General features: G+C 38.5%; 5 protein-coding genes across 9 annotated transcripts in view; 3 read left to right on the forward strand and 2 right to left on the reverse strand.

Annotated features, from left to right (window-relative positions):
- Window positions 1–6,656: 6,656 nt before the first annotated feature.
- btg4 (B-cell translocation gene 4) lies at window positions 6,657–8,152 on the reverse strand. Its single transcript, XM_067439955.1, has 4 exons — window positions 7,789–8,152; window positions 7,552–7,689; window positions 7,181–7,442; window positions 6,657–7,068 (listed from the first exon to the last, which is right to left on the reverse strand). The coding sequence occupies exons 1-4, from the start codon at window positions 7,959–7,961 to the stop codon at window positions 6,862–6,864; spliced, it is 780 nt and encodes a 259-aa protein (XP_067296056.1). The 5' UTR covers window positions 7,962–8,152; the 3' UTR covers window positions 6,657–6,861.
- A 4,837-nt stretch (window positions 8,153–12,989) lies between these two features.
- hoatz (HOATZ cilia and flagella associated protein) lies at window positions 12,990–37,924 on the forward strand. Of its 4 annotated transcripts, none has more exons than XR_010904487.1 (6): window positions 12,990–13,243; window positions 22,590–22,625; window positions 22,713–22,786; window positions 32,513–32,572; window positions 36,597–36,683; window positions 37,617–37,654. XR_010904487.1 is itself a non-coding variant. In XM_067439959.1 (6 exons), exons 1-6 carry the CDS (start codon window positions 13,012–13,014, stop codon window positions 37,684–37,686), a joined length of 528 nt encoding a protein of 175 aa, XP_067296060.1. In that variant the 5' UTR covers window positions 12,990–13,011; the 3' UTR covers window positions 37,687–37,924. The 4 variants fall into 4 exon arrangements, 3 of the variants coding, with proteins under 3 accessions (XP_067296060.1, XP_067296061.1, XP_067296059.1); XM_067439959.1 differs by having other exon boundaries at window positions 36,628–36,683; window positions 37,617–37,924; XM_067439960.1 differs by lacking the exon at window positions 36,597–36,683 and having other exon boundaries at window positions 37,617–37,924.
- A 12-nt stretch (window positions 37,925–37,936) lies between these two features.
- Window positions 37,937–57,556, forward strand: layna (layilin a). Its single transcript, XM_067439956.1, has 8 exons — window positions 37,937–38,242; window positions 38,592–38,609; window positions 46,711–47,008; window positions 47,094–47,251; window positions 47,511–47,555; window positions 54,447–54,533; window positions 56,331–56,433; window positions 56,500–57,556. The coding sequence occupies exons 1-8, from the start codon at window positions 38,167–38,169 to the stop codon at window positions 56,849–56,851; spliced, it is 1,137 nt and encodes a 378-aa protein (XP_067296057.1). The 5' UTR covers window positions 37,937–38,166; the 3' UTR covers window positions 56,852–57,556.
- A 5,217-nt stretch (window positions 57,557–62,773) lies between these two features.
- On the forward strand, window positions 62,774–120,441 carry sik2a (salt-inducible kinase 2a). Of its 2 annotated transcripts, XR_010904281.1 has the most exons (16): window positions 62,774–63,166; window positions 65,175–65,291; window positions 67,224–67,287; window positions 75,149–75,310; window positions 91,987–92,111; window positions 93,904–94,027; window positions 94,434–94,660; window positions 97,573–97,725; window positions 98,055–98,213; window positions 102,932–103,148; window positions 106,098–106,361; window positions 108,540–108,691; window positions 108,844–108,963; window positions 111,430–111,496; window positions 116,931–117,025; window positions 117,116–117,156. XR_010904281.1 is itself a non-coding variant. In XM_067437823.1 (15 exons), exons 1-15 carry the CDS (start codon window positions 63,029–63,031, stop codon window positions 117,549–117,551), a joined length of 2,553 nt encoding a protein of 850 aa, XP_067293924.1. In that variant the 5' UTR covers window positions 62,774–63,028; the 3' UTR covers window positions 117,552–120,441. The 2 variants fall into 2 exon arrangements, 1 of the variants encoding a protein (XP_067293924.1); XM_067437823.1 differs by lacking the exon at window positions 111,430–111,496 and having other exon boundaries at window positions 117,116–120,441.
- A 4,392-nt stretch (window positions 120,442–124,833) lies between these two features.
- ppp2r1ba (protein phosphatase 2, regulatory subunit A, beta a) overlaps window positions 124,834–144,179 on the reverse strand; it is a 24,359-nt gene continuing 5,013 nt past the window's right edge. Inside the window, exons 5-15 of the mRNA XM_067437824.1 lie at window positions 142,304–142,451; window positions 141,943–142,098; window positions 140,381–140,495; window positions 137,790–137,860; window positions 133,512–133,646; window positions 128,996–129,169; window positions 128,735–128,795; window positions 128,383–128,537; window positions 126,931–127,073; window positions 126,744–126,835; window positions 124,834–125,917 (exon numbers count right to left, since the gene is read on the reverse strand). Of these exons, the coding sequence (XP_067293925.1) occupies window positions 125,901–125,917; window positions 126,744–126,835; window positions 126,931–127,073; window positions 128,383–128,537; window positions 128,735–128,795; window positions 128,996–129,169; window positions 133,512–133,646; window positions 137,790–137,860; window positions 140,381–140,495; window positions 141,943–142,098; window positions 142,304–142,451 (1,267 nt within the window). The 3' untranslated portion in view covers window positions 124,834–125,900. The remainder of the gene's footprint in view (window positions 125,918–126,743; window positions 126,836–126,930; window positions 127,074–128,382; window positions 128,538–128,734; window positions 128,796–128,995; window positions 129,170–133,511; window positions 133,647–137,789; window positions 137,861–140,380; window positions 140,496–141,942; window positions 142,099–142,303; window positions 142,452–144,179) is intronic.

The following is a 144,179-nucleotide window of genomic DNA, read 5'->3' on the forward strand; positions in this document are numbered from 1 at the left end:
AGTTCTCTCTCCACCCAGAGATAGGCCATGATGATACGGTACCTCCGTTCTCTTAACTGGGCTGAATACTAGTTATACTAGTTACATGTAAATTTTATAGTAAGTTTATTATAAATCATGAGCTGAATTTGATAAGTAGTTAATTGTGAATTAATCATGAAGTCATGACACAATTATGCATTAACAAGCCATGAGTTGATGTTAATGTATGGTTAGTTAACCATGAGTTTAGACACTATGATGCACTAACAATTCATTTATTACAAAATTAATTAACATATACACAAAGAATCCTTATTCCTTTTCACCCCTGGTACAAAAACAAAAATATACAAAGTATTTGTAGGCTAGTTATTTAATTTATATCATTAAACTTATATGGACTTCAAATAAAGCCCAAACATACCTGTAAAGACACACACAAGGCACGTTTACATGTAAAGCAGAGCACATCCACAGGCTAACGCTAATCCAAACATACATTTAAACAATAACAATTTCTCAAAGAAATTACATTTCTTAAATTATTATTTCGGTTAACCAAAGCAGTCGACATTATTTTTTGATAAAATGCCAGCATTACCAAAGGAACACAACTAACACGCTAGGAGCACCAAGAGCGCCACTAATGAATGTCCCACCAGAAACAAACCAAACATACTGTAGTTCTGGGAAGAAAACTATATGACTAAATGTAATTAAACTATAAAAATCTGAAAACGGTTTATATCAAATGAAAATTATTAGTGGTAGTTATTAGTCTATTTTCCACATTTGATTAGACAAATCTGTTAAATTGATGGCTAAATAATCATGTTATTTGTAACAAAGCTGCAGATGGCAGATTTTAATACAGTTTAAATTATGACAGTATTAAATCACATGTTTAATTAAAAGTAGGAGTACTTCTTGTTCATTAATGCATTAATTACCAAACATGTACTAACATGTATTAATGCTGCTGTATTCATGCATGAATCATTGACTCATGTCTTAATTAAGGATAGCTCCTCATTTTTCATGATTAGTTCATATCTTAACTGATCATGAGTTCATGTTGAATTAACTATTAATTCATGCATTAATACATGATTATTCATGTCCTGTTATTGTAAAGTGTTACCCACATTAGCGATTGTTTTAAAAGCTGCAACCGGAATAACTCTCTGAAAGGGCTCTCAAAACGTATTTATCAAACAAACACAATGATTTATCTATCTCTCATCCACCCACGATTGATTGATTGATTTTTATTAGTACTTGGCCCGTTCGTTCGATTGATCAGTCAAGAGTGGACAACGCAGTTCACTCAGATCAAGAAATTATTATTTCACTGTTTAAGATTTACCAACCTGCCAACATGTTAACGTTTTTTAGCCCATCTGGAAAACACAGAGCCCTGGGGCGTTGGGCTTTGCGAGCCCAGCCCTTGTCCCATACATGTCCATATTTGATCCTGAATCGCAATGAAGCAACAAATAAAGGATTCTCCAGCCCTTGACAGCTTGCTAAGGTATGTTCTGTTAGACACGTACACAGAATCAATACGATCTGTAACAATGCAATACTATCACATATAAAAACACGTTTTACTCACATAAGTGTGTTGCACCAATCCTGTCGGATCCAAAATAGAAGGCACAGCACCATCAGCATTAATCTCAATATGTCTGCAAATCCAGTGTTGACCTGTGTCTTGTTTACAAACGATTATCTTGCTATCTTCGGCATGTTTATTGCTCAGTAACGTGATCAGTTTAGCTCCATGAGTCGGTGGGCGGGGCTACAGAAGCTGGCATAAACTTTTATTTGTTGACCCGGCACTATCCCCTTATTACGTCATTGATTTGAGAGCTCTTGTTTTCTGGGCCTGGCATCTAAAAGCTTTTCTTTTACTAGCAACAAAGTTTTTAGTTCTAAAACGTACAGGATATTCTTATATTACCATGACCTTTTATATATCAAAGGCTCAAGGGAAAACTTATTTTTCAAATTCATCACCCCTTTAAAGGTCCCGTTCTTCGCGTGTTTTTGAAGCTTTGATTATATTTACAGTGTGCAATATAACATGAGTTTATGTTTCGCATGTAAAAAAAACAGTATTTTTCACACAATTTACTTATCTGTACAACAACTGTTTCCTCTGTCCTAAAAACGGCCTGATGATTTGCTTGTTCTATGAAGTCCCTCCTTCAGAAACACGTAACGAGTTCTGATTGGGCCAGCGCTTCCCGTGTTGTGATTGGACTGCAGCTTAGCGCACTTCGCCCGGAAAGGTCCCGCCTCTTACCATAACGGGGAGATGCAAGCGCTGAATGTGCGCTCTTGTCCACGTGAGAGAGCAACAAGACCACACTCCATATTTTGCGTGTTCTTGTGGGCGGAGAGTTAGTCAACAAACGGTTCTAGTGACGTCATTCATGCAAGGAAGTGCAGAGGTGTAGTCCAAACCGGCCGTTTGCTGTAGGCTTTGAAAGGGAACTTCTGTTAAATAAAATATCTCGCTTGGCATTGAACTTTGAGCTTTATAATTTTACAGGTATTATCTATGCCCCAACAGCAACATTTCACTCTAACTAAAGTTTGAAAGATTGAATCGCGAAGAACGGGACCTTTAATGGGACAATAAAAGTCCTCCCTACACCTACCCAATACATAGCCTACTTTAATTATTATTATTATTAAACATTTCATTAGGCAATTCTTTTTTCACTTTTAAAACATTTAAATGTTTTATTGAAAGTAAATGCCTTTTCAATGTTATAGGAAAAGGGAGAAGAGCGAGCTCTGCAAATTTCAGATTTGAACCAGGTTTGATTCCTTCAAAACCTTATTACAAAAGCCTTACTCTATACTGACTACACCACTGAAGATGTTTAAATGTGCACATATGTTTTATTTTTATTTTTTTCAATTTTGTTAGGTGAAGTTAGTGCAAATAGCACTTGCCAACAGCAACAAGGCACACTATTTGCACTTGGTGAAAATAATCTGTAAAAGGCAAATTTGCTATTGTCAATTCAACCTTCGCAAAGTCCTGCCCCCTTAGTTACTGTTGCTATATGTCCGACAAGCGTGCAATAACCGCAATGGAGCTCCCACCATCAATTCGTGCACTCCCTGGGGAAATGGTGAACAATTTCTGCGAAAATGATGTTGATTTCAGACAGAAATGTCTGCTATATGCATTTGAGGGATTTTTTCAGGATGTGAACGTGATTTGAAATGAAATAAACAAAAAGATTGCAGCCATAGCCTACAAGTCACAGAGTAAAACTGAACAACCGCATCACTTGGCGATTGAGACAGAGGATAACAACATTAAGGAGCAACACTGTTCCCATAAAGCAAGCTGGGTATATAACTGTCTGCTCCCTATTATAATCATTTAAAGATATAACATCATATTCAGTTATCCTAGCTAGCGTTAGCTAACAACCGTAACATTATTAAGTGTGCTGTATGGTAAATACATAATGTGTGGTTAGCTCCACAGGTTTCTGTGCTCATGCAGTTGGTCTTATCTATACCCTGGACCTCTATAAAGCCCAAATATTACCAGTATGACAGGCCAGTTCTCCACAAGCCTGCCACAATAGTAACAGAAAAATGACACCGCAGCCCGAAACAGCTGTTATAACATTAGTGGCGAAGGCGAACCGAAAACAGAAACCCATCTTCTGTCACTACAGCAATGGCAGGTGTGTTGTTTTTCATGGTTTTTCAATAAGGATATATACCAAATATGATGAACCATGTAAATAACTGTGGTATAAATTACTGTACCAGTAAGCTAGACTTGTATGACACAAGTCAGACATGAAGTTTGTGTAGAGAATTGTCTGAAATGACAGATGAGGATTTCGGGCAGGTTTCGGGAACGGATGAAACTGTACATCGCCAAGCCTTTCTGGATATCTGCTGTCTGCGTTGCAAGTCCCATACGAGCACATTTTTACAATTTTTCATGTTAAAAACGACATCAGTCTACTAAGCGTGGTGGTTTGTTTGTCGGACAAATGGCGGATAGCAACGGGGGGGCGTTGTGATTGGTCAGAGCGCCTGTCAATTTGAATAATAGTGACACTGACATGTCAGCTCCAAATTTGCTTTGACATATAAATATTGAGCTATTAATTTGTGCATGGCTGTACTAACAAGAAAAACGAATAAACAGTTAAAACTATGCATGCAAGACAACTGAAAACTGACAGATTTTTAAACTTTATCTAAACCTGTGGCATTGATGCCAAACAGCTCATCATATAACTTGATTTCCTATTTTTGACAATGGTTTGTGAAAGATGGCACTGCGGTAAATTAACATTTGACATTAGACTCAGTGCATTTCCTGTTTCTACCAGCCCAAACAAACTTATGCATAAACACCCTTTGCATCACACACGTGAAAAAAAAATATGAATTTGAAACGTAATTAAATAAATTGAGGAAAAAAAATGACACCTCTGGCCATTTTGTTGGGTGTTTTGTCCAGTCACATATACTGTATGGTCAATCCAACCCAATATAGCTCGTTTTTCAGGTGTATCGAGCGACAGAAGATATTCTAGGTAATACAGGGTTAACAACAGCTTTTTCTACGCTGTTTTTCGTGTGCATATGAGATGCACTTTATGGCGTATTACACATATGAACCCCCCACCCCACCACCCTAATCCTACCCAAGAGCATGTCATATACACGCCATAAAGTGCGTATCATATGCACGCGAAAAACAACGTATCTTTGCACGCCAAAATGAGTTTTGGCGTATACATTCCACGACATTGCACACTCGTACTATTTATACGCATTTACATGGGAGCGGGTTGGACATGAATGAGGCATTTATAAAGCACTTTCATTTGTACTACTGTACACCCAAAGCGCTTTACACTCATGACAAGGGGCCTCTCCTCAACCACCACCATGACAGCGAACAAGTGACAGCAAGTGTCACAGGGTGAGCAAAGAACTAAAAAACTGAGAATAAGAGGATGTAAAAATGTTCTCTCCGAGTTGCATTTCTAGAAGGTGCCGCCATATTGGGAGGATACACTGTTTCCATGGTTATTTCAAAAGTGAGACAGAGAACACTAAGTTTTTTTTTTGAGTTCTTGGGGACAAATGAAGAAGCTGGAAGCATCTATTATCTGATTTATGGTATCAGTGCCTACACACTGCAAGTGTTCGTAAGCGTTACAACATTAGAAGCTTACAAACTATTTTGCTGCAGCTTGGTGCAAGACTTACAAACCTGTAAACTGTAGGAGTGTGGGAGTTAGACATGCCAAAGTAAGGTTGCACTCCACTTTTATGAATGTTTTACAACTATTGCTTATTGTAAAATAAATATAGACACTATATATAAAATACGTTTTTAGACATGTAGATTAAGCGTGATTAGGCTAAATGGCAAGCAGATGGGCAATATCTGCAGACAAAAGGGAAATTAGAAAATGTAGCATGGAATGAAACGTATGTACTTTTGTTGTGTAACGGGTCATGTTATGACTTCAAATGACTTAAAGCTTCGGAATGCTTAGTGTAAACCAGGTGCCGTAGTCGCAAAACATCTCATCTTACAACTAAGAGTTCTCCTAAATGTCAGTAAAAGTTTAGTTAGCCAACAAGTTCTCTTAATCTATTCAAAGCTGCTGAGAGCAACTTTTACTAAGGAATAGAGGGAAAGCTTAAGCGAAGAGTAAGGGCAAGGTTGACCTCATTGCTATGAATGTCAACACACTTGCTAACTATGACAGTGCCTGGCTTATAGGGGAGGGATCTCTCAGTCAGTGATTTAATTAGAGAACTATTTTGTTGAACGAGGTTTCATGTTGCTATATAGACACAAATAAAATGTTTAAAATAAGAATGTTACCATAGTCAAAGGATTTCTTCCAGTTGTACCATATACAGGAAGAAAAGCAACATGTGATCGTTGTGACATGTCTTTATTTACTGCTACAAACTGATAACGGTCAAATAAGTACAATTTAAACCATGCCAATACAATTCCACTATGCCAACATAAGTCGAGCAGTCAAACAACACTAGAGATACAACCACAAATAATAAAAAAATAATTTGCAGTCTCAGTACTATATGTTCTAAATCCTGACTGGAAATCCTCACAGATACCATTTCTTTCTATTAAAAAAAAAAAAAAAAAAGCAACCGTGTCCCATTACCACACCCCCTTTTCCTTTTCCACAGGAAGACTGCTAGTGACAGGCAAGTTCAGAAACATGCACCCAGGAAAGAGATTAGTACACACTTCCCAGATCAAGTCTGACTAAATTCACTTCTATCATTTAAAATTGCAATACATAAAATCTCATTGTAAGTGAGAACCTGTTCTCAGTGGCTTTCCTTGTTAAAGGAAATAAAATCAGTACACAAGTTAGACCTGAAGTGAAACTCAAATCATGAACTGCTGGTTTACACAACCGTTTAGTGTTTAACCAAGTGTTACAAAATAGCATTTAGCAGTCAGCAGCAATCAATAAACAGTTATGAACATAAGGTGAATTGAAACGAGTGAGAAGTTGACAGGCAGACAACAAAGAAAAAGGAAAAAAAAAAGGGGGGGAAAAAAGTATTTGCTGCCACCTAGTGGTATCAGCATAAACAGCAAAAATGTCCACACAAGCAAGTTCTATTAAAATAGATTTTTATTTAGTCTTTTCCACAAAAACCATGTAATAAAATTAACTTTAAAATTGCATTCCTGGCATTGCCACATGACCCCATAAATAATTTGTTACATTACATTTAAATGAAATTACATTCAATAACTCACATATGCCTGCATAGCTGCTCAGCAAAACAATGACACGCTGTGATTTTTAAAATGAAAGTCTAAGAGCGGTTCTTGCTGACCCAGTGATACCGGTCAACCCTTGGCCCAGAGAAGGCATAGGAGGCCCTGTAGCCCTTGAAACCCTTATGAGGTGGATACGGTCCACCTGAAGAATGCTGCTGCTGGTAGCCCTCGGGAGCATATGGTTTTCTTTTAGGGTATGTCCCCCAGTTTGGCATGGGAGGGGGCTGCCCAAACTCACTGAACTATAGATGGAATACAGCAGCAATTAAACCCATGGGTTTTTTTTAGCAACAGTGTTGCTTTGTCTAGTTTTAAAGACATTCTAAGGGACTGAAAAGTTATCTGGACTGTTACCTGGTATACACTGTTTGGGTTGGAGACCGTCGGGATGCATTTGGGCTCTGGAACAGAAAGACTGCTGCTATTGCTGCTGCTCACAGTGCTGCTCACGGTGCTGCTCATGCTGGTGTTCCCTCCCTCCTCATCAGAGGAGGTCCCAGAGTGATAGTCCGATGATGCCCTTTCCACCGCATTATTTATCCTACGAGAGAACTCCCCATCTCTCTTCTGACCCTCCAACTGGGTAACACAAAATGGGGTTGACTTCTCGCCATACCTTTAAGAGAGTGAACATGTAACATTTTCAGTCTTGGAAGGTCTACGGTGGTCCAATAAACTAGTCTAGATTATGCACTTCATTGTTAGGGCAGCAAATTTAGGACTACCGGCAGGACACCTCTCCCGGATCAACCCAAATGGTCATTTCCTTTGGTAATCCAAGATTTTCATAAGCAATGTCACTCTGACGACAAGCACATTCAATAACAGGGTCTCTCATTTGAGCTTTGTTCATCCTTAAACATCTAAGAGAGAGCGAGAGAAAAAAAGAAGTCCTTGTTTACTTGGTTCACTTGATTTGGTCTTAATTTTCAGAAGTTACGCTACAGCATTAGGCTACTCACCTAAAAGCTTGTCCTTTGGTTGGTTTTTCTGGGTACCAATGACTTTTGTAAGTTTCAAAGAGGACTGAAGTTAGTTCCACGGCAAATTTTTCCCTCCGAACACGATCCAGCTTTCCATGTTTCTTTGCTAGCCTCGCAATAAAAAACACTGTTGCTGCAATCTCTTCCTTCATTTTCAAGTCTTGAGAGGAGTCAATAAGAATTTTTTTTTTTTTTGTTGTTTTTTAAAAAAAAACTTAAAAGTAGGCTACAATAAAAGAAACACAACTACAAACAAACTTGCTTTATATTAGAGCTACTTTAAAAGTAGGCCTATCACTCTGGTGTTTCGTTTCAGCTATGCAAAGTCATATTAGACTCCACAACTAAGAGTTTCAATTGCTTTCAACATCAGTCAGCTTTTTAATGTCTCAGCTGATCTGTAATTAGATTGAACAGGTGTTTCAAATTGTTGGAGGAACTAATAATGTTCAAAGTAAAGTCTTAACTAATCACTACTCTCTAGTTTAACACAGAGGGATTTGTTTTCTTCATTGTTGTGTGAGCTACCAAAGAAATGTAACTTATGTTACCCCAATTAAACGCCAAGTTTAACCAATATACAAACAGGTAGCCCTGTCAATGAGAGTGGGTCTATTTTTATCTGGACTCCCATTTAGGCTATTACCATGATAGTGGGATGTTTTTAGAAAGACCCATCCTTAATTTAGTAGGCTAGGATGCTAACACAAAATAAATTACATACAGAGATTTGATTAACTTCACAGAACAGTTAAGCAAACATGTTCCTCAAAAACAGGGCCTCCAAAAAAGGTGTTAGTAGCTTTTTTTTATTTTTTACACCTAGACCCTGTGGGCAAGCCTAGACCTGTTTTCGCGTGGACTAAATGGTCTCTCTGGTAACATAGTCCAATAGAGCCATTGTCAACTAAACACTGTGCATTGCCTCCCAACCGTTGACAACATAGCTAGTTTTCAGTGTTGACATAGATATGGGCCATTGAGGCAGTTTGTTGTCTCCAAGCCTCGTTACGCTTGACTTTTGTTTCTTTCAACCTAAGGAATGATAACAGGTAACGGCTGAACAATGTATACTTTAATCTTTAGATATTACTGTGGATTATAAACTGATTATTCTGACTCTACAATATGATTGGATGAGTTTTAAAAGTTGTTGATAAATAGCCTAGATGAACGCACATTCAAAGTTGCTTTTATGCTTCATGGAAACAAGCAAACAGGCTAAATATATTGAACAATATTAGGCTACTATATTCGAACTATAATAGGCTACTTGGCGGGAGAATGTATTATTATTATTATTATTAAATTATTAGAACAATCCTGTGAGGAAAAGTTTGAAAATATGGATCAATGAAAATACATCTTATAAAAAACATTCTTAAGGAAATATTGGACCTTAATATTGTACAGCCTAATGAATTGTAGGCTACGTCTATATGTCAAGCTTTTTTTTCTTTCATTCACGAACAATTACAACGGCTGGCTTATGTTGTTGTGCACACATTATGTCAAAGCCGTTTTTTCAAGTGACACATTTCAAATAGGCCTAATAGTAAAATTCCATCAAATTAAATGGAATAATCCCTACATAGGCTATTTATTCATATTATTAATTAATAATTTTAAATGAGTACAAAAAAAACGAGAGCTTAATAAAAACTTGGGCGGGATTTGTACAATTTAGTTTATGTGCATCGTATTCATAAATACAAAGAAAACAGAATATATAGGCATATATATATATTTAAATGTAAGTGCTGCTAAGCCTGATACAGTTTATTTTTATATTTTTTTTATTAAGCTCTAGTTTTTTTACTCGTTTAAAATTCTTATTCATAATATGATTAATAGCCTGTGTAAGGACTGGAATTCAATTTGATGGATTTTTACTATTAGGATGCGTATAGGCTAGCCTAAATCTTTATGGGAGAAGGCATTTTTTGGAGTGCACGTAAAGCCCAGCCTTTGTGTTTGGGGGAGTGCAGTGCACAACTGTAAAAAATAATATTAATAATGTTTTATTGTTTATATTTAGTGCAAATCGTTTAATTAAGATCTCATTACTTTCTTTACGTTGGCCTACATTCCAGTGATTTTACGCTTGAATAGTTTGGCTCCTTGTACGGCGCGCGTTTCAGTATTGTACTGGGAGAAATAGCGCCAGTGTCTGCAGCGGCGAGCGCCGTGGTTCGCGGTCAAGCCGCTCCCGCCTCGGAGGGCGCTGAATTTGAACATACAATATCAGCTCTGGCTATAAATATAGACTGCGTGTGCTGGAATCCAAAGCAGAGGGACCTTGAAAGATGATGGGACAGAGAGCCCCAGACGAGCTTCTTCGGGTAAGACTGACTCACTTTAGATGTTCGTTATGAAGACCTCCGTTTCCAGTTATGAATTGACAGGTAAAGTTACCTATAATTAAAAAAGAGGGAAGCTGGTAGCCTATTCACATTCAACCCCCCCTGGAGATGTGACATCAGCAGCAGCAGTCGCAACAACAACAGATGAACACAAACCTGAGAGTGCAGAAGAATTCCATCAGGTGACTAAAGACTAAAATTGTTCATATTTCTTATGTTTTAGTAATCAGTGGGACATTAAGTCTTTCTTCGATTTTAGGTATGTAGCCATATTATAGCCTATAGACCTATATTCCAAATTATTGTTTGTTTTATTGCTGACTTTAGTGTTTGTGGTGAAAACAGATGAATGTGCTGATATATTCAAATGTTGGGGTTGGTTTGTAGGCAGTGTTGTTAGATGATTGTTTTATATGATCTACAATCACTAACCATACTGCCAACACAACGACCTACAAGGAAACACAGAGCTGATACAATTATTGGACCGTGTTTAGATCATTTATTTGTAATTTAAAGTTGCCTACAGCTTTTGTGTGATGCAGGTCTGACATGACTCTGGTGGGTTTGTGAACTCCACGAGCATAAAACAGTGATGGAAATGGACCCTGCCAGAGGCTTTGCTGTGGTCATCAGGCAGTGTCGTTAGTTGATTACAATACTTCTAGTAATCACTAACCTCACTACCAGGTGAACCCAAGTTAAAAACAACTATTTGTTTTCACTGTGTTTTTATATGTGATCTTTGTAATGGAATACATCTGAAAATAAAGTGAAGCAGCACACTTTGATCTGATTTTCTATTTATTTTTAGATTTGACAGTATTGCCCTCTTTTTTTATAAATATTTTTTCAATAACATTTGAATTTGTCCGCAAAATAAAATATAAAAAGTAATTACATGTTATTATTTTAATTTATGTTATTATTTTAATTTATATATTATTAGAAAAATGGCAGTGGTGGCCAGAAAAAGTAAAAATGTGTGTGTGTGTGTGTGTGTGTGTGTGTGTGTGTGTGTGTGTGTGTGTGTGTGTGTGTGTGTGTGTGTGTGTGTGTGTGTGTGTGTGTGTGTGTGTGTGTGTGTGTGTGTGTGTGTGTGTGTGTGTGTGTGTGTGTTGTCTGTCTGTCTGTCTGTATTTACACATAACTTGTAGGCCGATATGATAATGATTTAATATAACAACCGATTTGTACTGCTTAAAAAATATAGGCTATCTGAATCTATAATAGCCTTTAGCCTTGATAGCACTGGCCACATAGGCTGTGATGTTTCAAAATTGTGCTTTTCTAGTTATAAACAATATATGGCTATAGACAGTGCACAATGTTGCACTATCAAGATAATAAATATTACTGATTACAATAATAAAAGTAAAATAATTACTTGATTTAATTTCTGATTTATATTTATTAAATTATAAGCTTATTTTGCTCTAAAATTACGATTATTGTCTTGCTGGGTATTATACAGATTTTCATTGCAAATTATTAGAGTATTCTTAGGGTGAAATGTGCTATCAGTTAAAATAGGTCAAATAAGCTTGTCATATCTCTTTCTCTCTTTTTTTTTTTTACAGCCAATCACAATAACTGATCTTGCATTTTTGTTTCAATGCTTGTTGAGATATAGTTTATAGTTGTAGGCATATACTAACAAAAGTTTTGATTGGTCTCATTTTTTAAGGGCAGGGAAGTGTTATATGAAGCTTGTCAGAGAAAAAAAAAAGCCTGACAGTAAATAATTCAATAAGGGTGGACATTATGAACAATGTTTTGACATGCTCTTTCAAATTTAATGTAATGTTTAATGTAAAAAAGAAAATTAAAGAAAAGAAACTTTCACTTTTTTGTGTATGTGAAAAAGGTAATTTTAGGTAGAAATTGCTGGTTAAGCTAAAATGGGCTGCATACATACACACACACACACACACACACACACACACACACACACACACACACACACACACACACACACACACACACACACACACACACACACACACACACACAGTCAAGCCAAAATGTATGCAGACACCTTCAACATTTTTTCTCATTATCACAATTTATTCGTTATAGTTTAGAAAATGGTAATAAAATATGACAAGATTTTTGTTAAATTTTCTCAGAACCAATTCATCTTGATAATGTCAGATAACTGATGGAAATGTATTTAATAAATCAACCAATCAACTGTTAAATTTAAGTAGGCTACACAAAGATAATACCAATTTTGGCCAACCAATCACCAAATGCTTAATTTTGTTCAGTCTGTGGTGTAAAAGGTCTCATTAGCAAGTAAAAAAAAAAAATCCTTTGGGAAACATAGTCAGGTCAAAGTGTCTGAATAATTTTTGTCCCAATTTTTGTATAAATTGTACTGTTAGTTCACTGTATGAATAATTGTTGTATTAGGCTACGTGTCACTTTATTTTGCTATCCTCACTTACATAAATTAATATCAGTAAATTAATATTAGTATCCTGACCTGGACCATAGTATCTGTTGTCTGAATAATTTTTGGTTTTACTGTATATATGTTAGACCCATGCTAATTTATTTTTTAAAAAAAATATCATGAGATCTTATACTAGATAGTTACTTGATGGTAGCCTATTAACCATATGGTCCATTTTAGCTGACTTCACCCTACATTTTACTCACAAAACATTCTACATACGTTCTACATTCTACAGTTAAATAATTTACATGGAAATATTACTGTTAAATTTTGTATTCCTTTTATATGCGTATTTTGTTGCTGTTATGAAATTCCCGCACTTCCGTTTACTAGTGAGTGTTTAGTCACCATAGCAACCGCAACACATCCTCACTACTAATGGCTAGAACGGCAAGCTCGCTAACTATTATGACTGAAGAACTAGATGAAGAGGTTTTAGACAGTCTTGCAGGAATCGAACAACTTTATACGGTTTTTGATGGAGCGTCACAAGAAGATGTGGCATATGCAAAGGTTTTCTGGAACTCCATTTCTCTTCAGCCTCCAATAGAGTCTCGTCTTGTTTCTGCTGACATCAGGCAGCGGCTAAAAGTTGCGAAGACCCCGCACAGTAAGTGTGACGTTCATTCAACTTATTTTAGGCAAGCCGTTTTGACTTTTATTCATTCCGGATATAATTCTTTATATCAACAATTTAATTTTTACTAGTTAAAATGCTAATTCTTGATATCAACAATTCAATTTTTACTAGTTGATGACAATTCTTGATATCAATTTCAACTAGCCTAAAAACTAATTCTTGATTGCATTTTTACTAGTGATGTCACCGTAGGCTGGCATCATATTCAGGTCATTGCTGTTATACAGTGACTTTTCTGTCTATGATTTACTTACTCATATTTTCTATAAAACGAGTCACATATTTATAAGAAATAGCAATATATTTAGACCTTCTTCATCACTTAAACAGATATAATATACATTAAAAATACTTGTATTTTACAAAAAAATGTATTGATCTATATTTAATTTTATCATGTCCTCAGTACAACGTAATCAACTTCCATAAGAACTATAAACCATCAAATGATAAATATCTTAAAATATTTTTATATATAGAATAGGCTTAACTGTCTCTAATCGTACTAATCATGTGAAACTATAGTTCATTATTATTATTATTATTATTATTATTATTATTATTATTATTATTATTATTATTATTATTATTCATTTACTGTGTCCCTGAAGTTATCTTCCACCCTGTTAGATAAATACCACAATTACATTGATACCATTTTCAGGAAATTAAATAATTTATTTTTCCTGCTGGAATTCAACTGTACAAAATGAAGTAAGCTTCAACTCTCACTCCTACATTTATTTATTTTATTTTATTTTCTTGTCCCACTCTTTAAGTTCCACCCTTTTAGGCTATAATATGAAGAATGTTTGTCCGGTCAAAAAAAAAAAAAAACATTTCTGACAGTTATAAAAGTTCTGTTTATCTGTAGAAGGTTAGCTAGCTAAATGTTGGATCACTCAAAGAGCAACGGCTAAGATTCTATAAACCTTCTAAAAAATTGTATTTAGTGTAAATTGCACATTCTATACACATGTATAGAAAACAATATTATAGGTGCATTTCCACACATTACTGATGGCAAACCATGCAGGACATGAAAGGAAAACTCATCCACTGTTATGGTGTTCCACCCTGTTATGCTCCGTTCCACCCTGTTGGGCAATAATAATTTGACAGCAACGTTAAATGTTTTGCATATTTATGTATTATTTTTGGAGGTGAGGAGCATTTACAGCATTTACAGTAACAGCTTACAGTATATGTTTTTTAACACTTTTTTTTTATTAATTACCATCCTGTTGGCAAAAATTGGTACAAAAAGTACACTTTCTTAATCCTTGTGTGGTGTTCATATTTTTGTTACTCAGCCAGTGTTCGTGGGTCTGGTGGACCCACTGCATGTTTGGGTTTTAATTCAACAAAATCAAAAATGTTATGTTAAAATACTCAACAGATGTTTGCTTCATCCCAATTACAAGCAATATAAATAGCATATATGGTTAATATTTTCTCTTTACCTTTGTTAGATCACATTTAAGAATTGCAACCTTGTGTGGGAACGGCAGGGGTAGAAACAAAACTCACTATTGTAGCTACTCTCTCACACTTACACACAATCTCTCTCGCACACACACACACACACACACACACACACACACACACACACACACACACACACACACACACTCATGCACACACACACACCCATAACATAGCACGCAAACCCCCCACCCCCACCTCACCCCACACATTCACATAGGCACACTTGGATATGTGGTGTATGGTTCCTCTCCATAGGCATACTGGTTTTTCTAATGTACAGACTGTATAATCTATCCCCCTACACTAACCCTCCCCATCACAGAAAACTTTTGGCATTTTTTAAATTTCAAAAAACACCAATTAGTATGTTTTAGTATGAGGACACAGATGTCGTCATAAACCATGTTTACGTTGTAATATCCATGTCATTATACACATTTGTGTCCTCATAAACCATATACATGAACACACACACACACTAACAGCAGGCCCTGACAGGAGGAGGACAGAGTTAAGGTACACTGGACCTACAATTCCCACACTTTTATGAGCCCCGGGTCCAGTGGACCCGAACATCCTGTGTGTAATATAAATGTGTGTGTGTGGGGGGGGGGGACACTTAGTTTGGGACACTTGTCAAGGTCTTTTACCTTAGCTGTATGAGGACACTCCAAACAGGAGGCTGCCCAGTCATTTAGAATGAATGTAAAGGGGGAAGAGTCAGATTTATCTGAAAGATTGGTGAGATTTCTAACTTGTAGAGCCTCTTCTGTATTATCAGCACAAGGAAGACAATTAACAAAAGATAAACAGAACGTTTAACACAACTACTAAATGAATACAATGGATGATAAAGGAATAAAGTGCATAAAATGCATAAAATACATGTGAGTAATTTGAGTGTGGCTATGGAAGAGTTACGTTATCTTATGGAAAGATAAACTGTTGTTTCTCTGAAACTAAGGTGAAGAACCTTATTATGTATCAAACACATAAACAAAAGATTATTTGTTATTAACTAGCATTAGTTTTATTGATGCTAGTTAATAATCCTCTTTGCTAGTTTATATCCTCTTTGTAAGACCAAAGAGGAGGTTTATGGATGTAATGTAGGAGGACATGAAGGTAGTCGGTCTGAGAGAAGAGGATAGGAATAGATGGAGGCAGATGATTCACTGTGGTGACCCCTAAAGGGAACAGCCGAAAGAAAAAAAAATAAGAAAAACTATAGCATCAGTTATATTACCTCCAATGTAAAATCATATTCTGATAATCACCACCAATGCCAAGGTCTCAAGAAAAAGAAGTTTGGTTAAGTGATATTTACGTTGGTTGAGTAAGCAGTCCGATGGTGATGACTTCTTCCGCTGGTTTTGCTGGGAAACAATGCATTGGGGAAAGTAGCTTGAATCCATTTTAACCGACTTGAACACAAAGATATGTGTGATGCTGATTTCCTGTGGCACCAAAGAGTCCTAAAATCTGGAACACGCAGATGAGGCCCTGAAGTAGGTGCAGAAGGTCCTTAATCTGGAACACGCAGATGAGGCCCTGAAGTAGGTGCAGAAGGTCCTTAATCTGGAACACGCAGACGAATGAACCTTTAAGTGAAGGTTTGCTCTCCTGAGCTTAACCTTGTTGCAAATGTCTCTTTGTCTTCTGCCTCTTTGAACCAGACACTCAGAAGTTGGTCAATCCGCTCTGACCTCTCTAGCATGGAGACTCGGGACGTGCTGTAGTCATCTCGCTGGACTAAAACTCTACGTAGTGTTGGTTAATGTCTCTTTCCTTACAGGTTGGAGGCTCAGAACGTCGTAAATATCACCTAACCAAACCTCTTTTTAGAGACCTTGGCATTGGTGTATATTATCAGTATATGATTTTCTAATTTACATTAAATAACTGATGCTAGTTAATAACAAACAATCTTTTGTTTATTTGTTTGATGCATAATAAGGTTCTTCACCTTAGTTTCAGAGAAACAACCGTTTATCTTTCCATAAGATAACGTAACTCTTCTATATCCACACAACTTACTCACATGTATTTTATGCACCTTATGCACCTTTTCGGAGTGTTCTCATAAAGCCAAGGTAAAAGACCTTAGTGTCCCAAACTAAGAGGGGGGAAAGTAGGCCTGTCGCGATAGTCAATTAATCAATTAATCGGACGATTTTAAAAAAATGAGCTCTATAATTTTTCCGCCCGCGATAATTGTCATTTAAATGCTTTTTTTGTTTTCCTTGTCTCTCTCACTGACTGCGCGCGCCTCGTCCGTTTGGGGAGGTGTTTGTACTCGAAGCGCAGACCGGGTGCGGCATGATGAGACGTCATTTTCGGCCAGCAGATTCGTCTGGAACTCGTGGCTCTTCGGTTGCGGAGCCACACGCAAAGTTACGAAATTTGACGTGCACATGCACAAAGCCAAAGCCAAAGCACTCCGCGTCAACGCCATTTTTGCCACGGGCACCCTCGCGCTCAAGCGAATACGTCGTGAATAAATTAGGCTTAAAGCTACACTGAAGTTTGATAAACGCAAGATAATTCTTCAGTTCAAAATTGTGTGCTAAAAAGGCACATAAGTTCCTGTAGAGATAGCAATGCACATTCTCCTTTTTTTGCCAAATAAATGAAAAGCATGTCATGTCAATGTCTTCTCTCTTGCTGTATCAAAATATCACTTTCCTCAGAGATGGTCAAGTTCAGTTTGTGCATGATTAGGCTATGATATAACTTTTTTTTTAAATACTGTATCCTAAATTGTGGATAATTAATATATCATATGCTGAACTACATTTCTGGATATAAAGAAAAAAAACAACAAGAACCGTACAGAACGGAAAACCGTGACCCTAAAACCGTGATACGAACCGAACCCTGGGTTTTGTTAGCCCCTAATATGCACCTGACACACAATCATCCATTGCAGTTTTTATCTATTTTATTTATTGTTTTTGGTACTTATTTAAATGCATTTTTAAACATACTGAGAGTCCATGCTTTAATTGTTTTTGGTTGTTTTGTTCATTTATTGTGGTTATTTAAAATGTTTTCCATTTTTAGTGTTAAATAGTCTTTAGAAATTAAAGTTTATTGAATTTTGAAAAGGTGTACCTGCATTTTTATGTCATTATCATTATTTTAGATGAAAAAGGTCTTAGAACAACAATATTATCGCTTATCGCAATAATTTCTTGGCCAATTTATCATCTAGCAAAATTTGTTATCGTGACAGGCCAAGTGGTCATCTGATGTACTCATAAGCACACCTTAAGAGACATGTGATCCAAAAATCACAACGTCAGTGGTTACGTGTGCACCAATCACCAGGTGCGTTTACATGGAGCACTGTAATCGGTTTAAAAGTCAAATCCAAAAGAAAATGCTCCATATAAACACCTCAATCGGAATAAAAATGCCCAAACCGAATGAAATTGTAATCGGTTTGAGAGAGGTGGGATAAACCTTTTCATGAACCGATCAAACGAAAATGTTCACCATGTAAACGAGCTGACCCGATTACTTTTAAGTGTGCGTCCTTATATGACGTGATACACAGCGCATTCACCACTGGAGAGTGCGCGCCGCGCTCATACATACCAGGCTATGTGTTGACAAGAGAGGAAAGAGAGGCACATTATATACGCGCAAGCTCAATTCTGAATGACTTCTGACGAAAGAGCTGCACGGTGGGTGTATCTTATAGCACAGGGTCAAATCAGATTTGAGGGCAATAGAATACATTTAATATAAAATCTTGAAATGGTGCTCGTGGCGTGGCAGGATTTTGAACAGCTTCCTGAGTCGCCGCGGACAGGCACCGAATGCTGCCGCCGGTGTGCTTACACTCCGCTTCGCGTGCGACCCCCTTGATGCGGGAGACAAACTGCATATCACAAAATGTTTGCAATTGAAAGTCAGCACATGTAAATGCCAGATCGGTTTAGATAACGTCTCATGTAAACAGTCCACTAAATCTTTCAATCCGAATGATTTTAATCGGAATGACAAAAAAGTGTGCATGGCTACTATCTTACTTAATGTCCTTGGGTGGACAAAAGTAAAAATCACTACACCATATATATGTCTCTAACAGGCGACAAACGGCGGCACATGGTGGTGGAGGAGGTGCGCCACCAGGAGGAAGCAGCCAGGTGTGCCAAGGCTGTCTCCCGAGCCCAGCAAGGCCGCTGGATGAAGTGAGATGGCGTGGAGAGGAGGAAAATCACATGGAGTGAGATGTGGGGAATGGAGGCTAATAGGCTAAGGTTCATTAACAGGGCCACATACGTCGTCCTGCCCTCCCCAACCAACCTACATCTCTGGTATGGAGAGGACCCAGCCTGTCCCCTGTGTGCAGGTGCATCCCCAGCAACCCCCAAACACATCCTGGTGGGTTGTAAGACAAGCCTAACTCAAGGAAGGTTCACCTGGCGCCACAACCAAGTGCTGAGGTGTTTGGCTGCCGAACTTGAGAACAAGAGGATAATCATGAACGCCGCGCCTCTAAATGCCCAAACTACCATCCCGCGGAGAACAACCTTCATGCGGGAAGGGGAGAAACAGTGGACTAAGCCATCACTCCCAGAGTCTGGCTCACTGAACGCAGCCCAGGATTGGGAAATGCGGGTAGACCTTTACCAGAGGCTCACCTTCCCACCCGAAATTGCAGCAACCAACCTGCACCCAGACCTTGTCCTTTGGTCCAAGTCCTGCCGGCATGTCTTCATCATTGAAATGACTGTCCCATGGGAGGATGCCATCGACGAGGCATTTGAGCGGAAGAGACTGCGATATGCCAACCTAGCAGCTGAAGCAGAGGGGCGGGGCAGGACCGTGAAGGTGTGGCCAGTGGAGGTGGGATGTAGAGGTTTTGTAGCCAGCTCTACCACAGGGCTTTTGAAGGAAGTAGGGATTAGAGGGCAGTCCCAACGGAGGGCAATCAAAGAACTTACCACTGCAGTGGAACGGAGCAGTCACTGACTGTGGCTGAAACGTATCGGACGCAACATGGGCTGCCAAATGATCGCATGGTGCCACCACCGTGCGACACACACCCAGGTCTGATCAACCCGTGGTGGGCCAACCCCGGCAGAGGGTGTCTTGTGATAAGTGGCCGAAACACCCAATGAGGTCGGGCACACAACTGAAGATGTGTCGCACTGGTGGCACCATGAGTTCTGTGCCAAATTTAACCCCACACAAGATGACATTCCCATTCAATTGTTGTGCTGAAAGTTAGGGATCTTTAACAACCAGTCCTACTAAAAATCCAAATTTATATCAAGAATGCATATCCTCTAAATGAATAAAAGTAAAAACAGCAAGCCATAATTTTAGATCCGCAAATTGTCTTAAAGTGCATTGCAAACGTGTATGAATAAGCTGGGAAACGCAAACACCTTTAATGTTGTGCAAACAGCACTTTTTCTAATTGCACCATTGTTGACCAGACAATGCTGTTTATGTGTCAGGGTTCTGTCACTTTGGTCTATCTTTCTCTTGGTTTTGTGACAGAGCCCTGATGCTCCTGTATTGTTTGTCTTGTGTCCTGTCTTCAGAGTTGTTTTGTGTTCGGTGTGGGGTGTTTAAAGGTGCCCTAGAATGAAAAATTGAATTAATTATGGCATAGTTGAATAACAAGGGTTCAGTACATGGACAAAACATACAGTTCTAGAGTCTAGAACACCATTATTTCCTCCTTCATGTAAATCTTGTTTGTGAAAAACACCACGGAAAAGCAAGCAATTCTCGACCTAATGCCAACTGTGACGCAATCACTGGGGATCATTAATATGTACGCCCCCAACATTTGTATACGGCAGCGCATGCGTCACGTGAGGATAGTGAAAATGGCAGATCATGGAAACAGATGTTATGTTCAGGGCTGTGCAGGGGACAATTTAATTAAAAGTAGTTTGTTTGCTCGGCCCATTTCACCACGGACAGATTTTCTAACCTGGACAATAGCAGGCTTCACTCAGCATCTGATACCGGAGAAGCGGCAATTCAAACTATATCCCCGCGAGCAGTAAGTAGTGATTTTATCCACTTATTGACTGTCTTAAACAATTTCTGATTAAACTGGAAGTTTCTTAGTGAGACAACATAAACGATAATATCCCTTGTGTTGTCTAGATCCAATGCAAGATGCTAGTACAGTAACAATTGGAAACTCCAAGTAGTATACATCAGTATGACAAATGTCAAAGTTAATATTATTTCCTGCCAGTGTTGTCATACAAATCTACAAAATACAACCATAGATGATGGCAACCCCTTTTTTCGGATAGAATTATAATTTTGCCTACAGGCTATTTTCATCATTAACACATAACTCAGGAGCTAACTAATAGTTTAGTTGCTTACAGGTTGCTCACTCGATCCTTCTAGCTAACATCATCTCCACCACTTAAGTTGAAACTGTTGTAATTTGACAAGGTATCGTCAATTTGTTTTTAAAAAAACTGTAGACTACTGTACAAACATATTTGTGCGCTTACGTTATCCAGTTCGCTGTTTAGAGTTTGTGATTCAAAGTGAAGACGCTATCATTGTAAAATCAAACGGTGACGGATTACAGTGATTAAAATGTTTTTAAAATGCTAAAAACAAAGTTGTGACTGCGCTGACAATATGAGTTAATGTGTAAAGTTAATGTTGTATGCTAGTTTACATGTAGGCTGAAGTTATAGTACTGACCTTACGTTTTGCAGGTCTTACTGAAAATAAAGACTAAACTTACCACTCAGAAGCGTCCATTTCCAATCTCAAAACAATTGGTTGTTCCTCAAAATCTATCTTCGTCAGAAACAGGATCAAACATAAGGTAAGATGCATAATCTCTCCATGATTGACAGTATATGGTAGATGTGTTTCTGTCACTGAAATCAGCTGCACAGTGAAACAGCCAATCAGAGCCGAACTCGACATTGATATTCATGAGCCTTACAAATAAGGTTAAAAAACCATTACATCCTAGGGACAGTTTCTGGGGTTGTAAATGGACCTGTGAAACCATATCTGGACTTATTTAACCCTTAAATAAGTCACATACCCTATATGTAGATATCAGAGAACAATTTAAATATTGTTTCTTATTTAGTAGGGCACCTTTAAATCACAGCACCAGTCTAGTCTGGTTTGGGTTTTGTGTCGGATTTAGACATTCATGCTCTGAGTCTTTGTCTTTTATTGTGAGCGCATGGGATGAGCATTTGCTTGTTCCTGTGTGCTCTGTCTTGTCATGTGAGCAGCGCTCTTCTGTCTGTGCTTTCATGTTGTCATGTTTTGTGTGAACATGCAGCTTATGAGTTTTCATTAGCTGCATGTTCATGTCACATTTGGTGTGAGCACATGTTCATGTGTTTCTTTGTTCCATGTACTCTCAAGTCGATTGTCTAACCTCGCCCCACATGTTTCCTGATTATGGTTCATTTGCCCAACCTGTCTTCCCTCGTTAGCCTCGTTTGTTTGCTCCCTATTTAATCTTCTTGTGTTTGCATTCCTGTGCTGGGTTGTCGTCGAACATACCTCATGTTTCCCTGCTCATTGTCATTGTCATTGTCATTGTCATTGTCATTGTCTTTGTCATGTCATTGTCATTGTCATTGTCATTGTCAAGTCAAGAGTTTAATAAAGCCTATTCCTCCTGAAAATTGAGTCCTCACTCCTTTACCTTCAACAAACCCTGACATTATGGGCTTAATGTAGCCTATATGTTGTGTTAACTAATTGCAGTCTCTACATTTTGTTCCAAGTTTATGGTGGCACCTAAAAAGATTTTAAATAAAATAAGATAAAGACTGATTTTCTTTTCTTTTTTTAGCCACAAATGCTGCCGCAAAGCAAGCGTCATGGTCAAGTAAGTATAGTAGGCTATATTGATTGTATGAGTGTATTGTGTTATTGTTAAATGTAATCAGTTTGGCCTGTTTGTGTTTTTTGGTAGAGAGGCATGATGAAATCCAGCAGGATGTTTATTTGAAGCAAAAGCAAGAGGAGAGACAGAAATACATAGAGATGGTGAGATCTCACAGGCACTCCATGTTAACAAACTGTTTTAAGTAGCCTAGCATTTCTTGAGAAAAAAAAAAAGTTTTATTCTGCTGAATTCAAACCTCAGAAAAATGTCCATAAAAGTATTCAGTATTTTCAGCATGTAGGCCTACATAGACACAACATGTTAGGAACTGTGTTTGACCCCCTTTCACCTTCAGAACTGCCTTAATTCTATCAACAAGGTGCTGAAAGCATTCTTTAGAGATGTTGGTCCATATTGATAGGATAGCATCTTGCAGTTGATGGAGATTTGTGGGATGCGCATCCCGGGCACAAAGCTCCTGTTCCACCACATCCCAAAGATGCTCTATTGGGTTGAGATCTGGTGACTGTGGGGGCCATTTTAGTACAGTGAACTCATTGTCGTGTTCAAGAAACCAATTTGAAATGATTTGAGCTTTGTGACATGGTACATTATCCTGCTGGAAGTAGCCATCAGAGGATGGGTACATGGTGATCATAAAGGGATGGACATGGTCAGAAACAATGCTCAGGTAGGCCGTGGCATTTAATTGGGCCAATGCCCAATTGGCACTAAGGGGCAATAAAGTGTGTCAAGAAAACATCCCCCACACCATTACACCAGGTTTAGATTTTTTTATCTGTTGATATTTGCTTAGCTCCATGATGCCATGTCTCTAAACAAGATGCACAGGACCTCAAGCAAAACAAAACAAAAATAGAAAGACACGTCATGGACATATTCCAGGATGACAATGTAAAGATTCATCAGACTCAAATTGTGTGACTGAAACAATGGTTGGGAGGGGGCATGAAGAATCATTTGCACACATGATTTGGCAGCTCTGAGTCCAGACCTTAAATTCATTCAGTCTTTGGGATGTGCTAGAGGAGTCTTTACAGAGTGCTGGACACTTGTATTGTCAAGATTTTGACCAAAATTGGTTTGCAATTTTTGATGGAAATGAAATCTTGTATTCTTCTACAAGATCTTGTATTTACAATGCAAGAGTCAAACACTTTGTAAAGTCTACTCCAGGTTTCTATATGGTTGTTTAAGAAAATGAAAATCTACACACCTCATCAGTTATGGTTAGAAGAACTCTTGCCAAACATATAACATGCTAGAAACATAATATTCACTGTAATAATGATGATCCAGTTTATTAAATCCAAGACTCTTAAGCATTTGCAAATCTAAATGCAAACAGAAAAGATTTTGGCCTGTGATATATCTCAGTGGTGAGCTGTGACTTCTTTAACCGGGTATGCTGGGTGGTGTGTTGTGTCAAAAATGCACCCGGTGCAGATCCGTTGGAAGGGTTTTGAGTTCGTTTTACAAAGAGTGTTAGATACTCAGTTGCTTACACTCATAACACACAGCAATACAGCTAAAAGTATTCCTAATATGTTGGATCTTTTATTTAAAGTTTTCTAAATTGACCTGTTTAGATATGCCTTCTCAAGCACCGGCCGGTAAGAGCTGTGATTTATGGTCTTTGATATAATTTGTTTTTGTCAAATTTTTTACATTATAAAAACTGTTTTAACAGGGGTGTGTAGGCTTTTTATATCCACTGTATGTGGCATACTTTAGTTTGTTGCTATATACACATGTAATAGTGTGTGGACTAGATTGCTCCATTTGCTGTGATCTTTAATTCTAGACAACTACAGAACTAGCCTGTGGAGGGCAGTTATAGAAGAAAGATGAAAGATGATTTGGGATCAGCAGGGTTTCTAAGTGTGGATCTGGCAGGCTGGATATGTCATTGCTCAGCACACCACATTAGCAACATTAGTAACCTATATCTGAGGAACATCACAGATAATTTAAGATAATAAAAAAAAAACATAAAACAGAACTTTGGTATAAAAAGAAGAGATTGTAATGGTGCTACAGCATGTATCACTATTATTATTGCTGATACTTTGATGCTAGGCATTTGAACACACCCCTAACCCTACATTTTGATGTGTACAGTAATGAATCCTTGCAGCCATCTACGCTGTTGAAGCACCTGATATGTTGTGCTTCATATTACCAGGCAGTTATTATGCTGATTAATTGTGCACTTTCAGCATGCTTTCAAACAGAGGTCTCCGATAAATGTACAGATTTAATTTAAAGGTTTCCATCGCTGTCTGACTCGTGTAAATTTTCTCACAGAGGAGTCAGTTGTAATGCTATCCAGCTGGCAGAATCTTTAAGAGCCTTCTTAGATGCTCTTAAGCCCTACATTTGTGCAGTGATGAATCTCTCTACATAGCTACTTTCTCTCCCAACACTGCACTAACCACATTTACTAATCTGATTAGCAGGAAATCATTGGTCTTGCAGATCAATTCATCTGAGTAAGAATAAAGAAGTATTGATTTGTCCCTTTTGTGGGGCACTGCTGGGACAAGAAACTTGTCGTTTTGCTTTAAAGACTAAGTAACTTTTTTAAACTGTGGTCATATTATGTGGTTATGCAAAATGTCCAAATATGATTCTTGCCATTTATTCATAGGCATGGATCATTAAAATGATACAAATCTGAAATTAGAGAAAAAACATATAATGTTGACATATAATGCATGTATTGTCTGTGAATTTTGTTTTATCACAATTTTAGGGTCAAAAAGTGGTCCACATAATTTCGTAATATTATTTTAAATATTTTTTCATTGCAAATTATTTTATCAGTATTAAAAAGCGTAATTGAAAAAAAAAGCATTTTGACTTTGAATAAATCCCCCTTTAATGAAAGCATCATTCAAACTGCGTGGAATAACTCAATCTCATGGCAAAAACTTATGTTTTAGCGAATTGGTGGCTAATTCATACAATCTGTCTTATACATTTTTGTATGATCTGCTTACGTGTCAGAGGAGAATAGATCTTCACGCTTACTTTTTGTCTAAATTTTTAAGTTTAAAGTTTTCCAGTCATTCACGTTGTACAAATTCATTCAAAACTTCCAACATGTAAAGTAGTTATGTTCAACAAGATCAAGTTGGCATTAACTCCACAAGTGTGCTTAAAGTCCCCCTATAGTCAATAATTGTATCCCTTAAAACTAATTTTGATATATTTAAAAGTTGTTTGTCCTGTGAAAAAAGTTATTCATGCCTTAAAAAAGCTTGAATGTACCTATGCATCATTTAGTATATGCAGAATCATGAATATGCAAATTATTCCTGCCTCGACTCACTCACACCAGCTCAGAGATCCACACGGTCAATTTGAATGCAGTAAATGTTGCTGTTACGTCCACCTGGCTGAAGCAACATAAGAAAAGTGGAGGCCACACATGGAATTCAATTTAACAAATAAACATTTAATAGAAAATAAGTCAAAATAATAATACAAGAACTGAAGAAAATAATAAAGAAAAGAAAAACTGGTTTAATTCAACCATAAATGTTTGAACCAGAAACGTTGATTTTTCTTTTTTTCTTTTTTCTTTTTGCTGGTTTAAGGGGAGAAAAATGGTGTTGACTTATGAATTTACACATTTTGTCTTAAAGCAAATTAAAAACACCACTTAGACATATAAATAGCATTAAAACCTTCCAATTGGTCTACTTACACTACTTCCTAAAAGTATGTACTCTTTTTGTGAATACAAAGTACATACTTTTGAGTGTGTAGCAGAAAAGTATGCAAGCTTCGGGACATACTACTTCATCATCTTTAACAGACTCTGTCGCTTAGTTACGTGCATCCCATCACCATTTAACTGCCCTGTCAATCATTGTCAGATTCATCACAGCTAAAATCCTCCACATTCAGTTCAATTTCCTACCGTATCGGAGAGAAATGTAGTAGCACGTTGATTTGCCATGTGTTGGTCTTTAATGCAGAGACTCTCCTCATGTGTTTGCAGTTTAAATAAAATGACGCATTTAAAAGTTAATGGCAAAACGTGTCAGTGCAAAAGTTCACAATGCTGCTGCAGGTGAAATATAATGTGGATAGCACTGAATAAATATCTTTTAGTCAGGTTAAATACTGATAATTGATAATTTAAAACTTTATCTAAACCTCTCTACTTAACCGTCATCCATCATGTTTATTGTTTTTTAACACTTTTTATCCGCAATTGTAGTTCTAATCGAATCCTCGTCCAACTCGCAATGGGTTGTGGGCAATATCAGCCTTAAGAGTGTACATCGATCCGCAGTTCGAATTCTGACCGGAAATAGTAGACGATCCGGGTATCTTTGGAATACTCTTTTCAGCATACTACGATATGGGACATACTAATTCTATTTTAGAATACTATTTGGTATGGATGATATGCGAATTGGGACGCAGGGCCAGTTTTGACGTTGGGAATTGCCATCAGGTGCGGCGGTTGGAGAAGCAGACCGGTGATTGGGGCGTGTTTGACCCTTAGGGAAATAAAAAGGGCATTGTGTGGAAGAGAAAGGGAAGTCAAGTCGGGGAGTTGAGTCTGCCTGGGAGATCATTGCCTGGGAACACACCGGGCACTCCTCAGTATAAATGTCATTACATTGATTTTTGGGGGGAATTTTTCAAGGACAGGCCGGTTCGGGTGCCGACAGAAAAACGAGAGTGGGAACGTGTCCTGGCCGACTGCCGTAGGATCCATGCGGCTGGTAGTAGGGAGGACCACGAGGATGTTGGCTGGGTGGTCTGCCGTTATGCTCTGTCAATCCCAGCACTGAGTGAGGCTGTTGTCCGGGCCAGGTTGCCTTGCGGGGACTTATGGGCCGGAGAACTGGGTCCTTGTAGAACCCCATTGGGACTGCCAGTCCCTGAAGGTGGAACGAGGGCTGACCATAGTCCATAGGGGTCGGGTTGCTGTAAGAGTGCGGAATGCAAACCCTTATCCTGTCCATCTCTGTTGTCACCTTCTGTTGGCCCAAGTTACCTCCGTGAGCCCTCAACAAGTGTGGGAAAACAAGGATGTTTGCTTTAGTCAGGTGAGCCCTGCGGTGGTAGAGGTGGCGTTAGGCAGATACAACCAAGGACAGAGTTCTCGAAGGATGGGATGCTGGACCATCTTAAGGGAGATTCCTTGGAGGGAGAGGATTTGGAGAAGGACCAACAACATCAGCTCCGGCACTTCTTGATCAAATGGCGGCACGTGTTCTCCACTCATGAAGGGGATTACGGTTGCACCGGGGTTATCAAGCATCCAATACTCGCGGGTGACACAGGACCCAGCCAGGAACAGTATCGCCCTATACCACCGACCCTCTACACAGAGATTTGCACACTGTTGAAAGGTATGTTGGAAGGAGGCATCATCCGAGAGAGCAGCAGCCCGTGGGTGGCCCGAATTGTCCTGGTGCGAAAGAAGACGGGTGTTTGGAGGTTCTGCATCGATTATCGGAGATTGAATTACGTGACAAAAAAAGATGCGTACCCACTGCCAGAGATTGAGGACTCCCTGACTAGTTTAACGCAGGCCGCGTGGTACTCCACCTTGGATCGTGGGTACTGTCAGGTCCAGAAGAAAGTGGGAAGAAAGGGATCAGGAGAAGACTTTCACCACTCCCTTTGGGCTCTTCGAATGGGATAGGATGCCTTTCGGCTTGTTTAATGCCCCTGCAACCTTTTATCAGTTGATGCAGCGGTGCCTGGGAGATCAGTTGGTTGACAATACCTTGGTCTATCTAGATGATGTTATCGTATTTTCCCCAGACTTTGCCTCCCATTTGCTCCACCTAGAACAAGTGTTCCAGGCCATGGAAAAATATGGATTGAAGTTACACCCGGACAAGTGCCAGCTGCTCAGGAAAGAGGTGAAGTTCTTGGGGCATCGTGTGAGTGCTGCGGGGGTCTCCCCTGACCCTGAGAAGGTGTCGGCAGTCCAGGAGTGGAAGTGGCCTAAGAACGTTAGTAAAGCCGGGTTGGGAGCCGTGTTGGTACAGCAACAACAGAGCTCGAGGAGGGATTGATGGTGGGGAGTTGAGGCTCCCAAACTCTGTTGGGATGGCGTGCCCACTAGCTGGGGGTGGGACCCCAGACGATGGAGAGAACTTTAAGGGAAGGAGGAAGGTCTGGCAAGAGTACGATCTTACCTGGATAAGGGCTTTTTGCCTGGGGCTGAAGAAAAACAGGCCCAGACTTTGACGGAGAGATGACTTTTGGGACAGTGGAGAAGACTTTGGTTAAAGGATGGGGTGGTTTGTTGGTCCATCCAGGACCCAGCGACTCGAGAGATGGTGCACCAAGTGGTAGTGCCAATGGACCAGCTTTGCTGCAGGCTTACCATATGTATATGGGACACCAAGGACAGGAAAGGACGTTGTCCTTTTTGTGAAGGTATTTTCATTAGTCCAGGATGGAGGTGACAGTTAAGGCTTTTGTTCAGAGTTGTTCACGGTGCCAGCTTTTTAAAGCTAAAAAAATATGTAAGAGCCCCTTTGGTTCCCATTTGGCCCAGAGCACCATTGCACATTGTGGAGAAGGATTTCTTGATGCTGTTGCGTCCCATGGATCGAGTCCAGAATGTTCTGGTAGTGACAGAACTGTTTACTAAGTATGCTTGGGCCAGACAGCTACAACTATGGCTGATGCACTCTGGAGGACGGTGATCCAGCCTTTTGGGTGCCCCGAGACCCTTCACTCAGACCAGGGCCCAAACTTTGTTTCTAAAGTGATACAGGAACTGAGCCATCTTTATGGGTGCCAAAAGATTCATACCACCCCGTACCACCCTCAGGGTAACGGAGGATGTGAGAGGTTTAATCAGACCTAGTTGGGCCTTCTGGGTACCTTGGAAGTGGACCAGCAGAACAAGTGGGTTGAATGTCTCCCCTCGTTAGTACAGGCTTATAACAATAGTGGACACAATGTTACAGGGTCCTACTTGATGTTTGGGAGACACTTGCATTTAGATTTACATGTTGATTTACTTCTGGGAATAGGACCTACAGAAGGCGTTCAGAGTACAACTGAGTGGGTGAACCAGCACCATCAGCAGCTCCATGATGCATATGGACGGGTCGCGGACCATTTGAGTGCAGCCGAAGTTAAGAACAAGCGGTAGTACGACCTGACAGCTCGAGAAGCTCCCTTATTGCCAGGAGAGAGAGTCCTGGTGAGGGACAGCCAGCATCAAGGGAAGGGTAAGCTCAGTGACTGGTGGGAGACAACGGCTTACATAGTGGAATGCCAACAAGGGCCTGGTCTGCCTGTGTACATTGTCCACCCTGAAGGAAGGCTGGGTCCGGAACAGGTACTCCATCGGAATTTGCATCAACCTTGTACTCATTACTCAGTGTCAACTGGGGAAGCCCCAGCAGTTTCCGGTGATGGGGTGGGCAGTGGTTCCAGAGATCCCAGAGGTGGAGAATGAGAGAGTAGCACCTGTAGCACCACCCAGATGCTCCCAGCGGGACACTCAGGGATGACCCCCAGAAAGGTATGGAGAATGGGCTGAAATGCAAAGGTTCTAGGGGCGAGAACCCAATAGTGTGGAGGGATGTCATGGGTGACAAGTCTTTAACCAAAACGGAACTCAAAATGAGAGTTAGAGTTTCCAGGGGAGCACTTCCGGAAATGAATGACTTTTGCTGTACAGCTATTTTCCCATCTAATCCAACATCAGTGAGTTATGGAAGAGACCCCATGTCCACGCCTCTTCTGTAAGTTGTGGGATTTGCAGTGTCATTTGTATACATATTCACGTATGATTAATTGTGTGGGTTGCAGTGGAACACGAGTGTGGGATTGAATTATGAAGGACATTGGGATCTTTATCTGGAATATACCTATCTCTCTGCTGTGTCCAGCTGCATAAGTCGCTACAAGCTGTGAAAGCCCAGTAATGTGAGTGAAGTTGTTCATTGTTCTGTCTGTTTGAACCAAGTGCCCGAAGACGCTAAAAGCTGTGAATGCCTGTTGCTGTGGCCGAATATACTCACCTATCTCTCTGCTTTGTCCAGCTGCACAAGTCGCTACAAGCTGTGAATGCCTGGTAATGTGAGTAGGGTTATTCAATGTTCTGTCTGTTTGAACCAAGTGCCTGAAGACACTAAAAGCTGTGAATGCCTGTTGCTGTGGTCGAATATACTCACCTCTCTCTCTGCTGTGTCCAGCTACATGAGTCGCTACAAGCTGTGAATGCCCGGTAATGTGTTTGAAGTTATCCATTGTCCTCTCTGTTGAACCAAGTGTCCGAAAATGCTAAAAGCAGTGGACACCTGTTGCTGTGGCCAAATAAACTCACCTCTCTCTCTCCTGTGTCCAGCTCTACGAGCCACTACAAGCTGTGAATGTCCGGTAATGTGTTTGAAGTTATTCATCATTCTCTCTGTTGAACCAAGTGCCCAAAGACGCTAAAAGCTGTGAATGCCTGTTACTGTGGCCGAACCTATTCACCGTTCTTTATGTGGTATCCAGCTTCAAGAGCCGCTATAAGCTGTGAATGGCCTGTAATGTGGCTGAAGTTATTCATTGCTCTTTCTGTTTAAACTTAGTTGCGGACAACGTTAAGTGGCTGTCAATGGCTATTCTGTTACGAGAAAGATAGTGGCTATCCTGTCACAAGAAAGATACGTACCTTCCTCTGACTCCATCGCAAAAAGCTGCAAACAAGTCTGACGAGGGAACCAACCAGGCATTCCAAAGTATCCCTTTTCCCCGCCCCATAAAGTCTGGCGTGAGGAGATGAGCTGGGCCTGACTGTTTTTATGTTGACCTTTTAGAAAATAAATTTGTTTTTATATTTACCTGTTGTTGTCCGCCTGTTGTGTTCCTGTGGTGCAGCTCCTCTGGGTGGTACCGTGAGTCAGGGGCGAAGGCTGGTTGTAATTGAGTGCCCGCCCGACCTGTGACAATTACTTGTGACCGTCTATAATAATTTTGATCGTCTTTACCATGTGCCTTCCATATTCTACATATTCTACAGTCTATAAATTGGCGATTACTGTGTTCTTCACAATTTGATCTGTCATTCATCTTCTAACATCTGAAGATAGCATGTAGAGCAGTTCAGTGGGCAGTGCCCTCTCTGTAATGTCTGGATATACGCTGTGAGTAATCAACCTGAAAACTCCAAGATGGATGGCCCTCTGGAGGACAGATCCATTTTATGAGATTACTCTTAGCTAATTAACCTCATTCCCATCCCTCATCAGAGTGTTATACATTGGAGGTTTTTCATAAAATCTAGCTTTGCACTTTCAAAGAAGCATTTGAGGCTGAATTCAAAAATGCTTTAAAGTAATTTATGTAGATATATACATTAACACTTCAATCATCATGTTGATTGTAGTGTTTACTTTTAACATGAACATTTTTCCATGAAAGTTTTAGCAGATTGCAATTTGACAGATGTTTACAGTGGTTGATAATAATCAACAAAGACATTGCATTACATTACTATAACTGATTAACCTGACATAACGTGACATTGGCTTGACAAATAGTTACAGAGTACAAGCATATAATGGATTTAATGAAATGACATTAAGTGCAGCCAGAAACTATGGCCGTTAAATCAAAATTATGAGGCTTGTTTAGTAAGTGCAGCTGTCGGCTTGAATATACTTCAGCAGTGCTGTTATACTCAACAAAATCATATGTATCACAGGGAACCATCTTTTACGGATGGGCATCAATGTAGGTGTCGATAAATAACTTCAGTAACTGTTATGCAATGTACACCTGAAGCTTTGTCTGCCATCAAGACAAATTCCCTGTGTCTTTAAACATGCTTGCCAATAAATCTCTTTTTATTCTGATTCATATTTTGTATGTGTTAGGCCAAGAAAAGAGAACAGATTATTGCTCTTCTGAAAAACCAGAGGGATGAACGAATTAAGGTAAGAATATTAAAGTACTTGGCCCCATTAGGTTAAAACATCCGCTCAGGTCTCTCAGTTCATTTTGGATCAGCCTTAACCTCATCTCGGGTCTTCTGCTAACACAGCCATTGCATATTTGGATGCTGCAGGACAGGGTTCCTCAGACAGCCAAGTGTTTTATTTCTCTCCCATTCATTAGAGTGCTCTCTCTCCCTTTCTCAGCACTTTTTCCCTAGAGCCTCAGCATTTCTTAGAGCATCCTCCCCTATAGAGGAGGAGAGTAAAGGAGGGGGTGGGCTTCCTCAAGACTTTGATGTCTCTCTGGGGAGTAGCCTGATGATTGCGGGGTAGTGGTGCTTTATCCAGTCCCTGCTGAGTACCTTATACACCCAGTTTGCTAAGTTGGACAAGTCAGTTGTTTTTAGAAAGTCCAAAGTGTATGTATGTATGTATGTATGTATGTATGTATGTATGTATGTATGTATGTATGAATGTATGTACAGAGGTTGAACAAAATGAAACTGAAAAACTGTATCATATTCCACATAACATAATGGGAGACATATCAGAGTTAAAAAGAGTTCAAATTGTTGGTGCACATCTCACTGGCTCATCTGTGGCCAGGACAGCAAGCATCTGTGGTGTATCAAGAGCTATGGTATCCAGGGTAATGTTGGCATACCACCGCATATAGGACAAACCACATTCAACAGGAGTAACTGTCGACGCAAGAAGAGGCTGTCTGAAAGGGATGTCTGAAAACGAACCTGGATTGTATAAAAAAACATAAAACCGCAACTGCCCAACTCATTGCAGAATTAAAGGGGTAGTTCCGTGTTTTTTTTTCTAGGCATGGTTGTGTTTTAGGGCACAGTATAGCATGTCTTAATACTTCATTTTTTTAAACGCTATTTTTCTTATATTTTACCTTTATTCCACACCGTCTCCACTGTCCTTTGAATGGATAATTTGCTGCCTGCTTCTATGAAGCCAATTCCTCCGAAATATGCAATAGTCTTAGATTGGTTAGATGGCCAAATGTAGTTTCATGTATTTTTATTGGCTGAAGTGCCAAGGATAGGTTGTCCGGAAACGCCACACCCCTTACCATTATGGGCAGAAGTCACATCTGCAGTGACTAGCAAGGGTTTATAATGTCACCAACCCGGAAAGAAGCTTGTTGTAGTCCAAACTGGCTGTTTTTAAACTTCCATAACTTAAAAAGACAATATCTCCGTTTGCATTGTACTTTCAGTGCTGTAACTTTGCAGATACTGTTTCTGCTCAGACAGCAACATTACACACTTACGCTTGCAACCACCCCTTTAAATGTGCACCTGGACTTTCCTGTTTCCACCAAAACGGTTTGTTGGGAGCTCCACATAGTCAATATTCATGGTCAGGCTGCTATAGACAAACTTTTGGTCACTCGTGCCAAAGCCAAATGTCGGTTTCAGTGGTGCCTAGTGAAAATCTTGGGCTGTGGACAGTGTGAAACATGTATTGTTCTCTGATGTGTCCATCTTCAGTGTCTTTCCCACCTCCGTGGGAGTTGTGGAGAAGCCCCAAAGAGGCTTAACACTGTTACGTGCCCAGAGTGAAGCACGGGGGTGGATCAGTGATGCTTTGGGACGCAATATCATATGGCATTCCCTACTGTGCTTGATGGTCACTGCCAAGGATTATCAAACCATTCTGGAGGACCATGTGCACCTAATGGTTCAAACAAAGTACCCTGAAGAGGGTGCCGTGTATCAGCAAAATAATGCACCAATACAAATTGCAAGACGTGACAGAATAACTTGATGAACATGACTGTGAAGTTGAACATCTCCCATGGCCTGCATGGCATTAAAAAAAACTATTTTCAGGATTTACTAAATGCACGCTGTGAAAAAATAGCCCTAAGAGGCATGGATTGAGTTATTTTTCAGCTGACATTATTGCATATGCATTTGTTGGAGTTTCCCTTTCAGACACAACATTTTTGGAAGGAGAGTATTTAAATAAATCATGAAAAGTGATTTACTCAGGTTTTCAATCATCAATTTACTGGTATTTGCACCATTATTTACTGGCCAAAAAAAGAAGACTAATTTGTGCTGCTCTTGGTAGATTGCATTGGTCATTATGGAAATGATCCGGCTTCGTCCATTTTCTTTAATTTGCGTGTCGTCAGAAGACCATGCGCTGAACCTTCCACTCCCGTCTGCACTTTTTTACTAATTTGCTCTCATGCTAATTAGCCATGTTTTGTAAATCTGGGGTATTTTAGAGGAGCAAGTCAGAAAACGTTTTCCTCCACCAGCATGTTCATGTTCTGAAAAAAGAATGGCTCAAAATTCCTCTGCTCACTGTGAATGACACGTATCTGTCATTCCCAAGACTAATTGATACTGTATTGAATGAAAAAGGAGGCATTATGCCATACTAGTAAATTATTGTGATCTAAAGCTAGGTGTTTTTCAGTTTCATTGTCCAACCCCTGTATGAATTAACTTTTAAACTTGAAAACTGTACATTAAACAGTTAAAGCTGAGATGGATAAGAAATTCAAGGGAAATTAATAAACATTAACACTTTAGTATGGGGAACACAAATTCACTATTAACTACAACGTTTGCCTTAATAAACTCATGTTACATGTAGGTATTGGATGTAGAATAAGATCATGCAGAATAAGGCATTAATAAGTGCTTTATAAGTACTAATAAACAGCCACTTGTACATATGTACTTATTATTTACAATAACTGTGTAATAACTAGGTACTAACCCCTAAACCTAACCATAACCCTATAATTACTAGTACTTTCTTGGTAACTACATTGTAAGTACACATACTGTAAAATAAAGAGCAACCTTAAATTTTCATAATTTTTGATCAAACAGACGTTGATGTCATGGGGACAAAATTAAGGAAAATACGTATTTTAACACCCTGCTATTTTGCAAGTTCTCCCACTTGGAAATCATGGAGGGGTCTGAAATTGTCATCATACGTGCATGTCCACTGTGAGAGATAATCTATTTTTAAAAAATCCAAAAATCACAATGTTGGATTATTTAACTATTTATTTGTATGATACAGCTGCAAATAAGTATTTGAACACCTGAGAAAATCACTGTTAATATTTGGTACAGTAGATTTTGTTTGCAATTACAGAGGTCAAATGTTTTGGGGGTTTTTTGACATCCGTTTGACATTCACAAACTAATGTCTGTAGTTTTTCACCAGGTTTGCACACACTGCAGGAGGGATTTTGGCCCACTCCTCCCCACAGGCCAACTCCTCAACACAGATCTTCTCTAGATCAGTCAGGTTTCTGGCCTGTCTTTGAGAAAGACGGAGTTTGAGCTCACTCCAAAGATTCTCTATTGGGATTAGGTCTGTAGACTGGCTAGGCCATGCCAGAACCTTGAAATGCTTCTTACAGAGGCACTCCTTGGTTATCCTGGCTGTGTGCTTCGGTTCATTGTCATGTTGGAAGACCCAGCCTCGACCCATCTTCAATGCTCTTACTGAGGAAAGGAATTTGTTCCCCAAAATCTCGCAATATATGGCCCCAATCATCCTCTCATTAAGACAGTGCAGTCGCCCTGTCCCATGTGCAGAAAAACACCCCCAAAGATGATGCTACCACCCCCATGCTTCACAGTAGGGATGGTGTTCTTTAGATGGTACTCATCATTCTTCTTCCTCCAAATATATATATTGTGATTTCTGGATTTCTTTTTTAGATTATGTCTCTCATAGTGGACATGCACCTACGATGACAATTTCAGACCCCTCCACTCCCCTCCCCTACTTACTTATTTTCCTCACTATACATATAGGTGCAATTTTTTTCACATGACATTGTTTGTTTATATATATATATATATATATATATATATATATATATATATATATATATATATATATATATATATATATATATATATATATATATAAACAAATGCTTTCTGTAAGGGTCTATGGAGATCATAAAACACAGAGAAACATTTTTTCTAATAGGTCTCTTGTTTTTAATGGCATGCAGGATTAATACAGGTTTGCTGTATATTCAACAGAAGGAGATTATATCCTACCAGCACAAACCAAGAAAAGGTGGCCCAGTAGAAGAAAGGTACCTCTAAAAAAATGTATTTCTTTTCTTTCTCAGAGATAATTATGATTTCATCTAGCAAATTATTTTTCACTGTATCTTTCACTACGGATACAATCACAATAAACTTTTTTTATAATTAAAGGTGTTGTGCAGTGCAATGCAATACTGCATTTAATAAAGTAATATTTATTGTGTGCTTTATAGTAATTTACAGCTGTGGACGGTATACAAGGAGCTGTTTTGCTGCTAAGGCTGTTACTGTAAATCACATCCAGTTATAAAAGGGAAAATCACATAGGCCCTCACCCCCAAGTATTATTTAAACATGTAAACTGGTGAGGGGGGAAATGATGTGCCTTGCTTAAGAGAGAGGAACATTACTGACAGTTTCTAATGTTTTCATTATTATATGGCTTCCTAGCCTACTAAAATTGATCTCCAGACCGAGTGATGAAGGGTTATTGGAAAACCAACTTAAGCTTATATTGAGGCTTAGTTATTGATCTGAAATCTGTCTGATCTTTTCTGCTCTGCTCTGTACCGACATCTCAAAGCGCCATTGATTACCTGTCCTATTATCCAAAACAATTTCCTTTCTGATAAATGCATCATTGCAAAATCCTTTCCTTATTGTCATGTAGGAAGACTTTCATTAGCCTGTGTGGCAGATTGGTTTCGAGCAACATTAAATTAAATGTGTAAGCATGACACATATTATGATAATGCTGACTGCATCTAAATATAACGAAAAACAGAAAATGCATGATTTTGTATTAAATAATATCAAATTATGGTTTTTATAAGATTTTGTATTGACTATGGTTACATTTTATTTTGTTATCCTTATTACATTGTAATTATACATTTAACCACTGAGTAAAATGTTACCTAAACTAATTTTAGTTTAAAAAACCTTGAAATCCTGTGTGTGTGTGTGTTTATGTTTATTAGATTGGCTCCAAAGACACTTTCATCATCATCTGTGGAAGAGGACCAGAAAGAAGTTCTGAAGCTCCAGTAAAAATATTGATGAAATTATAGTCCATGCATGAAAAACGTGTATTTTACCATAATAGACAAATGTTCAATAAGGTTACTTAAAATGCACCAAGATCATTGGCTATGTCGTGTATCATATAAACTGTTTTTAACACTTTATATAGTAGACCAATCTGAAGATCAGTAAGCACTCTCAAGGCTGCTTGTAAACTGTAATGTAATTTGTTCATATCAAATAAAAGCCCATGGTGTGTTGGTTACTGTCATTTGGTGACGTGTTGGGGTCGTCTGCGTCTTCGTTCAGTCACGCGCCCTCGTCTCACTCTTATCTGCCTGTCTGGATGTTCACACACACATTTCAGCGGATAACGGGACAGGTGATTCGTTTTCAACTGGATGAAGCCCTCCTGGTGTTGGATGTTCCCTTTTCATTTTCTTGGAATTCCATTGTGTTCGTGAAATTACTTTAAAGACCCAAGGAAGTTTGACCAAAGGTGATAAAATGGATCTGTTGAGAAAATGTGGCTGCGTGATGGTTTTATTCAGCGTCTCCGCGTGCGCGTCAAAGATTCTGGGCGGTGAGTCGCACATTTAAGAAACATTCGACTATTTTATTTCTGTATGTAATATCTGGAAGAAAAGCTTGTTAAATTGAACTTGATTTGAGAAATTACTTGATACTGCAGTTGGCTATGTGCCCTTTTGACAACCTAAGGTTACAATGGGCGTTATCTATTTTAAAAGGTTTTTCATGAACTTTGTTGTTGTTGTTTTCGCTCACTTAACTCTTGGACTCGTTCGTTTCCTGTTTAATTCATTGTAATTAGAAGCTTGAATACAGGGAGTGAGACGATGCTTTAACAGTGGCTGTTTTCTCTCTTTACCACTTGTAAACGCGCTGTGCTGTCCACCCTCCCTGCGGCGCAGACATTTACGAGCCCAGAGGTATGTTCTGCCGCAGACACTAATGGCTTTCTCTAAATTAAATGATTGCTCCATCTCATCTAATTTTTATAACAATATGGTATCCATAAAGCAAAACGATATCATAACAAGTTTATTTTATATATATATAAGTTTATTTTAAAATATGTACACTCTCGCGAAAAAGGTAGCTTTCTTGTACTTTATCTGAAAAAAAAAAAAAAACTTGCACTTTTTTAATTGATCTGCTACACGATGTTGTTAATGTTCTTGATACAATGTTTTTTGTTTGTTTTACATTGGGAGTCCCTGGAAGAGCTGCTAGACCATTGCTTTTTAGAAAAAAAATATGTTCTATAGATAAAAGATAGGCTGACATACACTTGAGTATACATTTTACTGCTTCAAAATGTGGTTTGTTTGTTTTTATTGTTATTATAAATTCATCAAACATTTTCTATTTTAACATTTCCATTAAAAAAAACATATTTTTTAAAAAGGTTCTAAAAATATGGCTTTTTTAATTAAAAAAAAAAAAAAAGTGTTTCTGTGGCTCAAATGGGTACATTTAGCCTTGAAATCTAGACGCACCCTAGCGGAAGTAAATCTAATCTGCCTCGAGTGTCTAGCAGCTCTCAATACACTTCCGAGGTGTAAAAACCAAACTCTGGTCAGGCCAATCACATCGTGTATAGAGTCAGTGGGCGGGGTTTAACCGCGACTCTGGAAGACTTGGAGTTAAGCTTTTCTCTGAGAAAAGAACAAAGAACGGCACTGAAGTCATTCTTAAGAGTTTTGCCGACCAGATACGACGAAAGTTTAATCTATCAGCTCCGCTTCACCTTCGTTGCTCTGGTTGGTTGTAGCTCTATCCAATTGTGTGCAGAGGGAGTTTGAAAGACAACCGTTTATCCCGGCCCTCAGATTGAGCCCTGTCAATTCTTAGATTTCATGTGACGTCACACAGTGGCGCGGCCGCCATTATAGGACTTAATTGCAACATGCCGTCTCTCTGCTGTGCTGTGGGCTGTGACAACCGCATATAAAATAAAACACGGATTAACATTTTACAATATCTACAAAAACCCTGAGTGTCATCAGAAATACTTTGCTCTTTTTCTGCTAACTTTAACAATCATTTATAATAACAAAGTAATAAAATACTGAGACAGCAAAGACATCGTCAGCAGTATTCACGGGCAAAGAATTTTGTTCTGTAGGCTATTGACAGGTGCAATAGTTCAAAATCGACAACTATGTTTTATGTACAATACAATTAGTAATAATTTGCATTTATGTTAACCTAGAGACTTTCAAACATCAATATGTAATTGATTATTCATTTTATTATGTATTTGTGTCAAAATTACATATAAACATCTTTTTTTGAGGTTCTATTTCTAGCATGCATGCGCTTTCGATTGATATAACATGAATAAAATGCAACACAACTAAAATTGTAGAAATTTCCCAATTCTTGATTCCAACGATTATTATTATTTCATAGCAAAAAATACAATACAAAAGTAATAGTGAGTTTCCAGACCAAACATCTTGTTGTGGCTTGTCAGGAGAGGGTAAGTTGCACCATCTGGGTGGAAACAGATCATCTAATTGAATCTGAATAAAACCATGTGAAATTGTAAAGATAATTTACCTCTCTTAAAAACACCTTTAATAATCAAAATTCCTTTTACAAATTGTCATATTTCTTTTCTTAAAGCTAATTTAAACGTAAAACCAACCAGATGAATTTTAATATCTGTATGCTGAACACCAAAGTTGTAACCTCCCTAACAACAGCCGAAACAGTTTGTTGAGTAAAATTAAATACAATAAAAACTTAATTCGAATGAATAAATAAATGTCACTTAAGATAATGCACATTTTAGTCAAAAGGTTCTTGGTATAGTATTGTCATGATGTGTAGTGCAGCAGAGATGAGGAGATCCAGAACTTCCAAACAGATAGGCTTTTATTTTAAGAAACGCTGAACAGAACACCAAACACCACTACTAAGACGTTAGACTAGAACAAGGAGTGACTACACAAGAGGAACTTAATAATAACTAGATAATTAACAATACACAGCTGAACTAGACTAACGAGGGAAACCATGGTGACAAACAAGTGGCGGGAAACAGAGACAAAAGAACATGTGGCAAGTGCAAAATACACAACGGAAACAGACTATAGACCATTTCAGAATGTTTGTAAACAATCGGTACCAGGATACTTCCGGGTGGCAGAACGCGAGCGGCTTCTATTGACAAACTGAAGAGATCCAGCCGATCCAGCAGGCTACTGTAAACAGTTACATAGTTAAGAACATTGTTGTTGATTAAAGTTGAAACTATGACAAAAACGTGTTGTGTTTGGGGTTACGCCGTCAGATCTACAGCAAAAGGTGTAGGACTGTATCGATTTCCTTCAGAAAAAAGTAAATATATCCAGCAAAACCTGTGGGTGAGGAGGCTAAAGCGAGTGGACGTCGTCAAAAGAGGCGCTACAGAGAAGTATTCTCAAAACGGCCCATCTACAAAATCATAGCAGAGCATAATTATCTTTAGCTGGGGAACTTTGAGACTAATATTAGTAAACTTTAGATCTCTTTTAAAGATCAAACTCATTGCCAGTCACTGCCTGAAGTAAAAATAGGAAGAGACAGAACTTCTAGTGTCATGTAGGCTACTGATCGAATGTCAATGGAAGAAATAGGAAAAGCAAAACATAGTTGTAGGCTGATGGATGATTGATGCGTGTACCACATTGGCTTCATCATCACCACGAGTTTAGTTTGAGTGAATGCCGAATGTTAGCGGAGTAGCGCTAGTCTACAGCACGCTATCCTTTTGACCGTCAGAAGCTCACGTCTGTGCCATCTGATCGGACCCCGACCGAGCAACAGAAAACCATCATAGCCTTTTTTAGTTAGATAACAGGGAAATAGACCATCTACAATAGCCTAACATATTGTAAGTCAAACAGCAACAGTCACTAAAATAACTACTCAATGTAGGCTGAGACTCATTTAAAAATTATGGTATTAGACTAGCGCTACATCTACTGGAGCAAGGTTAGACATTTCATGTATTGCTGTCTCCTGAATTAGTTAATCAGTCCCTCAATAATCATGTAAACTTTGTCTGAATACCAAGCAATTTACTAGCATTGCCATTGGAACGCTTCGGCTTTTGCCACCTGGAAGAGCGTTTATTACTGTTGTGACGTCATGGTGAATTGTCGTATACATGTCACAGGTGTATTTTCTGCAGTGTTGAACATTCATTAGTTCATTAGGGACTACAGTTGGAAAGATATATGCGATTAAGCATCTTCTGGGTCTTATCAGAGAAGGATTTAGTGTACTTGTACATCGTTCCTATCAAATAAACTCAAACTAAAAGAAAAAGGAAATTATAAACTAAACAGCTGTGTAACATTACACTGAAATTTTACCAGTTTATACTTCAGAGATTTAACCTAACTGCAGTGCCTTGTGGAGGGGTAAGTTAAAACACTGGCTCAATTTACCCCACCGCATTTGGCTCACTTTGCCTTATAGCTTCCACGTTGGATTTAACTAGCTAGTTTACGAATTTAGGCTAATATTTAGCTAAATGATTTGCATGGTTTTATACATTGCTAAATCACCAATATGGATCCTAAATATTTTAGACCTGGACAAATTTGCTTTGATGCAACAGATATAATATATGTTATGCTAAAATTTTATATGTATATATGTTATACACTCACCTAAAGGATTATTAGGAACACCTGTTCAATTTCTCATTAATGCAATTATCTAATCAACCAATCACTTGACAGTTGCTTCAATGCATTTAGGGGTGTGGTCCTGATCAAGACAATTTCCTGAACTCCAAACTGAATGTCAGAATGGGAAAGAAAGGCGATTTAAGCATTTTTGAGCGTGGCATGGTTGTTGATGCCAGATCGGCTGGTCTGAGTATTTCACAATTTGCTCAGTTACTGGGATTTTCATGCACAACCATTTCTACCCTTACGAAAGAAAAATATATTTACCAATATATTACTTGAAATATATTATAATATATTGTAAATACATGGAATAATATATTGATGGTATTATACAATCTATAATATATTCCTGTAATATATTGCAAAATATACAAATGATTGCCGCTGTCATATATTGCAATATATTGGAGAATATAAATATTAAATCCCATATATGTATTACATGATATTTTGCAATATATATTTTTTTTTCGTAAGGGTTGGGTTTACAAAGAATGGTGTGAAAAGGGAAAAACATCCAGTATGTGGGAGTCCTGTGGGTGAAAATGCCTTGTTGATGCTAGAGGTCAGAGGAGAATGGGCCGACTGATTCAAGCTGATAGAAGAGCAACTTTGACTGAAATAACCACTCGTTACGAATGAGGTATGCAGCAAAGCATTTGTGAAGCCACAACACGCACAACCTTGAGGCGGATGGGCTACAAAAGCAGAAGACCCCATCGGGTATCACTATCATCTCCACTACAAATAGTAAAAAGAGGCAACAATTTGCACAGGCTCACCAGAATTGGACAGTTGAAGACTGGAAAAATGTTGCCTGGTGTTATGAGTCTCGATTTCTGTTGAGACATTCGAATGGTAGAGTCAGAATTTGGTGTAAACAGAATGAGAACATGGATCTATCATGCCTTGTTACCACTGTGCAGGCTGGTGGTGGCGGTGTAATGGTGTGGGGGATGTTTTCTGGGCACACTTTAGGCCTCTTAGTGCCAATTGGACATTGTTTAAATGCCACAGCCTACCTGAGCATTGTTTCTGACCATGTCCATCCCTTTATGACCATCATGTACCCATCCTCTGATGGCTACTTCCAGCAGGATAATGCACCATGTCACAAAGCTCGAATGATTTCAAATTTGTTTCTTAAATATGACAATAAGTTCCCTGTACTAAAATGGCCACCACAGTCACCAGATCTCAACCCAATAGAGCATCTTTGGGATGTGGTGGAACGGGAGCTTCATGCCCTGGATGTGCATCCCACAAATCTCCATCAACTGCAAGACGCTATTCTATCAATTTGGGCTAACATTTCTAAAGAATGCTTTCAGCACCTTGTTGAATCAATGCCACGTAGAATTAAAGCAGTTCTGAAGGCAAAAGGGGGTCAAACACAGTATTAGTATGGTGTTCCTAATAATCCTTTAGGTGTATATGAGAGAGAGAGAGAGAGAGAGAGAGAGAGAGAGAGAGAGAGAGAGAGAGAGAGAGAGAGAGAGAGAGAGAGAGAGATTTTAAAGTAAATGAGTGCCTTCCACTCCTCCCTTGCTATTCTCATTTTCATAGTCTGGCAGAAATTATGAGTGGATCCAAAATGTATACTCATTTGACATTAAAAGTGTACAGTTGCCAAGATAAAGGGGTGGGCAAACTTACCAACTGGTTCATCTTACCACACTTCTCCATAAATATACTAATAAAAAAAAAAATCAAAATTATTTATTTTTTATTTATATTTTTAAACAGGAAATATTAAGAACAATCAGGCCTGACTCAGTAAAAAATGGTTTATAGCATAAATACCACACACTTCACACAAACCAAGAGAAAGAGCATTAGGGGGAGGCCATAGAGCCACCTCAGTAGTCACAGATATACCTGTCCATTAGATGGCGAGAAAGTGTTATAGTTCTAATGTGCTGTGGGATCTCATTCCAGGCTTTAGTGGGCACATGAATAAAAGATATCTGTCCATAGCAGTTCCTAAAGGCCGGTAAAGGCAAATCTCCATTTGCAACAGATTTTGTAGTGCACTTGAGCCTTGAGCTGGGTTTTGGAACCAATGCAGTAAGTGCTGCTGAGGTGTGTCCATTTAAGATTTGACAAAACAAGTTTATCCCATGGCTTATTTTATAGTTCTGAAATGTCAAGGCATTAGACAAAGATAATGCAATACAGTGGTGAGTCCAGCCCTGGAAGCCTGTTAACTGAAAAATTTTAGTACATAGTTAAGGCCACCTGATAAAATGTGGGCCTCTACTAATGCATTGCACCATGAGTTTGCCCCTGTGGCTACATGCAGAATACAGTAAATCCCTACTGTAATGTACATCTCTTAAGGTTTAGATTAGCATTATACTGAGATATGGGGTGCATCTCAATCAGCTTCCGCTTCCTAGATTGTGAATATGCACATCATGTACATAAATTCGGGCATTGGTAAGGACAGTAAGGACCCTGACTCACTACAGATTGGGACACATATTTCCAATGACATGACAATGTCCTCATTGTACAAATCACTATTGGTATATGAACAACAGCAGACTGATATCATTCTGTTTTTTAAAGTACATTGTGATAAATACATTGCTTATTACATATCCAGGCAAAATTTCAGCCGTAAATAAATCTAGTTACATTATGTGTATTACCTGTCTAGTGATGTTTATGCTGAAATATAATTAAAAAAATGTCTTTTTTGGCCCCACTTTATATTAGGTGGCCTTAAGTACTATGTACTTACATCAAAAAATAAGTACAATGTACTTACTGTGTTCAAATTGTATTGCAAAACACCTTTGCTGATATTGAGGTGGGATACGGATAGAGTTAGGGACAGGTGTGGTGGTGTGGGTCAGTTTAAGGGTAGGGTTAGGTGTAAGGGAAGTGCCAACTGTGTAATTACAAATGTAACTACAGAAATTAATTACAGACATAATTACATGTAGGTATTTTTAAAATGTAAGTACAATGTAAAGACATGTATGTACACAATAAGTGCATTGTATCAAATTATTAATTACAATGTTAGTACATAGTAGTTAAAGGTGCACTATGCAACTTTCCGCCCACTGGAGGGCGCCTATTCTAAACAAATGCGTAGTTTGATGACGCCTTCACCTCACAGCTGGGGGAAAATAGGATTCGGGCAGAAATCATGTTCATGGATGCGGTTATTAACTTTACTGTAGTGTAAAGCAGAGCAGGACCGAGTGTTGTGGAGCTGAGCACGGCTGCTGGAGTGATTGTTATACAAACACATGCCACCGGGACTTTTATTATGACAGGACGGGACACAGTCGCCGGGCGCCCGCACTTCCGGTCATGATTATAAAGTAAAGCAGCTCTGTATATCATATTAGATACATTTAAGTGTGTTTAAAATGATGTTATGACGTTACTCTGTGCATTCGCTCGCCGCTGCTGTGACATGTTCACACTGCTAAGAGTAAAGCGCTTATGCAGAATAAAACAGAGGGTAACGCAGATATGACGCGATTGACAGGCGACACGCTCAAACGCTATGCTGACACGTCCCAGTCCTTAGATAAAATAGCAATTTTCTCACAATTTACAAATAGTTGGAAACATTTGGGATATTGTAAGTACTCAACTGAACAAAATATATAACACTGGCCTCGTGGTTTTTGGATATTTTACTGCAAAAATACTACATAATAGTGCACCTTTAAGTCCACCTAATATAAAGTGGGTCCGTTTTTTTTTTATCTATCTCATCATTTTGTGAAGTGAGTTGGCTCACGTGATATGTGTTTCTTGGTTGAGAACTTCCGTTTAGGGAACATATTGAGCATCGATGCTCCCTGGCTTTCACAGTGCATTATGGGACTTTTTAGGGAACGAACGTTTTAGTGCACTGGTAGGAATGTCAGAACTAAGAATCTGATTGAGACGCACTCCTAATCCTAACTGTTTTTGTTTCATTTTCACAAAATTGTTTATCTTAAAGGGATAGTTCACCCAAAAATGAGCAACCATCATTTACTCATCCTCAAATTGTATGAATTTCTTTCTTCTGATGAACACAACAGAAGATTAAAAAAATAAAATAAAATAAAATCAGTTTTTAAACAGTCTCTTCCAAAAAAAATCCCATATAGAATATATATGTTTTCCATAGTATCCTTCAAAGTATCTTCTTTTGTGTTTAGAACATTTTACAGGTTTAGAACATGAGGGTGAGTAAATGATGAGAGAATTTTTCATTTTTATGTGAACTATATCCAAATAAAAGTACAATGGGATTAATCAATATTTCAATATGCTATATATACATTCCATTGTCTTTTCTAACATCTACAATGTGTCTCTCAAGGCCAACAGATATGCAAGCGAGGCACTGAGAAGCCCTGCTATAAAATCGCCTACTTTCAGGACAGCCGACGTAAACTCAACTTTGAAGATGCGAGTCGAGCCTGCAGGAGTGATGGTGGAGACCTTCTTAGTATTGAGTCTAAGACTGAGCAGAGACTGATAGAAAATTTCATCCATGAACTGAAAGCATCAGACGGAGACTTTTGGATCGGGCTTCGTAGGGATCAAGAGTATGAGGAGATAAACGGAGACTGCCCATCTCAGTACTATTGGCTGGATGGAAGCCAAGCAAGCTTCAGGTTTGACGAGAGTTGCTCATCGTTTGATGGTTCTTACACATTCCCTGTGTAGATCCGTTTGCTCATGGTTTTGCATGTGTGACAGGAACTGGCACTGGGATGAGCCTTCTTGCGGGTTTGAGGTGTGCGTAGTGATGTACCATCAACCCTCTGCTCCTCCGGGTCAGGGTGGTCCTTACATGTTCCAGTGGAATGACGACAATTGTGAAACCAAAAACAACTTTATTTGCAAGTACACCAAAGGTTGGGAAGGCATATTTTATTCGATTGATTAGTATATTTTCAGTATAGTTGATTAGTATATTTTTTATATATTAGTATTATTTTCAGCAGTTTTTGATTAGAGCTTCCTAGAGCATCAAGAACTGGGGAGTGTTTCCCAAAAGCACCAATAGCCAACTAAGGTCACAAGTTCCACGTAACTGTGTTGCGACCATAGTTGGCTTTGGGAAACACAACCCTGTTTAGTATGTGATAACAGGGTAATCATGTGATGTTTCAGATAAACCTCCAGCACCAACTTCTGCAGAAAATCACACATTAAAAGGTAAGCTTGAGATATTGTGTTACAAAAATGTTAATGTGTATATTTTTTTCTAAAATAAAGACGGCTGATGTAGTGGTTCTCGAACTAGTAGTGGGCCTCGGGAAACTTCCAGGAGGGCCTTAATAAGTCTAAAATTTATTTAAATTTAGTTCTTAAAGGGTATTGTTAATTTTGTCAGACGAGACGAAATATGTTCGTCAACAACCTTTTTTTCCAAGGCTTCAGCATACTCCTAGCCTGGTTGCCAGGCGAACTTAGCCCCGACCACACATTTTTTAGGTCGGGCAGTTCGGTCTGGCCTCAATCCATAGAGGAGTAATTATATTATTTATTATAATGAATAAATTCTTTTATTTTTTTGCAACACCGGCAAAGATCGTTTATTTCAGCACACATGCAGACAGAGTTGCCACGTTTTTACAATAAAACCCACCAACTACTAGCCCTTAAAAATCGCTTCTCGGGGGGGTTCTCCGGAAAAAAAAGGTGTTTGGGGGGTAAAATGTGTGTTATTTTGGCAAGGTTGCCTGCTAAAACTTGCACTCATGGGTCTATATATCACTATATATGGGTCTATATATCACATGATAGATAACCCGCGGACATAGAAAACAAACAGCGAGAAAAAATGCGAACATATTACACTTCTGATGTCATTTCTAGCGAGAAATCACTACTGTAGTGATTAAATCTGTGTTTAGTTCTCACCAAAGCTCTCTCTGTTTTGCTGTAGATCTTTAAACTGTTAAACTGCCTTAGCAGTCTGTCCGCAATTAGTTTCATGAGATGCCTTCATGCACAAAACGCTGCCTTACAAGTCATTGTCTGATGAGGCAGCGAGACAACGAGTCAGCAGCCTAAGTTTTCGGACCCAGCCCATAATTAAATACTGAACGTCTCTGTTCAATATAATGATCGAGTCGCCGCGTGAGTCTCACAGCACTAGCTGCAGGAGTCAGATTACATTTAACGTCATAAATGAGCTGATGAGCTCTCGTGATGAGAGCTGAGGTAATCGCGACCGTACTTGCCGCATCTCAGCGTGTGTTCAGTCTGGCGCCTTTCAGTTCATGCCTTTGGAAGCTTAACTTTCATAGAAATTAATTTGAGAAGTTAAAACACTTACATTGCTCAGCAGCACCCGATCGGTTTAAATGAATGCCTGCAGCTGCGAGCTGAGTGCTGTGAGTGTGATTTCCCATCCCCCATGTGCGAGTTGAAAACATGTTGAAATAGCTCCCTCTGCTGGCTGTAGTCTTTAGCCTTTGGCCAAACATTCCAAAGATGACGCAAATATCGTCAATTTGCGTCATAGGAGGAATTTTTCCAGAAATAAAATGCATAAATATCTTGTCTCAGGGGTATATGAGGGGGGAAAGCACAATCATTTAAATATACTCCAGGGTTTCTACTGATACAAAGCCATATGCTAATCGCTGAAGTAACCCTTTAATGTGGCCTAACAGTTAAAGCCAGAGCCGTTGATAACAGTTGACATGTGTTCATCTCCCAGCGGTGCGCGGTCACGTGGCTCATGGAGCTCTAAAATTTTACACAAGCCAGTGCTGTCAATACATTGAATAGACGACAGCTTCACTATACAGGTAAACAGTACAGTAATGAACATTTTGAGGAGATCTTTTGGTAGTAAAAACTATTTGTGCAATAATTATGGTCCATTAATGAGCACTTCAAATATTTTTATTTCTAATAAATAATGTATTATATTTTATTACTATTAGTATACTGATTAAGGTTAAATTAGAGAATTTCAATGCAAAGAGGCAAATTTAGAGTCATTTTGTGGCTGGAAATATAATGCTTTTCATTTGTAATCCCATGGTTTACCCATTTTCTGCCTGTATGGCTCCTTAATAAATACATATACATGTATCTAGAATAGATTTCCTTAAATGTGAAATTTTAAAACATTAATACCTTGCATCCTAATATTTTAACTTTATATTATAAAATATATATTATAAGCTTTATATTGTGCTTTAAATTATGTGCTTTATATTATAAGCACACACAAGTGAATATTAATGAATGCAAGAAAATGTAATTTAACGCAAGAAAAGTTTAAAATAGTGCTTAAAAAGGCAAACTTATTTTCCTTATATGCACAGTAGGCTACATATATGAATTGATACTGATCGAAATCGATAAATGTAACAAAGTTGCATTTTGCATTCAACAAAAATCATTCATCAAGTGTATTTTGTCTGGTAGTTATGACATTTAACCAATATTTGATTTGTGTGAAACACTATTTGACTGAAATGGTATTAGAAATAATCTCAGATATAATTTATGTAAAAAAGACTCAAATGTTTTAACCTAAATTTGACTAAGAAATGTTAAGTTGTCTTTTGACTAAAACTAGGCTAAAATGATGAGAGGTTTAGTCGACTAAAACTTGACTAACTAAAAAATATATGTGAATGACTAAATGTGACTAAAACTAACAAGGACATTTAGCACAAGACTTACCACTTTGCCACGTCTTTAAAATTCGAACACATTGTTTTCAATGAGTGTACGCACACCGGTGGCGGCATTCGGCGCCTGTCCGCGGCGACTCAGGAAGTTGTTCTAAATCCTGCCGCGCCACAGAGCGCCATTTCAAGGCTTTATATTAAAAGTATATTATCGTTAAGGTATACTGATTTCAACCTTTGCTACAAGACACATTTGTTTTACATTCTGAGTTCAACAGCTTGAATAAAGTCTAAACATATTTTGGGGAAATGTATAATAAACGTAGCCTTTTAAAATGTGCGCGTCTGGTGTGCGATACCAGAGACGCTGCGCGGCGCGCCGCCGAGCGCCGCCGAGCTCCGCGTCCGGTGTACGACCCCCTTAAGACTAAACTAAAAATAGGTGACAAAATTAACACTATTAAAGGGTCATGAAACCCCCCTGCTGCAGTGTTTTTTCACACATTCGATTTGAAAAGGCTTCCAAAAAGGGGCGTGGTCGACTGCGAAAAGGTGGGATGGGTATTGTTTGGAAAGAGGGAATGGTTTGCATAAATAGGGGGAGTGTCATTAGGCGTATTCAAATTAGCGATAACGCCAGCAGCAGTTACAGTGGTTCTGAGACATTGGTTCACGTTGGCATTGTTTACAACAGAAAGATTAAATGAAGAATGAGTACAGCGAATGAGAGAGCTCGTATGGCGTGCAGCAGGAAGAACAGAGATCGCAAGTCATTCAGCTCCTCAAATCAGCATAATTCAGTGAGAAATGAAAAGAAATGTTATTCTGTATGATGAAATATTTTGCAAACATGTGATAAAACTATATTTGTCCAAATATGCACAGGATTTGGCAAGATGTACAACGTGGAGGGGTTATGCTCTCATAAGAGAACATGAACCACCCACGAACACATGCTTGTGATGCGATAGAGGAGTGGGGAGCCCACGATTCACGAACATGTAGGCTACTTGGCGGGGAAGCCTCACTGTAATACTAGATTGGGGTATAAGCGAAAGGGGTTTGAGGTTTCATAGGCTGCGTCCGAAAACCTGCTGACTCATTGTCTCGCTGCCTCATCAGACAATGACTCTGTAGCGGTATTTTGTGCATGAAAGCACCTCACAAAACTAATTTCGGACAGACTTCTAAGGCAGTGTAACAGTTTAATGATCTACAGCTAAATAGAGAGAGCTCTGGTGATAACTAAACACATATTTAATTACTACAGTAGTGATTTCTTGCTAGTAATGACATCAGGAGTCTAATATGTTGGTAAAAACAAACTGACCCACAAACGCAACTTCTTGACGCCATCTTTTTTCCCCAGCTCAACTGTCACTGAATGGAAAGCACAGGATTGTGGGATATCAAGGGCAGCGAAGGATAGATGTACGCTGCCTTCAAAAATCGATCAGATGAAGGTCTCTCAGCCATGGGCGTAGATTACGCGGGGGACGTGTCCCCCTCACTTTTAATAAAATTTATTTTCGTCCCCCGCACTTTTACTGGGTCTCACCAATCCTGGTCGACCCGCTCCGAGCGGGATTCGAACCGGCGTTACCCTGTGCGGGGGCGGACAAGTTAACAGGGACGCTAAAGACAGCCTTCTCTAATCTCGGTTGATAGCGCGTTTCTTGAGGTGCAAGTGTATTTACATAGAAACCAATGTGAATACATCAAGATTTAAATTCAGAGACAAAAAATAATCTATGCATGACCTGTCATTTTTTCCGAATCTCAATATGAGGAGGGCGCTCTCTCACAGAAAGTAGAAGTAATACCCAGTCACGCTGCAGCTGAGCTGAAGGAAAACAATCGTTATGAGTGATGAAACGTGACGACGACAATCAGACGATTGCGACAATATATGCTTTATGTGTTTTTCAAGTCATCTCAATGTTGGCTATTTATTGACAATAAAGTAGGCTATCATGAATAATGCAGCTTTTAATGTTTATTATCTTCTTCTGCTCACCAAGGCTGCATTTATGTAATCAAAAATGGTTAAAACAGTAATATTTTGAAACATTATTACAAATTAAAACAGCTTTTTTCCTATGTGAATATATAGTAATTTATTCCTGTGATCAAAGCTGAATTTATCATCATTACGCCAGTCTTCAGTGTCACATGATCCTTCACTAATCACTCTCAGAAGATATCATAATCAAGAAACAATTTTGATTATTATCTGTGTTGAAAACAGTTGTGCTGCTTAAAAATGTTGTGGAAACCATAATAGCCTGCATGTTATTTTTCAGGATGCTTTAATGAACAGAAAGTTCAATGGACAGCATTTATTTGCATTTATTAAATAAATTATTATCTAATTTGTAATTTTAAAAAATATCACTTGTGATCAATTTAATGCATGTCTGATCAATAAAAGTATTAATTTCTCTCTCTTTTTTTAATTTGACCACAAATGTTTAGATGGTTTCCACAAAAATTAAGCATCACCATGAGCAGCACAACTGATAATAATCATAACTGTGTGGATCATCAAATCCTCATCTGAGAATGATTAGTGAATGATCATGTAACATTGAAGACTTGAGTAATGAGGATAAATTCAGCTTTGATCACAGGAATAAATCACACTTTACTACATATTCACATAGAGAACAGCATAGTTTACATCAGAATACATATTTTTTTACATTGCATAAAATCTGTGGAGTCTTAATGCAGAAGTGTTTGTAGTATATAAACCAATCATAAAATTGGCATAAAAAATAGGAGAATAGGAGAATACTATTTTAGATATTAATTATTGGTTATTGTTCAGCAGTGTATTTGATATCTTGCCCAATTAAAAGCAAGAGATACGATAAATTATATTGGTCCAAAAAAAATAATGGTATTACGACATTTCTGTCCCCCTCACTTCTGAAAAGATGGCTACGCCCCTGCTCTCAGCAGACAGGAAGTGAAGCAAACATTAGATTTGGATGCAGTTAGATGACTTCCTGCCTTCAAATGTGTCCAGGTTTCGGACGCAGACATAGTCTCAGCCGTGCACCTATATTTGGCAATATAATAATAAATCTATATTTGGCAAAACATGCAAACTGTTTCACTAAGAGCCCGAACACATGCGGTTTAGTGCATGCCTGTGACCACAAATAAAACGGAGAAGACGTGGCTTTTGATTCTTGTTGATATTTCTTTAAAAATATTTTTCATTTGCATACAGATCAGTTATTTTGCACTCCTGACATAAATGTCTTGCAGGTTCGGCGTGCGATTCCTCAAGTTAATTTTACTTTACCGAGCCTTTGTAGCAATGGCTTCCCCAGACGGCGTCCCGGTTACAGCTCGCTCAGCGCCCTTACGTTACTACGTATTAGCATAACGTCTCACTTTCCTCTTTGACTTTTCCACACACTGCTTCCTAAACTTCCCCACCTTGACTCAATAATGATGGAAGATAAACCTGACAGAAGCGACTGTCTCATCTCATGCATATTAACTCAATTATATTTTATACAGCGCAGTGATTGGATTGAATGAGCTTTATGTCATATGTCATGAATATACATCGAGAATCGCTCGGAACGGTCAACGTCATGTTCCCACAAGCTACAAGCATGGTTCGAGAAAACACGCTGGCGTCAGATTTCTTGATGTTGCTCCGATTTAGCTTTTCAAAACGGAAGACAGAAATTGCTCTGAAAAATGCAAAAATAACTATTTTTCATATGAATAACAGAGTACCCTTAGTGTTTTCAATTATGTGCAGCCTATACATGTCTGTTTACATCTCAAAAAAAGTGTTTTGGGGTTTCATGACCCTTTAAAGTGCTCTCAATCGTTCCCCAAAAATGAAAAATATATCATTGTTTACTCACCCTGAAGTTGCTCCAAACGTGTATACATTTATTTGTTCTGCTGAACACAAAGGAAGATGTTTTGAAGAATATGAATAACCAAACAGTTATGGGGCACCATTGACTTCCAAGACTGTTTGGATTATATTTCCATAATAAGTACTCTTTTTTTATATCTATATATATGCTTAAGTGTACTTCCTTTTCAAAAAGGTAGTCCTAATTACAATGCAAACAAATACCAAAACTAAACATGTACATGATTCAATTTTTTTTGTTGTTGTTTGTTTGTTCGGGTTTTTTTTTTTTTAGTTTATTCATTTGTATTACAACAGAAGTATCCGACATACATATCAGCTTAGATTGGAGGACCTTCAAATATTGTCCTACTTTTTTACTAGGAGTAAAAACATTTGAGAACCATTGGCCAAATGTTGGATGGATTTATTTTAATGTGCAATTTGTGAAATGTGATGAAGTCTGCATTAATTGGTTGATTTGTATGTGTCTGTTTCTTTGTTTTAATGTTTTTGTCTTATACCAGATAATGCACAAAACCTAATTCTCATATATTACAGATGTTCCTCCGACACCTAGAAGACCCAGATACCCCTCTGTCACAGAGATGGTTGATGGCATGAGGGTGGTTGTATCTGAACCTCCAGGTAAATCTTTTTTGTGTCGTGTTTTTCATGTTTTTGTGAAATATCAGGACACAAATGTGTATAATGACATGTGTATGACATAGGTATTACAAGGAGAGGGTGAAATATGAGGACATAACCCATGTCCCCATTTTTCACAATGCTTATAAATCATACAGGATGAGTTTTTTGAGAACTGAAAAATGAGGAATGTTTCTTGTGATGGGTAGATTTAGGGGCAGGGGCAGTGTAGGGGGATAGAAAATATGGTTTGTCTTTGTACAGTATAAAAACCTAGCCTGACGTGGTCATACTCAATTTTAGTTAGAATATGAGTCTGAAACTGCTCCATTGGGCTGTGATTATGGGGCGTGTTTCAACCGAACCAGTAAAGACCTCAAATGGATAGATCTACAACCAATCAGAGCAACGAAGTGACTGCCCGACCTAAAAATTTGTGGGCGGGGCTAAGTTCGGCTGGCATCCAGGCTAATAAAAACCATTATGCCTATGGAATGTCCCCACATTTCACAAATATAAACGTGTGTGTGTGTGTGTGTGTGTGCATGCGTGCGTGCGTGCGTGTTTTATTTTATAAAATCCAAAAATATATGGGGTCAGTAAGACCTTTTTAATGGAAAATTTTATTCAGTGAGGATGCATTCAATTGATCAAAAGTGAGAGTAAAAACATTTATAATTCTAATTAACGGTGGGGTAAGTGATATCTGGTAACCGTTGTTGGTATTTCAAATCACCAAAACAAACACGCCCCTACCCCCAAAAAGGGTCTCGGCCCTATTTTGATAGCTCCGCCCCACACATACGTAACCCAGGCAACGACTACGGCAAAATCTGTGTGTAACTAATCCAGGTTGAAAATTCAATGAAAAAGTCACCCCTTCTATCACAAAAACGCACACCGTTCTCATGAACAATTCGATAGAACACGAGCCGACAGTCCAACTAATGACATATTACAGTTATGACAAGATTAGAGTTAAAGCGATCACAAAACACAAACAGTTCTCAGGAACAAGTCGATAACGTTAGTATACAAGCTCGATAGTCCAGCTAACAACATATTACAATTATGACCGGATGGGTTATATAGATGAAAAGAGGAAACAAACATATATTAGGAGTTTAGTATCTTACCTGTTGGACACATTTTGTGAGCTGACGCTTGAAACCTCGAAGCACTGAGGGGATTTAGATGCTCCATGCGGTGTGGAAATGAACGGGTCTTTATAATCGCTGAAGTGAGCTTCAATACGATCGCAAATGGACAAACAAGCGAACGTGACACACGAGCATATTCAAGTAAAAGCCAGCATATATTAGTTCTTTTTTGGCTAATGTCCGTCTTGTGTGACTCGTGTTTTGAATAATGGCGCGCACTGAGCCTCTCGTCTCACCATAGACACGCCCCTTACCTGCTGATTGGCTACAAGTTTGTTATTCCACTCGGTTCACGTCCTTTTTTTAAAACGGTTTTGAAATAACACTTACCACACCTTTACTTTCTATTAATCAAAGAATCCTGACAAAAAAGTATCACATTTTCCACAAAAAGCATTAAACTGTCTCAACATTGATAATATAAGAAATATCACCTGAGCGGCAAATCAGCATAATAGAATGATTTCTGAAGGATAATGTGACACTGAAGACGGAAGTAATGATGCTGAACATGTTGCTTTTCCATTAGCATAATAGGCTTCTTTCAGAAACAATAATCCAAACTAGTAGATATAGTAGTGTATAAAGGCTGTATACCTTTCATATTAACCAATATCCTTTTGTTGCAAACTTTCAGACAATGCTCTCAATATTGCTTACATTGTGCTGCCAACCATACCACTTCTACTGCTGCTGATTGTGGCGACAGGAGTCTTCTGTTTTAAGCTGTTCACAAAGAGGTGCGTTGTTTCACTGCTCACTAAGCCATATTAAATTTGATAATAAATAACAATCTATGCATGCAGGAAGAAAGAAGAGACTGAGACCCCTCCAAAGGATCCAGGATACTGGGCCGCTGGAGAAAGATGCAACAGCCCGAGCCCTGACGTCTATAACGTCATCCGAAGGCAGCATGAATCAGACCTGGCCGGCACGCGGCCTGACATCAAGAACACTTCCTTCCTGGGTTCTTCTCCAGACACTCCACCTGGAGATTATGACAACCTGGCGGGCAGGGACACTGAAAGTGGTTTTGTGACACTGGCCAGCACTGAGAGTGGCTTTGTAACCAACGACATGTATGACACACTGCAAGGCCGTGGAAGTGGGAGATACTACAGAGACCAGGGATGGATGGATGAGTTATATGGCTACTGATATAAAAGATGAACATTAGCGTTTAACTCTGTATTCTCTGGTAATGATAATAGCTGACCTGTCAATGTCTTGCCCAAGTATTTCTTTGGTGCCAGGTAGCCAATATTATCTATATTGAAGAATCCAATTTATATATAATGTTTGAATGAGTGAGATCATTTGTAACTGAAATGTGCAAGGCAAAAAAAAAAGTGGATATGTTATCAAATCAGGTTTGTGTTATGTGTGGACTGTGTCAGTATCATATTTTAAATTTCCAAAATGTACTGAATGAATGATTTACCATTAATTCAATCTCTACCAGAATTTCACTGCAACAACATCTGAAGTTTACGATTATGATTATCAGATGTAGACGTAGTTTACCCTTCTCTCTTTTTTTAAGCCTATATTATTCTAGTTTTCATATGACCATTGTGAAAATACCAGTAATACCTACCAGGTTTTAATGCATCTTTATAACCAAACTCTGAAGGGTGAACACAAACAAGCTGCTCAACGAATCAGACAGAGATAGCCTTGATATGCAATAGCCTGTTTGCTTCCACTGACTGGTTTGCATGACCATGTTATGCTGCTTTTACCGGATGTGCTGTATCAGGCTCAGTAATTAATTACACTGAAATATTCCTGTGAAATACTGAATGATCAAAAAGCCTTCAAGTTTCTTATGCAAATATTGGAATGTATAAGCAGTGATGTAAATGAAGCCTTAATAAACAAAAACAAATGAATGAAATTAAAACTAAATATATTGATTTTTATATTTTGGCAAATATATCACACAACTGACACTGTTCTCACGCCACACATCCATTTTCTCACGCAGTGAGAAATTGCGAAGCTAAGAGGACACTTGCACCAACAGACAAGACAGAGCAGGTTACTTTTGATATGGAACATTCTGAGCTTTAAAATGTTGTCAATTTTATCACGAAATTCAAAATATATATATATAGCTGCCAGCCGCGATGGCGGGCCCACATCCCTGCACCACACTGCCGTTTTAGGGAAAATATGTAGGGTGGGATATATGCAAAGTGGGTAAATATAAAAGGACTATGCCAAAGACATTTACTGCAGCCAGCTGGTGCCACCATGACCACAAAACACAATAGCCACATTCATGAGATCAGTTCAACTTGGATGAATTTCATGTTATAGGTCACTTTCAAATGAGTGAGAAGTTATCATTTGGAGCTCAAAATTGAAAGTCCTTTTAGATTTTTATTAACCTAATTATTAACCTAATTACCGGTATAAAAAACTATGCAATCAAATTAGAAAGTTGTCCGACTCGACGAGAACAATATATGTATTTGCTGACTGTATTTGAAACAAATCTCTAACTTTAGACAAAAGGTGGCGCTATAGAGCCCTTCCTCCATGCCCATTTCTAAGGCCCTGTCCACACGAAGCCAGCGCTTTCCCAATCCGATCTTTTTTTTTCCTCGTATCAAGAAATATCTGCGTCCACACGAGATTACAAAAACTGACTAAAAACGATGTAGTTTGCATGCCAGGCCAGTGTGTGGCGCTGTAATTCTGCCACAGAAATACACTAAAAACGGAGAAGAAGAGTTATGGCTAGGCAGGGGTATAGCAGTGGTCGGAGGTGAGGCAAAATCTTACAATAAAATAACAATAAATACATTTGCTACTTAACAGATGTGTTTTATTAATGCCTACACCTACCCCAACCCAAAACCTACCCTTACAGGTATGCAGATACGTTAATTAAATGACGCGATATTGATGTGCGCATGCCCAGTGCCCGTAGTTGTATCCCTTACCTCTTTCACCGTGCTGGACGTAGTGTGATGACATCACCGCTTCAGAAAATATACGGATTCGCTGTACACACGAAGACGGAAGATGATCGTTTTCAGATTTATCCGCTTTGGGACCCGGTTTCGAAAAATATCGGATGCATGCTTCTAAAACGCCGGATCCGTGTGGACGAAACGCTGATACGGTACAAAATGTATACAGCTAAACGCGTCTCCGTGTGGACTAAGGCTTTGCCCATGTCTTCTGGCTTACCACTCTGATGTGTATGTTGAGTTTATGCCAAGAGTCTCAAAAACACCTACATAGAATTTTAAAGTTTGACACATTGTCATGACAACAGCATTCAATAAATCAAGAATCCTTTTACAGGTTCACATCTGTATTTACATTCTGACAAATATTGAAGCAAATCGGGTAAAAATAAGAGGGTGATTTCAAAGCATGCCTGTTGGGGGTGCTATAACTTTGACTCACAGTAGTCACAATCATGTGGTCTGTCTCCTACAACGAAAACAGCTGAAGTAGCTGAAGTTTCATCAAAATCAGTCAATGTATGCAGAAGAAGAATGTATGCCTTTAATAATACCAGCTGACTGGTCTCCCTGTATGTTTACAGCATTAGTTGAGAGGTTGGACTCTTAAAGGGATCCCCTGGTGTTGAGACTTGTATGGCTTAATATGACATAAATGATGTCTCTTACTGAATTATGTAGTAGAAAACCCATGAAAGATCTACGTTATTTTAAAAAATCGATTTTATATTTGGACCATGGGCGGCGCCATTTTGTTTGTGTTCTAGGTTGATGACGTAGAGTGGTTGAACTCCTCAATCAGCTGGCATTACCCGTAGCTATTTTTACCACAACGCAACTCGAAAATTGTTTCAGAGTTAAACAAAACCAATGAATTGCTTTGTAATTGTACTTAAAACACACTCAAACATACATGTGCAAACAAACTCACCTACACAAGTCACAAACAGATCGGCGGCCGGGCACACACACCTGACAGACTGCGCGGTCTCAATCGAGATGTTGGGCTGCTCAGTCTCCACGACAGGGGCTGAATCCGAAATCGACCCCCCTATACCTTGAAATAGGGCATTATTTGAAGGGACGGCCATTTGTAGTGTTGTCCGACACCATAGGGACATGTTCAAGTGCAGTCATTCAGTCTCACGTTCACCGCAATAACGAGTGTACAGCCGATTTACAAACAGCTGTCCGACTTCACGCACTCGATCGTCTTCATTCACTCCTTCAAGTTGTATTAGTGAACAAAAGTAGCGAAAGTAATTTGTGTCTTAAAAGTGAAAGTTTAAAGATTGAGGTTTCACTGAGCGTGCTCAAACTTTAATGCACAAACCAATCCCATGCATCATCACCAAAACATCCTGCCTCTCTTCCTCCTCACGTTAACTTATCCCATCATCCTGCCTAGATATTTCCCTCTGCTGGATACATAGGCATTACAGTTAATCTACTGCATATCAACAGTCTAGATATCAACACAGGGAATAGTGATGTATGCGCGCACGCAGTGCGTGCGTTCGCGCCGATCTGTTCGCGCCTCATATGTGTGTGTGTGTGTGTGTGTGTGTGTGTGTGTGTGTGTGTGTGTGTGTGTGTGTGTGTGTTCGCGCCGATCTGTTGGGGTGTGTGTGAGTCTGTGTGAGCGAGAGAGTTTGTGTCCACATGTTTGGGTGCAAGTCGGACAGCTGTTGTAAATCGGCTGTACACTGCGGTGCAACGTGAGACTGAATGACTGCACTTGAACATGTCCACTATGATGTCGGACAACACTACAAATGGCCGTCCCTTCAAATAATGCCCTATTTCAGGGTATAGGGGGTCGATTTTGGATTCAGCCCCTGTCATGGAGACTGAGCAGCCCAACATCTCGATTGAGACAACGCAGTCTGTCAGTGTGTTTTCCCGGCCGCCGATCTGTTTGTGTAGGTGAGTTTGTTTGCACATGTATGTTTGAGTGTGTTTTAAGTACAATTACAAAGCAATTCATTGGTTTTGTTTAACTCTGAAACAATTTTCGAGTTGCGTTGTGGTAAAAATAGCTACGGGTAACGCCAGCTGATTGAGGAGTTCAACCACTCTACGTCATCAACCTAGAACACAAACAAAATGGCGCCGCCCATGGTCCAAATATAAAATCGATTTTTTAAATAACGTAGATCTTTCATGGGTTTTCTACTACATAATTCAGTAAGAGACATCATTTATGTTATATTAAGCCATACAAGTCTCAACACCAGGGGATCCCTTTAAAGTTGGATTCCCTTGAGTCCCATCTGAATCTAAATGGGAATCAAATCGCAAGCTTATTAATTGAAATCGTGAAATTTGTGTCCAGCACCAATAAAAACAGTATCCGACCAGTCATTGTACCATAATTTGTAATATTTCAATTAACTTAATGAAATTCTATTTAGTTACTTAATGTTTTCACAATCTCGATACACCGAAGAATGCTCTGGGACCATTTTTGGGATTTCCGAATCCCAAATTGAAAAGCTTCCCATACCCACGTACTGTACAGTGGTCTGCATACACAGTTTATAACCCAAAAATCAAAAAGGGCCTATTCACTTTTAGCAGTGCTTTATGTAACTTCAAAGGGTTTCACTGCAAAAAAAATGCTTTACTTACTTTCTAGTCAAAATTTTAAAAAATTCTTACACTAAGAAACATTTACTAGACAAGTAAAAATTATTGTCTTGTTTTGGGGAAAAATAACAAAGCAAAATAATCTTAAAAATCAAAATAAGCAAAATAATCTGCCAGTGGTGTATAAATACATATTCTTGTTTTAAAATTATTTTGCTTACCCCACTGGCAGATTATTTTGCTTATTTAAAAAAAAACTTTTAATTTTGAGTTATATTTTCATACATTTGCTTGTCTAGTAAATGCTTCTTGTTTGTTGTTCTTGATTTGTTGTTTTAAGAATTTTCAGACAAACTAGAAACAAGACAATAATACTAAGTAAGAAAAGCATTTTTTTGCAGTGTTCCTATAAAATGACACCAAAATTTATAAATTCAGACCACTGTATATGTATGTACATGCTTTAGTATGGGAGTATGGGAAGCTTTTCAATTTGGGTAGGCCAAATCCAGAAGGAAATGGTCCCATAGTAATTGAAATAAGTTACTTTGTGTAAAACAAATGCCAAAGTGATGCATATCTTCAGAAAGTAGCAGAAACCCAAGTTGGGCTCAAATATGGACAAACACAGCCGTTGAGTTAAATTTCCTTATTACATTTTTAAAATTTCAAACTTTGGGTTAACTCTGCAGTATTCTTTTTTTTAGATTAACTTATTTGTGATGCCTTTTTTGTTTTTGACAACAGGGGTCGCTCTTTGACAACAGGCTCAGAGTCCTGGGAGCGCAAATCTACAGATGTTTAAAATAAATGTAGCCTACAAAGATATTATTTAAATTAAATTCTAAATGATATAAATCATATATAGGCCTAATATATTTTAGTTATTTTTAAAACATTTTTTTTTATGAAAACACTTATAGCCTGCATATTTCTATGAGACAAAACTACACTGAACAATAATGTAGGCCTATATTGAAAGTTGTTATATTGCAAATATCGCAAAGCCATTTGGTTGATGCATAGGCTTCCTTTGTCGTCACTGCGGTTAAACACCAAAACACCAAATTCTAAATAGCAATATAAGGATGCCAGCTGCATTTCAAGAGAGAGGTCTCTGACTCACTCTCTCTATCTATGCCTTTGATTTTTTATTTAGGCTATTTATTTTTATCTTCGACTATCACAGTTATTTTTCGCACACCTTGAGCAAAATCAGTCCTCTATGACAAACGTGTGCAGGCAGCACAAAGGAATTAAAATGCGTTTGAAGGCGCACCTGTTTACACTGAAGAGCGTGCATGATCATTTTTATATTATAAACAATATAATTCACATTTTTGAAGGGCATATGTACGCAGTCGAGCTGAAGTGTTTGTAGAGATTGCAATAGCCGCTGATTGACGTACACAGTGGATAAGGTTGTCTTGGTGACATGCTGGTCGCGGACATTGAAGCCGCTTTGTGAGATCCGCCCCTTTATAAAAATCCCTTCAGCACTGACGTCAATGCATGTCGAGCGCCAGAACATCATTCCTCACGCCGAGCATCAGAGCGGAATGCGCTCTCATTTCAGTCATGTAGAGAGCCCTTATCTGGCAACGAAGAAATGTGCAGGAGCCCTTGGCACCCATATGCCCCATTTGCATTTTAGCTTTGGCACAAGAAACATAATCATACCCGCCACTTCAATTGCTTTGCAAGAGCAGGTGAAGGTGGCCAAATCATCCACACACCTCTTTATCCAGTAGTTCAGTAGAAAACTATGGTCATGGCTGCACAGGACCAAAAGCCGTCGCAGCGGGCTCCGGTTCGCGTGGGATTTTATGATATTGAACGCACGCTAGGAAAAGGGAATTTTGCAGTTGTGAAGCTGGCGAGACATCGCATCACAAAATCTGAGGTAAGTAGCCTAGTGTGCGCTAACGTGCGATCGAAACAACTTAGATTTTCACTTTTATCGGTGATGAAAGAAGGGAAGAATAGCCTATAATTGCTCGACCTATATATATATATTTTTTGTAAGTTGTATTTGGGGTATGTGACAAATGGGATCTACGAGATGAAAAATAAAAACATTTTTAAAAATGCAGTTTTGTTCCAACGTGCCAAGTTCTAATATTTGTAATGTAGCTACTCGTGTTGGTTTCGTAGAATTATTAACAACGTTTATGCCACATTGTACAAAATAAAAATGTAATGACTAAAACCATGTCAAATGATGTAACCATAAATAAAATAATTTACTTAAAATAAGTACACACACACACACAACACCCTATATGTGTGAATAGGCTATAGATAGGCCTATGCATGTGTATTTATTTATTTGTGTGTGTGTGTGTGTGTGTGTGTGTGTGTGTGTGTGTGTGTGTGTGTGTGTGTGTGTGTGTCTGTGTGTGTGTGAGAGAGAGAGAGAGAGAGAGAGAGAGAGAGAGAGAGAGAGAGAGAGAGAGAGAGAGAGAGAATTAAAGGGTTAGTTCACCCAAAAATGAAAATTCTGTCATTAATTAGCCTACTCACCCTCATGTTGTTCCAAACCCGTAAGACCCTAGTTTATCTTTAGAACACAAAGGAAGATATTTTAGATGAAATTCGAGAGCTCTCCGACCCCTAGACAGCAATTTGATCAACACTTTTAAGGTCCCGAAAGGTAGCGAAGACAATGTGACCGTGGCTCAACCTTAATTTTATGAAGCGACGAGAATACCTTTTGTGTGCAAAACAAACAAATATAATGACTTTATTCATCAATTTCATTCTAGCCTGTGTCAGTCTCCTGTGCAGTTTACAATGTAAAAACAGTGCAGCCAGTGGCACAAATTGATGAATAAAGTCATTACTTTTGTTTGTTTTTGCACACAAAAGTTTTTCCTGTTGCTTTATAAAATTAAGGTTGAAGTTGAACCACTGGAGTCATATGGACTATTTGTATCGATGTCTTCACTACCTTTCTGGGCCTTGAAAGTGTTCATTAAATTACTGTCTATGGAGAGGTCAGAGAGCGCTCAGATTCCATCAAAAATATCTTGATTTGTTTTCTGAAGATGAACGGTCTTATAGGTTTAGAACGACATGAGGGTGAGGAATCAATGACAGAATTTACATTTTTGGGCGAACTAACCCTTTAAAATGGTTTTAAAGAGGTACTTTTAATATATTTTATAAGATTTTTAAATGAAAAAATTAAATCACCTAAAAATAAAATGTGTATTCAAGAAATGTTGAAATGAATTGTGTTTTAACTTATTTCTGAATAGCTTAATAGATTTATTTTTTTAACAGTGACCTTTGATATCTAGGGCACAGTGGCAAACCATAGAAACATGTTTGGGTTGCTGTTAACCTGTATTAACTACTTTAACTAAATTATATTTTGCATTGCTTAATGCGTATTTTCTGTAAATGATTGGATCTGCCCTTATGTCTACGTCATTAGTTTAGTTACATTGTTACTGTGCCAGGGTCAGTTCACTCTAAACTTGAGTTTTAGAGTGACTAAGAGCTGCAGTCAAGTTCAGTTCAGATAAAACCAAACAAGTTCGGCAGCTTCCCACCATTTCTCTCTTACAAGCAAAAGTGGAACAGCTTTATATCCAGTTGCAGTTGCATCATTTTTTAAAAGGTGCTGTAAAGACATAAGACAGGAAGCAGTCTGCGAGCAATGATTTTATGCCTTATTTTATTACAGTTATAAAGCCATATACACAAATGGCATACTGCATGCCTTAGTGGTCTTTTGATTTTTTTAGAAAGCTAATAGGTCTGAAATTATTATTGTTTCATTGTATTGTTGCGGTGCAGCTCAGTGAATAATCCAGTATTTTTCTTGAAACTATAAATAATTCATGCATCAGTGGCTTCAAAATAAAAGCCCAGCAGACATAACATTTACATTTGCTGAATTGCAGGTGGCCATTAAGATCATAGACAAGACCCAGTTAGATGCCGTGAACCTAGAGAAGATCTACAGGGAAGTGGAAATCATGAAGCTGCTGGACCATCCTCACATCATCAAGCTTTACCAGGTACTGCATGATCACGCATGTGTATATTGTGTGTAAAATCAATTTGTGATAGCCCATCAGCTGCCCAGCCATTTTTGTTTGTTTTCACAAAACTGCTGTATTTCTAGAGAATAAGGCCTGTTGAATCCAGTGGCTTCGGCTGGGAGCTTTATAGGGTTAGTCTTGTTATGTTATGTAAGATTTTTAGGTCAGTCTGGGCCTGGATGCTGATGCTGTATCAACAGCTGCCTGAGCTGTTACACAACAAAAATACAGCATCGGAAGGAGTCTAATCATGACGTCTACTAGGGGCAGCTATATTCATATTGTGATTTGTCTGTCTGGTATTATACATAGAGCTTTCTAAAAAAAAAAAAAAAAAAAAAAGTGCTCACTGTTCCTTTGGCAGAATATCAGTAAACTATAGAAATCTACCAAATGCCCACATGTTCATTAGTTCAACACTAGACCTCACAATCAAGCAAAAATAGTACATGAATGAAATAAAGATTCATTAATTTACAAAAAACTAAAACAATTATGTTGGCAATATCATGGTGCAAGTAGTAGATAGGAATACAATGGCACTGATATACATTACTAGTCAACGTTTTGGACACAACGACTTCTTTGCTGTTTTTAGTACCAGTGAAATATAATAATAATAATAATAATTATTATTATTATTATTATTATTATTATTATTATTATTATTATTATTATTATTATTATTATACAAATAATAATAAAATAATAATTTAATTAATAATAATTATAATCTACTAGTTTTGTTTCATAATTGTGTTGATATTATTATTGTTTTTATAGATTGTTGTTTGTTTTACATGTGTTGTCATAGTTTTGTTGACATTATTATAATTATTTTTTTAAGTGTTTTATTATTTTACTATTTATTACTATAACTTTTTAATAATAATTTATTATTATTATTATTATTTTAATAATACTATTAAATAATTATATATAATATAATACATAAATAATATCTTAATAAAGTATTTTTTATTTAATAATAATAATAATTTAATTATTGTTATCCACTGGTTTTGTTTCATAATTGTGTTGATGTAATTATTTATTTTATAGAGTGTTGTTTTTATGCCTTTATTATTATTATTATTATTATTATTATTATTTAATAAATAAATAATGATAATATAAAATATAGTAGTCTTTAAATAAATAATAGACACGTTATGTAATTTAATAATAATACATAAATAAATAAATACATAATAATTTAAAATAGTAATAATATATAAAATAACAAAACTATGAAAAAATGACAGTGTATAATAATATTAATTATTAATAACCAGTATTACTAATATTATTATAACAAATAAATAAAAACATGTATATTAATAATAATAATAATAATAATAATAATAATAATAATAATAATATAAATACAAGTAATTTTATTTACCAACCTTACACAATTTACACAAATATTTATTTATTTTGAAGTGTGTTCAAAATAAGCTCAAAAGCTTATCAAGCTCAAAAGCTTCTAAACATAATTTTTAATGACAGTATACATGTTACTCCAATACACTTCAAGAATATAATAGCACTACCATGATACATGTCCAAAAGAAAGATTAATGCTATGGTACCAGTGCTCTGAGCAGTGTAGAGAAAGATATCTGACTGGAACAATACACCTATTTATCTAAAATAATAGCCAACATATTATTGACTAAGTGTGAATCACTTGTCACCATCATGACGTTTGTTTCTTCTCCTTTGCATCACACGAAACAAAAGGATGTAGAATTGTTTTCTCACTTGAAGCTGAGTGTGAATACTGTAGTGACAGGGGAAAATGCTGTCTGTCTCTTGTGCTCTTGTGATATGAGTTTTTTGTCATATTAATTGCATTCCACATTAATGCAATGGATAAGAACAACATCTCTTCTCTTTCATTAGGTCATGGAGACCAAAAACATGCTCTATCTAGTCACAGAATATGCCAGAAATGGAGAGATATTTGGTGAGTGCGTCCGTTTCATTATATGTGTAGACAAACCTTATTTCATTGTGATCCATATATTCACCCCACACTGTATTGCATGTGCAGTAAATGCATGCCTGCAGTGGATTGAGATGGTCAAACTACATTTCTGCATATTTCATCCATCTCTACACTGATTCACTCACTTAAAGCTAATGGATGAGCTGAGCAGAAGCTATTTTTTGTCCTGTGCGGATTAGCAGTGGCACCTGTAATGGAAAAAGGTCCTGGTGTTTTAGATGAGAGCTACGTGACCAAAGAAACAATCATCTCACCCATAACAGCGCTTTCAGTAATGCTACAGTCATACTTGAAAGACAGTGAATGAGATTTATAGCCTCATTAAGGGGCAAAAGGTTGCGTTTGACAAAGCAAGAGAGATAATATGATATGACAGCTGCTGCCAAAAAAGAGGAATAAGATAATAATTTACAGAGACATCCTTGTGATTTTGGCAGTACGTCTTTGGTTATTGGGTTAATATACTCCTTGTGTTTGACGGCACGCGTACTTTGTTCTTAGTGCACGTACTGCGACAGTCAGCAGTAAAACTATGCAGCAGGGCTGTAACCACCATAGACATTGAGGGGGCCAATTCCCCTCGAATAATTAGAAATGGCCAAATCGCCCCATCCAATATTTGATATTCTTGATGCTGCTCTGCTGCACTCCATTACACACCGCTCTGTTTGTTGCTAGGATGACAAAAATAAAATGTTATATTTTTAGCCTCGTGACTGTCAGAATGAGTGAGATGGCCAATCAGATCAAAGAAGGCGGGGCTTACTGTTAGTGTGAATTCCAACGCGATACTTTAGTTATAGCAGCGAAAGAGTGCATTTTAAGATGTGCGTAGCTAAAATTGTAATACTTGACAACTGTTTTACCATAAAAAACATTTTGCGACCAACAGTAATATCAAATGATGCAAATTACTTGATATGTATATCTTTATATGTAAATCATAACTGAATTTGACGTGACAAGAAACATTTAGCATTTTTACATATTAGCAGAAGAAAATAAGAGTGCATGAGTGCATATATAAAATTCTCCAGATTGATGCAAGATCATGATGTCGGGGTTTATTCTGCAATAACAGCTGGCTGGGTGTACATTATCCCTTACTTACATGTCGTCTAAAGCTTTTATTTATAGATGGTGTAAGTACATAGCCTGGATGCCAGCCAAACTCAGCCCCGCCCACAACATTTGAGGACGGGCAGTTCGGTCTGGACTCGATCCATAGAGGAGTGATTATAATAATTAGAATTCGTTACATTTATATAGCGCTTTTCTAGGCACTCAAAGCGCTTTACATAGAAGGGGGGATCTCCTCAACCACCACCAATGTGCAGCATCCACCTGGATGATGCGACGGCAGCCATATTGCGCCAGAACGCCCACCGCACACCAGCTGATTGGTGGAGAGGAGACCGAGTGATGAAGCCAATCAGGAGAGGGGGTTCATTAGGAGGCCATGATGGACAGAGGACAATGGGCAAATTTGGTCAGGATGCCGGGGTTACACCCCTACTCTTTATCGAAGGACATCCTGAGATTTTTAACGACCACAGAGAGTCAGGACCTCAGTTTTTTACGTCTCATCCGAAAGACGGTGCTCTTTTAAAATACATAGTCCCCATCACTATACTGGGGTGTTAGGACCCACACAGACCACAGGGTGAGCGCCCCCTGCTGGCCTCACTAACACCTCTACCAGCAGCTACCTGGTTTTCCCAGTTGGTCTCCCATCCAGGTACTGACCAGGCTCAGCCCTGCTTAGCTTCAGTGGGAAAACAGTCTTGGGCTACAGGGTGATATGGCCGAACAGAAACTGTTCAGACCAATGAAATCATCAGGGCGGGCTTCAGACACTGACGGACAGATGATAAACACTAACGTAACCATGCACATCATTAAAGGGGCTTGGATTGTATTTTTTTCGAATCCTAAACGGAGAGCTTGTTTGTATATGCATTCACCTTCACTATTTCTCTCTGAAATGATGATCATGTTGGTAAGTACTCTGTGTATCATTAAATTCTTTTCTTTTTTTACAACACCAGCAAAGATCATTTATTTTAGTGTGTGTGCAGACAGGGTTGCCAAGTTTTACAACAAAACCCGCCAACTACTAGCCCTAAACAATAGCTTCTCGGGGGTGTTCTCTGGAAAAAAATGGCATTTGGGGGGTAAAATGTGTGTTATTTTGGCAAGGTTGCCTGCTAAAATTCGCACCCATGGGTCTATATATCACATAATAGTCGCTTCAACCCGCGGGAAAAAACAGAAACAACCCGCGGAAAAAAACGTGGACTTGGCAACACAGTGCAGTTGAGCTCCGTTGACATTTGACAGTGCGTCGCTTCGTTGCTCTGATTGGTTGTAGGTCTATCCAATTGAGGTCTTTCCTGGTTCGGTTGAAACACACCCCATAATCACAGCCCAGTGGAGCAGTATCAAACTCATATTCTGACTAGAATTGGGTATGACCACGTATGACCACGTTGATCAATGTCATCGTTGATCCTGGAACAACATTTCAATTAACCAATCATTTATTTATTTCATATTAAGTATACTATAATTCCATTCATATATTTACTGACACATCGCTTGAGACTTATTGATATAAATATTATAATTAAACTTTATTTGGAATACTTCTTTATTGCACAGTGCACATTTCTTAGTGTTAAGCCTAAATGTAGCCTGGTGCCATCCTAACTTAGCCCCACCAAGTCTGGACCTGATCCATTGCGCAGCAACTATACTCGAACCAGAGCTGTTAGGACCAATCAAATTGTCAGCGCGGGCTTTATACAATGATGGACAGACAGTTATCAACAGTAACGTAATCGTTCAGGTCACCAAAGAGGGACTGGATTGAATTAATTCTGATCATAAACGGAGAACTTGTTAGTATGTGCATTCACCTTTAATCTTTCTCTCCAAAATGATGATCGTCTTGATAAGTACTCTTTTTACAACACCGGCAAAGATCGTTTCGTTTCTACTTCTTCCTGTGTGCGTGCAGTTGAGTTCTGCTGACAACGATCTGTCGCTCAAGTCAACATACGTCACTTACTCCGTCGCTCTGATTGGTTGTAGGTCTATCCAGTTTATGGTTCGATTGAAACGGCCCATAATCACAGAAATTGATGTCATTAATGACTCACCCTAATGTCGTTCCATACCCGTAAGACATCTTCGGAACACAGTTTAAGATATTTTATATTTTAGTCCGAGAGCGTATGCAAGTGTATGCACACTATACTGTCCATGTCCAGAAAGGGAATAAAAACATCACCAAAGTAGTCCATATGAGACATCAGTTGGTTGATTAGAATCTCCTCAAGCATTGAAAATACATTTTGGTCCAAAAATAACAAAAACTACGACTTTATTCAATATTGTCTTCTCTTCAAGGTTTGTTTTCACTCCTCAAATAAAGATTAGAACGGTTATGAATCAGCGTATTGATTCATGATCCGGATCGCCAGTGTCACGTGATTTCAGCAGTTTGACACACGATCCGAATCATGAATCAATCCGCTGATTCATAACCGTTAGAATCTTTATTTGAGGATTGAAAACAAACGCGGAAGAGAAGACAATGCTGAATATAGTCGTTATTTTTGTTATTTTTGGACCAAAATGTATTTTCGATGTTCTAGTCTTTATTTAAAACAAGACAATGCTGAATAAAGTCTTAGTTTTTGTTATTTTGGGACCAAAATGTATTTTCGATGCTTCAAGAGATTCTAATTAACTAACTGATGTCACATATGGACTACTTTGGTGATGTTTTAATTCCCTTTCTGGACATGGACAGTATAGTGTGCATTCACTTGCATACGCTCTCGGACTAAATATAAAATATCTTAAACAGTGTTCTGATGATGAACTGAGGTCTTACGGGTGTGGAACGACATTAGGGCGAGTCATTAATGACACCAATTTCATTTTTGGGGGAACTTACCCTTTAAGTAATCCAGTAATTTTGTATGTAAAAATTTGTCAGCTGTTTGCCCTACCCCTTGTCACTTGAATCATGTCTATCTTTTTTTTTTACTTAATCTAAGCTTTTTAATGTTTAATCTGCTTACCAGTCATTTTCTTTTATATTCTGGATGTTTTTGGGAATTTCCATTTTTGTTGCAAGAAGGGTTTAAATATCATGTGTGGTCACGATATAGATTCAAATTCCTTATCCTACCTGCAGGGTGCAAATGACACATTGTCATATAGTCAATCCATAGGGATGTGAAGCCATCTGTCAACTCAATATCGTACCATCCCACTCGTGCTGCACACTTCCTCATATTCGCATGCACAGCGCACCCTTTGAAGTCTCCTACATGTCCCTAACACATGGGCCGTATGACGCACACACGCATACGCATGCAACTGGCATCTCCGTGCCCTTGTCAACTGATTAACTCAGAGGACTGCTGTTTTATCTGTGCTCGGCTCGCATCTGAAGCAGGCATTGCTGACAGTCAGGTCCTGTTTTGAATGTGTGTGGTCGGCTGTGGATGACAGGCTGGCCTTTCATTTGAGGAGGGAATGAATATATGCTGCTTGCTTCAGGTTGTTTTCGTTGGATTTGAAATTCATGAAAAGCTGGTGCATATTCACAACACTCTGACATAGCAAAAGGTATCATTACACAAACACCTGTGATGCATGAAAGAGGACATGAGAAAATAATGTGTTATTAAAGGGGTCTTTGCACGAGGAATTCAGTTTCCCTTTAGTGTAGCTTTCAAAAACATATCAGAACCAGTATTGCTAGTGTTAACCGTTCAAAATGGTTTGCATTCACTGAAATAAGACTGCTATAAATATGAAATGAAAAAACCTAAAGAAAATTTAAAAATATTTCCTTGACAACTAACTGAAATAAAATAAGTTGAAGTCGAAGCTGAAGCACTACAATTACTAAAACTGAAATAAACATAAATTAATCTCAATAAAAATATTTTTAAAAGGCTAATTAAAAACAATAAAAGCACATAATTGCCCAAATGTATCTGGATTATTCATTTACAAAAAATCTTTATATATATATAAAAAATTGCATATTGTGATAAAAGTTCATTATTTTCCATAATGTAATGATAAAAATTAAACTTTCATATATTTTAGATTCATTGCACACCAACTGAAATATTTCAGGTCTTTTATTGTTTTAATACTGATGATTTTAGCACACAGCTCATGAAAACCCGAAATCTCAAAAAATTAGCATAATTCATCCGATCAGTAAAAGAAAAGTGTTTTTAATAAGAAAAAAGTCAACCTTCAAATAATTATGTTCAGTTATGCACTCAATACTTGGTCGGGAATCCTTTTGAAGAAATGACTGCTTCAATGCGGCGTGGCATGGAGGCGATCAGCCTGTGGCACTGCTGAGGTGTTATAGAGACCCAGGATGCTTCGATAGCGGCCTTAAGCTCATCCAGAGTGTTGGGTCTTGCGTCTCTCAACTTTCTCTTCACAATATCCCACAGATTCTCTATGGGGTTCAGGTCAGGAGAGTTGGGAGGCCAATTGAGCACAGTAATACCATGGTCAGTAATCCATTTACCAGTGGTTTTGGCACTGTGAGCAGGTGCCAGGTCGTGCTGAAAAACGAAATCTTCATCTCCATAAAGCTTTTCAGCAGATGGAAGTATGAAGTGCTCCAAAATCTCCTGATAGCTGGCTGCATTGACCCTGCCCTTGATAAAACACAGTGGACCAACACCAGCAGCTGACATGAGACCCCAGACCATCACTGACTCTGGGTACTTGACACTGGACTTCAGGCATTCGGCATTTCCTTCTCCCCAGTCTTCCTCCAGACTCTGGCACCTTGATTTCCGGATGACATGAAAAATATGCTTTCATTCGAAAAAAGTACTGTTCATTGAGCAACAGTCCAGTGCTGCTTCTCTGTAGCCCAAAGTGGCTTGACCTGGGGAATGCGGCACCTGTAGCCATTTCCTGCGCACGCCTGTGCACGGTGGCTCTGGATGTTTCTACTCCAGACTCAGTCCACTGCTTCCGCAGGTCCCCCAAGGTCTGGAATCGGTCCTTCTCCACAATCTTCATCAGGGTCCGGTCACCTCTTCTCGTTGTGCAGCGTTTTTTGCCACACTTTTTCCTTCCCACAGACTTCCCACTGAGGTGCCTTAAAAAAGCACTCTGGGAACAGCCTATTCGTTCAGAAATTTCTTTCTGTGTCTTACCCTCTCGCTTGAGGGTGTCAATGATGGCCTTCTGGACACCAGTCAGTTCGGGAGTCTTACCCATGATTGCGGTTTTGAGTAATGAACCAGACTGGGAGTTTTTAAAAGCCTCAGGAATCTTTTGCAGGTGTTTAGAGTTAATTAGTTCATTCAAATATTGGAACATACTCAATATTCAATAATACAGAGTAATTCCAATATAACATTTACTACAGTAATTATGTATAGATTTATATTATAGATACATTTACATTTATGCATTTGGCAGACGCTTTTATCCAAAGCGACTTACATAGAATTTTTTTAAGGTACACATTTTTTGTCAATTCTTGCTTTCCCTGGGAATCGAACCCACAACCTTGGCGTTGCTAGTGCCACGATCTACTGGTTGAGCTACAGGAAAGCGAGAAAGAGAGAGAGTAGATTAAACACACAGACTGTATAAAGACATTGGTAGCTAAACATCTGTTAGAATAGTAAACATTGTAAACAGACTGTGTGGTCACAATTATGAATGTGACTACTGATATAAACTTCTTGTATTTCATATGTACAATAAGCAGAATAATTTAAACAGAAAGAAAAACAAGTGGAGATAAGGTTAGAAAGCATGAAGCTCACGGTGTCCGGAGGCCAGTCTGATAGTCAAGTCCGAAGCAAGATGCAACCCATAAATAAATTACTTTCAAGTGATTTGTTACAAAAGTGTGCATCAAATATGCTTAGGATAGCCGATACTGATCAGTTTTTAAAAAATCACCCCCCAGCCAGTACCGATCCTTGAGATAGGCTCAGAACAGCCCTATAGCAAACCCTTAAACCTAAACATACCTCTAAACCTGTCTCTAACTTTGCCCGTGTCTCACTTCAATCGTGTTTTGCAGTACAACACAAACACAATAAGCAAACCTACATTGTACCTAACAATTTTGTAAGCAGTTAAAGACACAAAATAAAGTGGTGCCAAATTTTTATCCAGCAAATACTTTTTTTCACCAAGGATGCATTAAATTAAGTGGATGCATTACATTTTTTTTTTTTTTACTTTCTATTCATCACAGAATCGTGAAAATAAAAACAAATCATCATAGATAATAAACAAATGTTTTTTTGAGCACCAAATCAGCATATTATAATGATTTGTGTAGGATCATGACACTGAAGACTGGAGTAATGATAAAGCCTTGCTGATAATTTTTTGGAACTGAACATTAATTGATTTTGGCACAACAAACTTTACTAGCATTATAAGCAGATCCTACGGCAAAATAATAATAATAATAATAATAATAATAATAATAATAATAATAATAATAATAATAATAATGTAATCTGAAGTATAGATTTTAATTAATTTCAAATGAGTGGATGAACCCCAGCTGTTCAGGTTCAAATTGATTTTGTTCGCTGCAGTCTTTTTGTCAAGTCCAATATAGTATTTAATCAGGACTACTATGACCAGTACTGTTAAACAGGTGCCCTTTCCCTGCTCATTGTCACAATCTGCATACCATTTTCATAAAAAAATGCATGACTGTGACATGTTGCCTGGATGTGCAGATGACGACCCAATAACACCTGATCCCTGTCTGGCAACACAGACTACCTGGCCAGCCGCGGGCGGCTCAGCGAGATGGATGCAAGGAGGAAGTTCTGGCAGATCCTCTCAGCGGTGGAGTACTGCCATGAACGCAATATTGTTCACAGAGACCTGAAGGCTGAGAACTTGTTAATGGATGCTCACATGAATATGAAGATAGCAGGTAAGAGATGTACCTTTCCTTCTTACACTGTGGGGAGTAAAAGCATGGGGTTGTAATTGTTGTCCGTGACACCAACAGCCTTTCAAAGGTGCAGTAAGGGATTTCTGAGAAACACTGTTTGCATCGGAAAGCAACCCCTCTCTTTATTGCTCCGCCCCCAAAATGCACAAACATGAAATGCAAGAGTCGATGTTTCTTTATCATAGCTAAGGCAAAGCAAATTGCCAAATTCAAAATTATGTGAAGACAAGGCAGAACAGAAGAATCCGTACAAACAATAGCTATGTTTCCATCTACCTATTGTTATGCGCATTGTGGTATATCACATAAAAAAATTAGCTGATGAAACCGCCAAGATGTAGCCTAGAAATCTAGACGCACCCTAGCGGCAGTAAATCTAATCTGCCGTGAGTGTTGTCTAGCAACTCTCAATACACTTCTGAGCTGTAAACGCCAAACTCTGGTCAGGCCAATCACATCGTGTATAGAGTCGGTGGGCGGGGCTTAACATAATGACGGCCGAGTTGCGCTTGCGTGCTTCTAGTAAACACAGAAACTGATGACCAGCCGTCTTTCGAATCGCCTTTGACGGTTCGAAAGACAACTTTATTTGAAAGACAACCGTTTATTCCGCCCCTCGGATTGAGCCCTGTCAATGGTGAGTTTCCAGACCAAACATCTTAATGTGGGTCTGGCTTGTCAGGCTAGCCAAGATGTGCGTAAATTCTAAAAATGTCAATAAAAAACATATGCACTCAGTTGAGTTTGATAAAAAAGAAAGATAGATAATAAACTACGATGGAAACGTATTTGGATGGAAAATTCCTTCATGCGCATATAAAATTTGGGACTTTTAGAGTTGGGACGGTATAATTGGACTAACCAGTAGATTAATTGGTAACACTTTAGAATAATGGTCCGTTAAATAATAGATAACTATGCAGAAAGTAATGCAGGACTAATAAGTAGCACTACATTAACACTTCAGCTACTACTAACTAATAGAGAAACAAGCTGAACTAATCAGTAGGTATAACATCGCATTTAGGAGATAGTTCCTTAATAAGTAATCAATAATTACTGACTGAGATTAGCCTCATTAATAACTATAACTAACTGAATAATTGTCACATTATTGTGTGTCTGACATGTAACTAATCATATTCTTTACTCTAAATAATGTCATATAATGCATCACTAATTTCTTAAGTGTTACCTAGTCATTATGCAGGAGCTAAGTGATCTGAACCATTATTTTAAAGTGGAAAATATATTTCACTTTAAAATAATGGTTCAGATCATCAGTAGTCCTTGAAGAGTGATTAGGTACTTGAGTGATGCATTTTATTACTTTATTTAGAATAACATAGGACAGTTTTTAAGAACTACTAGTGATCTAGCAATGTTTTCCACTTTAAAATAATGGTCCAGACCGTCTCAGTTTATAACTATAACCACACTGCATCCACTAGGGACAGTTTTGGGAACGCCCCCAGCGTGATATCGTCTAATGCACGTATGTCAACTCAGCCAATGGCAAACATGAACGTCACAGGCGGGTGACGTCACGACCAGGAAAGGATAAATACACCTTTGGTCCGATCAGACCTCAGCAAAACTGCTGAAGCAAAGCTCGCAGGGATGCAGGGAGTATGGTAAGGGGACGCAGTGTCTTGTTCCCTTCTCAGGGAACTATGGTTATAGTTATAACCTGAGATGTTCCCTTACGAGGGAACTTTACACTGCGTCCACTAGGGACAGCTTTGGGAACGAAATACCAAAACGCCATAATACCAAAGTACCTGTCATGTGAAACTGCACACTCAAGACAGAAGCACTGATGAACCTGGAGCGCACTCCAGGTCAAGATCATAATATCTTACAAACGTAAGGGGCGAGGACCAACCGGCCGCATCGCAGACATCTTTGAGGGAAACCCCCGAAACCAAGGCCTTCAAGGCCGCCATACTCCTAGTAGAGTGAGCTCTGACAGCTAAGGGGCAAAGCTGACCAGAAGACTCATAATGCATCATGATGCATTATATGACATTATTCAGAGTAGAGAATATGATTAGTTACATGTCAGACCTCCGCCTGACCATAGACCTCCCAAATGAGCTTCACCACCTCAGGGTGAAGTCTCCATTCCCCTGGCCTCAGCCCCTGTCTCGACAGGATGTCCGCTCCAATATTCTGAGCCCCTGGGATAAAGTTTGCTCTCAGGGAGTGTAACTTCCCCTTAGACCACAGGAGGATCTGGTGCGCCAGTTTGCACAGTGGGCGCGAACGCAGACCCCCCTGATGATTTAAATAAGAGACCACTGATGTGTTGTCTGAGCGGACCAACACATGACGGTCCCTCAAATCCGGGAGGAAAAACTTCAATGCATTGAAGACTGCCATCATCTCCAGGCAATTTATGTGCCACGAGAGATGACGGTCCCTCCACAGACCCTGAGCTGAGCAACCTTCTATTACCGATCCCCAGTTTGTGAGAGAGGCATCCGTCGTGAGAGTGACTCAACGACACTGCACTCCCAACACGGCACCCTGGGACAGGAACCAGTTTTTCTTCCATATGACCAAGGCGTGGACGCACCGCCGCGTAATCTTGATCATACGAAAATGGTTCCCCCTCGGGGAAAACCCTCTGGTCCTGAGCCACCACTGTAAAGGTCTCATGTACAGCAGGCCAAAAGGTATCACGTTGGACGCTGCTGCCATCAACCCCAACAGTTTTTGAAACTGTTTCACAGTGAGTGACTGGCCTAGCTTTACTCTTTCGACGGCTGATAGATTAGCAGTAATGCGTGCGGCCGCAAGAACCGCCCGCATCGACACTGAATCCCAAACTACGCCCAAAAAAGTGGTTCTCGGTACTGAAGAAAGCACACTCTTCTTCGCGTTAAGCCTCAACCCCAATTTTCGAATATGAGCGAGGATGACATCTCGATGCCGAACCGCCATCTCCTCCGACTGTGCTAAAATCAGCCAGTCGTCTATATAGTTCAGAATGCATATGCCCTGCAGCCTGAGCGGAGCCAGTGCTGCATCTACGCATTTCGTGAACGTGCGGGGTGTATTAGGTGTAGAAAATGCTTGTCTAATTTGCTTTTGGGACGAGCGCCTTGTTTCTCGGCTGGTCATTGAATATTTAACTTAGCCACAGCACGAGTTATCACCTCCACCAGCTCTTCATGTGCTGGGGTAAGAGATGGCGAATCATCTTCCCCCAAACCGACGCTCAACACATCCACCTCCTCAGAACTGGAGTGTTGAGACGACGGGCTCTCATCCCGGGCGGAAGAAACCACAGCGCGGGCTTCCGACACCAGGATTTGATCGACAGATCTCGCAGGTGAAGGCAGAGAAAGAGCGCTCGCGCCCATCTCAAACCCCTCTGTGAGATCCATCTGCGATACCCATGATGTCCTTCTCCGCTGTGCCTCGGCAGCAGCGGGTCCGGAACCAGAGGGAAAGCGAGCTTGATCACCCTTCTCAAAGAGTGACAGGCGGGAGCGGAGCGTGCAAAGCAGCAGCCTCTCACAATGCTCGCAGTCAGCCCCCTCGAAGGCTGACAGAGCATGCTCCGCTCCCAAACACATCACACACAAAGCATGTGTATCTCCCCTTGTAAGGAAACGGGGACACGGGGAGCACAATGTTTGAAAGATGATGTGTTCGCCATGACTGTTTTAATATTGAAGCTGATAATATCAGACAGACAACAATAAATAGACAAGACAGTTTTAAACAGAGCGCTTTGCTGAGCCAGAAAAGCTGAGGTCTGATCGGACCGGAGGTGTATTTATCCTTTCCTGGTCGTGACGTCACCCGCCCATGACGTTCACGTTTGCCATTGGCTGAGTTGACATACGTGCATCAGACGCTATCACGCTGGGACGTTATCCCAAAGCTGTCCCTAGTGGACATAGTGTAAAGTTCCCTCATAAGGGAACACTAGAAGTTCCTGCATAATGACTAGGTAACACTTAAGTAATTTGTGATGCATTTTATGACCACATTGAAGGTAAAAAAGGCAATTTCTCACATCTCAGACAATGTTGTGATTAGTAATTAATTAGTAATTCTTTATAATTTTTCCTTACCTATAAGTTATTAGTGACGTCAGTCTCATTCAGTAACTATTAATTAGCTAATAAGGAACTATTAGTCCTGAATTCAATACTACTTACTGATTAGTTCAGCTAATTTCTATATTAGTTAATAGTATTAGCTTAAGTGTTAATGTAGTTCTACTTATTAGTCCTGCATTACTTTCTTCATAGTTATTTATTAATAACGGGCCATTGCTCTAAAGTGTTACCAGTGTTATCAATCTTGTTGCAAAGCATCTGAAATGCCTAAACAAAGTCTGTCATCAAAGTGATTCAGTATAATTACCTCTCACGATTAATCACAATTAACATGTAAAAAGAGTCGTTTAAAAGAGTTGGCTTATTATGATTATGAAATCGCAAAGGCTGCAATTTCAAAAGCTCTATCTGAACTCTCTATTGAGTTTGAGTCATTTATAACGTGGATTTGAAAGAGCAACACGTGTCAAACATCTTTCCAAACATGAGAAGCATTGTTTAAGTCATGTTTAATCGAAGTGTTTCAATTTTCCGTTTATTCAGCTCAGTAATTGTATGATGCTCATAGGGTTGTGCTATTGTACTACTGTGGTGCATTTTTCGAGTACCCTGCAGAAGAGCGCCCTCTGGCTTGCAGATGGAGCAGCGTTTGCCAGTGATCACAGAGTCGAGCTTCTCTGAGAAGCAGCGCATAAAAGAATCGCAGCCGTAAAGAAACAGCAGGAAATATTGATATTTAGCATAATTTTATCAGGAAGCAACAATTTAGTTCTCTTCAGCTGTATTCGCAAATGTTTTATGCGATATTCCCATTCTGCGCATAAGTTAAATTCATGAATTTGGATGGAAACATATAGCCTAGAAATCGTCTTGGTTATGTATGGTAACCCTCGTTCCCTCAGGGAGGGAACGGAGACGTACGTCGTACCGACGAATTGGGATCACTTCTAGGAGCCCCTATTTCTATAGATATCGAAAACGGGCCAATGAACATTGGCGTGCGTGTTTTGCATATCGCACTCCGCCCCCGCTGCACAGGTATAAAGTGGAAGCGATCGCCACGCACTGTTGCTGGCCCTCTTGAGCTGGGGACAGTCCCCGCACTGAGAGAAAGACACGGGCTCACCGTAGGGAGCCGTACCATGGAGAATACACATATGGGACCGCCGTGGGGGTCACTACATATGGAACCCAGCCTAACACAAGTTCCACAATGCATACGAGTGTTAGACCTGGCGTCAGATGCTCCGCCACGTCTGACTGCGGCGGGTTGCGGAGGACTCGACAGGGTTCGTCAAATAGGGAACTCGACTGGAGCATATAAGCAAACGTATACGTTCCATGAGGAAAGGAGTGGCACAGCAAGCCGACACTAGAACGGGCACTCAGGTGCTACCGACTATGGGAAGTGAGTACATGGAAAGATACTGGCTCTACACGTAGGTTATAAAATCTAGCGAACGTGTTGGGTGTCGCCCAGCCCGCAGCTCTACAAATGTCTGTCAGCGAGGCGCCACAAGCCAGCGCCCAGGACAAGGCTACACCCCTGGTGGAGTGGGCTCTAATCCCGAGCGGGCAGGGCACGTCTTGGGATTCATACGCCAATCCCAAAATCAGCGATCCCAAATCAGCGGGACCACCTGGGGATGGAGTCTCCTCTCTCCCGGAAGCACTGACTGTCGTGAGAGCTTGTTGGCCGCACGATTGAGCAGGCCCGGAATGTTAGTGGCACGAAGTGACCTCATACTTCTGGCTCCATAACAGGAGGTGGCGAGCGAGTCGTGACATGCGACGAGAGCGTAGACCACCCTGTTTGTTGATGTACGCTACGGCCGCAGTGCTGTCCGTACGGACCAGAACATGCTTGCCCTGGAGTGGTGTCTTGGAGCGGCTCAGGGCAAGACGAACTGCTAACAACTCTAGGCAGTTGATGTGCCATTGCAGTTGAGGCCCCGTCCACAGACCCGAAACTGCAAGCCTGTTGTACGTGGCACCCCAGCCGGGGATGAGGCATCCGTAGAGACAATCGCATGCCTGGATACCTGTTCTAGGGGTACCCCCGCCCCTAGAAACACAGGGTCCGACCACGAGCTGAAGGTTTGGCGGCTCCTCTGTGTGACTAAGACACCCAGAGGGACGCAGTACAGCCAAATCTTCATCCCCAGAGGACTGAAACTCCCCCTCCGATGCAGCGATCGACATCTGCTCGTCCGCGGGTGCCCCAAAGGATGCCAATGAGAGGGACCAACGGGATCCTCCGGAAGCACCACCGGTTGCGGCACTTGTGAGGGATTAGGGCCCCGCGGAGGCTCACTCGATGGGTTTGCCCTAAACGTGATCCTCAGGTCACCCCGGCCATCCGTCAAAGTTGGTATATTCTGCTGGGCAGGAATAGACCTAAATCGAGCTATGGGTAGGGGGACTCCACCCTCCCGAAGGTAGGTGAGTCTCGACCTAAGTGCCGAGATAGTCATGTTCCCACAGTGAGAACACGAGCTATCCACAAACGCCACCTCAGCGTGCTCTAAGCTCAGGCACGTGATACAGTGCTTGTGACCGTTGGCGGGCAACAGGGAACGACCGCATCCAGAAACGCACGGGTGGAAAGACATCCTGAAAAGGATGGCACGTCACCCGAATAGCTCTTTTGTGAGGAAAATCAGCTTTTTTAGTGTTGAAGCACCCAGGGATTGACTGTAGCAGAATGAGAGGTTTTGTGTGCAGCCTGTTTCTGCTCTCACCAGAAAAGGAACACGCCCACCGAACCAACTGTGTGTGGTGTGTGTGTGTGTAGTGCAATTTGCTCAGTTTCTCAAGTTTTCTGTGAAAACAGCAGCTCTCTCATCAGCAGTGAGATTGCGGTCACGCTGTCTTGTGCCGTCTGGCCAACACAAGAGCGACTTCCCCCGGCACATGCTTTCTTTCTCTCTCTCTCTCTCTCTCTCTAGATAGAAGGCAGTCAGATGCTTCATCAACGCCGTTCGGCTCCGAAGTGAATGACAACAGTGCGTGGCGATCGCTTCCACTTTATACCCGCGCAGCGGGGCGGGGTGCGATATGCAAAGCATGCACGCCAATGTTCATTGGCCCGTTTTCGATATCTCGAAGCTGATAGGGGCTCACATAAGTGATACCAATTCGTCGGTACGATGTACGTCGTAGTGTCCAACTGAAAGGGAACTAGACGCACCGTAGCAACAGCAAATCTAATTTGCAGCGAGTGTCGTCTAGCAACTCTCCATAGACTTGCGAGCTGGAAAAACCAAACTCTGATCAGGCCAATCACATCGTGTATAGAGTCAGTGGGTGGGCTTAACATAACGATGGCAAAGTTGCGACAAGAACATGTGTTACTTGTAAACAAAGCAGCTGGCGAACAGCGGTCTTTCGAAAATGGCTTTGGCCGCAGCTCTGGAAGACTTGGAGTTAAGCTTTTCTTTGAGAAAAGAACAAAGAATGGCACTGAAATCATTCTTAAGAAGGGAAGATGTGTTCTGAGTTTTGCTGACCAGATACAGCAAAAATTTCTCAACTAGCTTCGCTTCACCTTCTTCGTTGCTCTGGTTGGTTGTAGCGCTATCCAATTGCATGCAGAGGGAGTTTAAAGGGGGGGTGAAACACTCAGTTTCAGTCAGTGTCATGTCAATCTTGAGTACCTATAGAGTAGCATTGCATCCTGCATATCTCCGAAAAGTCTTTATTTTTTTTATAATTATATAAGAAAGATGCGCTGTTCCGAGTCTTTCCGAAAAAAGCCGAGTGGGTGGGGGCGTATCGTGTGAGCGGAGCTAAATAATGACGTGTGCGCGCTGCTGCTATTGTGTTGAGTCGAATGCGTCGTAAAGCTGTGTCATCCCTAACAGCGGGAAAAAAACTTTAATAAAAATAAAAATATGGCTTTTAATCAGAGACAGCCATACATCTATGATCCGGAATCAGACCCAGAGGCTGCAGTTGAACAGGAGCAGCAGCAAAAACGACTAGAGCAGGACGTCTCTATGTGGTACAAGTTATACACTAACTATATAATATGCTTAGCGGCTTGTGTTATTTACATATTTATACTTGAATTATATTGTCGTATTTTTGTCTTTGAAGGTGTACATGTGGGAAGTGTAGTTGTGCACGTGTGTGTGTGTGTTTACGCGTGGTTTGTGTAGACGTTAGTAAGCGGACTGGTTTTGCACGGCAGGCTAAGTTAGTGTTTACATAGAAAGACACGGAATAGTAGCGCATTTGAATGAAGAAGCGTGCTTATTTAGTTCAACATATTTCCCCACTCTTTGTGTATTGTTGTTTGGAGTGCTTTTACAATACACAAACATAAAGTTACACATATAGTGGCCAGCTAAACAAATGTACACGCACTACACATCGCATGCTCCATTGATCAATTAACTATACGTGATCATGTTTGGGCTACTTGATGAGCATAGGCAAAAACACAGACATTTGAAGCAGTCTCACTCACCGCCTGCGGTTCTAACGTTGGGACCTTTATCGTTGGGACTGCTCCATCCTTCAGCATTAGGCGATCGGGAAAATCCGGCGTCGAGCTGGGCCTTGTTTATGAAACAGTCGGCACCGAAATGCAGCGAACAGATATAAACATTCGTGCAACTCAGTTGCTGATCCGGAAAAGCAAATTACATCCACTGTTGCCTTAACGCGGGGTTTTTGGGGAATCTGTGCAGGACTGTCTTGGTCTGGCAACCAAAAACGCACTTTTTTGGTGACATTGTAATTGTGCACATCACCTGTGCAGCAGCCTACGAGCCAGCGCTTTGATGGGGGTAGCCTGTTACTTTCGCTCTCTCCCTCTCTCTCTCTCACGCTCTTCCGGTAGAATTGTCCGTAAGGCCCATATAAGGAAATTCCGCCCCCATTAACGTCAAAGGGGACGCATGATCTCAAAAAACTTGCCGAAACTTATGACTAACCGGAAGTAGTATTTTTGACAAAGAAATACTCCCTTCAAACGTCCACCTTAACTTTTGAAACTTTGTCCATGTTCAGTATGGGATTCCAAGTCTTTAAGAGTGTAAAAAGATCAGTATGCATGAAACAGCATTTCACCCCCCCTTTAAGACAAACGTTTATCCCTCTTCTCAAATTGAGCCCTCACAGTTGAGTTCCTAGAACCAACATCTTTATGTGGGTCTGGTTTGTCAGGCTAGGAAACATAGCTAATGACACACAAAACTGTCCTGTTATTATAGATAATGTTACAATAAGAGCATATCTTGGTTTTGTGAAAGATAGCAAAACCAATGTTACTCACTTATGGAGCAGAAACAACACAAAGCCCATTTTCAGGCCTTCACGCTTTGGTCTCTGCAACGCTTTAAAGCTTCTCTAATATAAACACATGTCCTAAAGCTCTTGCCGGATCATAAACCTTCTTTTTTCCACTGATATTTCTCTGAACTTTTCTCTTTTGTAATGTCTCTCAGCCATGTCTCTTTCTACAGTCTTTCTTCAAATCTCCCTCTTGCTCACTTTCTCTCCTCCAACATCATGAAAGGACACTCCCCCTACTGCTAATTGGCTACAAGTGTGTTGTACAAGCTGCTCGTTCCGGTCAACTTTCAACAATATTTCTCAGAAATGGCATACTGCACCTTTAAACATTTCTTAGGGTCAAAATTCTTTCTTCTATCCCTGTTTAATATGCTGAAACAACTACAAGCAAGTCATTTGTTGACTTCTATAAAGAGTGTAAGCTCAGTCTCTCAAAACATTGCTGTTTGTTTGAGCAGTCTGAAATGTCAACTTCTGGCTCAGCCAATAGCATGAGTTTGGGGTGGGGTAAGCTGTTTAATGCGTGTGGGGGCGGTTGGAGTGTTTTGGATAGGAAATCTGTTTGGTGCAGCTAGGGGCGCAGAAATATCACTTTTCAGGTTTAAGGGCAAACGTTAGCCATGATTAGGCACATATGGAGTGCAAGATGAGAAAGTTAGCTTGGGCAAAAAGAATGATATGTGAATGAAAATTAAATCTACTGTCTATATTTAAATGTATACTATACCCTGTCATATAATTGAAACAATTATTTTTTTAATCAATATTTTGAATTATTATACTGATTTTCATTATTCATTTTAAGTTTTAGTATTATTGTTGTGTGGTTTTGTCATTTATATTAGTTTTTGTGGTAACACTTTACAGTAATGTTCCATTTAGATAATACTTCTAAAGCATTTATCAATTTTAGTTAATGTTAATTTCAACATTTATTAATACATTATTGAAAAAAAAAAACTTCTGCTTAGTCTGCTTACAAAAACCTTAGCTAACATGAACTAACAATGAACAATTTATTTGTATTAATTAACACAAACAGAAATCCATAAATACTGTAACAAATGCATTGCTCATTGTCATTTAATGTTAGCCAGTGCAACAAACTAATATTAACTGGGACCTTATTGTAAAGTATTACTATTTTTGTTTTGCTTTTTAATATAGTTTTTATTCATTTTTATTTCAGTTATAGCTGTAGTTTTTTAGTGCATCAAGTTAAACTAAATGAAAATGAGAAATAATTATTTCTATCTATGTTAATAACCCCTTTTCATATTCATTAAATACTTAAATGTAAAAGCATAAAAAAATGTATGTATAAATACTTCTGTTTCATTTGTGCTTGAAACTGAATACAGCTACTCCAATTTCCTGAAGATTGTCTGCTTTATCTAAGGATAAAAGGTGTAACTGCCCGATCCTCGCTGGCTTTTGTGCATTCCATAAGTCAAATCAGATCATTTTCTACCAGTACACACACACACACACACACACACACACACACACACACACACACACACCAGCCAAAGTCTATCAAAGGATCACATATTTACTCAGTGACATCAGTTCAAACTGGATTTAGTTGCACAGTTCATTCCTCGAACACACACACACATACTCCTAGGTTAGATAGCCACAACTCATGCAGTTTATCCAGTACACTGTTCACGTAACCCTTGCCTTGGGAAATAAATCTATTATGTTACATAATAGTTTTTGTGAATACTATTAGATGTTATGAGAATCTATGAGGAAATATGTAAATAGTAAAAATAGTACCAGATGATTGAATGGCCAGTAGATAGCCCTTTTGATTATGTGTATCACCCATTAACTGTACATGATTGACCTATTGACAAAAGTGTTTCACATTTTGAGTAAATGTTGTCCAAAATATTAATGAAGTGTCAACAATGTTGTGTACAATGCATGTGCATCCATTTATACACTGATAATGAGCCAAAAACATTATGACCACCTGCCTAATGTGCTGTTGGTCTGCTCTGGCTGACACAGAGGCTTGGACTCTACTAGACCCCTGAAGGTGTGCTGTGGTGTCTGGCACCAAGACATTAGCATCAGATCCTTTAATTCCTGTAGCTTGAGAGGTGGCTCGAACTTGGTACAGCACATCTAACAGATGCTCAGTTGGACTGAGATCTGAGGAATTTGGAGGCCAAGGCAACACCTTGAACTCTTCATCATGTTCCTCAAACCATTCCTTAACAATGTGTGCAGTGTGTCAGTGTGCATTATCCTTCTGAAAGAGACCATAGACATCAGGGAATTGCCATGAAGGGATGTACCTGGTCTGCATCAGTGTTTAGGTAGGTGGCACATGTCACATTTACATCCACATAAATGGCCGGACTTAGGGTTTCCAAACAGAACATTGCCCAGAGCATCTCACTCCCTTCACGGCTTGTCATCATCTCATTGTGCATCCTGGTGACATCACTTCTCCAGGTAAACGGTGCACACAGACACGGCGGTGTAAAAGAAAACAGGATTCGTTGGACCAGGCAACCTTCTTCTACTGCTCCAAGGTCCAGTTCCGTACAGCAGTTGTAGGTGCTTTCAAAGATTGACAGGCGTCATCATAGGCACTCTGATTGGTCTGAAGATATGATGATGATAGTGTGATGAACTGTGTTTTGATATTTCTCCATAACCACCATTAAAATTGTATGTGACTTGTGCCACAGTAGACCGTCTGTTGGCTTGGACAAGACGGGATAGCCTTTATTGCCCTTGTGCATCAATGAGTCTTGGGCATCAAACACTCTGTCGCCAGTTTTTTTTTTTTTTTTGTCCCTCTACGGATCATTGCTGGTAAATTCTCACCACAGCAGACCGGGATCAATTCACAAGCCTTACCATTTCAGAAATTTCTCCTGCATCTAACACGTTGATTACAAGAACTGATTGTTTGCTTACCATCTAATCTACCCAGTCCTTAATCTGTCAACAATATTCATTTCACCTCTGACTGGTCATTATGTTTTGGCTCAACAGTGTTTACATATATATAGTATTATATTTACATATATTAATGGTGTTACATCTGCAATAGGCCACTTTTACTTGCTAAATAATTTAACAACCCCATATTGGCTCACCATTAATGCATACATTATGAAATTACTTAAAATACCTGCGCCTGATCTGACAAACATTTGTGGTCAGAATTATTGCCACCCCTGGTAAATATGATCAAAGATGGCTTTAAAAATAAATCTGCAATAAAATCCTTCTAGCAAACATCACCTTTTCCTCCATATAAGTTTAAAACGATTTTGTAAAAATATAAGTTATATATTTATATTTTTGAAAACTGAAGTAGGCCTATGATGTTTTTGCATGTGACATCACAGTCACTGCGTAACGTTAGCATACATTGTGACTAACGTTATCTAAACATTAGGGCTGCAACTAACGATTATTTTGATAATCGATTAGTTGGCCGATTATTTTTTGATTAATCTTATAAAATGGCTATTTTTATTTAACTGACAAAACACTATTCCACATCCTGTCCAATGCTGTCCTTCAAACAAACGTGTCAGATGAGTGCTGTGGACACACACATATTGACTATATCCCCATTACAGAAATGAAGCATGGTTTTACAACGAAACAAAAAAAACTAAAATAATATTTATAAATAAGTAAATAACAGGGATATTGTAGTTATTTAATGGAAACCACAAATTAACCATTGTTTTGCTTCAAATCCATGGTTTAAATATATTGTATGTGTGGTTATGCAAAGGGTAATCAAATACGGCAAAAGTATGGTTTTATTAAAATAAAAACATGGTTTTGCTATCTAATATAACCATGGTTAATTTCCGTAAGGGTGTATCTGTGCTGTAGCCTAAATTATTTGCAAAAAAGTTACTAAGCATAAGTAAATCCTACATTAAAATTATATTAAAGAAAAACATAAACCAAAAAAATCAGTGCTCTGTAATATGGACGCATTATCGAAGACTCCGAGCTGTTATCTTAGCAAAAGGAGGTTGCAAAAAGTATTTTAATACAAGGGTTCCAATAATTATGGCAAGCATGTTTAAGAGAAACGCGTTTATTTCATAATGTGATTTACCCCCCACTATCAGTTGTTTTACTTCAACGAAAGGTTAGATTTTTGTAAATTTGATCAAAAGAATAAACAATGCAAATTTATTTTTACAGCCATATTTGATCACATTTACCAGGGGTGCCAATAATTCTGACCACAACTGTATGTATGCAATGCAAACCGTCAACTTTTGTTTTGTCCTTTTCAAGCATGCATTCAGGGTGTTAAGATGTAAAATAATGACTGCGGTACAAAGGCGCTGGGTGGAGGATGACAGAGAGGCTTCTAACATGCTGTGCTCCATAAGTACCAGTCACTGCAGAGAATGAATCTTTGTGCCAGACCGTTTGTCTGTATTTATGTCATACTAAGCTGAGAGAGAGAGACAGAAAATGCATTATAGGGCGTTGCCATTGTGTCACTCATGCGCTTAGATAACAGATGTGAAGCACTTCTCATCACAGCAGAGGCTTTTTAAAACACGCCTCTATCTTTCAGAATAATTTCTAATTAAAGGGAAAGGGGATTTTATTACAGATGTTGCTGGAGTTGATGTTGGCGTCTCTCCAATAGTTTCTTAGAAACTGAGAAAATCAGTAACATAATAAGAGCAGAGATATAAAATGAATGTGAACAGCATAGCTCAGAAAATTTGGTCTGGGAAGAAGTTAATCGGAAAGGTTCGAGTTCATAAATATGAAACCCAACTTTTCATTGGAGACTGTTATCTTGGCAAATCTGACCACAGTTTCAGATACTGTTGATATCTCTTCTAAAACCTTACTTATGGAGTCACCATCTGTAAATCAATGGAGACAGCTTGAAAATACAGTTTTTAAATGTATTTGCGCTAAAATGGGAACGAAAGTGTTACCATGATTGTCAGATTTTACTCATGTTATAAATATGTAATCTCAACAAACGAGATTTCAAAATTTGGGATTGCCGCTTTCAAAAGTTCACTCTAAAAATTGCTTGCTTGTTTCAACCCATGTTTGGATCAAATTTGGACAAATTACCCTGGTTTAAATAGATTAGCCCAATGCATTCAAGAACACATTTGCGATAGATTTGTATAGTGTTTTTCTACGTTTGGGAAGGATTTTTATTGCATTTTACAATTTTAACTGTGCGAGCAGCATATGATGTTTTATTAAAAAAAAGTTTGCGAGGAACATGTTTAAATTATATATGCAATCATCACGTCATTCCAACCAGCAGTTAGTGATTAGTAATCAACATGTCTACTTAATCAGCATGAGTGGTGAGTAACGGATGACAGAATTTTCATTTTAAAGTGAACTATCCCTTTAACATCAAGCATGCAAAACATTCACAAAGTGGATTCATTCGGATTTATGCAGATTTAAAGAGTTATGTGAGCCCATGTTTATTTGTAGGCCCTATGTGCAACAGTCTCAGACTAATCAAGGCTTTTGTCTTCTTTACTTTTAGAATTTGATTTCTGTATTACGTGTTCACGGACATAAAACACATTTTTATGTCCGCCCTCACAGCATATGAGTTCATTCTTCCCGCCCCCATGCAGTCATAGCTCTAAATCAATCGGTGGTGACGTACATCAATTAATCTTTAAATTATATAGATTACATTACACAGATCAGGGGACATGCGTCACTGCTGGTTGTCTATGAGTAGAGGCAGACCCTCCCCGAGCTGACACACTGCCAGAAATCTATTTAGCCATCTGGAGAGTTTATATGTACAATTTCGTATGTCATACATTAGTTTGCACCAGTGACCAGATCTGTCGGATTAAATGTAATTAGCTTCCATATTGACAATTGCCTGCATAGCAGGAATTGAAGAGACCCCAACCCCAGGTATCAAACTTTGTTGAATAGCTTATCCCAAACCAAGCAGGCTCTTAATATCTGATAATGAAATATTTGCTCAGTTATCACAAAAGCTCTCTCTATTTTGTGGTAGATCATTAGACTGATATTTTCGCCTCAGAAACCTGAACTAAATCAAATTTGTGAGGTACCTTCAAATGCAAAAGCTCCCATAGAAGGCACTGGCTTATATGGCAGCAAGGCAACAAGTCAGCTAGCTATCAGCTTTAGTCTTTCAATTGATTTCAGCTTAATCGCCCACATTAATAATTCCAAAATTGGCAAGAACCACTCAGATTTTCTAGTGTAAAAATTTGACAAAGATGCATACTCCTTAGATGTAGTTTCATTGTGGCTTGAAGGTAGGGTCTTAAACTATTTGTGCTGTTCAACAAAGCAAATCACAGTTTCTATGATTAAAAAAGAGATGCATACTCTTTTCTAAAGGTGCGAATACATTTACTACTGTTCTGTGAATTTCCCTCGGTGAAATCCAATAGAAATCCATGCATTTGGTAATTTCACATGAGGACAAATTATTATGATATTCTGGCACATTTTAACAATCCCAAACCACATTAATCAAAATAACTACTATTAATTTTGTATATAATAATTTATAAGTGATATATAATTGTTAACGATGACTGAAATTGGAAACACCTTATATTCAGATGTGCATAATTATTAATCAGGTTTTCTTTTACAGGAAAAATGGGCCAAAAACAAGATTTTACTTACACTGAAAAGTTACTAAATGCTTAAAAGTATTACATGCAAATGATAAGGATGCAATGCTATAAAAATTGCAAAATAAATGTTTTGGTTTGTTATCATTGGAAAAGAAATGCTCAATGAGGCAGCAGGGGGACAAAAAAAAAAAACAGGGTAAGAAGATATTATCTGAAAGGATTTTAAGAATTAAGGTGAAGAATTAGGTGTGAAACCATCAGAATGCCTTTAATTTCCAGCACCACCATTTTCCGGAACTGCATCTATACTTAGAGTCTCGGAAGTACAAGATGTCAGATTCTCAGAGATGAATTATTAGACTGATGATGTTTGGAATTATTTAAATGTGCTGAAAAATATATCAGAATATTGAACACTTTTTTAAATTGGTCACACAGAAAGCTGTGTGGTGTGAAAGTGACTTCTGTGTGAGCTACACTATTCACAATAGACAACAGACCTTTTTTGCCTGTAAAATGTTGCTTATGTACCTGAAGACTTCCAAGCAGAATGACTATAGTAATGTATGCTAATTTATACTATGCTATATACACACTGATACTAACATTGACTTTCTTTTAATTTTTTTCAAATCTGCTACAGATTTTGGCTTTGGAAACTTCTTCCGTCCCGGGGAACCCCTGACCACTTGGTGTGGAAGCCCTCCATATGCAGCTCCAGAGGTGTTTGAGGGACAGCAGTATGAGGGTCCGCAACTGGACATCTGGGTAAGAGCTTGGCAGTGCACTGACTGTATCAGATGGAAATACTATAGTAACTTGATATATGCCACAGCAGGATTGAGTACCATATGTATGAATCATGCTATTTACATTATGTAATCACATGACGCAAAGCCCCTGCAGGAGGTGGGGGTTGGGGGACTAAAACATTAAAGGGTTACTTCAGCGATTAGCATATGGCTTTTTATCAGTAGAAACCCTGGAGTATATTCAAATGATTGTGCTTTCCCTCCTCATATTCCCCTGAGACAAGAGATTATTGCATTTTATTTCTGGAAAAATTCCTCCAATGATGCAAATTGATGATATTTGCATCATAGGAGGAATGTTTGGCCAAAGGCTAAAGACTACAGCCAGCAGAGGGAGCCATTTCCGCATGTTTTGAATCCGTGCATGGGGGATGGGAGATTACATTCAGAGCTCAGCTCGTAGCTACAGGCACTCATTTAAACAGAGCTATGGTGAGCAATGTAAGTCTTTTAAGTTCTCAAATTAATTTCTATGAAAGTTAAGCTTGCAAAGGCATGAACTGAAACGCGCCAGACTGAACTCGCGCTGTGAATGTATACCACGAGTGTAGTCGCGATTACCTCAGCACTCATCCTGAGAGCTCATTCAGCTCCTTTATCTCACTCCTGCAGTTAGTGCTCAGTGCTGTGATACTCGCGCGGTGACTCACTCATTATATTGAACAGACACGTTCAGTTTTTAATTGTAGTGTCTTCTCTAACTCAGTCACAGTAATCCAGTAAGATGCTTTGGGAGTGGCCTCACAGGGCAGCAAAGCATTCTGGGAATTGTAGTCTTTTATCCCCATGAGACAAAAATACATTTTCTGTCTTTTCTCAGTCTAGAAGGCACCAAATTCAAAAATAATGTCACATTTCTACTACATTGATGACCCAGTTTAAATACAGATTCATCTTCCCAGCGCTGAAGTACCCCTTTAATGGTTTTATTAATGGCTGGTTTTAGCTGATTTGTCAGCTCCTGGCCTGACCAGCTAAGACCAGACTGATCATTTAAAGAAATAGTCAAAACCCCTCTAAAACCCACAGGTTAAACCAGTTTTGACCAGGCTGGAAGAACAGCCATCCAGCTTAGGGGTTTTTTAGCAGCGGTAAATCCTCTATAGCAAATTTCAGCTGTGTGATTATTTATATTGTCGCAAAATGTAAAGTTTATTATCCCACAGCTCAATATATACTGAATATTTATACACATACATGCTGTACACTCATGTAAAGTCATAAATACTTATAGCAAATTTCAACAGCATGATTTATTTAGTCATAAAATGTAACTATATTATCACACAGCTCTTTATATAAAATTGGATATACATGAAAATATTAAGATATTATAAACATCAACATTGTGACTTACTGTAAAGCTGCTTCACAGTGTGTAGTGTTAAAAACACTAAATACATTTGACTTAGCTTGATATGGTTCTCCGAAAAACTGCAAGAAAAAATTATCATGTCCACAAAACCATGGTATTACCATGGTAACCTGTTCAAAAAGGCATGGTAATTCCATAGTTGGGAGCGTCAAACTAATATGTATGTATTAGACAGCTGACGAAATTCTTCCCATTAGTTGATTTGGGTCATGCCAGTCAGTATAGAGAATTACGTCAACAACTAATGGTAATTTAATTGATTGAAAACATAATTATTATTTCCTGCATTGTGTGTGGGAGGTCCTTTGTGCTAGTTCCTAGGCAGAGATTTATGTTTATTTATTGATTTTCTGTGTATGTGTGTGCCATGCAGAGTATGGGGGTGGTTTTGTACGTGTTGGTGTGTGGCGCTCTTCCGTTTGACGGCCCCAGTCTTCCTGTTCTCAGACAGAGGGTCCTGGAGGGACGCTTCCGCATCCCCTACTTCATGAGTGAGGGTGAGGAAGTCACAGGAATACAACTATACGACTCTTTGTGCATGTACAAGTTGCAGTAGATATTTATGAACCACCCCAAAACCTATATTATCTAGAACAGGGGTGTCCGACCCTGGTCCTGGAGAGCTACCTTCCTGTAGATTTTAGCTCCAACCTGAATCAAACACACCTGAACCAGCTAATCATGGTAATCAGGGTATTAGATAATTACAGACAGGTGTGTTGGAGCAGTGCTGGAACTGAAATCTGTAGGATGGTAGCTCTCCAGGTGCAGGGTTGGATACCCCTGATCTAGAATTAATTCTGAAAACTATGTTGGGGGTTACAGGCTACGTAATTAGTACATTGCTGCTTACACCAGAAGGCAGCGTCTCGTTTGTTCTCATTGTATTCAATACTCTTTCAGACTGTGAGCACCTGATCAGGAAGATGCTGGTTCTAGATCCAGCCAGGCGTTTGTCCCTGAGTCAGATCAAAGAACATCGCTGGATGATGCAGGAGGTCCCGTCCCAGAGGCCTGTGCTCTACAGACAGGGTTTGCCCAGCGAGAGCAAATCAGGCTTGGGTGAGCACAGTGAGCAGGTGCTCCGACTCATGCACAGCCTGGGCATCGACCAGCAGAAGACTATTGAGGTCAGTTGATCAGCTTTTGTTTTAGGGTTTGGAATGTTTAAAGGGTTAGTTCACCCAAGAATGAAAATTATTTAATTGATTACTCATCCTCATGTCGTTAGACACCCGTAAGACCTTCGTTCATCTTCAGAACACAAATGAAGATATTTTTGTTGAAAGCTGATGGCTGAGAAAGGCTTCAGATACGCTTCCATTGGCATTCAGTACATTCCCACTCACAAGACCCATAAAAGGCACTAAATACATCGATACAAAGTCCATCTCACTACAATGGCTGTACAATAATGTTACAATGCGATGAAAGTAGTTTTTGTGCACAAAAAAATCAAAATAATGACTTTATCCGCCAAGTTATTGTCTCACGTGTAGGTCTCGGACGTGAACTCACGCGATAGCGGCGCTCCTCCTCTTCCGGGTCATGTATTGAACGGTGGATCTGCGTCATATTCTCGCACATGCGTTTAGTTCACGTCAATAACTTGGTGGATAAAGTCGTTATTTTGATTTTTGTGCGCACAATAACTATTTTCGTCGCATTGCTTTATGGGTCTTGTGAGTGGGAATGTACTGAATGCCAATGGAGCCCTATCTGAAGCCTTCTCAGCCATCAGCTTTTAACAAAAATATCTTCATTTGTGTTCCGAAGATGAACGAAGGTCTTACGGGTGTCCAACGACATGAGGGTGAGTAATTAATAAAATAATTTTCATTTTTGGGTGAACTAACCCTTTAAGTTCAAGTGCAATAGACCTTATTCACAGCAACACCATCAACAGTAATGAAAGCGAGGCTGTGAGTTGTACTGTTATTTAATGTGTTTTTGGATTGTTCTGCAGACAAAACACTATAGAAATATCTGTGGAAAATTATAAGTACAAATTTGCCAATCATCCCCCTCTCCTGATTGGCTTCTTCACTCTGTCTCCTCTCCACCAATCAGCTGGTGTGCGGTGGGCGTTCTGGCACAATATGGCTGCCGTCGTATCATCCAGGTGGATGCTGCACATTGGTGGTGGTTGAGGAGACCCCCCCCCCCCCCCCCTCTATGTGTAAAGCACTTTGAGTGCCTAGAAAAGCGCTATATAAATATAACAAATGATTATTATTTATAATTATTATAAGTAATGAGGGACCTCTATACAGATTTTTACAGCAGATGCCATATACCTTCAAAAACTTGATAAGTCTATCCCTCACAGCCTCGCTATTATACCTGTCATGACACTGCTCTGAATAAGGTCTATTCCTGAGGTCAAACTGCATTTGAATTAAAGGTTGCAAACAGGATATAAAACTGTAATTAAAATTTGACTTTAAGCAAGTACTATGGTATTCACCTTTGCTGGGAGTTTGATTGACAAGTGATCTGACCAATCATAACACTGAATCTGCCATTTTGTCTGACAAAGCAGTCTGGAGAGTAGATTAATGTCGGTAGACTTGAACTTCAAAAATTTTGCGTACTGACCTCTTTCCACGGTTGAAACAACATTCATTCTGATGGTCATTCATGTTTATTTAATAGGAAGAGATGGTCGGTTCACGAGCTGCTTTGACTGAGGAGCAACAGCGTTCTGTCACAGCACTTTAAAAAGCCACAAAACAATACTGTTTAAATTTAATTGGTTTCATATCAAAAGTAACGTGCTGTGTCATGTCTGTCGGCATGTCAGTGTCCTCTTTGCTCCATGATGTATTTTCATTGCATGAGAGCATGATGTGTGGCCAAGCGGCAACCTCCCCCAGTTTCTGTTAAAGCCATTAGGATGTGACTTCAACTGCAATTCCTTGACTGGCCGCTGGCGACAGGCTTCAGAAGGGAGCAGAACCTCATTGAGCCCCATGTTAAAATGCCCATCTTTACTGCAGAAAAAAACTTTTAAAAAATGTTTTTAAAAAAACTGTAAAAAATTATTTACAGCCTGTTACAAATTGTGGTTTTGGTCTATACGGCTAATTTTGCCCTTCATGACAACTGTGAGGGGGTGAATATATTTTATAACTCATTTGTAGACATTATATAAGGCCTTAAAGTTGTGTATAATTAAGGGCGTGGCCACTGTGATTGACAGGTGGGTAGCCATTTATCCGCTGTCTTGTTAGTCATTGCATCACCTCAGCTCCACCCATGTCCCGCCTCTTTGCCCATTTTCTGTTATCCGGGTGTGACCCGCGATGATGCGCTGCCAAGATGGCAACGGCTCGACTCTATTTTACACTTAAAAACTGCTCTTCGGGATCCTATGGATAAAATCACGGACACTACATCACATTTTTTGGCTTGTCGGACGTAGTAATTAACAGTAATTACAGGAGGCGGGTCTTTGTGAACAGTCAGTTACATTGAAAATTGAATTGAATTGAAATTGAATTGGCATGAAATGATGTTTGAAAAAGCCAGGTATTGAAATTTGTATTTGATTTATATACATTTCATTATATTTAATAAACTAAATTTCTCAATTTATAGGCCTTTATTGAGGATCACTCATTTCCCAAAATTCTGAAATTTGCTCAGTATATTCTTTAATCATTAGATTAAAATTTAAATATTTAATTTTATATTAATATATTACATTATATTATGTGTATTTACATATTTGGGAGGGGCTATACATAAACATGCAAAATTTGTCAGAAACAATCATATTATTATTTACTGTATGTTTTGTCACTTAAATTACATTTCTGTAATTCCGGCCAGTTTACTTTAATTCACAATCCTGTGCCAATTCTTCCAATCTGAACTCTAGTAGTTTTTTTCTTTCTAAAAATAAGTTCTCCTCTCAATTTCAAATTTGTTTTCTCCAAAGAGCTTATCCGAATGTTTTCAAACCGTGCTGATAGAAATGTGACATTTCCAGTGTTTTCTTTTCTTTCCTGTCTTGCTCTTCTTGCCTTTCCTGTCACAGTCTCTCCAGAACAAAAGCTATAACCACTTTGCTGCTATCTACTACCTGCTTGTGGAGCGGTTGAAAGCGCATCGCAGCAGTTTCCCTGTGGAACAGCGTTTGCACGCCAGCCAGCGCCGCCCTAGCACCGTCGCTGAGCAGACTGTTGTCAAGGTAACCCCATCTGTGAAGTCTTCCCAGACATATTGAAATGGCGTTGGTATAAAAATGTAAATATTGGAATCATGAGAAAGGAAATCTGTAATCCAGCCATCCTCCTTTCAGTTTAACCTTTGGTGACCGTAAACCAAGCTTTTAAGGTTTGGTGGGTTGCTTGTAAATGTTGAGACTTTTTGGGATCCTTTTTATGGATTCCTCAGCATATTCATTACATATTCGTGCAGTATCAGATGGTAATGCCAAGGTACTTTGACATCTAGAGAGTATTTTGTACCATGAACCATGATAGTTGTTATACCGTGATATTTATTGGTATTTTACAGACCATGGCGGTTCCCTCCCAAGCGTGCGTCCCTCCGCAGGCGGCGCGTCACCTGCGTTCACCTGTTCTGTTACATTCCACCACAGACACATTTACCTTCCCACAAACCCCTGCTTCCCCAGAACAGACGCTCATGGAGGAAGATGTGGCCACTCCCAAGGTCAGTTATGTTTCAACTGAAGTGAGCAAAACAAAGTGTGAAAAAAGGTTATTAAATGGATTTTTCTTGCACAGAGAGAAATCTCTCATCCTCCTTTCGGGCTTGAGGCTATATTTCGTAAGCTCTGCCTGCATGTTTTAAATAGCAGCGTTACTCATTGGCGCTGCTGTATGACGGCAATAAGAGCTTTTGTCTGCAGCGTGTGAAGTTCCTCTGCCTGCGTGTCAGCCTGATCTCTTCCTCATTACTCACCCGCAGTATCTCAGCAGCATTTCATCCTCTTAAAATAACACCTGCATATATATATATTAAATAATAAAAAAACGCTCTTTATGATTTCTGCGGCTGGTGTCACCACTGGGGCTTTGCGTAAGGGTAGGTATCTCAAGCACTCATTGCTACTCATTCATAAAGGAATGACTCAGACAGAGGCAAGGGAATTTATATGATATCTGGGACTAGGCGATATGAGTGTATGCACTTCGTGACACCTGGAACATGTCAGGCGGCAGAGATTTAGCTGTACCATTTATACTGTGGTAGCAGGGCTGGGTGGTATGATGATATGTATTGTGGTAGAGATTTTCCTATATCGTTTATATTGCGGAATGTAAAAATATTTGTTTAGCGCAGTCAAAATGTATTGACATTTTAGGGTGCTCACACTTGACAAGTTTGGTTTGATCAAAACAAACTCTGGTGGGATTGCTCTGTTAGTGCACCGTCCGAAACTTGGTGCACACCAAACAAGTGAACCGAGACCGCTGAGATTCGACTGAAATATGATTGCGACAACAACCAAAGACATCTTAACAGGATGTGATGTCACATGATTGACACTGACTGCATTGTGTCAACTGAAAAGTTTGATGGAGGGGGGGTTATGGTGTGGGGTTGTTTATCAGGGGTTGAGTTTGGCCCCTTAGTTCCAGTGAAAGGAATTCTTAATGCTTCAGCATACCAAGACATGTTGAACAATTCATGCTCCCAACTTTGTGGGAACAGTTAGGGATGGCCCCTTCCTGTTCCAACATGACTGCTCACCAGAGGACAAAGCAAGGTCCATAAGGACATGGATGAGCAAGTTTGGTTTGAAAGAACCTGACTGGCCTACACAGTCCTGACCGCAGAACACCTTTGGGATGAATTAGAGCGGAGACTACGAGTCAGGCCTTCTCGTCCAACATCAGTGCCTGACCTCACAAATGCACTTCTTGAAGAATGGTCAAAAATTCCCATAAACACACCCCTAAACCTTGTGGAAAGCCTTTCCAGAAGAGTTCAAGCTGTTACAGCTGCAAAGGGAGAAGCAACTCTATTTGAAACCCTACGGATTAAGAATGGGATGTTCTTGTGCATTAAAGTTTATGTGCATGTAAAGGCAAGTGTCCCAAAACTTTTGGCAATATAGCGTACATAGTTATCATGAAATACATTTTCTCTTCATGTAAAATTGTCAGTTTTGTCATAATGCCCGCCATTACAGATTTATTGATCAGAGTACTTTACACTTACACATGCAATGGAGAAATGTGAAAATATAGAGAGGGATGAGTCCCAAACAATACAACTCAAAAACAAAAGGGAGAGCTGGATCCAAATGCAACAAAGTTTATTAACAAAATAAACATAATAAAAGACCAGAGAACCAAGGAACAGATAGCACAATGAGTAGTGCCAAACGTACATGCATGTAGGACAAGACCTGATAAAGAACACAGGAAACACAGGGGTTTAAATACACAGGGGCAAGCTTAACAATATTTTTGATGAATCATGTTGCACTTCACAGATTTCCGTCCAATCAGATGTTCTCTAAAAAAAAAGGAAAAGCCCCTCCCCCTTACATCACCTGACACAGAGTAGCAAATCATGGTTTGTAGTTGTGATGCAACTAAGCCTGTTGGCTTTTTATTTTAATAATTATTATTATTATTATTATTAATTTGATACAATGCACTTATTATGTACAAACATGTTTTTAAATTGTACTTTCATTAAAAAAATTACCTGCATGTAATTGCATCTGCAATTCATTTCTGTAGTTACATTTGTAAATTGGCACTTCCCTTACACCTAACCCTACCCTTAAACTGGCCCACACCACCACACCTGTCCCTAACTCTACCCCTTTCCCACCTCAATATCAGCAAAAGTGTTTTGCAATACAATATGAACAAAATAAGTACATTGTACTTATTTGTTGATGTAAATACATAGAAGTGAAGGCCACCTAATATAAATTGTGGTCACAATTCAATAATGCACTTGTCGTTTAAAAAAAATATATATATTAAATATTAAATTATTATTATTACTATAATAATTTAAACAATTTTAATAAAATTAGATGATGCTCTTATCTTTTAAAAAACAGCAAAATATCAAATTATTATTATTTTGATAATTTAAACTATTTTAATCAAGAGTTCTGTGGGGAAAAAATGAATTCACTACATTTCCAACATGTTATAATTTAATTATTGTTATGATTACTTAAAATATAAACCATTTTCAATACATTTCCAGTAAAATAACTATTATGTAATCATACCATGATATAAGATCTTGATCATTCTGCCAACCCTTATTGGTCATGGGGTAAAATATAGCCTGCATTTCATTTGCACGCCCCTCTATTTGCAGGCTGTTGTTACAGTAACGCCAGCCTGTCAGTTTTGCAGCCTGCTGTTACACAACACCACGACCCTGTCTTTGTAAATGCCCCTGATGTGCCAATGATGGGCCACCCATGGGATCAGTGCTGGATGCTCACTCCACTCGTGAGAAAAGTGACTACAACAAGTGTCAGCTTGGCTGTCGCAAGGCAATCTCCATAGCTACTGTTCCTTTAATTGACGTATAGTGTTGACTCATCCTGTGGGGACTGCCATATACATACCAATTTGGCCTCCGAAAGGTCTTTTTTTGGTTTGCTCCTGTACCTCAACCGGTGCTTGCAATGACAAGGTCAAGAGTTTAATTCCAAAGCAACAAACACACTGATAAAAATGGTGCTTGAATGGCGTGTGAGTTGCACTTAAAGCGAAAGCCAAATGAATAAATGTAAATGTTTGTTTATGAAGAAAGGGACGCGTGATAAGTCATTCATTTAGCCTCAGCACCTGTGGAGCTGAACAGATGGCAATCTAGGGATCTCTTCAAACACGCTGAGGTCACGCTCTCACAAACTTCAACTAGCTTATTGTAATTCAGGAAAGCTACTGGTCGCCTGTGGGCATTTGACAGAGCAGCATTACATAACTGGAAAAATGAAACAGATGACACAGACATGAAGCTGCAGACTTAGTCTAACACAGGGTTTACAAAAAAGTTAGGTTCACTTTAATTACACATTCGTGTCATTTCCAACTTGTCTGTTCACCGCATTTCATCAATATTCTGCCAAAATATAAGCGAGAGGATCTGAATGTTTGAAAAGTGAAACATTTAAGACATAAATATTAGTATTGTAACTTGCAGTGTAAAATAAATTATTATAATGATCAGAATTTTTACATTTTGATTTTACATGACAATCGTAATGTACAAATTTCATGACTAGTAATTTCCTGCAACTTAATTCTGAAAAAGAAATTGGACAAAAAAAAAAATCCAGAAGTAGTAACCTAGAATACTGTCTAACACTTGATGACTGCTCTGTCAAGCCCTCGTCGTCAGTGAGGAACCTGGGTGTGCTCTTTGATACCAATCTCTCATTTGAAAGCCACGTTTCTAGCATCTGTAAAACCGCATTCCACCATCTTAAAAATATATCTAAATTACGACACATGCTTTCAATGCAAAATGCTGAACAGTTAGTACATGCATTCATGAGCTCAAGGCTAGATTATTGTAATGCTCTACTGGGTGGATGCCCTGCTCGCTTAATAAACAAACTCCAGCTGGTCCAAAATGCAGCAGCTCGAGTTCTTACTAGAACCCGGAAGTATGATCATATAAGTCCAGTTCTGTCTGTCAACACTGCACTGGCTCCTTATTAAACATTGCATACATTTTAAAATCTTACTTATTATTTACAAAGCACTAAAAGGTTTAGCTCCCCATTACTTGAGCGAGCTCTTAACACATTATTCTTATACACATTATATAGTAATGGCTTTCTACTTCAGAGTCAGGAAAAACCGTGCTGTAAGTGTACGTTGTTTTGCCAAAAGCATGCCATACGAAACTCCAGCACCTGCCATTTTAAAAAACATTTAAAGACACATTCTTCAGGAACCACAGTTGAGACATAATGAAAGTAGCAACAGAGCTTTTCTTCTGCATTGTGACATGCATCCGAATGAATGGATGCCCTCATCTATAGACATCAATGTATTGATTTCAGTATTTCATATAAATACTGTTCTTTTGAACTTTCTTTTCATCAAAGAATCCTAAAACCTAGAATTCTTTCAACATGTATTGTTCATTATAAGATCTATAAGATGCATAGAAAATAGATGAATTGATGAAATTTCATGTCGAATTTAAAATGATTCAGTGATGATCTTCACTTCATATCAATTTTAAAGCATTTTCGTTTGCCACTTGGAGAACAAGCCACTCGGTGACAACTAGTCACATCCACTGCGTTTCAGCTTTGATTTCAGTTGTCAGATCTGGAAACAGCGAAGTGAAAATGTCCCAGAGTGCTGAGCTGTTTCAGCCCAAAATAGTTTTGCCAACTGTGTGTGTGTGTATTTATATCTCAGGTGGATGGCTGCTTACTGGACCCACTCCCTCCAGTCGTTGTCCGCAAAGTCAGCGGCTCGCTGCCTAGCAACGTCATGGAGACGTCCATAGATGAGGGCATTGAGGCAGAGGAGGAGCACACTGTGCCCCTTGCCGCCTTTCATACAGCTCGCTTCAGTCAGCGCCGGCATACACTGTCTGAGGTCTCCAACCAACCCGCTGTGCTGCCCATCACAGGTTAGTACTGCCTTTTGTATGTGGAGGTGAGGCAATTATAGTCTAGACACATTTATCTATTGATATATTGTGTTTTAAAGATATAACTGATGTTATGGTTTGCTCATCAAGACATCAACATATTTGGTGAAGTAAAACATACACAAAAATACAGTAAAAACAGTAGTATTGTGAAAAAATATTCAGTTTTTTTAAATCGGTGAGGCTGCATTTATTTGATTAAAAATACAACAAAAAAACATTAATATTGTGAAATATTAAGCGTAAAATAACTATTCTGTTTGAATATATTTTAAAATGTAATTTCTGTGATGCAAAGTTGAAATATTCAGCATCATTACAGTAATCTTTAGAGTCACATGATCCTCCAGAAATCATGCTAATATGATGATTTACTGCTCAAGAAACATTTAGGATTATTATCAGTGTTGAAACAGTCGTGTAAAAAAATAAAAATAATTCTTAGGTATCTTTGATGAATAGAAAGTTCAAAATAACAGCATTTATTTTAAATAGAATCTTTCGTAACGTTATAAATGTCCCGAAACTTTTGAACAGTAGTACACCTAGAATCCTTTTAAGTTATAATAATCATAAATGTTTCTTGAGCAGCAACTAAAATTATTTAAAAAAAATGTTATTTAGTATTACATTTAGTATTATTACTAAGATTATTTCTGGAGTATCATGTGACACTGAAAACTGGAGTAATAATGCAGAACATTCAGCTTTGCATCACAGAAATAAATTACATTTTAAAATATATTCAAATAGAAATAGGTATTTGTTACAAATCGTGGTGTAGATAAAACTCACGAAGGCGAACTTGGAACAGGACTCATTAATAAACTGCTACACAAGAACCACTCAGGAACATCACTTTACAGAAACTTCACCGGACAAACACTGATGGGAAACTGAGAACTAAATACACAGGGGCTAACACGGTGATTAACAGGACACAGGTGATAGACATAACTCATTAGGACGACTGGGGAGAAACTGGTGCTGCGTCCCAATTCGCATACTTATACTACGTCCCAAAAGTATGTACTCTTTTTGTGAAGAAAAATTATATACTTTTGAGTGTGTTGCAGAAAAGTATGCAAGCTTCGGGACATACTACTTCACCATCTTTAACGGACTCTGTCGCTTAGTTACGTGCATCCCGTCACCGTTTATCTGCCCTGTCAATCATCGTCAGATTCGTTACGGTTCAAATCCTCCACATTCAGTTTAATCTCCTACCGTATCGGAGAGAAATGTAGCCGCTCGTTGATCTGCCATGTGTGTGTCTTTGTGGGTCAGAGACTCACAAAGTTTGCAGTTTACATGCAAACACTGCAAACACATGAGTTTGCAGACTCATGTGTTTGCAGTTTAAATATAATGATGCGTTTAAAAGTTAATGGCCAAACGTGTCATTGAAAAAGTTCACAATGCTGCTGCAGGTGAAATATAATGTGGACAACACTGAATAAATATATTTTTGTCAGGTTAAATATTGATAGTTGGTCACTCAAACCCCTTTATCTAAACTTGGGTTTAGATAACTAATAACGCGGATAAAAATGGGTCAAAAGAAGGACTTGACAGGCTCAGAAAAGTCAAAAATAGTGAGATATATTGCAGAGGGATGCAGCAGTCTTAAAATAGCCAAGCTTCTGAAGCATGATCATCGAACCATCAAGCGTTTCATGCGTGTGGAAAAACCAAGGCGCAAAATAACTGCCCGTGAACTGAGAAAAGTCAAGCGTGCAGCTGCCAAGATGCCACTTGCCACCAGTTTGGCCATATTTCAGAGCTGCAACATCACTGGAGTGCCCAAAAGCACAAGGTGTGCAATACTCAGAGACATGGCCAAGGTAAGAAAGGCAGAAAGTCGACCACCACTGAACAAGACACACAAGCTGAAACGTCAAGACTGGACCAAGAAATATCTCAAGACTGATTTTTCTAAGGTTTTATGGACTGATGAAATGAGAGTCTTGATGGGCCCGTGGCTGGATTGGTAAAGGGCAGAGAGCTCCAGTCCGACTCAGACGCCAGCAAGGTGGAGGTGGAGTACTGGTTTGGGCAGGTATCATCAAAGATGAGCTTGTGGGGCCTTTTCGGGTTGAGGATGGAGTCAAGCTCAACTCCCAGTCCTACTGCCAGTTTCTGGAAGACACCTTCTTCAAGCAGTGGTACAGGAAGAAGTCTGCATCCTTCAAGAAAAACCAGGACAATGCTCCATCACACGCGTCCAAGTACTCCACAGCGTGGCTGGCAAGAAAGGGTATAAAAGAAGAAAATCTAATGATATGGCCTCCTTGTTCATCTGATCTGAACCCCATTGAGAACCTGTGGTCCATCATCAAATGTGCGAGGAGGGAAAACAGTACACCTCTCTGAACAGTGTCTGGGAGGCTGTGGTTGCTGCTGCACGCAATGTTGATGGTGAACAGATCAAAACACTGACAGAATCCATGGATGGCAGGCTTTTGAGTGTCCTTACAAAGAAAGGTGGCTATATTGGTCACTGATTTGTTTTTGTTTGGTTTTTGAATGTCAGAAATGTATATTTGTGAATGTTGAGATGTTATATTGGTTTCACTGGTAAAAATAAATAATTGAAATGGGTATAAATTTGTTTTTTGTTAAGTTGCCTAATAATTATGCACAGTAATAGTCACCTGCACACACAGATATCCCCCTAAAATAGCTAAAACTAAAAACTAAAACTTCCAAAAATATTCAGCTTTGATATTAATGAGTTTTTTGTGTTCATTGAGAACATGGTTGTTGTTCAATAATAAAATTAATCCTCAAAAATACACTTTGCCTAATAATTCTGCACTCCCTGTATGTACTCTCCAAAATTCCATTTTAGTCTTGCCGTTCATTTTGGACTCTGAATAAGTACTGTTACATCCATATACTTGAGTGAACATCAGTTCCTCTCCACAGGTCTGAACCCGTCCCTCGGCAGCATGGACTCAGAGTACAGCATGGGTTCAACACAAAGTGACTTCAGCTTGCCTGAAGAGAATGCAGCTCTAAAGGACGCATTAAGCACTACACCTGCCAGCTCCACAGCTCCGGTCTTCCTCAGCATGAAGCCCCCTGAACCCACCCTGCAGCCGCTCAACACAGACGGGCGGGACGCTCATAATCACTCACTAGTCAGTTTCAGAGAGGGGCGAAGGGCTTCAGACACGTCTCTCACACAAGGTCAGGATGATTTGTGTTCTCTTGTGCACATCATTTTTCATTTTGCTTTTTCATCCATCACCTTTCTGAAATCTTGTATCAGGGAGTGGATACACTGCACTTCTGCTCTCCAAATTACTTTAGAAAACATATATTGCCAACAGGATAAGAACTTAATAGTATAAAACTACTTACAGCTAATATAATATTTATGAAATAAAAGACCAATTAAGTGTACTTAAAGAGAGCACACTTTTAAAAAGTGCACTTTGTAATATTTTCTAATTTAAAAAAATCTTTAAAGGGATACTTTACCGTTTTTTCTTATTAAACTGTTATTTTCGCAGTTACTGCGCTATATTAAAACGCAATCGGCACAGTAAAAAGTCCCGGCTGAAAAATCCTCCCTCACATCTCCTCCTCCCCCCTATTGACAGAAATGAGAGAGTGAGGGGGAGATGTGAGGGAGGATTTTTCAGCAGGGACTTTTTACTGTGCCGACTGCACTGCGACTTTTTACTGTGCCGACTGCGCTTTTTACTGCGCCTACTTTCAGAAGTGCTATTCCGCCATACATTATAGTTCTCCTTTTTAATCTGCTTAGAAAATCGGCACGTTTTATTTTATGTCACCATACTTGGTCGTTCAACTATTCGTGTAAATGTATTTAAATAGAGGAAAAAGTGGAGGTGTTTGGTCGCTTCTAACTTGATCTCTGTTTGGTACCATAGTGAATGAACTGGACTTAGTGGGCTAAGCTAAATGATGTCAGATCGTCACCGCGCGTCAGAGAGATTAAGTGCATGCACTGAGACGAGAGGTTTGTATCAACTCGTTTTATTTAAGGGAATAACAGTTTAATATGAAAAAGCTGTAAAGTATCCCTTTAAAGAACAATTGAAGTCTTGTTTTAATAATCGTTTGTAGTGTTTTAAAAAAAAGTTACTTATTGCGATGTGCTAACTTAAACTTTATTATAATTTGAACTAGTGTTATTCAGTACTACCATTCAATATATTTTAAATTTTCTAAATTTGCATCTTCATAATTACAAATTATTACTGTGAAAATTAATGCATACAAAACATTTTTTTTTCAGTTTAAAGCATTAAAAATATTTAACGCAATTAACGCAGCATCTGTTTTTTCTGTCATCCTTTGGCTAGTGTTACATTATATGATCACACTCTTATTCATGCAAATGCTTTTAAACCACTGAAGCACAATACGACACAAAAGAGAACACAGTGCAGTGACACGTCTGTAAATCTCCTGTCTGTGTGACACACATATACACTTACACGCGTGTGCTCTAAAAGATGCTTCAAACAGTGCCTGAAAAGACAAAAACAAAATGATGCCAAATACTTGTTTTGTTGAGTATCCTCATAAACAACTTCTTAAAGGGATAGTTCACCCAAAAATGAAAAATCTGTCATTTACTCACCCTCATGTTGTTCCAATCCTGTATGAGTTTCTTTGTTCTGCTGAACACGAGAAGATATTTGGAAGAATGTTTGTAACAAAGCAGATAGAGCAACCATTCACTATCACAGTATTTATCCCCTACTATGGTAGTGAATGGTTGCTCTCTCTACTTGAAAAATTTTTTCATATAGCTTCTATTGAAAGTAGGCTTATTATGATCAGTCCCTTTAAGAAGGCTTTCAAAGAATATTACTTTCATTATAAGAACTAAAGTGTACTTTTTTCACAATTATATATTCACATGTGATTTTCAGCGAAGAGGACATTCTGTTACATGTAGACCTTTTATTGTTTAAATTAATTTTCACTATAGAAATGCACAGGTCATAATTCACCAAACTTAAACTATAGTATACAGCAAAAGACGCAAAATCTGCTACTGCATCCGTTCTTCTATGTGTGAATGAAACACAAAATCTAGCATGCTCACCACTTTATTGTCTGTAGGCATGTATTTGCATGTCATAATCAGTGTTTTGGAATATTTCTTGTAAATTGATAAAACAACCGTCATTCTGACTGATATCTGACCTTCTATGAATAATGACTACTTTTAAAAGCAGAATATAATCTCTGTGATTCACTTCTGTACTAATTATAGCATTAGTCAAGATTATGAGTCAGACCACCTCTGCAGCCGTCACAGGAATATCACCACCAGTTCATCCGACTCTGAAGTCTGTTGTATTCATTGAACCCATGGTTTAACAGGTTTAGTGGCATTCAGACAGCACCTTCAAAACCTGGCCAGGACCAAGGGCTTCCTGGAGCTGAACAAAGCCCAGATAGTGTTAGGAGATGCTGAAGGCGGTGGCGGCGGCAACCCCACGTTCAGTCCACAGGAATATCCATTCAGTCACCAGGTCAGATTGTTTCTATTTTTACATTTTTAAACATCAGGATTTTGCCTTTGAACTTATAAAATAGCTAGGAGATTAATGAAATAAGTCTTGGAAGATGACAGACGACTAAGGGATTTTCTGCTAATATAAAACGTATTCCTTAATACTTTCAGGGAGAAGGACGTCAATGTTTAAGCGGAAAAGATACGTTGACATTCACTGGTAAAATGCACCCTTATTTGCTATCCAGGAGACAGAGTTTGGAGACGCAGTACCTCGCTCAGCGACTACAGGTGGGTCAATTGCGTATGTGAGTGTACAGATTAAACAAAAGGGGAACAAATCTGGTTTAAATCAAACAAGCCAAGCTTATAGAAATGTAATATTTGTGTTAATGTTAGTTTCTTATGGTTTTGAAAAACTTTTATACAATTTAATTTAATCAGTGTAATGTCATGTGGTGCAACCATCAAGTTAAATGTAATAGCAAATTTTCCATACACTATGAATACATGTGAACATGAATCATCATTTTATTTTAAAGTTATATTTTTCAAGATAAAGAGTATTTTGAAAGGGGTCATGAACTGAGAAATCAAATTTTCCTTAAGCTTTTGACATTATAAGAGGTCATCATACTATAAGAATATCCTTGTTAGTCCAGGAAAAGCTTTTATCATAGCCCAGAGAATGTGTCGAATGATGAAATAAGACATCAATGCCTACAACATCATTGCAACTTTGGCCCCGCCCACTGGTGTGTTAGTGAGATGACGAGGAGAGAAGAGCGATACAGGATCACTTTACCAACATTACCTTCCAAAGGAACCTAATGCTAGAAATGTCTCAGTTGTGCATTATTTGTTTGTTTGGTACATTTCACTGTGGATTCTTTGGTAAATGAGTTGGAATTTCTTTGCAGGCTTTACAAATAGACTTATATTATGGACTTGACTGTAATGAAACAACATGCAAGTAACTGTTGGAAGCGATCAAAGAACGCTCCCTTGACGATCACTGGAGCTGTCAATCAAAAAGCTCGAGTTAAAGGGATAGTTAACCCAAAAATGAATATTTGATGTTTATCTGCTTACCCCCAAGGGCAACCAAGATGTAGGTGTGTTTGTTTCTTCAGTAGAACACAAAGTAAGATTTTTAACTCCAACCGTTGCTCGTATAATGGACTATGTCAATGGGCTGTTTTCTATGAGAGCCACTGTAAGAGTAAAAAACACACAGACATACGAATCTATATTAAACACAGCGGCTCGTGATGAGACATTGATGTCTTAAGACACGAAACGATCGGTTTCTGCAAAAAACCAAACAGCATTTGTCATTTTTTTATATCATACTAAAACTCCTGTAACAATCAATGAATCTCTTATATACATTGTGTTTGTTCTGTTAGCAAGCGGCAACCTCCCGCGATCTCTCTTGAAGCCAATACGGAAGTAATGTAAACTGTAATTCCTTACCTGGCCGCTAGAGGCAGGCTCCAGAAGGGAGCAGAATCTCATTGAGCCCCATGTTAAAATTCTCAACTTTACAGCAGAAAAAAACATGTTTACAGCCTGGTACAAATTGTGGTTTTGGCTAATAAGGCTAATATTGATCTTCATGACAACTGTGACGGGGGTGAATTTTTTTATAACTCATTCGTTTACATTACATAAAGACTTAAAGTTCTGCATAATTAAGGGCGTGGTTACAAGTGGATAGCCATTTATCTGCCGTCTATAATCATTGCGTCACCTCAGCTCCACGCACATCCCGCCTTTTAGTCCATTTTCTGTTATCCGGGAGTGACACGCGATGACTCGAACACCCAGCTCGCCCCTACTTTATGCTTCAGAACGGCTTTTCAGAGTCCTATGGGTGACGTCACGGTCACTACGTCCATATTTTTTTACAGTCTATGACTGTTAGTCATTATAAAAGCATTCATTAGTGTGCAGAAACAAGTTGCAATGACAAGATCGCTGCATTCGTGCATTCAAAATGTCTGTTATTGGCTACATGCTCATCACTGCAACGTTTCATGCCATGACCTAAATATAACGCTATAAGCAACATTTTTCACTATTAGTTAACTTTGAGAGCTTTAATAGTAAAAATGACTAAATGAACCCCAAGACACTTAAAAAAACAATGCAGTTCATGACCCTTTAAATATGTATTAAGTTTATGGGGAGTTGCACCTCATGATATTTTAATACCGGAACTAACCTTCCCTTTGTTTTTTCCCTTGATTCTGCATGACTTTGGCCAAATATCAATAAGCAATGAAGCAGTTTTTTTTAAATATTATTTTTCTTAGAAATTATCATATAAATCAAATTACTTTTTCTTTTATAAAATTACTATTACTTTTATATATATATATATATATATATATATATATATATATATATATATATATATATATATATATATATATATATAAATAAAAGTAATAGTAATTTTATAAAAGAAAAAGTAATTTGATTTATATGATAATTTCTAAGAAAAATAATATTTAAAAAAAACTGCTTCATTGCTTATTGATTGAATTTTTTTTTCATGGTAAAAAAATACAAAAAACACCACCTGTGGTTGCCAGGATAAAAAAGTAGCTACATTTTAGGTTTAACAGATTTAACTTAAAATGCCTGGTAAAAAAAATATTTTTATTACCTGATATAATTTTAATTTACCAGCCTATTGAAGTACTAATATCTGTTTTGTACCTTTGTAATACACTGACCACCACCAAACAGGTGGTGATGAGAAAGTCACATGATGAATCAAAGCTCAGAACAAGCAGCTTTTCCACAAGCTGAAAAGGTAAATACTAATATATAGAAGGTGCACAGTGTCATTCACACATACTAAACACCATCATAGATATAATCTTACATTTAATGCCATGTGTGTTACTATTATAATTATTCACCATGTATAGTACAGAAACCGTAGCATTTTTTTGTCTTTTACCGTAAAAAAAAAAAGTGGTTGTTATCGGATATTGGTACACTGTAAAAAAAAAAAAAAAAAAAAAAAAAATTCAAGTAACTGATCACATCTATCTATTATTCAGTTGGCCGAATTGAATTTCTGTGAATTAAATTGCATTAATTCACAGATTTTCAATCCGGCCAACTGAAAAATTTAGATGTGATCAGTCTTTTTTTTTTTTTTTACAGCGTATGCTGCTGTGAGCATGTAAGATATGCTTCTGCTGCATTAATAGGCATCGATAAATCGCATACCATATCTAAGCAGGTGGAGCTGGGGATGGTGGAGGGATTCATAGGAACTCTGATAGCATGCTGCAAGACCATTTAAGAGCAAAACACTGAACCGGACAATTTAACATTTTATTAAGATTACATTTTATACATATTGAGACAACAAGCTAGCTAAATCTGGCAAATTGAGCTTACTGAGCGAATTCGCATCTGTTGATCTGGTGAAGTGAATTTCACGCACTAATGAAGTGAGTAAACTCAAATTGTTCAAGCGTCCAACTACATGCAAATAGTACAATTTATTTGTGCAAGTTGTGTCTGGTGTGAATGCACATTAAGAGTTGAGCAAGCAGTCTCACTGGCTGCTAAATCAGCAGAGGCCAATCTCTGTGTGCCATCCAGTCTGCTAGCAATCACATCCTTTACTATATGTAAAGGACCTATCAAGCCTGTGCCACTTAGATAGTGTTCATTTTGTTAAGGAAGTCTATTATAAAAAAAAATTCATCAATTACCTTTTTGCCATGACTTTGGCAAAGTCGAGACGATGATAAGACAACATCGAAAAAAGACGAGGCTAAAATGTAGTTAAAAAATAAAAACATGACCAAAATAATCTGTTTGCCGAAGGAAGAAAAATAGAAAGCCGCTAAGAGCTTTAATGCGTGCATTTGCGCTTTTGAGAATAAATCGACCAATCAGAGATTTTCTGTTAAATAAAAGTTACCATGTTTTACTTAAAGGGGTAGTTCCCCACAAAAGGATGTCGTTTGACATCCGTAAGACCTCAGAACACCTCAGAACACAAGTGAAGACTTTTTTTTTTTAATCCAATGGCTCAGAAAGACCATTGACACCAATGTCATTTCCTCTCTCAAGAGCCATAAAAGACACTAAAGACGTTGTTACAAGGTCCATCTCAATACAGAGACAAGAATAGTTTTTGTGCACAAAAAAAAAACCTAAATAACGACTTATATAGGGATAGGCCGATTTTAAAACAAAGTTGTGAACTGTTATGAATCAGCGTATTAATTCAGGATTCGGATTGCTTGTCAAACTGCCAAACTGCTGAAATCATGTGACATTGGCGATTCGAATCATAAATCGATGCACTGATTCATAACAGTTCAAAATTTGTTTTGAAATAGACCCATAACTATATGTTTGTTTTTTCGCACAAACTATTCTCGTCGCTACATAAAATTATTGTAGAATTACTGTAGTGAGATGGACTTTTTAACGACGTCTTTAGTGCCTTTTATGGGTCTTGAGAGAGGAAATGACATTGGTGTCAATGAAGGCACCTTTCTGAGTCATTGGATTTCCACACAAATATCTTCACTTGTGTTCTGAAGATGAACGAAGGTCTTACAGGTGTCAAATGACATGAGGGTAAGTAATTAATGACAGAATTTTCATTTTTGGGTGAACTAGCCCTTTAATTCGTTACAATCTGACAACCACGCACTCACCCAACACTACAGAAGAAGCACAGATGATCTGAAAACACAGACAAACAAGTACTGCAGTTTATTTGAAACTACATTGAGTTATCTACATTGAGATTTTCTGCTTAAATAAAACTGTCATTTGGTCAGTCTGTGTTCTGTCACAAGACGTTTGTGCGACTAAATCTAAATCAAACTTTCTCAGTGATGAACTGTAATAAATCCAAGCATGGATCTCTACTATATTTGCAATTGTGGTTGCTGGATTAATGCACTTACTTGTTTCCATATAAAAACTGTTTTGAATTTTGATGGAAGTTTCTTGTTTTACCAGTAGTATAATAAATTAGGAAACTAGATAAGGTAAAATAAACCATGCCTATAGACATTCTCTTGATTTGTGCATATACAGTATTGTTCAAAATAATAGCAGTACAATGTGACTAACCAGAATAATCAAGGTTTTTAGTATATTTTTTATTGCTACGTGGCAAACAAGTTACCAGTAGGTTCAGTAGATTGTCAGAAAACAAATGAGACCCAGCATTCATGATATGCACGCTCTTAAGGCTGTGCAATTGGGCAATTAGTTGAAAGGGGTGTGTTCAAAAAAATAGCAGTGTCTACCTTTGACTGTACAAACTCAAAACTATTTTGTACAAACATTTTTTTTTCTGGGATTTAGCAATCCTGTGAATCACTAAACTAATATTTAGTTGTATGACCACAGTTTTTTAAAACTGCTTGACATCTGTGTGGCATGGAGTCAACCAACTTGTGGCACCTCTCAGCTGTTATTCCACTCCATGATTCTTTAACAACATTCCACAATTCATTCACATTTCTTGGTTTTGCTTCAGAAACAGCATTTTTGATATCACCCCACAAGTTCTCAATTGGATTAAGGTCTGGAGATTGGGCTGGCCACTCCATAACATTAATTTTGTTGGTTTGGAACCAAGACTTTGCCCGTTTACTAGTGTGTTTTGGGTCATTGTCTTGTTGAAACAACCATTTCAAGGGCATGTCCTCTTCAGCATAGGGCAACATGACCTCTTCAAGTATTTTAACATATGCAAACTGATCCATGATCCCTGGTATGCGATAAATAGGCCCAACACCATAGTAGGAGAAACATGCCCATATCATGATGCTTGCACCTCCATGCTTCACTGTCTTCACTGTGTACTGTGGCTTGAATTCAGAGTTTGGGGGTCGTCTCACAAACTGCCTGTGGCCCTTGGACCCAAAAAGAACAATTTTACTCTCATCAGTCCACAAAATGTTCCTCCATTTCTCTTTAGGCCAGTTGATGTGTTCTTTGGCAAATTGTAACCTCTTCTGCACATGCCTTTTTTTTAACAGAGGGACTTTGCGGGGGATTCTTGAAAATAGATTAGCTTCACACAGACGTCTTCTAACTGTCACAGTACTTACAGGTAACTCCAGACTGTCTTTGATCATCCTGGAGGTGATCATTGGCTGAGCCTTTGCCATTCTGGTTATTCTTCTATCCATTTTGATGGTTGTCTTCCGTTTTCTTCCACGTCTCTCTGGTTTTGCTCTCCATTTTAAGGCATTGGAGATCATTTTAGCTGAACAGCCTATCATTTTTTGCACCTCTTTATAGGTTTTCCCCTCTCTAATCAACTTTTTAATCAAAGTACGCTGTTCTTCTGAACAATGTCTTGAACGACCCATTTTCCTCAGCTTTCAAATGCATGTTCAACAAGTGTTGGCTTCATCCTAAAATAGGGGCCACCTGATTCACACCTGTTTCTTCACAAAATTGATGACCTCAGTGATTGAATGCCACACTGCTATTTTTTTGAACACACCCCTTCCAACTAATTGCCCAATTGCACAGCCTTAAGAGCGTGCATATCATGAATGCTGGGTCTCATTTGTTTTCTGAGAATCTACTGAACCTACTGGTAACTTGTTTGCCACGTAGCAATAAAAAATATACTAAAAACCTTGATTATTCTGGTTAGTCACATTGTACTGCTATTATTTTGAACAATACTGTAGGTGAAAGTGGAATAATTCTGATAAAATGTAAATAGCCTACATTTCTCAAATGACAACAATCGTTGTGGAACAGTCATTATCAATATAACCATTATGCAGAATGATGAAAATGTGAAAAAAATTTCATTGATGAAAACTAGACTAAATTCTCAGACAATTAGTAAACTAAAACCTGAATCAACAAAAACAGGACAAGGTTGACAAAGTGTGATAAAAAACAAAAATTACATTTGACACAGGACTGCGGTTCAATAAATAAATAAAAAATAGCTGATGAAATAACCCTACATCTAGTTTCATGAATAAACTATATATATATATATATATATATATATATATATATATATATATATATATATATATATATATATATATATATATATATATAATATACACATATACACTCACCTAAAGGATTATTAGGAACACCATACTAATACTGTGTTTGACCCCCTTTCGCCTTCAGAACTGCTTTAATTCTACGTGGCATTGAAGGTGCTGAAAGCATTCTTTAGAAATGTTGGCCCATATTGATAGGATAGCATCTTGCAGTTGATGGAGATTTGTGGGATGCACATCCAGGGCACGAAGCACCCGTTCCACCACATCCCAAATATGCTCTATTGGGTTGAGATCTGGTGACTGGGGGCAATTTTAGTACAGTGAACTCATTGTCATGTTCAAGAAACCAATTTGAAATGATTAGAGCTTTGTGACATGGTGCATTATACTGCTGGAAGCAGAAAATGGGTACATGGTGGTCATAAAGGGATGGACATGGTCAGAAACAATGCTCAGGTAGGCCGTGGCATTTAAACAATGCCCAATTGGCACTGAGGGGCCTAAAGTGTGCCAAGAAAAATCCCCCACACCATTACACCACCACCACCAGCCTGCACAGTGGTAACAAGGCATAATGGATCCATGTTCTCATTCTGTTTACACCAAATTCTTACTCTACCATCTAAATGTCTCAACAGAAGTTGAGACTAATCAGACAAGGCAACATTTTTCCAGTCTTCAACTGTCCAATTTTGGTGAGCTTGTGCAAATTGATGCTTTGCTGCATACCTCGGTTGTAACGAGTGGTTATTTCAGTCAAAGTTGCTCTTCTCTCAGCTTGAATCAGTCGGCCCATTCTCCTCTGACCTCTAGCATCAACAAGGCTTTTTCGCCCACAGGACTGCCACATACTGGATGTTTTTCCCTTTTCACACCATTCTTGGTAAACCCTAGAAATGGTTGTGCGTGAAAATCCCAGTAACTGAGCAGATTGTAAATACTCAGACCGGCCTGTCTGGCACCAACAACCATGCCACGCTCAAAATTGCTTAAATCACCTTTCTTTCCCATTCTGACATTCAGTTTGGAGTTCATTAGATTGTCTTGACCAGGACCACACCCCGAAATGCATTGAAGCAACTGCCATGTGATTGGTTGATTAAATACTTACATTAATGAGAAATTGAACAGGTGTTCCTAATAATCCTTTAGCTGAGTGAATATATATATATAATATATTACTGTATTATGTCTTGTTTTTTTCAGAGGGCCAGTCATTTGGCAAGTGGTCTTGGAAGTGGACAGATGTTTTGCAAAGAGGTTTCACCACGCACTTTAGAGCAACAACTCCAGGAGCACAGGTGAAAAACAACTGCAATCATCATAACTGAAAGTCTCTAAAGGGCAGCCTTCAGAATATGACTCGTTTTCATTTGTAACCCCATGTGCAGACTGCAGCAGAAGAGGCTCTATCTCCAGAAGCAGTCTCAGGTGCAGGCCTACTTCCACCAGATGCAGCTGGCAGAGGATGGTTACCACCCTCCCCAGGACTGCAGAGATCCCCAAACCAGCAGCAGTCCCCTGTCCAGCCCTCCCTTCACACGGACCCAAACCCTAACCCCTTTTCTGGAGCTCGGCACCTCGTCCCTGACGTACGGCCCCAAGTCAGCCCGATTCCCAGACTGGCCTCCGCCTCCAGACAATCAAACAAACTATACCCCCTCCCTCCCTACAGAGCCCCTGTACGCATGGAGTCCTGCCCAGCCTCCTCTCCCCCCGGGCAAAGCCGAAAGCCCTTCGGTGCAACCCGCACCTGAAGCTTCTTTCCTGGACTGCGAGATGATTGAAAGCGTAGAGGCCCCACAAGGGTGTGTACTCGTAAACTAAATGTGAAAAAGCACTCTGAGGCTGGCTCTCAGACTGAAAAAAGCTCCCTCAGGGACGAACAAGATGCCATGCTTTGGGTCACCTCTTACAGATGGCACTTGATCCTGTGGTAGACCCTTACAGATCTTCATTTTCAAAATGTTTGTGAGATGCACCCTTTGTTTTGAAATGTTTTTTTCTGGTAAGCACATATGAAAATGTAGTGCAGCTACCATAGAGTTTAAAAACCAGTATTAAAGCAATATTCCTTTTCCTATATAATACTCTAGAGTTCTCCGAGTTCAGTGTTTTTATAAGTAGTTTGATTCATCATTATATGACCAGTAGCTACTCAAGTTTTCATTATTGTGTGATTTTTAAATAATAGTTTATTAACAGAGAAATGTGTAAATATAGGAATGTATCTAAGGGATAAAAAAAAAGTTTTATTAGAAGTCGTCAACATAACCCAATTCAGCAATTTTTCCTTAGTAACATGATGTACTTGTGAGTGAAAGTTAAGTAAATTTTTCTCACAATTATATTTTTCTTTTTCAGAATTGCATGATATAGTCGAAATTGCGAGTTTATAAGTCAGAATTGCGGGATATAAACGTGCAATTCTGAGTACTTTTCACAGAATTTTGATATAACCTCACAATAATAAGTTATAATTCTAAAAAATGTTCTCAAGAGTCTGCGTCTAACGCATGTTTACATAGAAAACCCATGGAAAAGTAGTGCAGTGAAATGCAAAAATGCTTTCTGTGTGAACGGCCTGTAACGCTTTACAATTTGATTCAAGATTTAATTGGAAACATTTGTTAATTACATATAAATGAACAAACTATGGCCTGGTTTTACAGACAGGGCTTAGATTTAGCTAGAATTAGGCTTTAGTTCAATTCACCCTTCGCCGGCAGTTTGATTGATAGATGATTGACCAATAATAACGCAGAATCCACCATTTTGTCCGACAAACAAACCAGACATGAAAGTTAGCAGATTAACATTGGTGGATTTGAACTTTAAAATGCTGTGTATTGGTGTCTATCAGCGGTTGAAACAACATACCTTGTGATTTTTATTCAGGTTTAATTCATGCTGTAACCGGTGTTGGGGGAAATTACTTTTAAAAGTAATGCATTACATTATTGCGTTACTCCCTGAAAAAGTAACTAATTGAGTTACTTAGTTACTTTTTAAGAAAAGTAATGTTACATTACTTTTGCGTTACTTTTTCTCACCTTTGTTTTTTATAACAACAAAATCACATTTTGGTTGCAAATGTAAAGACCTCTTCTCACCAAAATTGAAATATTAAACCCCAGGCCGAGGTAAAAATGAACATTCACGCATGTACAGTACAGGGCGCAGCTCAAACAAACCTTTCAGCTGTTCTGCAGTTATGGATAATGGAAAATAGGACGCAGGAGAAAAACGTTTAACACTCTTACTTCACCAATAAAAACAAAAAATCTAAAGTCATTTTTGGTTTAACTGAATCATCAAAGGTTAGCAGCAAAACATTGGCCAATAAAGGTAGATTAAATGCATTAAAATAGTTGTTTTATTTCATATTTAATTATTGGAGGTTTGCAGTTGACTGATTTTATTTATTTTGAGGAGAACTTAATTTTTATTTTGCAAGTAAAATGAATAAATGCTCACATTTAGTCTAGAACTACAATAACCTGTTTACACACGTTTGCACTTACTCTCGATTTTTCACAACGTGGGGAGAAGAGAGCTGTCAGACAAATAAATGTAAAAAAAAAACGTGTTTAAAAAAAAAAGTTACTCAGATATTTTGTTGTAAATTTTAAAAGTAATGTGTTACTTTACTAGTTACATGAAAAAGTAATCTGATTACGTAACAAGTTACTTGTAATGCGTTACCCCCAACACTGGCTAAGAGATGATCGGAGCACGTGCCACTTGAACTGAGGCGCTACAGCAAACTGTCATGTCACATTAAAGGGCCACAAACTGGTAATTTCTTCAAAAACTACAAAAAGTACATGCTGAGATTATTTCAAACCAAAATTAGCCTGCTCTGCCTTGTTTGTCATTCAAACTTATTTTAAGTATTACCACATTGCCTAAACAGCTGGTTAACATTAACCATTAAGCATGCATAACCTAGGTAATGTCAGCAGACAAAAGTTGTTTTCGGGGCAGATCAATAATAAAAGATTACAGAAACAAATCATCCGTGGAATAATATGCACTGATGGTTGTGCACACCAAGACCAAACAATGTATGTTTGATTTTAGAGCCACTCTAAACATTCAGACTTAAGATACGTGGATTAAACCAATCAGAATCAGCATACAATGATCTCTCACAGCGTGCGCTACTACTCTGTTTTGTTTTTTGTTTTTTTTAAGAAACTTTAGTATTGTGCCTTTCCATTCTTGTTGTTCCTTTTAAAGAATGTCTGGTTTCAGATTTAATTCAAGTGAAACTTCCTGTTTGGAAATGCAGTATGAAGTACCCTATTTTAAAAAGATACCTTGAACCAAAGTCTCCATTTAGGTTCTATTTTGAAGTCCACCATGTGGATTTTTTTGGAACCAGTTACATGAGATACTTGTCATGGTCCTACAGTATATTCAAAAGTATAGCAATATCTAGAGAAATAGTTCTGATGTTCAAAATATGGGTGTTGGTAGTGAGTGTTGTCATGTATGCCTTTGAAGGAAAAAGATCTTTTCGTGACTATTTAGAATTTGTAGTCAGATCTTTGCCTAGTGTTGATATTAATACTGACATTGAAAAGTGAACTGTTTTGTTATAGTCGTTTTTCAGTGATAAACTGTTTCCCAATATGTAATCACAATATGAATTTTGTTATATTCAATTGAAAAGGCTGAGATTCTTGCACAAGGGGAAATAAAGGTCCTTGACTGAAAACATTTGTGTGAGTGACGTTTTTGTTCATACCACATTCTAATATATATATATATATATATTTTTTTTTTTCATGGAATAGTGCACTAGTACAATCTGCAAGAATATCTCTAGCTTTCTGCAAAACTATTTGATAACCCAATATGCTTAATGCCGATAATCTTTACTACCTTTGTTGACAATGCCATTCAATGAGTTTCGATGTTTAATATTTATATAACCATACCAACAGCACAGAGAGATGCAAAGTACAGATTCAATATGAGATTTAGTGCATGGTCATAAGCCTCCAACTGATATTAAAAGTAGAGAGCTTCCAAATACAGTGTAAACATTGCTCTGCATTTTTCACATATTGCTTCAAAATGAGACAAACTCAAGGTACTTGTAATGTGTTTATATACATACACCGATCAGGCATGACATTATGATCACTGACAGGTGAAGCCAATAACCCAACACTTTTTTTTCTCCTCAAAGTTGCTGTTTTGGAAGCAGGAAAAATAGGCAAGCGTAAGTATTTGATTGAGTTTGACAAGGGCCAAATTGTGATGGCTAGACGACTGGGTCAGAGCATCTCCAAAACTGAAGCTCTTGTGGGGTGTTCCCGGTCTGCAGTGGTCAGAATATATCAAAAGTGCTCCAATTGATGCACATGGGGAACGAAGGCTGGACCACGTGGGCCGATCAAACAGACGAGCTACTGAAGCTCAAATTCCTTATGAAGTTAATGCTGGTTCTGATAGAAAAGTGTCAGAATACACAGTGCAGCGCAGTTTATTGTGTATGAGGCTGCATAGCGGCAGACCAGTCAGGGTGCCCATGCTGACCCGTCCACCGCCAAAAGCGGCAACAGTGGGCACGTGAGCATCAGACCTGGATCACGGAGCGATGGAAGAAGGTGGCCTGGTCTGATGAATCACGTTTTCTTTTACAGTATTGTTCAAAATAATAGCAGTACAATGTGACTAACCAGAATAATCAAGGTTTTTAGTATATTTTTTATTGCTACGTGGCAAACAAGTTACCAGTAGGTTCAGTAGATTCTCAGAAAACAAATGAGACCCAGCATTCATGATATGCACGCTCTTAAGGCTGTGCAATTGGGCAATTAGTTGAAAGGGGTGTGTTCAAAAAAATAGCAGTGTCTACCTTTGACTGTACAAACTCAAAACTATTTTGTACAAACATTTTTTTTTCTGGGATTTAGCAATCCTGTGAATCACTAAACTAATATTTAGTTGTATGACCACAGTTTTTTAAAACTGCTTGACATCTGTGTGGCATGGAGTCAACCAACTTGTGGCACCTCTCAGCTGTTATTCCACTCCATGATTCTTTAACAACATTCCACAATTCATTCACATTTCTTGGTTTTGCTTCAGAAACAGCATTTTTGATATCACCCCACAAGTTCTCAATTGGATTAAGGTCTGGAGATTGGGCTGGCCACTCCATAACATTCATTTTGTTGGTTTGGAACCAAGACTTTGCCCGTTTACTAGTGTGTTTTGGGTCATTGTCTTGTTGAAACAACCATTTCAAGGGCATGTCCTCTTCAGCATAGGGCAACATGACCTCTTCAAGTATTTTAACATATGCAAACTGATAAATAGGCCCAACACCATAGTAGGAGAAACATGCCCATATCATGATGCTTGCACCTCCATGCTTCACTGTCTTCACTGTGTACTGTGGCTTGAATTCAGAGTTTGGGGGTCGTCTCACAAACTGCCTGTGGCCCTTGGACCCAAAAAGAACAATTTTACTCTCATCAGTCCACAAAATGTTCCTCCATTTCTCTTTAGGCCAGTTGATGTGTTCTTTGGCAAATTGTAACCTCTTCTGCACATGCCTTTTTTTTAACAGAGGGACTTTGCGGGGGATTCTTGAAAATAGATTAGCTTCACACAGACGTCTTCTAACTGTCACAGTACTTACAGGTAACTCCAGACTGTCTTTGATCATCCTGGAGGCGATCATTGGCTGATCCTTTGCCATTCTGGTTATTCTTCTATCCATTTTGATGGTTGTCTTCCGTTTTCTTCCACGTCTCTCTGGTTTTGCTCTCCATTTTAAGGCATTGGAGATCATTTTAGCTGAACAGCCTATCATTTTTTGCACCTCTTTATAGGTTTTCCCCTCTCTAATCAACTTTTTAATCAAAGTACGCTGTTCTTCTGAACAATGTCTTGAACGACCCATTTTCCTCAGCTTTCAAATGCATGTTCAACAAGTGTTGGCTTCATCCTTAAATAGGGGCCACCTGATTCACACCTGTTTCTTCACAAAATTGATGACCTCAGTGATTGAATGCCACACTGCTATTTTTTTGAACACACCCCTTTCAACTAATTCAACTAATTGCCCAATTGCACAGCCTTAAGAGCGTGCATATCATGAATGCTGGGTCTCATTTGTTTTCTGAGAATCTACTGAACCTACTGGTAACTTGTTTGCCACGTAGCAATAAAAAAATATACGAAAAACCTTGATTATTCTGGTTAGTCACATTGTACTGCTATTATTTTGAACAATACTGTACATCATATGGATGGCCGGGTGCGTTACCTGGGGAACACATGGCACCAGGATGCACTATGGGAAGAAGGCAAGCCGGCAGAAGCTGTGATGCTTTGGGCAATGTTCTGCTGGGAAACCTTGGGTCCTGCCATCTATTTGGATGACACTTTGACACATATCACCTACCTAAACATTATGTCAGACCATGTACACTCTTTCATGGAAACGGTATTCCCTGGTGGCTGTGGCCTCTTTCAGCAGGATAATGCACCCTGACACAAAGCAAAAATGGTTCAAGAAAGGTTTGAGGAGCACAAAGAGTTTGAGGTGTTGACTTGGCCTCCAAATTACCACGCTCTTAATCCAACTGAGTATATGTGGGATGTGCTGGGCAAACAAGTTCAGGGCTGTTTTGGCAGCAAAAGAGGGACCAACACACTATTAGGAAAGATGGTCATAATGTTATGCCTGATATATATTGTGTGTTATCAGCATAATGAAACAAAAATCTTTAAGTGAAAGTTTTTTGAGGCCTTGGAGCCGGTTTTTTTTTTTCCTTTAATGCTTACATTAGCCATTTGATGCAGGCAATGCCACTATATATCCCAATACAAATTGGAAAAATATTGCAAAAAACATGTTAAACTGAGAACAGCCATTGTGTGTGAAATGATAGCATTATAGATAGCTGTTGAATGAACAGGAGCGTTGCATAACGCTAGTTAATTTCCCCTGATGATTAATCTGGGCAGAATGGCACTAACACTCAAAAGGTGAGTCGTGATGTTCCAGCTGTAAACTGTTCATCAGCCGGCACGACAGCAGCCGCTTCACAATTCAGACAGATAACAGCCTTGTCAGAACAAACGCTCAAAGCTATGACAGCTCTCATAGGTTGTTAGACCTTGCATGCCAATTGTGTATCGGTGAAAATATGAGTGATTTTTAAAAGCTACAAGGATGAGATCTTGATTTGGAAAAATATATATATATAAAATGTTATCAGGACTGGCGCTCTTTAGTTTATTTACCAAACAGAGTACCAATTATGCGAGTTAAAAATAAACCAAGCACTCTTTCTCAGTGACAGAATCATTCAGAGCTGCTGGGGCTGGCTGACTCATTTTCATTGAGTCATTTTTGAGTTTTTATTATACCTAACACAGCACTACGAGAGATGTTCTATTAATTGTCTGCAAAGATGAAATTGAACAATTTTGTGAACAAAATTAAAACGGCAATAGAGTATAATGATGTAAGGAGAGGAAAAAAAATACTTAAAATATGTATATTAACACAAATTTATTTTACAAGCCTAATAACCTTTTTACTTGAATCTTTATGCCATTCAAAAGCTTGGTTGCTAAGAGTTACTTTATGAATAGAAAGCTCAAAATAACTTAATTTGAAATAAAAAAATTGTGTAACAAATGTCTTCACTTGTCACTTCAATGTAATGCATCCTTGCTAAATAAAAGTTAAGTAAAAAGAATAAATAATTGAGCCCACACACTTGAATAGTAGTGTACATAATGGAGAGAGTACATACAAATCACATGATGGGGTAAAAAAAATGAGCTTAATTATTTTTGGATTATTTTATCACTCCTGCCATCACCTAAAGAAAATTAATAAGCATTTCTTGCAATCTCTGGATGTTTTTTTTTTTTGGACATAAGTTGAGCTCAAAGTTCAGTGTACTATTAAAACCCTTTGTGCAAAAACTAGGGAAATTTGATTTCTCATGATATGCCTTCTTCAATAAAACAGCTCTGTTGCAATCCACTCCCAGTTTAGATATCCTCACGCTATATTGCATTTTACTGTATATGACTTGACGGATTACAGAAGGGCCACACAGTGAAATGGGGTTATATAACGTTCTTTATTGAGTTCCCTTCTATCAAGGGCAATGTGACCATATTCATATAAAACCTGAAGCACATTCTAAAGACACTCATTACATAGAATATACTACTATACTGACTGCACTCTGAAGCTGAATTATCGGACAGTCAACATCAAAGGCAAAAGCAATGTGTTGAGGGAGAGAGCTTAAGATGCCCTGCGATTAATAAGCTTCTCAATATACAGACGGCCTATGGAACCAGTGTGCAAGAGGCATGCAGATGCACTCATATAAAGGACAAAAGTTAAACATCTTTTAAAAAAACAAACCAAAACAAGAAAATGTGCAATATGGTCAATGGCACAGAATGGAGAAGCTTGCCTTCTGAAAATAAAAAGGGCCGTTTAGGAATGCCCATCCTCCGTTATAACAGTTGCAGGAAGGAGATGAAAATTTGTCATGGTCCCTTTAAGACGATAAGCACTTTGAGAACAGTATGAGAGCACGCCACTGAAAGAACTGACATGCGGCTAGTGCCTTATGGGGTCTTGGTTTAACAACAGTCGGTGTATGACAGGGCAAAGGAGCAGTGTTCAAATGACAGTTGCAAGTTGCGGTAGTGATTCTGCCCTTGGTCATGCTGTGCACATGCACGAGTCAACTCGAGCTTAAAATCAGCACTAAGAGGAAACATGGTTCAGGCCATCAGACCAGAGGACTTAAATCTAGAAAAATGATGCCTCAAACATCTATTTTTTCTCTCTAAAGCTATGATGCTTCATTACATTGTTAAGTGGATAGTAAAACGTGTATGTCCCCAGGCTGAAGGTTAGCAAGTGAAGGATTAGCATCAGGGGCTCAGCGGGCCTATTGCGGGGTAGGAACGAAGAGCAAGAGGGTGTGTGGTGAATAGTTGAAAAAAAAAAAAAAAACACTGAGAAGCCAAGTTTCCCTAAAACATTTCTCACTGCAAGGGAACCAAACACATTGTTTCTCCATAAACAGTCCAGTGGATGATCTTGGATGTCAATAAATACAATGGAGGTCAGCTTGAGATGGGTCTTATGTTCAGCAAGAAGGTACTTTAGGCCAGAGAAAGAACTGTAGGAAAAGAATAAAAAGAAATATTAAAGGACCCAATATAATACAAGCGAAATCGATGCGCAAACTAGCTTGATATCATTTCGAATAATATTAGGACAGAAGGAAGTTCACTTGGAGTTTGTTCAGAAGTTTAAAACAGCTTGCTAAAGCTACATTTTCAGAAAAGTTTGCTTAAAGGAACACTCAGACATTTGGGGACTTATTCACCATATCCCCCAGACTTAGATAAGTCCATACATATCACTCATCTCCATGCGTCTGACACACTCCGCTAGCCTACCTTAGCACAAAGACTGGAGGTAAACGGCTCCATCTAGCCTACTGCTTAATAAGTGACAAAATAACGCCAACATTTTCCCATTTACATGTTGTGATGTGTATAGTTACATCTAGGGATGGGAATTTTCCAAAAATATTGTATTTGAATATTTGGGCTTTCCCTTACAAGTTTCTCACTCACTTCAAACTTTCTTTCTTCTGCTCGGGTTATGCAGTGAAGCGGGCACGAGCCAGTGCACGCGAGCAGGTGCTCGCATGCGCGCGCGGGTGCTCGCGTGTTCGCATGCGCGGCTCCAGCTCTGCCCTAATGCGACTTATATATGTTTTTTTCCGCGTCATGACGCATTTTTTGACTGATGCGACTTATACTCCGGAGCGACTTATAGTCCGGAAAATACGGTATATATATATAAAAATCTCAAAAAGTACCAATAAGAATACCGTTAAAGTACCGGACCGATAAGCAGTATCGGAAAGAGTAATAATACCGTTAAAACCTTAACGATACCCATCCCTAGTCAAGAGCAGCATTTGTGGAACTCACCACTGATGGCCTCTTGGGCAAAATATTTGACATCCATATCTTGATCTGTTGCCAGTTTCTCCAGCACTGGTTTCACATCTGTCTGCAGAGAGCTGTAATCAAAACATCAGGGGAACATGATGCTAAAGCGAGTAACTAAGAGAAATGTAATTTTTCTTTCTCTGGTCAAATGTTAATGATCACATACCTGCTGTCCAGCACAGGTCCAATCTTCTGAAGGGACTTGGCCACATTGAAGCGAACATTGGCTACCTGGTCGTTGGACATCTTTAAAACTACAGGGAGCATGTGTTTGGTGGTAATATCCTGACCACACACCTCCGACAGAGCCTAAAAAAGACAGTTTCACACATCAGTGCTGATACAGGGATCATGAGCTCTGTTCTCAAACTCCTAAAATGAAGGCTTGATGCAAAAGATCCATTACAAAGTTTTGTTTCTTTTAGGAAAATTTGAATTAAATACAATTTGCTTACACAACTTTGCATACAAACTGCTTTTCCACTATCGGGCCGAACAGTTCACATTGCGCAACTGTTATATTCTGTGCCGATCCAGGCAAGCCGGTATGGTTCTGGTTTTATTTTCCACTGCGGGGCTGATAACAGCCACTCTTTGGAATGTACAAAAGCGTCAGTCGTTGCCTTGATAACCCAAAGGTTTACTGATGATATGAGATGTAAATAACAGCCAAATTATGGAGGATGATCAAATGTTTCTTTTAAGTTTATTATTAATTTTTGTTTGCGTTGCTCAAATAGAGCATGTAGCCAGCTCCAGAGAAACTGGTAGCCAGACAACAGAAAAGTGACCAATCCTGAGTGGCGCCGTCACTTCACGGATTCTACCAGTACAGTTCAGCACAGTTAGACAACCGGGCAGAGAACGGTTTGTAACGGTGCCGTGGCCGTGACAGGCTCAAGTGAAAACACAACTGGAACCATTCGATACCATTCTAAGAACTGTTCGGCCCAACGGTGGAAAAGCGGCTTTAGAGAATCACACAAATAGTTTAGCAACATGCTATTATTAAACTCTAACTGATTTTAGTTCCCTGCGCGTTTTGTTTGAAGATCCCCATTTGTGTAGCTGCATATGAACAGTGCTCTAAAATCCATCACTAACAAGGTTGAAATTCAGGTGGTATGCTGCATTTAAAGGGAGTCACCTATGTAGATAAGATGGCCCAGTAACTGGAGTGGAGATGCTGTTCAGAGACCCAAAACAGCATTGCAGCATCGATGATAGGTGTCTCAATATGCCTGTTTTGACAGTAACTATAAAATATTGATGCTAATATTGTAACTAAATCAGTGTGAATTAAAGTTAAAGATTAGTTTGAATGATAGCCTCTTTTTTTTCCTCAAAACTAGAGATTTCACAATAATATTGTAAAAAATAAGAATTGGCAACAATAAATGGTGTGTTTAAAAACAGAGCGACAACCCAAGCTTTTGTTGATGCCACACTGAAGTTTTAGGTATCAGCCAAATGTGTCTTCATGGATATAACAAGACAGACAGTATTATATATAAATGTCAAAGCATACATCAAACAGCGTTTTTCCACCTAAGTGCATCAGCACCAACCCCTCTGTGACTCAGCGGCAGTTTGTTAAAGCTGATAAGCTTTGACTCACATTAATGCAGAAGAGGGTAGTCATCCTGTGCAGGTAGTTGGGGTCATTAGCCATTCCCAGCACTTTGGGCACAATGGTGTTCTGTGCCCACTCAGCTCCAAACTTCTCCACCAGCTTCATCAGGTTACAGGTGGCTGCCTCTCTTATGGCATATACTAAAGATTACAGAGACTAAAGTGTTAGTTTCATGACAGACTCCAGCACATTATATTTCAATTTTCTTGCTACAAGCAGACAGAACTGCAAAAATACTCTAACATTTAACATTGTGTGGAATACATTATGTGCCAGAGTTGAACACGTTTTAACACTTCAGATGAAAAGGAAATTATGAAAACAAAAAGTAGCCTACCATGATCGACAAGCCAAGCCATGCACAGAGAATTGAGTTTCTCATCGAAGAATTCTACACCCTGGAAGCACCAGAAAGAGAAAAAAAAGATGCCTTAGTTAGATCAGCTTACAGGACCCAAAGTGACTTGACAACAATAAGTTAATAGGATGATTAGTTAAAATGCTTTAAGAGAGACTGAAGAATAAGAACTGGCCAATGGACCAGTCCGATCTCTATTCCAGGATAAAGAATTTGAGAGCACTGACGGTCAGGACTCACCAGCTGTCCAGCCAGAAGGGGCATGTACTCGATGATTGCCAGTCGCACTCTCCATTTGGCATCCTCAGCCAGCTCAACAATAGCCGGAAGCAGAGACTGTGAGAGTTGGCGGATTCCAATCACCTCGTTCACGCAGTCCAAGTTGGAGATGATGTTGAGGCGAACCTCTGGACACTAAAGGACGGACATGAAAAAATTTACTTAAACTAAAATAAGTTTTAGTTACTTAATAAAACTAAAATATAAAATATATTAAAGTAATAAACAGATATACTGAAATATTTATTTTTAAATGACAATTGAGATGTGCTTCATTGCTAGGTGGTAGGGATGTCACAAGTACCCGTACTTGGGTACCAAGTCGGTAGTGAAATTTAAAAACGTGACAATACCAGCATTTCTGTAGTACCGACTCCTGAGTATATTCGGTACCCGCAGCTGCGTTCAGCAGCTTTCGTGTTTATCTAATTACAGGGCTCCAAACTGAATACTAGTGTCTGTGAGTATTAAACATATACCTGCAAACTGACAAGTGGTGAAAAAGGTGACATGTTTGTGAATTAAATACTTTTAAGGGGGATCTAGAGCATTGGCTCAAGGTAGAAATGTTTTGTTTTGAACATGCAAAGGAAGCATTTTCGTGCATTCGGAGCAGAAAATAGAGGTAAAAGATAACATTTGCTTCAAGTAAAAAACATTTACACTATCCCGAACCCTGACCTTTCCCATGATCGCTATGGCAATGTAGAACAAGCCGGTAACAAACTTCCAGTTTACGTTAGTCTATACTGCTATCAGCTAAACGCTTGGTTGTATTATCAGGATTCAGGAGTAGCCTTTTATAACAACGCTTCAGGCAAAATGATCACATCTCCCAGATGGTCGCATGGATCTGATTATCTTACAAGAACTTACTAATATCTGTAGCACTAAGCGGTTCACCTGAGTTATGCGGTGCAGACATTTTGCCACTGTGGTAGGCTTGGCTGTTCCTATGATCCACGCGAGAGTTACCTTCCGTCCATGCGCCTGTAAATCGATTTTATTTTATAATAAATAAAGGTTGTTTCTAACTAATTATTATATTTTGTTATACATTTCCACTTTGCGGGAGTCCCGGAAAATAATTGTATTTTCCCGCAACTCGCACACAATAATATCTTGCCGCCCGCATCCGCATTCACCCATCAAATATTATCCCGCGCCGCACTCGGTTGTGCTGGGTCCCGCAGGAGTGCAGGTCTCTATTTGGATAGTATCGTTAGGCTGTTAGAGCGGTTCAATGCTACACATTAAATATGTAAATTATTGAAAACAATAAACATCCTCGCAATACCCTTGCAAAAAATTATACAGTTTTACTGCAGTATTTTAATTAGTTTAAACAAATATATAAACTCAATAATTACATTTACAGCAATGAAATGTTAATTTTTATTACAATGCACTGAAATTCATTGAATTCCATAAATCTATTTTCATGTTGATTTAAAAAAAAAAGTCTACTGACAATGTCTGACATGAACAACATTTCAACAATTACAAATATTAAAATACAAATATTACTTCTACATCACATTTCTTGAGTTTATTTGAAGCTCGTTGGGCATTGAATGGAGTGCGTAGGGCGCTAGGCCATGTCAAACGGGTCCGTTTATGTTGCATGGTTTATGGAAGCAAGGTTTCAGGGGTGTGAGACACAGGCGCTCATTAACCCAGGCGAGAGCAGCCTTAACTCGGCTAGTCTTTCTGACAACTGCCGCTGCATGGCAGAAGCCCCTCCCATGACGCAAATTTGCGTCTGTTGTGTTGTGAATGTCACACGCGAATGAAGCGAATGGACTCAAAATGTTCACGCGTCCAACTTCGAGCGAATAGCGCGATTTATTCGTGTCACTCGCGTCTGGTGTGAACGCTGCATAACTGTTATGTGTGCTAAACCGGAACTGAGATACCGTCTACCGGAAGTATCGTGTCATTACGACGCCCACAAAGACTGGCAGGAAAGTTGTGGATAGTGCTGGGCATGGTTACAAATTTCACAATTTTATTTGATATTGATTAACTACAGGCCTATGAGGTAGAGTACATAGCAAATTGTATACAGGTCCTTCTCAAAAAATTAGCATATTGTGATAAAGTTCATTAGTTTCCATAATGTAATGATAAAAATTAAACTTTCATATATTTTAGATTCATTGCACACCAACTGAAATATTTCAGGTCTTTTATTGTTTTAATACTGATGATTTTGGCATACAGCTCATAAAAACCCAAAATCCTGTCTCAAAAAATTAGCATATCATGAAAAGGTTCTCTAAACGAGCTATTAACCTAATCATCTGAATCAACTAATTAACTCTAAACACCTGCAAAAGATTCCTGAGGCTTTAAAAACTCCCAGCCTGGTTCATTACTCAAAATTGACACCCTCAAGCAAGAGGGTAAGACACGGAAAGAAATTTCTGAACAAATAGGCTGTTCCCAGAGTGCTGTATCAAGGCACCTCAGTGGGAAGTCTGTGGGAAGGAAAAAGTGTGGCAAAAAATGAGGGTGAAGACTGGGGAGAAGAAAATACAAAAATGCCTAAAGTCCAGTGTCAAGTACCCACAGTCATTGATGGTCTCGGGTGCCATGTCAGCTGCTGGTGTTGGTCCACTGTGTTTTATCAAACAGGGTCAATGCAGCTAGCTATCAGGAGATTTTAGGGCACTTCGGTCTCGGTCTCGGTCTCTGGGTGTGGTGTGCTTAATATGATCGCTTAGGGTGGGAAATATGGCCAAAATGCAAACCACAGCAATAAGCATTAGCTTAATGCAGGTAAAAAGTTCTCAAGTAATTAAGTAATCAAGTAAATGGTCAGTAAAAAAAAAAAACTAATGACGATAGGACAAATAAATACAACATGAAGCTCTGTTAGTCTATTTAAGTTTAGGAAGGCTACTGTTTTTTCCTCCTGTTGTTGTTATTTGTTTAACATTTACAAACATACAGGAGCGTTTATAGGTTATGCTAACTGGAACTGGAAGAACTGAAGAACTGTTAGCTGAAGAATAAAATCTGTTTTATGTGCCTGTGGTACAACGCGAAAGAGACTTAAAACACGAAAGCTAATTGTCTGCCTTATAAGATGCATGTTGGTCTCATTTGTAGTTGTAATACAACGAACTATAGTTGGACTAGCGAAAGAAAGAACTACAACACTCCGGAATAAACACACACACACACTAAAGCGCTGCGGGAGCATATGCACGCAGCACTTGTGAAAATACTCCGCAAAATAGCTCCCTTGTCAAGATATATTATTTAACTATAGGCCTATATCAGAAATAAACTAAACATGTTGAATTTTTACCTCAGTGTTTCTTCTGTGAATTTCTTGCCGTTACCCTCATTTTATTTTAATAATCAGTAATCTGCGGTTTGTCCAATGATATCAGTCACTGTGTCCGTCAGACTGGAGAAAACTTCCCGGTAATGTGACCAAAAATATTTAAGACCCATCGAATCTGAATTTAAGACATTTTAAAGCCTTTTTTAGAGAAAACCTTATTTAAGAGTTTTTAAGACTTTTTAAGGACCCGCGAACACCCAGGTACAGCAAGAGCGATAAGAGAGCAGACGGCTCTGTGTGCTTTCGAATTGCTCTCTTAGTACTTTGATATCATGCACGATCCATCTCCTGTCCTAGACAAAAATCACAATGACGACCTGTTTTGGATCCAAAATGGCAGATTTTGCCAAAAGGTGACAAGTTTGCATCCCTGATAATAGTATATAAATACTGATAGATACCAAACACTGATACCATTTTCCCATTATGCTTTTTTAACAAACAAAAGTGCAGATTTTATGTTTTACTTACCTTTAATCAAATTATCAAACATTTGTCTGATTCATTAAACTGTTAATTAAAATCAAGCAATTTGTTTTGCACTTACTACAGCATGTTGTGCTACATGTTAATCTCTGCATGCAGTCAAGTCAGCAGGGTCTCATTCATTGTGAATTTGTCATCCCTAATTCATAGTTTGATGACTATGTGACAGGATTATTGATTTATTTACACACAGCACTACTCCTAAACAACTGGGCAAGAACTAACACCGAATAGGAAACTGCTTCCTGTCTTAAAACATGGATCAATGCAAGCTGCAGTCCAGGAGTTGGCTTTGTTCTATTTATTTCATGCAGTCTGTGTGACTGACAGATGTTCAAAGACTACTCCCAAGCAACTTGAAGAGCAATCACAATACAGAAAGCAGCAAGCAACAAAAAGCTCCAGTAAAATAAAGAGAAGCGAGATAGTGTGCCACAATCATCCATTCATCTCTCACTTCAATGCTTTCTGCTTTCCACTAAAAGGCTAGCATTAGTAATGCCACACCTTGACAGGATCAAAGTGAGCAGTTGCACAGAAGTATCATCTGTGACTGGAACATGACGCAAATTACCTAAGCCAGACCTGTGCTGGCTTTCTCTCTCTCTCTCTCTCTTACACACACAGCAGGCTTACCTCATCTTTGAGCTGGGCCAGGAAAAGGGGAAGCAGGTGCTCAATGGTGTTGTCTTTGCCTAAGATGGTAGAGAGGCCCATAATGACTGACGCCAGCGCAGACTTCACATGCTGATTAGTGTCTGAGACAAGTTCCTGTTGACAGAGGAGCAAACAACACAATGCCATGAAAGGAAATAAATGTTTTGATACAACGCTCAATCCCTTGTAATACCTAAAGGCTACATAAACTGAAATCTCACTGGTATCTACATCATCTATTGGAGCTTTGGTATTTTGCTACCGACTCTACTGGGGGTGGTGTTATATATACGATGTGAATGTAAAAACAGTAGAGAATATAGATATATTTAGGCTATCAGTGGGCTAGACTGTATTTTGGTACTGATTTACTGTTTTTAACTCGTGTTACATGTGAAGCTTTTTCCATTCAGATGCTAAACTGTTATAAATCTAATGTTTTGGTGTGTGTCTATCTGATTCCAAATCAAAAGGAAAAAAAAAAAAAAACTTACCACTCTGACGCACTGAATCTAATCTTTTGGTTTGTGTCTATCCGATTCCAAATAAAAAAATTTTTTAAAACACTCTGACATACCACTCTTTTGTACTGTACTAAATTTCCTGGATTGCGCAAAAATATTAAAGGGATAGTTCACCCAAAAATGAAATGTTGATGTTTATCTACTTACACCCACGCAATCCAAGATGTAGGTGTGTTTGTTTCTTCAGTAGAACACAAATGAAGACTTTTAACGTTGCTCGTATAATGGACTATGTCAATGGGGTGTATTTCTGACACACAAATCAATATTAAACCCTGCAGCTCGAGGTGATATATTGATGTCTTAAGACACAAAGCGATCGGTTACACTAATTGTGGTATTTTCTTTTACCTCAGATGAATCTCATCCAGTATTCCTAACACCATTACTTCCATTCAATAAGGTCAAAATCCTGGCGTGACCATAGATATATATTTAGATTACTTAGTGCCTGTGCGGATCGAATGAGGCATCTATGTAAATATATATCTATGATCGTGCCGGGACTTTGACATTACTCTGCGCAAGTAATGGCGTTGGGAATACTAGAAGAGATTCGTCTGATATGAGGTAAAAAAAAAAATACTGTTCGGTTTCTCCCAGAAACCGATCGTTTCGCGTCTTAAGACATCAATGTATCGCCACGAGCCGCAGGGTTTAATATAGATTCGTATGTCTGTGTTTTTTACTCTTATAGTGGCTCTCATAGAAATACATCCCATTGACATGCATTATACAAGCAACGGTTGGAGTTAAAAATCTTCATTTGTGTTCTACTGAAGAAACAAACACACCTGCATCTTGGCTGCCCTGGGGGTAAGCAGATAAACATCAAATATTCATTTTGGGTTAACTATCCTTTTAACTCAATTTACAGCAAAAACAACATTTTAGCATAAACCTAGACGCATCCTAGCAGCAGCAAATGTAATTGCAGCAGCAAAAAAAATGGCTGTAACAGCCAGGGCGTCTAGTAGGAATTTGACTGTGGAAATTTTCCCTCCGGTTAATCAATAACAGATAAAACCGGTATCACCGGCGGGGGCTTTTCAAATCACCAATATTAAACCGAATGTAAAACTGACGCTTGGACATTCATAACGGAGCGATTTAGAGCAAAGTGAGTGTTTTCAATTAATTCCTATGAAAGTTAAGCACTTTTTTTTAGCCCAGTGTGGCCGTAAATGTGTGAGCACTGTGGGGCTATGAATGAATAACAGTGCGGCTGTGCTAATTTTAGTTTTGGTTTAGAATTAGCGCCAATTCGGGGGCGGGTTCATTAGCCTATTATTCTTAATGAAAAACAAAACAGTACAGTGACAAACTCATTTAAAGGGTTAGTTCACCCAATAATACAAATTTTATCATTAATTACATACCCTCATGTCGTTCAAAACCAGCAAGATCTCTGTTCATCTTCAGAAAACAAATTAATATATTTTTGTTGAAATCCGATGGTTTAGAAATTAACGACAGAATTTTCATTTGTGGGTGAACTAACCCTTTAAATACTTTACATTTGAAATCAAATCATCCGCGTTCATCTTGTCTGTCAGCTCTTTGCTCTTGTGATGAATGAAATCTGACTCCTGCTGCGTTTGTGCTGTCACTCTCGTTCAGCTCACACTATATTAAGCAGACACTTTCAGTTTTTAATTGTAGAGTCTGTTCTCTAACTAAACGTAATTATTTTATCACAATAAAAATATATACGAAAGTGGGGGCAGGGCCGCTGTGGGCAAGTTATGCGACGTGATGGCAACACCGGCAAAACCAAACTCTGATCAGGTCAATCCCATCATTTACACATCGGTGGGTGGGCTTAACATAATGATTTACAACAGTTCTGCATGAAATCCCTGCTAACAAAGAATGGCACTGAATTCATTCTTAAAAAAGGTAGATGTTTTATCTTATTTAATGCAATGCAATAAAAAATATATATAAAATAATAACTGCACTTGGAACATGCTGCATGTTTCTATGGTAATGAAATATGTCACAGCTCTCTATGAGAAAGATTGTAATGTACCTCAGCTACACTAAAGGTTTGGAATGAAATGTGCTGTGCGGTCAAGAATCTTGACATTTTTACGATCTATGCTGTGGTTTGTTGTTGCAAGTATTATTGAGGGCATAATACATATGTATATATTAGCTGATAAAACACCTGTCCAACAGGGGTTAGGGTTTAAAATCTATGCCAAAATATTTTCACCAGAACAAAATGCTTTTTACAATCCAGGAGAAAACATTAATTCACATTAAGTGAGCCAGTGCAGACAAGTGTTCTAGTGTTGCTACAGCCAGTAGGTCAGAGTACAGACACAATGACACACTGTTAATCTGATCTTCTTTAAGTCTTAGATGCTTGGAGAACAGATGCTGACTCAAGAGTTATCTGCCAGTAACTGATCCAGGATTGAAACTACACATCAATTAAATGTGAGGAGCACTGGAACAAAGGAACATGCGATCAACCTGAAAAGTGACAGATTTAAGATATGATGTTGACAAATGCTGATCAACCTCTGCAATGCGAGTAAATCAACAGCATGCGACCTAATTTCACAAAGGGGACTAAGGGTATGATATGACAACGTGTACAAAAAAAACTGAATGTTTTTTTCCTTGTACATATGACAAATGATCCCAGTTGTCACAGATCAACAAAAATGACTTAAAAATGTTGTATTATGCATGCTAGGTCAGTCGTTGCCGATTTCACTTTGAAAACAAAGACTACGCGCCTATGCATATATGCCTTCTGTTCATATATGCATACATTCATGTTTTTGTAGTCTACACAGAGACAATAACAATACAGTTTTCAAAAACTGGCACTTTGAACCCAGTTTTCAAAAGTTTGCATTTCCAAGCCGCCAAATTATTGTTGTGTAAGTGATAGGCCAAAACTCATAAAAGGTTTTCGCCTTTTATTTGACAAATGGTGTAGTGTAAACAGCCACTGGAACATGTCTACAATTGTACAATTTCACTCGCCTATGACTGAGTTAGTTATCTTTCATTTAGTAAAGATATTTCATTGCTGTCACTTGGCTGAGAGCACCCTCTGTCGCTTTCTCACACACTAAACATGAGAAAGAGAGGCTTACACAATGCGCGTAAAGAGAATCGTCATGCTTGCTCTAAATGCAGGGCTCAACAATAATGACTGCTGTATGGCCAAGAATTGAAAGAACTGTCACTGTCCTGATCAGGCCAGTGCTGCATCGCTATGAAATTTTATAATTTGCAACTTGCATACATTTAAGCCTTGCTAATTTAAGCAATAATTCCTGCTGCTTTCTGTGTTATTAATGTTAATCAAACAACAAAAGCTGCAAAAAATGTCTGTAAATAAACAAAAAACACTGTTCTAGACTGAATAACTTTAAGGATTCATCTATATTTAATTTATATAGTGAAGAAAAAGCTTTTTTGTTTTACATTTGATTACAATTTCTGTACCTACTACTGTCAGTTTAAAAAAAAAAAAAAAAAAAGCTGAAAAGCCCTGTTTATTTCAGCTATTGCGTGTAGGTTAATTATTTGTTCTTATTTTAATCTTTTATCTTTGAAACTTTTGTCTTTAAATGTTTGAAAAAATTCTATTTTATATTTATTTTTTATTTGCATTCCATGCAACACTGGAGAGTAAAGTTAAAATGTACTAGCCAAAGGGGACTCAAGCTTCAGTGTGTCCATAGAGAGTTAGTTGACAGTGTTTTACCTTAACACAGGGGAGAATGTGTGACATGATGATAGTCTCTCTGCTGTCTTCTGGCAAATTTTCACAGAATTCTGAGGATTAAAAAAATAACCAATGAGGATCATTACAATAAAAAAAAAATTGGTAGGCAATACCAGTAAAATTTCACAAAAAGACCAGCTTGAGAGCAATTTTACAAACAAACTGCAGACTAGATGGGAATTTTGTTAAAGCCATCTACAGTCTTTGAACCCCAGTTTTCTACAATGCCAGCTACATTATATTACAAAAATCTTAGTTAAATATTTTATTCTTTAAGTGAGGAACTGAACATATTAAAGCAGAAAATAGAGGCAAATTTAAGATTAAATGAAGAAAAACATTCTGGAACTATATTTCATGATTTGAAATGAGGGATAAAAATTTCTAAATTATATTGGTTAGAGGTTTTAAATTTAATTTTCGATTACTTTTTGATTGATCGTCCAGCCCTACTTAAGAGTAGGTATATGCTGCATTTATTTAATTACAAATGCAGTAAAAAACGTATTACAGTGAAATATTATTCTGATGTACATCTGTTCGCTACGTGAATATATAGTAAAGTGTCATTTATTTCTGTGATCAAAGCTGATTTTATCATCATTTCTCCAGTCTTCAGTGTCACTAATCATTCTCATATTAGGATTTGATGCTCAACAAACATTTATATGATTAATATCAGTGTTGAAAACACTGTTTTGCTGTTTTGTTTTGCATGGTTTCCACAACATTTTTAAGCAGCACAACTGTTTTCAACACAGATAACCAAAAATGTTTCTTGATTATGAAATCCTCATATGAGAATGATTAGTGAAGGATCATGTGACACTGAAGACTGGAGTAATGATGATAAATTCAGCTTTGATCACAGGAATAAATTAAACTTTACTATATTCACATAGAAAAAGGCTGTTTTCACTTGTAATGATATTTCACAATATTACTGTTTTAACTGTATTTTTGATTAAATAATAGACATGTGCCGATTTTCGATAATGCGATTTATCACGATAATGAATATGCACGATATTGTTATCGTGGGCACTTTAAAATATCGTAAATAATAATTTATTAACCATTTATAATTTTTTTTTATAATGCATTCAAGAATACTTTGCCCAGCAACCGTATAAATGCTCAACAGCGCTGTATTCTGCGTCAAAGGGACACGCGCTCAGATATAAACAAGCCAACGTGCGTTTGCACATGACTGAACCGGTGAAGGAGACGCGCTGCTGAAGTGCCGCTCAGTGGCTGTTACCCCGGGAACCCCGCAAACAAACAAAAAAACGCGTGTAGTTTTTAAAACATCCATTCGTTTTTGTAATCTCAATGTTGTTCATCAAAGCACCAAATACTTAATAGGCTATTTATTTTCAAACTTAAACATTTTTATGTTTTAATCTGGACTACAACATGCCCTAATTATTAGAACTGTTCTAATTATTTGTTATAGTTCAGTAAAACTTTGAGACATACAACTTCATTAGTTAACATGTTAATTCATTATTACCAAACTGACAATGAAAAATACTTATAAATAATGAATCATTCTATGTTAATTTCTTAGTTACTGTTTAATAACATTAAAATCAAAATCAAAATAACTTTGTTAATGGACCTAAGATAAAACTAACAATGATCAGTATTTCTTAACTAATATTACCAAAAACATTACACTTTCTGTACCAAATGTAGCTATTGCTCAATCTTAGTGAATGCATTAAATAATGAGACCTTATTGTAATTTGTAAGCCTACCTGTTGTTCTTTATAGCCTAATTTTTTTGCAATTTAATCTGTTTGAAAATTGTACTTCTACAGCTCTGAAAAATATCAAGAGACCACTTAACATTGATTTCTCATTGAGTGGTCTCTTAATATTTTTCCAGAGCTGTATATATTTTGGTGCATTATTGTATTTAAACATTCAGTTATTTTTGTTCTTACAAAAATAGTTCTTAAGGCTGTTATGCTATGGCAACACTTTTTTTTTGCAACTTATTTCAATATCGTGATAAAACTTCATCAATTAATCGCAACATGAAAAATTGATATCGGCACATGCCTATTAAATAAATGAAGTTTCGGTGAGCGGAAGATAATGTTTACAACGTTTAACTGATAGTGTTAATCGGTCAAAATTCTTACTATCGGTTAACGGTTAAGCGGTCAATATAAGCATCCCTAATACACGAGGAACTAAAGCACCGGGATTTTACAACATTCAGTTACATTCGTGTTCTTATTATAATGTTATGTATACGGCAGATTGGTGCTACACTTAACTGCATTTCATCACACAGTGACATGATGAAAAGTGATCACAGTAATTACAGGCATCACTGCAATGCACGCTTTCAAATCCAGTTTCAATTTATTTTGCCGGTCTGGAAGGCGTGCTGTCTAACGCTAACCTTAGGTACCCGGCAAAATGCCGTAAAAAAACAATAAAAATAGTCAGGGCAATCATCGTTTTCATGATCGACTGTTGCAGTCACATTCGAGGACTCTTGCCCATCCCTACTTCATAGTCACGTATTCCATGGCTGCTCTGATGCCTTATCTCACCTTTGACTTTGTTTGCAGCAGCGGCACGAACCTCAGCCTCACAGTCTTTCAGGAGATTCTGAAAGGCTGGCACTAGGTCATTCTTTGTGATTTCTGGACCCACAGCTTTCTGCAGCTGTAAATTCAGAGAAAAGAATGTCATTTCATAATTCCATTTCACCTCAGCGCTTCCTGCAGAATGAAGGACAAATGAATATCCGGTCCACGCTAGGACACAATCAAGTCTATTCTAGCACTGCGTGAGATGAGGTACATAACTAATTTCTAAAGCAGGTAAAAATGCCTGTTTTTCTACCTCCAGGCTTTTTATAGGGATTTATGTAACTGCATTCAACATTTCTTTTCCTGTAAAATATCTGCCATTTCAAAAGGATAATCCAAAATCATCCAGTGACATGATAATATAATATGGTACAGCATTTAGGTCAAGTTACATAACAATACAAAACAATGAACATGAGAGCAGGATTATAGGGACCATTGAACTGTTATGAGGTGTCATCCTGAAACTGTGGAACCAGCTGTAGAACCTTAGAACTAATACTTATTAGGGAAGAGGTTTCCAGACAACTTGCATATCATTAGCAATTTAAAACAAAGTTTAAAAGGAGCACAAATACAGATCATACAAGCACGATTGCTACATCTGTATTCAATGGTAGAGCTCTGCTACTCTTGAATCAAAATTCAATTTATGAACCTCACAAGATTTAGTGGTTTGAATCAGTTTGATGAGTCCTTTAATAGATCAACTGTCAGAGTGGTTACTCAGTTTATATCAGACTCACTTAAGCCAAGCTTACAATAAAAGACTGAAGCTTGTCGAAATTTGATGCATCATTCTGCAACAAGAATTTGCTGATCGCAGAATTTGCATGAATTACAGATTTATTTGAATCTGCTCCCATTGAGTAAAAAAGCAGCAATGAACATTAGCAAAATTAAAACTTTATAGTGTTCAAAAGTTTGGGGTTAGCCAGATTTTTCTTTTATTCTGCATGGACACATTAAATTGATCGCACGTGACAGCGAAGAAAGTTACAAAAGACTGCCTGTTAAAATAAATGCAGTTCTTTTGAATTTTCTATTCAAATAATTGAAGAAAAGCAAAAAGTATACATTTCCACACAAATATTGAACAGCAGGACAATTTTCATTTGTGATAAATGTTTTTTGAGCAAAAAAAAAAAAAACAATTCTGCATATTAGAATGATTTCTGAAGGATCATTTGACAATGAAACCTGGAGTAATAATGCTGAAAATTCAGCTTACCCATGACAGGAATAAATTACATTTTAAAGTATTAAAATTGAAACATTATATTTAAACTATAATAATTTTTTACAGCTTTAAGTAAATATGCAGCCTTGCTGAGTGTAAGAATCTTCTCTCAAAAACATCTGACAGACCCCAGACTTTTGAACGGAAGTGTAGTTATGATTGCTTGGAGAATTATGAATCATTTGGGGAAGCTGTCTGACTGCATGCAAACAGTTTTGTGGTAAGCACTTGGATTTTCCAATAAAATTTAATTGCACATAATTAACACAATTACGCTTACATCAGAGAATTTGTCTGCAACCATGTAGCGAACCCTCCAGGACTTGTCCTCTGCTGCCTGGCGCAGAGTCGGCATCACCAGAGCTTCCAGATCCTCTTGAGGCAACAGAGTGGCAATGCTGACGCCAGCCTCCACAGCCAGGAGACGAACAGAATCCTACAGTGATGTAAATGTTTGCATTCAGATGTCAGAAGAAAACGCTTTTGATATTTACCATACAATTCTGCTGCAGCACTGAGTTACATAAACACAATGAAACCCTTTCAAGACTTGATTGGTCTTGTCATGCAACGTGTGCTGTGGTTTGAGTAATGACTGAATTAAAGTGTTTACATTTTACTGAGTATTACTGAAACCAGACCTGCTCATCAGATGCCAATGCAGTGAAGAGAGAAATGATGTCACTCTTAACATACTCCAGCTCCAACACTTTGGCAAATTCACCCAGCTTGGAGGCAGCTGCACGGCGCACCATGGGAGTATCATCAGAACACAGGGTGCGGAAGTGCCTGAGGAGAGACGGTACACGTGTTAACATGTTTCAAATAAATGGAAAATGAAGGGGGGGTATAACTATAATTACGCTTAGTCTAAATGGCTATTCATACAGAGAGTGAATATTCACCCCCCAAAAGTTCAAAAGTGAGGTTCTGTAAAAAAAAAAAAAAAAATGTAATCAAAAAGATTTTGGGTCTGGAGCCCTGTTTTACAGCTGTTGATATTTTTGATACAAAAGATACAAACATGCCAAAGCAAGAGAAAGAAGTAATGTGACGAGCAGGAATTCATTTAATATACATTTATAATGGAGTGAATGCAGTGAAATCTGCAAAGATACCATGTTTCATAACCAATCTGATTACAATACACAAATTCTGAGTATCGGCCGATACCAGTGCTGTTTTTTCTTGATCACTATAAATGTGTGAAAAAAAGTGTGTGTGTGTAACTAATGATCATTGTTTCACAACAGAGTTCAGTAAACACTCACTACTTCATTAAAATAAATTAATCAAAATATATAATCTATAACAAAACAAAAAAACATTATAAACAAGGTGATTGGATAATTTAGCAACAGAGGTAGCCGAAAACGCATTAGAGTGGATTGCTTTCATAGTGTAGACACACGTGGTCAAATCTGTATCAATTTCTTATTATTTTCTAACTTAAGAAAAAATAAAGGAATATTTTGTATTCCCAAAAACATTTCTTAAAAATGTTCTTATCTTTTTTCTTATGATTGTTCTTAAGATAAAATTTAAGTAATGTATTCATATTCACGAAAATAATGTTCTTAAACATTATCGTAAATAACTTCTTAAAGTAAGGATAACCTCCAACCTATCTTAAATACCCAAATGTAATATGTTTAACAAATTTATTGGGTTGTTTCAAATATTAAGCATTACAACATAACAGTAGCTAGCTAAATATAATATTTATAACCAATAGTACCACCATATGGACGAGTATAAAACCAGCAAGACAATAGCAGACAAGAAACGCCACTTAATTTAAAAATACTACTATAATTGCGTAATAACAAATAGTAGTTGTTTAAAGATTATTTATTTATAAAGAGTGCGCCTTGTGGACAATTTTATCTGCCGTTTTCGGAGTTGTGAGATCCAGGCGAGCAGCGGGTGTTCTGCGCTCATTAACCCGCAGAGAACAGCCTTTCCTCTGACAGTCTTTCTGACGTCTGCCACAGCCTTGGATATCTCCAAGATATGATTTGTGTAGATCTAACGGCCGATCTTTGGTACCCAAGCAGCGTTCTTAATAAATGCCTAGGCTCTTATAAAATACAGATTTTACTGATATTAAAACACGACATGGAGTGATTTACTCCCGTCAAGCCAAAAAAGTCAAAAGTCACAACTAGAATTGTAATATATTACACAAAACTTTTAATGGTCCTGTCTGATAGATACCCAAACAAGCAAAAACTGCAGCATCAGAGGCAATCACTATGCAGCACATCCCTAGTGTGGTTCATATTTTACTCCAAAATTAACAATCGAGAAACATTTACCACTTATAGTAAATTAATCCTATTTCAGGATCATTTTCCCCATTGTCAGATTTTTTCAGGACAATTAACCACATTTTCACTCCAAATTCTTATCACTGTAATGCAAAGAAAAAATGTAATATTTAAACAATATTTAAAATGTAATATTAAAAATGTAATATTGAAATGTATAATATGTGGTGTAATCGCTCAATCGGTG

The sequence above is a fragment of the Pseudorasbora parva genome, chromosome 3 (assembly GCF_024679245.1).
Source record: "Pseudorasbora parva isolate DD20220531a chromosome 3, ASM2467924v1, whole genome shotgun sequence".
Lineage (NCBI taxonomy): Eukaryota > Metazoa > Chordata > Actinopteri > Cypriniformes > Gobionidae > Pseudorasbora > Pseudorasbora parva.

Excerpts from the sequence above, each read along its gene's own strand:
- btg4 (XM_067439955.1), bottom strand. The coding sequence starts at position 7,961 with ATGAAGGAAGAGATTGCAGCAACAGTGTTTTTTATTGCGAGGCTAGCA. Across the intron at positions 7,443-7,551 it reads CCGGGAGAGGTGTCCTGCCG|GTATGGCGAGAAGTCAACCC; the intron begins GTAGTCCTAAAT and ends ACTCTCTTAAAG. Across the intron at positions 7,069-7,180 it reads ACCCAAACAGTGTATACCAG|TTCAGTGAGTTTGGGCAGCC; the intron begins GTAACAGTCCAG and ends TTCCATCTATAG.
- hoatz (XM_067439958.1), top strand. The coding sequence starts at position 19,001 with ATGTGGGGAATGGAGGCTAATAGGCTAAGGTTCATTAACAGGGCCACA. Across the intron at positions 19,619-22,589 it reads TGAAGGTGTGGCCAGTGGAG|CCACAAATGCTGCCGCAAAG; the intron begins GTGGGATGTAGA and ends TTCTTTTTTTAG. Across the intron at positions 22,626-22,712 it reads AAAGCAAGCGTCATGGTCAA|AGAGGCATGATGAAATCCAG; the intron begins GTAAGTATAGTA and ends GTTTTTTGGTAG.
- layna (XM_067439956.1), top strand. The coding sequence starts at position 38,167 with ATGGATCTGTTGAGAAAATGTGGCTGCGTGATGGTTTTATTCAGCGTC. Across the intron at positions 47,009-47,093 it reads GGAAGCCAAGCAAGCTTCAG|GAACTGGCACTGGGATGAGC; the intron begins GTTTGACGAGAG and ends CATGTGTGACAG. Across the intron at positions 47,556-54,446 it reads AGAAAATCACACATTAAAAG|ATGTTCCTCCGACACCTAGA; the intron begins GTAAGCTTGAGA and ends CATATATTACAG.
- sik2a (XM_067437823.1), top strand. The coding sequence starts at position 63,029 with ATGGTCATGGCTGCACAGGACCAAAAGCCGTCGCAGCGGGCTCCGGTT. Across the intron at positions 106,362-108,539 it reads AGACACGTCTCTCACACAAG|GTTTAGTGGCATTCAGACAG; the intron begins GTCAGGATGATT and ends ATGGTTTAACAG. Across the intron at positions 108,964-116,930 it reads ACCTCGCTCAGCGACTACAG|AGGGCCAGTCATTTGGCAAG; the intron begins GTGGGTCAATTG and ends TGTTTTTTTCAG.